This window comes from Opisthocomus hoazin, chromosome 4 (assembly GCF_030867145.1).
Source record: "Opisthocomus hoazin isolate bOpiHoa1 chromosome 4, bOpiHoa1.hap1, whole genome shotgun sequence".
NCBI classification, from domain to species: domain Eukaryota; kingdom Metazoa; phylum Chordata; class Aves; order Opisthocomiformes; family Opisthocomidae; genus Opisthocomus; species Opisthocomus hoazin.
The window spans coordinates 84,559,555-84,665,708 of record NC_134417.1 but is presented as its reverse complement, the minus strand read 5'-3'; the positions used below and the strand labels follow the sequence as shown (position 1 = coordinate 84,665,708).

At 38.6% G+C, this 106,154-nt stretch overlaps 1 protein-coding gene across 2 annotated transcripts; it reads left to right on the top strand.

Annotated features, from left to right (window-relative positions):
- The first annotated feature begins 23,328 nt into the window (after nt 1-23,328).
- UBE3C (ubiquitin protein ligase E3C) lies at nt 23,329-105,898 on the top strand. 2 transcript variants are annotated; one of them, XM_075419764.1, is made up of 23 exons: nt 23,329-23,548; nt 34,147-34,200; nt 40,909-40,983; nt 41,673-41,819; nt 42,584-42,699; nt 44,627-44,784; nt 46,915-47,068; nt 47,826-48,046; nt 48,325-48,479; nt 49,181-49,368; nt 56,714-56,800; nt 57,539-57,696; nt 58,275-58,507; nt 63,534-63,638; nt 64,844-64,931; nt 68,196-68,293; nt 70,659-70,791; nt 75,362-75,609; nt 87,770-87,982; nt 96,033-96,221; nt 96,309-96,375; nt 97,183-97,313; nt 102,025-105,898. In XM_075419764.1, the coding sequence occupies exons 1-23, from the start codon at nt 23,483-23,485 to the stop codon at nt 102,193-102,195; spliced, it is 3,255 nt and encodes a 1,084-aa protein (XP_075275879.1). In that variant the 5' UTR covers nt 23,329-23,482; the 3' UTR covers nt 102,196-105,898. The 2 variants fall into 2 exon arrangements, with proteins under 2 accessions (XP_075275879.1, XP_075275880.1); XM_075419765.1 differs by lacking the exon at nt 56,714-56,800.
- The last annotated feature ends 256 nt before the right edge of the window (nt 105,899-106,154 follow it).

Sequence of the window (106,154 nt, the reverse complement as noted above, 5' to 3'; positions counted from 1 at the left end):
GATTAAACTGCATTCATATCATAGTCTTTGTTGCTCCTAAAATGTCTAATTGATAGTCACATCAGCGACTCAGTGCCAAGAAAGGAAAGGGATCTTGCTTTTGCTTTCTCTCAGGAATGCCTTGAATAGGAAAACCTGATGTTTTTCCCTGGCAGTACTGGACACTACCCTTTAATTTTGATTATTGTTGTAATGCTATTTATTGTGTGTGTTGAGTCCTGATGTGCTGGGTGTACATAAAACAGTACTAAGTCCGAGAGGTGAACAAGAATAGGGATAGGTAGGAAAGCATTAAAAAAAAAAAAGAAGAGAAACACCACACTACACACTAGTTCCAGAGTATCAGAAGTATTGACAAGTCTTCATCAAGCATCAAAGCAAATGGGGATTGTAAGGAGAGGAGACGTTTAATTCTACTTTATACTTCATGTAATTATTTGCTAGCAATTCAACATTGCAAGGACCCTGGAAGTCAGCTTTACCCTGACAGTTGTATGCATTCCTAGGGAAAGGGATATAGCCAAAATCCCATCATTATGGTGAACCATAAATCCTGGGGGCCACGGGCAGCTGGGATTAACGAAGAACAGCCTAGTGGTCCCAGGATTAGGATGGCTGTGTCCATGTTTCCTTTCTCCTTGCGTCTTCTCCAGGCTCAACATAGCTCAGTTTGACCGGAGAACCCAAGCCTCTTCTACTATCATCATGTACAAACAGGATTTGTAAAGTAGTACTTTAACCTTGTGAAAAAGCAGAGTTTTCTGGCAAAGAAGCAAAGCAGATCATGAGGATCCAGCCGTGCCTTCTCCAAAGTCAGGGGAATTGGGGATGTTTTCTGGCTGACAAAATACAGCTCACCCTTCCTGTGTGAGTTATCCAAACTGCTGAGAAACTCGAGTGGCAGCTTCATGTTGTAAAAACCTAAAAAAGAATGAAGTAAAAATAATAAAAGACTGAAATCCTGCTGGATTAAGCTGAGGCCCAACTTCTAAACTTTTGGGAACTAACTCAGTATAAAAACTCAGCTAACAAAGTCACAATGCTTTCCATCCCAGATCTTTGGATTCTCCTCTGGTTTATTCATTATCAGCCCAAGTTCTGTAGATGCAACTTTATTATCGTTCTCATTCCATATGTAGTTTGCAGATGAAAAAATGTCGAAACTGTACCAGATGTGATCTAAAAGAAATTGAGAAAATAAATCCAGACCACCATGGCACTGTAACCATGATTTCAGATATTGTAAACCTTATCCGGCATTATTATATTTGACAGTATTACATAGTAATTGGCTCTGTTGCTTTAAATTAGGAGTCTGCAAAGCTGAAAACCTGTGTTTTAGTACAAAATTGCTTAAAGGAATGCAAAACATCTAGAAAACTGCCAGAAGGATCAGAAACCAGCATGAGCAACATCATTCCTTTTGCCTCCTTACATCTTCCCATGATCCCAAGGATAACACTGGGAGCAATTGAGTTCTGTAGCATTTTGGAGAGAGGTACTGGCAAGGCAGAAGCAAATGAGGAGTGGAAGGCCACAGCTCTTAGCACAGGTTTCTCTCAGTAAATCCAGGGCAATTGTGGGTGCAGATTAGCCATATGTGTTTTTAAAGATACGTGTTGCCATCTTGGGGAGTGAGAATACAGATGATGGGGACAGACATGTCCCTTGGAGAACAGAGGGTTTCTCAGCTTGTGGACATCTGAGGACGGAACAGCTCCTCCTCACACTGGGAAAAGCCCTGCATTTTGTCGCTTCATGATGTAGGTGTTGTGCGTGCAGGTATTGACTGGAAAGCAAGTGCATTGATGCAGTGTAAATCCAGTCCTGTGGGTCAGCACTAGGGTGGCAGAGGGCTATGCATGAATACCAGTACCATACTGTTGTTTTCCAATCACAGAGGAATACATTTAATGCTTCTAAAAAGGATTTTATAAGCTTTTTTTTTTTTGAGGAAAGGGTTTTGTGGGCTTTCTCATATGTCATTCATGTTTGCTTCTGCAAGGAATTTCCTAGCTATAACGTTAGCAAATGGTGGGCAGTGACCGAGTGAATGGAGCAATGAGCTTAAGAGGAAATAGGGCTGTGAAGCCAGCCAATTTAATCTTCTCCATGTAAAATCATGTGGGTGAGGAGGAGGAAACTCTAGCTGATGGCCATCTTTCATCAGACATTTGTATCAATTGAAGTTTCCTCTATGTGAATTAGGAAGTATAAAAGTATGGAGTATTAATCATAACTGATTTGGCTGTTAAATTGACCTCTATAATTTCTTTAACTATTTCCTTTCTTTCTGAACACCCAATTGCTCCATCTTGTGCTTTAAAAACTATGTGAAAATGACTCCTAAGAACAGATTGTGTCTTTCTATAGGCCTTTACAAAGAACACCTGAAGAGTTTGTCCTGTTTCTTAAATAAAAGGTTTATTCTACTTCATTATTACTTTAAAATTAGCAAAGGTTTTGTATCTTGGTCATTCCTGTTTTTCCTAGGTGGGGCTGGGTAACTTGGAAGGTGCGTGCTGTGATTTCCCTGGTCACACATGTCAAGGTGGGAGTATTCTGTCTCCAAAAGAGAGAGCTGATGTCTTATATCCCAAATGTCAGCAACTGAAATGAAATAACCATTAAAACCAAAACCAGCTGGAAGTCCTGTGGAAGCCATCTGACTGATCATCTCCACAGCTGTCAGTCTCCGGTCTCTCGTGATGTTCTGACTCACCAGTTGCAAGGCACCGCGGATTTCTGGTCCAGCCAGGAGCTGGCTGATGAAGTCTAAAAAAAGAAATAAAAGCATACCCTAAACACATTTCTTGTGAAGCCCAGACTGCGTAAGTGCAACAGATTTCAGGCCTTCCTTGAATGTCATGAAGAAGCAAAAAAGGATACAAGCCCAATTTAAAAGAAAAAATATTCAGGTAATCTTTGTCCTGTAAAGGGGTAATTCCTGGACCATATTCAGGTTGTTTCATCCCATTTCCTCATTTTTTTCTCTCTATGCGTGCACGGTAACACCTGTTACTCTAATGCCTACATCCTCAGAATGATTTGTACAACAGTCAGAGATCATATACATCTAAAATGGCTTACCTGGGAGAAATCACTGTGTGACTGTGTTCACTTCTGGTACAGCCTCCCAGTACCATGGAGTAAGTGACTGTTCATGGGAACATGTGGGACTGCTGCGGGGTCACTGGTATATTTTCTTGGGTTTAGTTACATGGGGTCAGATCCATTTCGTATGGTGCTCTGGCCTTCAAACCTGGGGAAGGTTTGAAGCATCTTCCCCATGGCCCCGGAGCTGCTATATCAGGTTGGCTCACTGAAGCAGCAACGATGGTTCAAATCGCTGTGGGAGATTCCCTCACACACGAGAAGACATCAAACTGGGTCAGTCTGAAAGATCTCTTGCAAGACCTTGCATGGCTTAAAAATGATAACAAAATCCATAGTCGAGTGCTTCTGATTGCTAGCTTATGATTATCCTTGGTTGATTTGCATTTCAAGCTTTCCTCTAGAGCCGTAGGAGCTGTAACTTTGAAAGCTGGGACTCCCACAGAGCCACCTGCTCTAGGAGCTGGCAGAATGGCAGGGAGACAAAACAAGTGCAAGTCTGGGGGTCAGACTGTGGCGATGGGGCCTGAATGAGGGGCTGCTTTGGCCAAGAAGCTCTCACTCTGCAGGAGACGAATTTATAGCTCAGCGAAATGCTGAATCACTCAACTGGCAAAGCTGAAGTTACTCCTCTGATAAAATACGTTACCTCTGCTTTTCTCTGCGTGACTTCTCCTCGAGAAACAGAGTGCATAGCTTATTCTTCAGCAGAAGTAATTAATACAAAATCAATTCTATGACGCAACATTTGCCATGAAAAAAACTTTATGACAAACTGATTTGGAAAGTAATTTACAACAGACATTTTGGGAAGAGTGCTATATGGCAAGCTCTGGAATGTAAAACTGTGGTGACTCTATTAAAGCCAACATCTACACATTAGTAAATCTTAAAATAGTCCATGTCCTAGATTTTAGAATAATCTACAAATGGGTCATTTTTCAACCTACAGACTTTAGAAACTATTGTTAGACAGATCCAAAGAAGAATTTTATTTGCCAATAAAATTTTCCAGAGGAACTGCTTTAAAAATGGTTAGAACATAATGTAATGGCTTTATCTAACATTTTCAGCTAATGGTTTGGTTTCCTATGACTAAGAGTTTGGGACAGAGACATCTTATTATTCATATATTAGAAAATAATTCCATTCCTATTTTAAATGCAAATGTCCATGCAAACCTAAGTGCTGGGCTGCCTTTTAAGTACTTGTCATCAAATCCACTTATCCTCCAAATTTTAAGTCCATTTGTGACCAGATCCATTTGTCACATTAGACAATGTTTCTTCTAAAACAATCATCAGTGAAACATTAAGTGACAACCTCCACATGATGATCTGCAGATTGCAGAGGCAAGGCACAAAAACTCATTACTGAACCAACTTTCAATCTTTTCCCAAAATTATAAGATTTTGGAACTGCCAAAATTTAAAAATAGTATACTGCTATTGCCATGAGCAAATTAAAAAGAAAAGGGAACAGTAAATCCAAGGAATAAGAGATGCTACATAGGCAAATTCTTACAACTGGAATGTACTTTCTTCATTTTGCTACAGTCTGGTAGCCAGATTTCACAGCAGTAAATTTCTGAAAAGTTGTATTTTTTCACCTTTAATACTGCCTTTCATCAGAAGGCCTCAGTTCAGGGTAAACACAATCATAACCTCATATTACTAGTACTAATAAAGAGAAATACAATGAACCCCCCAAAAGAACAATGTTGATTTTCCTATGTTGTATAAGCTGTTCAAAAAATGCATTTGTAAATTTTCAGAAAATTTACTGTAGTCACCTACAACCTTCTGTAGTACAAAAATATCCAAATTCCTGCTTTAAGGACATATCTCGATAAAATCTTCAATGGTGAGACATTTTGGTGGTATTATATTAAATGGTGCCTCCAAAACTATATTTGTCACCTTGTCATAGAAACTAATTGCATAAGATAAATAACGTGACAAGTTTTGGTGTTTTTTTATCTGCACAAGATGACTACTAACTGTAAAGGAATGACGCAAAATTTGGATAGCTAAATGAGTTCATCCAGTTTCAATGCTCAAACATTAAACATGAACATTCTAGCCCTTCTGGATGACAGAAAATTGCACAATTTGCCAACTACTGTCTGATACTAGGAGGGGTCAATGTCCATAACCGCTAAGAATTAATTTAGTCTTAGTAGTGTCATCACTAGAGAGGTAACACAATTTATTTTCCTTTAGGTTTCTTTGTTTTTGAGCTAGCTTCACTTGAATTAAATTACAGGGTGAACTAACTTTCAAATTGCGTCCGTATTGTTCCACATTTATTCATTTGTCTGACAAAGCTGAGTTTTATAATTCACCACTGGTAAAAGCTGACCTGCTCAGCAACTTCATTCCTGGTGAAAATGGAAAAACTTTTCTTTTTTTGGGCTCACAGAGGATTTGTGAGAATGACCTGGATGAATAGAGCTGGTCTGGTTCTGACTGCCTGGTGGCTGCGTAAGTACCAAGTGTGGACTACGCTACTTCAGCATCTCTACCCCGGTGGCTTCATCAACTTGAGTTCAACACATTATCTCACTCACTTGAAAAGGTTCTGTGTGTGGACTTGATTATGACTAGAAATTACATTTCAATGATGTCATCAGCTAACTTTGCTGTAAATACCAGCCACATGTCTATTTTCTTTTAATTCCAAAAGTATTTGTTACTTGGTTGCCTGAACACCCAAAATCTGAGCATTTTTGAATGACTGTGGTTTAACAATGAAAAGTAAAATGTTGACATATAGAATCAATGTGGGATTCAATAACTTTGGCATGTTTGAACATGAACATAGATAACCTCACTGCAAAACTACTGACATAATTTTGTGCTTTATAGGTTAAACTTCCTTGCTAAAGTAAACCTTTGCAGCCCAGCCCGTTTACAGGAAAGACGACACAAAAAGATCCACATCGAATTCTGCTGATCTCTGCTAATGTTTTTCTACCTGATCTTGGGCAATCCATGCAGTTTCTGCCTCATCTATTCAGGGTAATAACTACTTTGAGCCTTCCTTCACTCTCATGTCTATTAGATCCAAACTCTTGAAAGTAATGGCTACTTTTTCAAAAACAATGAAACTCCAGTTTCAGGAAGTCTCTAGATGTTCTACCATGATCAAAATAACTTGAATTACTGACTTTTCTCCCTCTTGTCTTGTTTTTCCTTATCTGTCATGCTGTATGTTTTTACAGCCATATTTCTTGCTTTCATATTGCAGCACTTGATCATGCACGCTCTAGCTGTGCTGGTTGGTGAGCATTTCCCGATCATCTTCCGCACTTTGCTACAGTGATCTATTCATCATATTTCATTATCAAATGCAAGGTTAAATACATTATACAGACATTTTAGGCATGAGACTTGCAAGGTTAATGCAAGTACAGCAATAACTGCTCTTTGAATATAATTATACTTTCTCTGTATTCACTCAGCTATTATTTTTTTTTCTAGATACCAGGGTTATGCTATGGAAAATGTTACTTTCCATCAGGCCCTGTTATTTGACTTCTTGACACTAATGTTCTTAAAACCAAAACACAATCTACATAAGATGTCACGTCTTGGGAAATTGTTACCAGAGATACTTTATTTAGTAAATCAATGATCAGCAGTGACACATTGCTAGCATATTAAGTACAGCATGAGACTGCTCTGCAAAACTGTCATTCTAGCAGAAACAACCTGAAATTTAGTAAACTTTTATTCTTGAGTTCAAAAGTTAAACATGTCTGTAAAATTTTGTTTCCTTTTCAGTCTTGCGTACTAGATAGGTAGTGGACAGTGCAGGGCCAACAAATACATATCAAAGGCAGTATATTTTTTTTGCATTACATGGTGTTTTGTTTGCTTGTGTGGCTCCTGAGGACAGGAGCTTCACCTAGGAAATATGTTGGTTTGGTGCAGAGTCAGGAAGAAAGACCAAACTCTGTTTCGAGAGTTTCTAAAAACAACTTTACTACAACTAACAACATGCTAATATTCAGGATCTCGTTGTTCTGTCCCTACAGCTAGGTAAATAAATATTTGAAGCTTATCTGTGGTATGCTACCTGGTGACTCCCAACCATGTTAAATATACCACATCACTGTAATTTAAAAATAATTAAAGTGGAGGCAGGCGATTTAGTTAGCTGCAAAATAAGTAACAATAAACTTCCTAAAATCCTTTAGCATAGTCACCTGAAAATTATTAACAGCAGTTGTAAGCAATAAGGAGATCAGATGCATCAGCTAGTCTCCTTTTCAAACAAATTCATGACCTTCTATCCACTTCAAGTTAGCTTTAAAATATATTATTTCCAGGAAGCCTTCCAAATATAGTCTACCCTAGAAACGAATCCCATTTAAAAAGCTTCATATGAACCAATGACAATAACAAGAGGACTACAGTAATTGATGGTATTTAACCTGTTTATCTTTTACTCTCTTCTCTTTTCTACTTTTCCTTTCGTTTAGGCTTTACAGTACTTTGGATGGTGAGGAAAAAAGTCCAGGTTAAGTTGACCGGCATAATCTAGCTGCTTTGCAACATTACATGTTCCTTAAAAAAATGACTGTAATCCCAGTTTAGTGAAGACAGACTTCAGTCAAGCAGGAATTGTCTAAGCTGAAGGGTCACCAGAAATGTTCTCTAGCACCTGGCCAGCCTGGGGTCTGTCTTGTACAATATTTCTATCAGTGGCTGTGACACACATATGGGGAATTTGCCAACAGTAAAAAGTTGAGAGGCACTGTCAATACTGAAGTGAATCTGAATATCCATTAGAAAGAAAGTACTGAATAACTGAAAGTACTGCAATCCAAAACGGAGACTAAAATTCATCGTTCAAAAGTGTGCTGCCTTAGGGGACCATCAGAGGAAATTCTGTTGCGAATTGAACTCATCAGCTGAAAATGTCTGAGGAAAAGGAAGATGAGGATGTACCAGTGAATATCAGGACTATTAGGAGACAACAATGTTACGCAGAGATGAGAAAAGTAAATGGAAATGATGCATTCACACAAGTACTTCAAAGAGTTAAGGGAAAGTTTCCCTATGACGGGGCAGACCTGCTCTGCAACACAGCCCCCAGCTCTGCTCAGCCATGTTGACAAAAAAAGTGAAGAAGGGCTAATAGGATGACGAAGGGAGTGGGAAGTGATCTTACAGCCAACACAGTCGGTGTGGTTCCTGGAGGTGGCCTGAACCAGCAGAGCTTTGATTACCTGCTGAGCTGATCATGCTCACTAAACCAGCAGAAAACTCTTCCTGTTTTCTGCTGGATTATTTTTCTGCAGGTTCAATCAGCTAAATTGAAAGGTCAGACAAGAGCCAGAACTGGTTGCACAGGAAACATACGCGTGGCCAGGAGAGGGAGGAGGAGTAGGAGAAGAGAATCAGGGATCATCCCTTTCAATGGCAAGAGCCTGACAGACTGACTCAGTCTGTTTCTGGCACTCACCTAACTCAGCAGAGCAAGAATTGCTCAGCCTAGCAAAACCCGACGGGTCAGAAAGAAGATTTTGTTTATCAACACTCAACTGGGTAAGACAGAGGGGAATGATGATGCAAGAACAAATGGATATAAACTGACCATGAACAGCACTGGGATAGAAATTAGAAGGGTTTTAGGCTCCGTATCAGTCAGATTCTGCAACAGCTTCTAATGGGGTTAGTCAGGAAAATGGGAAAGGCGTAAACACTGAAGGAAAACCAATAAACACTCAAGTAAAATACTTAAACCAAACAGAAGATGTTACTTTTTCACACACGGAGCATTTACAGGCATGCAGCAACAGGATTCTGCTCTTGGAGGATCTTACAGAGGCCAAAAGGGCTCACATAGGCATCAGCCAAGTTCCTGAAGGTGAAACCCATCAGTTTCTACTTCAAACTGCCCAAGTGTTCCTAGGATGGAGCTCCATAAATCCATGCAAATGATTGTATGTATGGAGCCTGTGGTAGCAGGGGACTGGAGTGCACGACGCAGGATGCCTTTTCAAGTCCTACATCCAAAGTGTATGGATCACTGCAGAGGCAAATGGATCAAATTCCTTGTCCTGTATTCCACAAGAGACTAAACCAGTGTTCTTATCTGGCCAAAATATTTATTTGCTTAAGACTAGGGTACCAGATAGTGCAAAGCTAGAAAAGCTTGTAGGCAAGTTTCCATTTCTCAGTTAGAAGTATTTTGTTTTGATTCTCCATCGTTAAACACTGTTATCGACTGCAATCACTGTAGGGACTAATTGGTAAGCATAGAATATGGAACTGATGAAAGCTAGTATGTAATTAATACAAGCACAGTTTGAGGTTATTTCTGTTAAGTAATTTAATTTTGAAATTATAGATTTGTGCTCCAGAGATGCATGATACACAATATTTCGCAAATGGCCATACTTGTGTTACACAGTTCCTTAAAATACTTTATTGCCCACTCTAAATATTCGAAAATTATGAAACAGAATCCAATAATCATGATATATCCTTAAAAAATGGACTTTTTTTAGAGGAATCAAGAAAATTCTGGCTGCATTAAAATCAATGACAAACCTTTTGTAAATTCAATGACGAAATCCATATGGGATTAATTTTAATTGCTTTTTGTTTTTTATGAGCTTTCAGGACTCACCTACTTGCCTTTTCCAGTCTCTGTAACAAGAAAATTAATTTTCGTCTTTAACTGGCTGCTGGAGTTTTCCTACAGTCTAATAACTCCAGAAGTTGAGGCAATAAGAGAAGGGCAAGTTATCAGAAGGTTTGTGCTATAATTAGCAGAGTCAGCTGCAGTGCAAATATTTCTTTTAAACTCACCCTGCAGGAAGAGGGCAGAGTGTCTCGCAGGAGATTTGATGAACTGTGCAGGAGCACCCTCGGGATGAAGGGCTGGAGTGCGGTCCAGCCAGCTCTGAGAAGGTGGAAGGACCAAGCTGGGAGGGAGAGCAGGATACAGATCCCGTCTGAGCTGACCTTGCCACTGCTCCTCAGGTGACACATGGGCTGGGGCAATGCTGTCTATTTTTGGGTCTGTCCGCCCCATTCCTTGTTGCTGCCAATTTTTATAGCCTGTTTCCTCCTGCAGAAGCAGGAGTTGCTGGCCTTGTTCTCCAGATGGCACAAGCAAGTGTGCAGTGAGAGCAGAGCTGTTGTCCTGCCCTCAAAAGCTGGCCACCCTAGGAAGCTCTTGGCTTCCTCTGTGCTTGGTGTCAACCCTGCTTGCTGAGCTGCATGTGGGACGGAGGGAGGCAGAGGACCACCCTTGGAAAATATTTAATTATCAGACCACTTGTGTTCAGATCAAGCTTGATACCTCAGACAATGCCAGTGGTCTTGATGTCATTTTACAGTAGATGGATTTATCTTCTGCTGATGTTAGCTGCCTTTATGTTTTGGACCTGACCAACTGTTCATTGGTGTTGAACCTTCTGGGAGCTGCTTCTCACAAGAACAGTGGTAATGGAGCAGTGAAGACCTCTCTTGAGACTGGAAAAAAGCATGAAAAATAGCTGGATATTTCTGCTTGGAAGACAAGAGCTCAGCCTAAGGAGGGGAAAAAGGAGAGAAATCTGCAAGAAACAGGAATGGCAGAAGGGGGACAAAAGGGGCAGAAGTATTTTATATAAAAAATAAACCTCAGTTCTCAAACTTACATATATAAAGCTGTCTATTAAAAAAATAGTACCAGATTACATCTCTGCAGTGCCAAATAATTAACGACTTTTAATAACCCTAATAAATTTGGATTTCATCAAAACCTTGTTGCATATCATTGACTGTTTCAAGCAAGGACTATGAGCTCTTAAGTGAGACTAGCACCTGTATTAAAATGTACGCTGCTGACATCTTTCCCAGGTACATCAATTATAATTAAAGAGTAATAAGAATGCCAGGATGGACTTCTCAGGCACTTTCATGCAGGAGCCCCAGCATTTAAAGTTAAATCCATTAATTGTAACTACTGTACGTTTGCGATCTCTCAGCGTACAAACTAATTCATTGCTTTTGCAGTCATGCCAGTCTTTGATAATTAAGGCTGTGATTTATTTAATTGGAGCAGGGATGTATCAGAGTGCCCCAAACTGGACTGATAAAAGGTCATTAGTTCGTGCTCTTCAAGACAATTTGGAATCTGATCATGAAAAATATTTCTAGGCGCCTGACAAAAATTGATTAGCAAAATAGGCTCTAATTGTTTAAAGGAAAGCTCCATATTTTCTTCAACCCAGCCATCTGAAAGTTCATATGTTAAGAAGCTCTTCTCACTCTGAAGTGGCTCTGAAATATGCCTGAAGATAAAAGGCTTTTTTAAAATTATTGTTGGCATTGCTTAGGAGAGGAGGGAGCCACAGTGCTGTCATCATCTGGAAGACTTTCTTTCTTTCTTCTCTTCCCATATATAGCAGCCAACATCACAGTCTCTGAGTGAGGCTCAAATATTAACGATATGTGTTCCTCCAAAAAAATACTGAGGTAGGAGTATCTCTGATTTACAAATGTGAAAGAGAGGAAAAGAGTGTGGGACTGATATGCCTAAGTCTTTGTGGCTTAGAAGGGACTCTCCTCAGTCTCACCAACCGAGCAGCAATACTGAGCATGGGCTGGTATGGCTCATCTTAAAATTGATGTTGGATGAGTCTCAACACCAATGTCAAAGGGAACCCAGAGCAACCAGCTCAGACACAAATGGCCATGCTACAGGTATTAGTTAGGTGAAATGAATCACAGAATCAGAGAACAGTTGAGGTTGGAAGAGACCTGTGGGCTTAGTCCGAACCCTCTGTGCAAAGCAGGGCAACAGATTGCTCAGCACCTTGTGCAGTGTAGGTTTGAATACCTCCAGTGATGGAGGTTTCACAAGTGTACTGCATTTGCATGGCAAGGTTTTGGTATCAGGGGGGCTACAGGTCTGGCTTCTGTGAGGAGCTGCCAGAAGCTTCCCCCATGTCTGATAAAGCCAGTGCCAGCCGGCTCCAAGATGGATCTGCTGCTGGCCAAGGCCGAGCCCATCAGTGATGGTGGTAGGGCCTCCGGGATAACATAGTTAAGAAGGAAAAAAAAACCTGCGTAATGGCATTTTGCAGCAGGAGAGAGGAGTGAGAATATGTGAGAGAAACAACTCTGCAGACGCCAAGGTCAGTGAAGAAGGAGGGGGAGGAGGTGTTCCAGGCTCCAGAGATTCCCCTGCAGCCCATGGAGCAGACCCTGGTGAGGCAGGCTGTGCCCCTGCAGCCCACGGAGGTCCATGGAAGGGCAGATTTCCACCTGTAGCCCATGGAGACCCCATGCTGGAGCAGGGGGATGCCCAAAGGGGGCTGTGACCCTGTGGGGAGTCCATGCTGGAGTCAGCTCCTGGCAGGACCTGTGGCCCCATGGAGAGAGGAGCCCACACTGGAGCAGGTTTGCTGGCAGGGCTTGTGACCCCGTGGGGGACCCACGCTGGAGCAGCCTGTTCCTGAAGGACTGCACCCCATGGCAGGGACCCACTGTGGAGCAGTTTGTGGAGAGCTGCAGCCCGTGGGAAGGACTCATGTTGGAGAAGTTTGTGGAGAACTGTCTCCATGGGAGGGACCCCACGCTGGAGCAGAGGAACAGTGTGAGGAGGAAGGAGCGGCAGAGACAACATGCGATGAACAGACCACAACCCCCATTCCCTGTCCCCTTGCACTGCTCGGGGGGAGGAGGGAGATAACTCGGGAGTGAAGTTGAGCCTGGGACGAAAGGTGAGGTGGTGGGAAGGTGTTTTTAAGATTTGATTTTATTTCTCATTATCCTACTCCAATTTGGTTGGTGATAAACTAAACTAATTTCCCCAAGTCAAGTCTGTTTTGCTGGTGACAGTAATTGGTGAGTGATCTCTCGCTGTCCTTATCTTGACCCATGAGCCTTTCATAGTCTTTTTTCTCCCTGTGCAGCTGAGGAGGGCAGTGATAGAGCAGATTTGGTGGGCACCTGGCATCCAGTCAGGCTAAACCACAACAACAAAGTATCTGTCTGGGTCCCTTTCCAGTGTTTGACCGCCTCGACTATGAAAACCTTCTTCCTAATATCTATTTGAAAAAAACCTAATTTCCCGCAGTGAAACTTGTGTCCATTGCCTCTTGATTGCAATTTGTGTCCACTGCCTCAGGAGGAGTCTGGTTCCACCTTGTCTACATACTCCCATTAGACAGTTATAAACTGCAGTATGGTCTTTCCTTCAGCTTCTTGTCTCAAGGCTGAACAAACCCAATTCTTTCAGTGTCTCTTTGTACTGTTCAGTCCAGTCCCTCCACATCTTGTTGGTCCTCTGATGGATTTTCTCCAGTATTTCAATGTCTTTCTTGCCCTGAGGAACTCAAAATGGCATGTAGCTCTCCAGATGCAGTCTCGTAAGTGCCAAACAACAGAGAGAGTCACTTGCATCAACTTGCTGGCTACGCTCTAGTTAATATAGCCTGCTACACGGTTGGGCTTCTTCGCTGCAAGGATATTCTGGTGACTCACGTTCAACTTCTTGCCTACAAGGACCTGGGGTCCTTTTCTGAAAAGATGCTTTCCAGATAGCTTACTTGATTGTGATTACACAGAAGGTTAGTGGAAGCAGCTAGCTTACTTGATCGTGATTACACAGAAGGTTAGTGGAAGTGCTGGGCATTTAAACTACATCTCCCGAATCCTGGCTGTGGCATCTTCATCTCTTCCTAATGGTATTTTGAAAATTCAAATTTACTGGAAGAGATTGAAAGACAAATGTAATTTTTGATTTTTTTTTTTAACAGCAAATGTTAACTACAGCCGTTAGAATCAATACCAAAGTAAAACGGGAATTATTCAACAGTCTCTGGCACTTTTCTCAACATCCTTCTGTGGCATTAATAATAAGCCTGAACAAATTTATTGCTCATTTGTCATTTAGGCCTTAAAGTCTGTTCAGAAATGTCTAACCATCGCTGCTCCTTCTTTCCCTCTGGTTGAGGATGTGAAGGCTGGGGGCAGCCTCGGCTGCAGTGACCATGAGATGGTGGAGTTCAGGATCCTGCGTGGAGGAAGCAGGCCAATAAGTAGGATCACAGCCTTGGACTTCAAGAGAGCTAACTTTGGCCTCTTCAAGGACCTATTTGGAGGAATCCCGTGGGTCAGGGGTCTAGAAGGTAGGGGGTGTCCAAGAGAGCTGGTTGCTATTTAAGCGTCACTTCCGCCATGCTCAGGATTGATGCATCCCGCCAAGTAAAAAGTCTAGCAAATGAGGCAGGAGACCTGCATGGATGAGCAAGGAGCTTCTAGCGGAACTCAGACGGAAGAGAAAAGTCTACGGAATGTGGAAAGAGGGACAGGCCACTTGGGAGGAATACAGAAACATTGCCAGAGCATGCAGGGAAGCAACAAAGAAGGCTAAGGCCCATCTGGAATTCAATCTAGCAAGGGATATGAAAGAGAGCAAGAAGGGCTTCTTCCAGTACACCAGCAGCAAATGGATGACTAGCGAAAATGCGGGGCCGCTGCTGAATGAGGTGGGTGTCCTGGTGATGGAGGATGTAGAGAAGGTAGAGTTACTGAGTGCCTGCTTTGCTTCAGTCTTCACTGCTATGGCTGGCCCTCAGGAGTCCCAGGCCCTGGGTGTAACAAAGGAAGCCTGGAGAAAGGAAGACCTTCCCTTGGTTGAGTAGCATCATGTGAGAGATTGTTTAAGCAAAATGGACACCCACAAATCCATGGGCCCCAATGGAATGCACCCACGAGTGCTGAGGGAGCTGGCAGATGTCATTGCTGAGCCACTCTCCATCGTCTTTGAAAGGTCCTGGAGGACAGGAGAGGTGTCCGAGGACTAGAGGAAAGCCAATGTCACTCCAACCTTCAAAAAGGGCAAGAAGGAGGACCCAGGGAACTACAGGCCGGTCAGCCTCACCTCCATCCCGGGAAAGGTGATGGAGCAGCTTATCCTGGAGGTCATCATCAAGCAAGTGGAGGAAAAGCAGATTATCAGGACGAGTCAGCACGGATTCACCAAGGGGAAATCATGCTTGACCAATCTGATAGCTTTCTATGATGGCACGAACACCTCAGTAGATGAGGGGAGAGCTGTGGATGTTGTCTACCTCGACTTCAGCAAGGCTTTCAACACTGTCTCCCATAACAACCTCATAGGGAAGTTCACGAAGTGTGGGCCAGGTGAGTGGACAGTGAGGTGGATAGAGAACTGGCTGAATGGCAGAACTCAGAGGGTTGTCATCAGCGACACTGAGTCTAGTTGGAGGTCGGGAACTAATGGTGTCCTCTAGGGGTAGTACTCGGCCTAGTCTTGTTAAACTTATCCATCAATCACTTCGATGAAGGGAGAGATTGTACCCTCAGCAAGTTTACTGACGACACAAAACTGGGAGGAGTGGTAGATACACCAGAAGGCTGTGCTGCCATTCAGCGAGACCTGCACAGGCTGGAGAGTTGGGCGCAGAGGAACCTGATGAAGTTCAGCAAGGGCAAGTGCAGGGTCCTGCACCTGGGGAGGAACAACCCCATGCATCAGTACAGGCTTGGGGCAGACCTGATAGAGAGCAGCTCTGTGGAGAGGGACCTGGGTGTGCTCGTGGGCGACAGGTTGACCATGAGCCAGCAGTGTGCCCTGGTTGCCAAGAAGGCCAGTGGTATCCCGGGGTGCATTAAGAGGAGTGTGGCCAGCAGGTCGAGGGAGGTTGTCCTCCCCTTCTACTCTGCCGTAGTGAGGCCCCATCTGGAGTGCTGTGTCCAGTTCTGGGCTCCCCAGTTCAAGAAAGATGAGGAGCTACTGGAGAGAGTCCAGCGGAGGGCTACGAGGATGATGAGGGGACTGGAGCATCTCTGCTACGAGGAGAGGCTGAGGGAGCTGGGCTTGTTCAGCCTGAAGAAGAGAAGGCTGAGAGCAGATCTTATAAATGCTTATAAATATCTCAAGGGTGGGTGTCAGGAGGATGGGGCCAGACTCTTTTCAGTGGTGCCCAGTGACAGTACAAGGGGCAATGGGCACAAACTGAAGCATAGGAAGTTCCATCTGAACACGAGGAAGAACTTCTTTACTTTAAGGGTGACACAGCACTGGAACAGGCTGCCCAGAGGGGTTGTGGATTCTCCTTCTCTGGAGATTTTCAAAACCCACCTGGACGCTGTCCTGCGCAGCCTGCTGTAGGTGATCCTGCTTTGGCAGGGGGGGTTGAACTAGATGATCCCCGGAGGTCCCTTCCAACCCCTGCCATTCTGTGATTCTGCGATTCTGTGATTCTTCATGGATGAAGGATAAATTTCTTCTTTACTGTATGGCTTCTCTTCAGTCACATGGAGGGTGAACTCACCCCAGTTAACTTCAGCCACGCACATGGCAAGCGCCTAATCTCATTGTGAACTTTCAGTCAATAAACACACCCAGGGAGCTGAGCCCATAGAATAGAGGAATTTAGAAGAGGAAGGAAGTGCATCTCTGTGTTGAAAGGTCTAGATGAAGAGGTTGGACTAAATGCCTAATGTTTAAACAGGTAAAATTTGATTATAGCGATCTCACTCAGAAAGAAATATAAGAGTAGGTAAGAGTAAAATTCAGGACCTTTATTCTCAGGCAGCACAAACTGTCTTCACGCCTACTGAATTCTGTGTAAACACGCTGGCTTTCATCAGCTGCAAAGCTAAATTAATGGATCTGAGCCGTGCAAAATCTAAGTTTATAGAGGAACCTATGAAGCTCATTTAGGACTAAGCTAACACACCCATGCAGAAAATTAATCTGAATAACCTGAATGATGCGCAGAGGTAAGACAGAACAATCTTCTAGGATTCCATGGCATAGCCGTAGTGAATTCTTCAGAATAATTTAAAATATCAGAACACTGTTGTTTGCTCTTTATTATCTGAATTGGTTTCTGTTTTCTTTTTTCCTTGCTTTCTCTTAATTATGTTCCATAAGATCATAATTTGTGCTCCTTAAATAAGCTTATAAGCTGCCTTTACTTTCCACTGTTTCCAGTAGGTTTTGAAGGTCACTTCTGTCTCATCAGAGCTGGTTGTTGAAAACTTATCTTCTGAGTGGATGTGACATTGGCCCGTGTCTTCATTAATTTTGTTTTGCTGTTACAAGAGCTAAGGGCCTGTACACCAAACAACCCATAGGAGTGTTCATACTTAATGAACATAGGTAGGGATGTATTGGGATCTTCAGATATTCAAGACCTTTAACATTTTTAATTATGAGTAATTTGCTGTGAAGGACCTCTTTAAATTCTTCTGAGAACTTCTGCAAGAAAATGCTTCCATATATCAAGACATAAACATACAAGCCTACATATGTTTTTCTGGATCACAAGGAAGTTCAAGTCACTTTAACCAAAGAAATAATCTGGTCTGGTTTTCCTCAAACCACATGAAAGATTTGACTTCGATAAGGCTCTTGTTTACATGGGCACCAAGGGAAGGTGAAAATACTCCAACCAATTTAAATAGGAAATGAAGCGGAACATGTTTTAACAACAGCTAGATGTGTACTGGCCCATAGCACACATGTTTCTGTCAGCATAAAATCAGCATGTTGGAATTTGCTTGGAATGGCAATTTTTATAATGCTTATATACAGGGAAAGCTTCCAGGTATATTAAAGGTGAGCCAAAGATAACAAGGTAAATATGAAGTTATATTTATGCTCACTTGAGGGCAATTATTCTTTGCAATAGGGCTTTCAAAGACATCTAAAGATCCTGAATGCTCCTTTTCTATTAAAATAAATTGACACTTCAGTTTTTAGGCAGACTTGGAAAAGAGCATCCTAATCTTCATTATTTAGCTGAACATATTTGCAGCACCAGTATTGGAATTAAATATGTTTATAAATTTTAACCCCAGAAAACAAACAAGGATTTATGGTTAACTAACACTTGCCAAGTAATATAATAATGTCTCACAATTACAGCTATAAAACTATAATAGGGCCTTACCCCCCCACTCCTCAGAAGACTGGATGCCTAAAATAAATGATCTTTTTTAATCAGAAGCTGAGAATGAAATGTAGGAATCTCTGGGGGGAAGTCTTGCTACATAGATCTTATAAAGGAGCTGAGACCATAAGGTAATAACTTTTCCATCTTAGAAACTATGGATATAAGTTTCCTTAGTCTCTTCAGCTCGACATTCCTATAGAGGAATAAGGTGTCAGTATTAAGAAAGGTAGCACTCGTTCGACTCTTCTGAAGCCTTGGGTGCATGGACTGCAGACAACCTACAGATAGTCACAGATTTCTAATGGAAACCCCCAAAATCTCATTGAACCAAGCCAACAAAACATAGAATAATCACCCCAGACTGGAATACAAATGCCTCACTGTAGTTCACTGATCTGATTAGCTCTGTAATACAGGGTGAAGCCTGTCCATTTCTCACAACTGGGCCAAAGCCTTGAACAGTTGTTTTGGTAATGTAGATGAGGCTTTAGGTCTTAATAGTTCGTACAATTACTGCTGAATCTGGCCTTGGCTCAGGAATAAACTCCTTGTATTGAAAAGATTTACTACCCTAACTATATCTGTATCTCAATTTAATGAAAATGTTAAGGATAATTTGATGGTCTCTTGCCAGTGTAATTTTAAATAAAATGCCTTGATTCCTTGGCAGTGTCTGTTGGCACTCAGATTTAACTAAAGGAAGTGCTTAAGTGAAGTGCTTTTTACATTACAGTCTTGCCAGTATCTTCTCTGATAGAATAGATCTAATTTTCAGTGTTTTACCCTGAGTAAATAAATTTAAAAAAATAAATTACCTCCCAACATCAGTCCATATGATAGCAAACCTTACTAAAGCATTACTAGAAATCAGATATTGGACTATCATAGCATTTGGACTAACCTCAAGCCTCATCTCCTCTAAATTAAAGTATTTCTAACTTATTTACTGTGCATTTACTATACACTCTTGTAAAAAATGTTTCTGCATCTTGGGAAGTAATGTAGCACATAATGAGACGCTGTCAGGTCATCTTAGATTTTCATCTGAGTTCAGCAAGTCAGCATAAAAGTTTAGGACTCTTTATTATAATTGCACGGGGAATGAGAAGTAATGGCAAGATGGTGACAATTTGGCCATCATAACCTACAGTACTGAGCAATTGCCAAATATACTCTTGATTGCTTACCCTGTCTAAATAAGGAATACATGCACAGAGTGCGGCCAGAATGCATCAGAACTTAAATTGTTTGAGAATCAGTTTGACAATAGAAAAGATTGTAGATGTAACATGATGCTCATTCAAAGCATAAAACCAATGTGTATAATACTTATTTTCTTTTTAAATGTCATTGATTTTTTTCATATGTAGAAAAAGCGTTTACAAAAACGATAAAATTTGTCCCTGACGGAGGCAGATTGTCTTAGTCTACCTACACCAAGGTACCAGTAGCTCCAAAATTTTAAAAGTTCCTAAGTCACCTCAGTTATGCTATCCTTAGCACCCAGCACAACGTGACTTCAAGATGTTCATCACTGTTGGGAAGGAATTATTTTATCTTTTCTTTGTTGCTCCCCACAAAATCTTCGTTTCTGGTTTTCTTCTGCCTAGTACCAAGGTGTCAACAAGCTAACATTTAGAAGATGGCTTTGCTCTGAGTCACTCGTAGTGAAAAAGGAAAAACAAGACCAGCAGGCACCATCTTAAAATAGTCAGATAAGAATCAGAAAATTTTTCATGTCCTTTGGCACCAAGAGGCAGGCCCAGGAGAAAATCTATAGGTAAATTTCTCTCTAATGTGGGTTGAATCACGCTTTGCCCATACTTTCAACAAATGTGACGCACTTGTGTGTGTGGCTGTTTTCATTTCTATGGCGTTCACTTACAAGAAAAAGAAGGTATCTGCACGACCTCTGAAAACTTACCCCCACTCCATATCAACGCCAGAACCTGACCTTCTGCTCAGACATAATTTCCTCTGATGTGTCCCTCTCTGTCCCACATCTGCAAACAAAAAGCAATATGGACTATCAAACCCACAGGATATCTCAGAGGAGATGTAAAACACATCGAGACTGGGTCACTATACATACATGTTATGATTCAGATTTTACTTGCACAACAGAAGGATGGAAATACAAATTGGATGCTAGGAGAAAATCTACCACTTTCTGTTAGGAGCAGCTAGCTACATTGTTAAACTTCCCAGTTAGCAGTGGTTTACTGAAACTATACTCAGTACTGCTGTGTGAAAGGTCACGCGGAGATCATGTATTTAGAGATAATTTATATGTACATATTGATTGTTTTCTTAGAGCATGGGGATGGACTAGAGGTCAGTCCTACACCTGTATTTCTAGGATTCTTTGTTTTTAATCCCTCGGGACATTCATATTCACAGCCTTCTTTCTCTATAAAAAAATACTGAAAATACATTAATTTTCTTGGAAATGGAACACCTCTCATTGGTGATTCTCACATATATAGATTAAATGGCCCTATATACCTGATTTCAAATAAAAAGTAGAAAATATTGATATTGACCACGGGAAGTGAAGAAAATGTTGAGTAATGACACCTTTTTAACAGACTACAGTCTGATGAACAACTGGACTTCTGCAGTGCAGCTGTACCTGGAAGAAACGTGTACATATGTGTGCAGAAGGAAAAAGGAACAATTAAAAGGCAGAGAGCAATGATTAAGAGAAAGCAAAAAGTCTGTGGGATGTGCAATAATAAGATAAGAAATATGGGAAACTGAGTATGGAGCTAACTTCATTGCAGCAGGTGAGGCCAGTGGCTGTTAAGACAGCATACGTACAAGAGCAATATTCCTAGATCCTTAAGTATATCTTTGTCAGGGCTCTGAATGCACTGACAGGACTTCTTTGCCCTAAACAGCTTCAGCCAGGGACCCTACTCACTCACCCCGCTGCTCATCAGTTCATCGAAGCTCAAGCGTACCTGCCTCCAGCCCTGTCTCCTGGATCGACCTTGGACTGATGTCGTGGCGCTGTCTCTTGCTGCTCATGGTTGGACCCTCCAGACTCACCCCCTCACACTGCCTGGGGGCACCGCTTTTGGATCCTGTGGGATTACATCCTGACTGGAGAGGGCATGGCCTGCGGTGGGGTCATGCTTGGTGCCCATTCATTTTCCTTCACGGAGCAGCTCCTGCTCCCTGAGAATATTACATCACTCTTCACTCTGACTTTTTGACTGACACCGAGATTACACATTATGTATTTTCTCCACTGCGATATGTGTATATTGTCCTAAAAAAAAAAAAACAAACCCACATTTACAGTTTCTTTCATGCTTCCATAAATTCACTGTATTCAAGATATAAGCACTCAGTTTATTGTTATGTAAGTTTTCGTTTAATAAAATTACACCTAGAGTGGCATTTAGGGGTACATGCAAATATTCATCAGTTGAGTCCACGTCATTCACCAACTACTTCTTCTGAAGAGGATCTTGTGTCCTTCCGACATTGGAGCTGGAGCCTGTCAAACGTGTATTGGTCCAAAAACTACTTCATAGAAACTCTGCCCTCTGCAGTTTCACTTTTCTTTGGCTTCGTACTTGAGGAGGGATTGAATCCCTAAATTGGCTTTGCTACTGAGAAATATTTGGACACAAACTCATGACCTGACAGGTCGCTTCCTTGCTAATGAAAATCAATGAATTAACCTAGACTAGTCCTGTATAAGACTTCCAAAGTTTTCCAAGGCTTAAGTCCACTTGAAAAGAATGCTGTCATGCTTGGGAAAACTTGCTACCACTCCCATACAGAGCGTTGTGATATTACATCAGCAACACAATGTGTTGAAACTGTGAACGAACATTTGACATGGTATTTCACAATGCCCTAAACCTCAACTGCGTTCGTAAACAGTATTTATAGGCGGCCAGGCTTGCTTATACTGAAACTATGTTATCTCAGGAAATGCAGGGCTAATGTTCACTCTTGCCAAGCACTTGTTCCCTTATTAGAAGTCTGAAAAGTCTGAAATCTTAAAATTTAGCCTCTTCTAAATCATCTAATTCCAAAGAAATTTCAACAAATATTTCATTTGTCAGTCAGCGTGGCGACAGTTCAATGGTGTTGTGGTCTCAGTAGGAACAGCTGTGGAACTCACACATCGTCTCCTGACATGGATCCTTGCCATTTGTTTGTTGTGATACGCCGATGTGAGAATTCACGAGCTATGGCTCAATCAGATTTCCACTGAAGAAAACGAAAGTTGGATTCGGCCACATATATTTATTTAGCACCTTGTAGCTGCAGACTGAAAACCTGATTTTTGTTATTGCTGTCTTCTGTATCACTTCTGTATCTGGAAGGATGCAACTGCAGCACTGAAAAATGGAGAACAGGCTAAGATATATAAAGTAAAGGAGCCTCTGGTACAGTTTCAGGGCTGTTGCTTTTATATTCCAGCCCTTTTCTTCTTCTCCGCTGAGCCCTGATCCCGTTCAGACCCCACTTGCACCAGGAACTTTCTTGCGTGGATTTTCACGTCTGTGGAAGCTCAAGGACCTGCACTTGGGTGCTCAGTGTCCCGTGTTCAGGCTGGCCATGAAGTCTTTGCGATGGCACAATGTCTACCATATGCTTATCCTACAAAAGGGACAAATCATATATATATATATATATATATATATATATATATATATATATATATAAAATGCGTGTCACCACAGCCCACCGACGCCGAGGCCGGCAGCCCTGCGCCGAGGCCCAGAGGGACCCTCAGCCCGGGCCCCGTCTGCAGCGCTGCCCGGCTGCCCCAAAGCCGGTACAACGGTTGCCCGCCCAGCTCGCAACGCTCCCGTACACCCACGCGAGGCTCATATTTAAAACGGGAAATACGTTTTAGCTCAAACAGCCGGAGCGCGGACAAACCGGCCGCCGGCCGCGACTGCGGGGCACCCGGCTCCAGCGCGGCGGAGGGGCGGCGCGCGAGGGCGGCGCGGCCCCAGCGGCTGCGGGCGGCGCGCGCGCCCGGCCGTCGGGAGCGCGCAGGGGAGGCTGCGGGCGGCGGCCATCTTCTCTCCACAGCCGGCTGCTCCCCCAGTGCAAGTGAAGCAGCCCCGCCAGCCCCTCTCCTCCGCTCCCTCCCTCCTCCTCCTCCCTCCCACTACACTCAGCCGTCGCCGCCGGTCAGAAAGGGGGCGACCGGGGAAGCGAAGGCCGCGGGGCGGGGAAGGTGGGGAGGGGAGGGGGAGAGGAAAGCCGGGCCGCCGTGAGGGGAGCAGCCCCGCGGGGGCGGGCGGGCCGCGGGGTGCCAGCCCGGGGGCGGGGGTTGTGGTTCCCCGGGGCCGGCGGCGGCCCCTCCGCTCGCCCCTGCCGACCGGCCGGCGCCCCCTTCGCGGGGCCAGCTCGGGGGGCCGGACCCCGCTCTAGATGGGATAAGCTGTAAACATGTTCAGCTTCGAGGGGGATTTCAAAACAAGGCCCAAGGTGTCTCTCGGAGGAGCGAGTAGGAAGGTAAGGAACGGCGCCGGTCTGCCTCCGCGTTTGTGTCTGTCTCGGTTTCCCTCGTCCCCCGCCTGCCTTGCCGCCTTGTCTTATCGTTATTTTTACCGCTGGGCCTTCGGAACGGGAGCGGCTATGACTAAGGTTGAACAGAGGAGAAAAGAACCCTCTCCCCCTGCTGATGTGTTTATGTCTGATGGTGTTTTTTTTTTTTTAATCAGACCACACGCCCCCTCCCCGGCATGCAGCGTAGTGAGAATTGTGGGAAGCGAGGAAATGTCTCCGTCGCTCGCCCCCCCCCCGCCGGCGATGGGGTTCGCGGGGGCTGGCGGCGCCTCCCGAGCCGCGCGTCCCGGGGCTCCCGGCGCGGCGGGGGGACGGGCTCGGCACCCGCTTGTCACTTCCCTGCGGGGGACAGCCCTGCGCGGGACCGCCTCGCTGGGGGGGGGGGGGGGGGCAGCCCCACACAGCTAGGGGTCAGTGCCAATTGCGGGGGGAGGCTTCACCCCCGTCAGTGAGGGGTGCCGGGCCGCAGGGTTAGCTTTTCTCCATCAAGTTTATGGTCAGTCTGTCGTCTGCAGGGTGAGTTAATTGGCTGCTGTACCAGACTATTGGATCTCCTTGTGTTTATTGATGGAAAAGAAGCGAAGCGGTTTATTTAGATCTTGGTGATTGGACAGGGTGGTCAAATGTTCAGTCAAGTACTGAAGGGCATAGAACTACCAAAGAACAAGAGCAAGGACAAAGTGTTTTTGGAAGTGGCCTGATTTGTAAGAGTCGCTGTAATTCACTGCGAAGATACTGATTCCTCATGTTGTCACTGGACGTGATTGTGTGGGAAGCTATTGAATGTTTTAATTAATATTTTTGAATCTTAACAGGAGCAAAAATAAGTCTTATGTTTTGTTATCATGTGCTGTAAACAGGTTTGGTTCTCTAGAACTTTTAAGGCTTGGCAGTACAGTTAGGAAACTGAGCTAAAATACTGCACTATGTTAAAATCACAATAAAATTGCCATTTTGGTGTATTCTCTTATAAAATTTGTTAAAGAGAACGTGTAACAGAACTGCATTGAAATCATGCAGCTTTTCATCTGAATCATCTTCTGTTTATCTTGAGACATTTGTGTTTATTAGGGTACATACAATGACATTACACCAGTCAAAACTACAATAGATATTCCCCAGTTGAAGTAGGAATTGACAGAACATGCCATGGTCCTAAGCTGTATGGTTTAGGTGCTTTGCAACTTTTCACACTGACTTGCTATAGTGTTACTTGCAGAACATGTTTCCTTTTACAGAATTAAACAGCTATCATAATAGCGTCTTTTGCAGATACTGATTTCTTAATGAAAATTCAGCAGAATTTTATATATTTTAATTATATGGAACAAATTTATGAATGTTATACAGGTATACATTTCCAAGGGCAAATATTAAAAGGTAAAGGAAGTGGAAACTGAAATTGATGCGTAACCTTCACTGTCCAGCACAAAGATCGTATTTCATGATCATATTGATATGGACTGGTCCATGGATTTCGTGAGTTTACATTGGTACACTGAAGTGCTTGTGCTGCATCGATGCAAATCAGTTAGTCGCAGCTTTGGACATCATGGTTATATGGACATTGTAGAATGCCCTTGAAATAGCTGCTTATTTTCAGAAACTATGTACAGTAGTAATGAAATTATTTATTTAAACAGTACTAAGAATTACTTTTAAAAATGCATTTTACCTGAACTTTCATGTAAACATGCACAAGCAGAGATTGGTATAGCAAATGTTTACAGGGGTTCTGTGAGCTTCTTGTTACCTCACGTCACAGGCTCCATGTGGTTATGTTTCTTGTACCAATAGGCTTCTGTTTTACGGAAGGCTGAATTGTAAAATGTTTTCTTTCAGCTTTTTATGCACATGGAAAAAAAAATTGCTGTTTGACAAGCCCCCTTGCTCTCCCAAATGTCTACAATTTTAGAAAGATGCAGTGAATAGTTCCAGTATTGCACCTCTGTGACGTGCTGTTAGCTGGATACTTGGTACTGCCTGTTCTGATTCCTTTGGTGGAATAAAGCACAACTCAGGAATACTTGTAGAATTTGTATGTAGACTGCTTAATGCTAAGAATAACTCTCTGCCCAGTTTCCCAAATATTGTTGCACCTGTATAGCTACATCAGCAAAACCCTCCCAGAATGAAAGCAGGGACTCAGTTTGTGGAGATGGTCAGTGCTGCAGGTGTCTTCCTGATGTGGATACAGCTACACCAAAATAAACCATCAGCAAACCTGACTGTTACAAGAGTTGTTTTGCTGTTATAACTGCAGCTGCAAACAGTAACTGTGTTGGTCGTGGGTCACATGCCCTGATGCCCTGTCTGACATGGCTGTGTATGTCCGCAGTGTTTCCTTAGGCCTCACAAGGGGTCTTGCCAAAGTAGGCACAGCGACAGAAGTATGGCTGGGGACTTGTGGCATTCTGGCAGTTAGAAAGGTACTCAATCTAGTGTGCTTTATCACCACTAACTTCTATGGCATTTTTGAATTATTAAAGGCTTTGTTTTTACACTGTTTGCATCTTGTGTGCATTACAGTAGTCTGAATTTTGGATGCTGTAGAGAGGCACTTCAGTCCAGCCAAACCTTTTGCCAAAAAGTAGTCTTTAAGTATTGCTTATTTTTGTTAAAATCCTGGGTTGCGAAATTAGTTCTTGAAATGACTATCCCTGTGACTGATCCTTTCAGAATATTATTGTAACATTTTAATATTGCATTATATGTAAGTGTAAAAATATAGGTGGTATTGTCAGTGTTTGAACTTTTCCTTCCATATCTACTTTCAAATATCTGCTGATCCATTTGGACTATTTGCATTAGTTGTGTATGTGTTTGAGGGTATAGATACTGTGTTTTCTTTACAAAGTGATGAATTAATTTTTGCATGGTTTTCTATTTTGATAGTTACTTATTGTCACCTTTAAAACGTGATTCCCTGGTTTATGGGGCAAAACACATTTTTTACTTCTGAAGTAAAATATCCTTCAAAAATGAATACTGTTATTTGAGATCAATATGGGAATGTCTTGTATTACTCATGGATGTTTTGTACAGGGCAGCAGTTGTTGCCTAAAAGGTTGTGGCTGCAGAATTCCTGTAGTGTGTCAGGCAGGAAAAAAGAGGTACGTCTGAAGAGTTGGTTTGGAGTGCAGTTCAGATTGAACTAACCCAGCCTAACTGTGCAGTGGACTGGAGCAGATGGTCCTTCACGTGGGTGGTTCTCACTCCATCCTCTGTGTCCCAAATACTGAACATATTTCTACAATGTGGGGTGTCACCATGCCTTCTGGTGGCAGCTGGCAAGTTTCACTAATTTTATCATGAAGTTGGACTCTTGGTGGCATAGTGCAGAATCTGTTTAGCCACGTCAGCTTGATTTGGTACAGTCAGGCCTGGTGTTCATTTATTAATTTTATCAGCATTGAAGACAAATATGAGGTAGCAGTCCTTTAGCACATCCGTGCAGGGGGATCCTCATGCCTCTGCTGAGATGTACGTGGGGCTCTGTAGTTCCACATCACTTGATTAGGTTGTGAAATGACATCTTGTAAGCCTTTAACAGGAGGAGTGGTTAAAAGACTATTATTAAGTCAAATTTACAGTATCACTTGAGATATCTAAACCACACATTTATAAATGCTAAGACTGCTTAATATAGAGTATTTTTAAGTTGTAATACAGTATGACATGGTTTTTAAAAAAAATCTTTCTTTTCAGGAATTTGTAATAGAGATTAGTTAGCACTATCATGAAAGTGAAAGTGAAACCAACTTCACTGAGTTTCTTTTTGGTTTTTTTTGTGGAAGATGTAGAAAATTGCTACTGAGCAAATAGCGAGGATGCCATCTGTATTTTAAAAAGTCTCTTTAATTTCTTTTAGTATGGACATCTTCAATAATCAAAGATCTTAAATTTACAAAGTTTGTTTATACTTTAGTAGTTACTGACATGCTTCCTTAAATTAATAGCATAACATTAAGCATTAGATTCCTGTGTTTTTCCCCGCTGCTCTCAGCTAAGGTGCAGAGGTGGAACTCTGGAAGCACCTTGTTTGCTCTTTGCTGTCTGTATTCTACGCATGAAGTGACTTCTTGTGGAATAAAAAGCAATGATTTAAAAACAGTAGGCTGTAAGATTGCCAGTGTATGGAGAGATCTGTGCAGGTTGGGATTGCTTATGGTGATAGGTGTCTGTAGGATTTAAGCAAGGATGGTACAGATTTTAAAAATAGTTATGTTTCTCTTGCTGGTTGATTCAGGAAAGTTGTTACATCTTATTTGAACCTACATCAGGTCACAATGGAAATGAAATGATGGTAGGGATTTATAGTACAGGATTTCAAGATTACAATTACAAATTTACGATTTATTTCTGAATGATGGGAAAGAATTGCACTGCTTTGCTCCACAAGACCTTTGTCCCATATGGCACATGGCATAGATCCTTATGCAAGTACATACCTCAGTCTGAGTCAGAACTGTGTTTTGTCCGGAACGTTGAAATGTCAAAGCCTGAGTCTTGAAATACTCTTTGAATTTCAGATCTGTGGTGTGGAAATACGAGACCGTCATGTTGTAAAATAATGGCTGTGTGTCAGTAGGAAACTGTATAATTAATACATACGAAATTCTTGTGGATTTTTTGCCTCTCAGTGACATTTAAAATTCTCCTGATTTGAAAGGAAGCTACGAATGATGGAGTTGTAGTTAGCTGACAGCGGTGATTACACTGCTATTTTCAGTTATGTGCTATTTTCTTAAATTCAAAACAAAATTTTCTGCCTTTATAGGTACATTTTTTCCTGCTTGTTTATGAGAAAATGATAAGTCTCTCAATTGCAATATGTACAATATAAATCTTAAAAATCCTAATACAAACTGAGAGTAAATTTAAGAGTAGATTGTTTGCATTTCATTTGGCCTCTAAAGCCGCCAGTCAAGTCCTGGTTCCACTCTGTGTGGCTTTATAACTACCATGATGAAGATGTTTCCAGATACTCCCTAGATCCTGCAGTAAAACTGAGCTAAAATGCTGAGATGTTTCCTAGAAGGCACCGTGACACTGATTTCAGTGAGGCCAGGCTTTCCCTGGCCAATTGTCTCTTCCTGGGCCTATTTGAAGTACTTCAAAATACCTTCTTCTGGAAGATGGTCTTTTCTACATATAAAATTAATCGTGATGTAAATAATGAGAGAGATGAAGAGTCACAAACTGTTCTCAGGCAGAACTTTTCAAGCAGCTGAATATGTTTTACTCAGGCTGGCTGAGCTTCCTATCCAATTGAATTTGAATTGTTGAGGTTCAGTTCAGGATATGGTGAGTCTTTTAAAATGCTAGTTTCTTTTAATATTCAGAAAAGCCAGTTGAAGTGGAGTTTATCTTGTCTAAAATAATGTTGGGAACTAGAAATAGGAACATTGTTAAGAACCACTTTGGAGGGAGATGTTCTGCAGTGTCTACATTTCTTCTTTACAAACAGATGCTACAGATTTTTCCTTTAAATTGTTGGACTTAGTAAGTACTTGTGTTGAAAGGATTTTTATTCTATAAATTGCTTAGGTCACTTCATTTGCTTTGGGAGTTGTTGTTGATGTTTATGTTGTTCAAGCTAAATTCAACTGAAAAGTTGTGTTCTTCATTTTAAGGAAAGAAAAAGGATACAGTTCCTGGATTTTGTAGATGAAAACCATGCAAGATTTTATAATTGTCCCCAAAAGTTAAAAGATCAAATGCCTATTTGTTTTTTCATGAAAGTTTTCTAAAAGTCATGCCTTGTACTTTGCATGATCTATTGTAATGTTAAATAGAATAGCATTCTCAACTAAAGAAAGAAACTACTATGGTTTACAAATAAATCACAAATATTTATTAATAATATTAAAATTTTTTCATCAGTGTGTTTTTGATATATTTTTAAAATGTGCTTGCTGTTTAGACAATACCTGGAAAGAATTACTCAGTTTCATCTTTGCATCTTGCATATTTAGGTTTTAAATTTACTTTTGTGGAGCTATGATGGCTTGATTAACATGACTGTCCAGGTGTTCAATTTCAGATTTAAAAGAGTCAACAAATACTGGGAGTATTTGGAAAAGTTTAATTATCTATACTTTTTTTTTTTTCTGGACCTGAATTTTGAGCAAAGAGAGCTGGCAGTTTGTTAGCACTCTCAGTGTAAGAAGAGTAGTCATTCATATATTTGTTTGTGTTATCCAGTCTTTTTCTAGGATATGTAAAGACTAGGAGTTGTGTAAACATACTTTTGCAGCAAAATAGTGTATTTCAGCAAAATGGGGACAAGAAAGCCATTTTAATTCAAAGTATTTTTTTCATTATGTATTTGATTGGAGCTTTTGACACAGTGACATGGACATTGTTACACTGTCGGATGTGGCTGTTCTCATCAACTGGTCTGTTACAGCAGTGGTGTGACTTTGAACTTTGCTGTGATGAATAATATGGTACATAGCAGTTTTATCCTGATGTATAAATTACATTTTAAATATTACTTAACATTTCTTTGATAGTAGTCACAAGCTTTCCTTTCTGTATACTTTCTCCATCTGCTTCCTTGTTTTCACCTCTTTCTTCCTTCTGTCTTACTCTTTGAGTCATTGTCATCCGTGTCACATTGCATTTTGCTGTCACCTACTGTTCCTTTGCTTTCTTGTTTCTTTGTGTCATGCCTTACATATTTGGTGAAGAAAACTTCTCAAACTGGGCTTTTCATGGTCCTGCAGTTTGTGTGCTAGAGTTTGAGGTTGGCTGCCTTTAGCAATATCTTCTGTTGGAGGAAGGAGGAGACAGGAAAGGGACTACTAGCAATATGCTAAATGTCGCATGAAACACACAGGCAGTCTGTACTCTGTTCTGCACTTTGGCTGTCAAGCTCCTGAAGAAAGAAGACTACATCATAAAAAGTGTCGGGAACTTGGTTCAGTAAATGGCTTTTCACTCTTTTTGGGTTGGGGTTGAGGGAATCAAGACAAGCTAATGCGTCATTCCCCCTAAAATGTCTGCCTGCCTACCTTGATAGGTAGACTTGATACCTGATGTCTGTCTGTCTGGCAGGTGAAGAAAGAAGATAGCATGATCCTCACAGATGCGCGGCAAGGAGGATGGGGAGAAGGAATGAGCTAGGTGTGATCTTTGGAAATTACGGTCAGATGATCTCGAACTGTGAGTAGCTCTGGCTGTAAATAGGCAGGAAGAGGTAGTGGAACAGCAGCTGTACCTGTCAGCAGTCATGTGACCGTGTAGGTGAGAGTCGTCAGAGGCACATCACTTACCATTACACTGTTGTCATTCACAACCAGCTTGTCATGGCTTAACCTGGCAGCCGGTGATGAGGACCACACAGCTGCTCACTCGCTCCTCCCTGCCCTGCGTGGAATGGCAAGGAGAATGGACAAGAAGTAGAACTCATGGGTTGAGATACAGTTTAATAAGACATCAAAGGAAATAATGACAAAGAATATGCAAAAGAAGTGATACACAGTCCAGTTTTTCTTACCACCTGGTGGCTGACTGCACTGTCAGTCCTTGAGCAGTGATTGTGGAACTCAAGGAAACTCGTGGAACTCCCAGAACTTGCGGATTGCTGCCCCCTGGCCAACCCCCATTTATATACTGAGCATGATGTCTATGGTATGGAATATTTCTGTTGGCCGGCTTGGGCTAGCTGCCTGGCTGTGCTCCCTCCCAGCTCTTGTACACCTGCTCAACAGCCAAACATGGGAAAGTGGAAAAAGGTCCTTGGATTTCTTAGCAACAACTGGAAAACATTGGTGTTGTCAACATTCTTCTCATACTAAATCCAAAATACAGCAGCTACTAGGAAGAAAATTAACTGTATCTCAGCCGAAACCAGCACACAGCCACAGAGCAAGAGCTACTGAGTTTAGCTCTTTTTCACTGTTCTGTTTATTAAGAGACACGGCAGGGAGGATTTCAGAGATGACTGTGCAATTAGCTGTCTTTAAGAAATTATTTTGTTAGAATGCCCTTTATAAGCACAGAAGATTATTTCATAGTTCTTTTCATCTCTTTCCCACAGTAGGTTTATTTTTTTATTGCGTATTTACTGTTAGTTTTTACATTCTGAAGAGACAAGTGGATTCCAGTTGGGTTGAATGACTCTGAAGGAGATGTATTTTTGGTGCATTTAGTTTAAATGTATTCTGTAGTTATAGTTATGAGTCCATTCCTTTATGTTTCTGATCTGTGTAAGTTTTGTGAACAACAACAATTTGACCACTAGTATTTTTTTGAAGGTTGGGTGCTCTTACCTCAGTATTTAATTCTTTGTCTTAAGACAGTTGCTGTATTGTATTTAGTTTATACTTTAACAAGTTGGTGCTTTTCTTTACACATACTCAAAGCAAGTATGGGACATTGCCTAAAAACTTCAGTTATTTCTTTAAAAATGGATTGGTTTAAAAAGTGCTTGCTTCAGAGAGACCTGATTCCTGATCAATACAAAGCTGGCGATACACCAAGTGAGGATACACTGCCCTCTTGTATGTCCTCCCCTCTCCAAATACTTAGTTATTTGTTTCTGATAAGCCCTATGGCCACTTATTTTTCTTTTTCTACTAATCCCTTGCATTTACTGTATTTGTAGTTTTTTTGTACCATTCTCTTCTCCACTCAACAGTAGCAATTTGTCTTCCCTTTTCTGTATATTCTTCTGCTTTTTCTTTCAATCCACTCTGAAGCGTAAGGACAAATTTAGCAACATTGCTTCTAAGCAGAAATGCTCTCTACAGTGCACTGCGTGCAGAATGAAACTCTTCCAGCACACTGAAGAGACGTCACTTTGATCACTTCTAAGTAGGAACATTCTGCTAGCATTGCGTATCAGTTGTTGAAAAAGAAGTAATCTATGAAAAAAAGTCCAGAAGCTTTAAGCCATCTGTTGGTTATTTCTTAATTTAGTACATTATTTTGTCTCTTTTGTGTGTGTGAGATCAGAATCTCTTGCCTCATGTTACTGAGCAAATCTGGAGCCTTTCCTGTTGCTTTGGTGGAGATACATCGCCTTATGTATGGATTTTGTTATGATTTGTTTATTCTGTGTTTAACACATGGAAAAAACCTATCTTTAGAGGGCAATAGCTGTAGTTAGTGGTGCCCTTGGCCATAAATACTGTCTTTAGAGGAAAAGATGGTTAACCTTCTTGTGGGATTTTTTTTCTTTATGCTTGCTCCAGTAAATGATGTGAAATACAATCCCAATCTTAAATTCCTTTCTTGCATCTGTGTTTTTCTTTTTTTCATTCTCTCTTGGTGGTCTGCATTGAAGTATTTCCTATCCTAATCAAACTGGGAGAATCAAGAACTTGCTTCCTCTGTGTTATCAAAAAAGAGATGCAGAAGAGTTTTGTCCTCAGTTTTTGTATTTGCATATAGACATTCCAGCACAGTAGTTTTAGACGTGGTTAAAAATTTTATAAGCATTTGTTTGCCAACTTCAGGTTTATTTTAATGTATTCAGATATAATATATTTTCAGCTTGAATGTGTTTTATTTCTTAAATTCCCTAGACTAATAAGGGCATAGGAAGAAAAAGGAAGTAATATGAGTAGAAGCAAAAAAAGAGTTTCCTTAAATCTGTTTTAGACTGGATTTGGGAAAGTGCCACGGTACTTTGAACTCTTATTGTCTGCAGTGGGAGCTGAATGCTCTGTATCAAATAAGAATTATTTTGTGTATTTCCTTGGAAACTATACGGAACCATCCAGTAACAGATTCTTGCAAATGAAGCTTTGTTTACATTTTGTAATCTGTGTGTACTGATTTAAAAGCTAATGGGTAGGTTTTCTATTGTAATGGTATTGTTCTTCAGAGGCCTCATGAATACTTCAGTGTTCTTTACTTTTTCTGCTATTGGAGAGATCACTGTCCTGAAAGTTTCAGTTTGTGTCCTTAATTTGAGTGAAGAGTTCAAAATTTTAAAAGAAAAAATTCCTACCCTTTATATTACGTAAGTCTGTTTTGACACGTTTTCTGGACAAGTTTTGAGAAAAAGGATAAGTAAATATAAGAGCTTAATGCTTTTTTGCACGTTAGACAAAAGCATGGGGCTTTGGAACAGTATGTGATTACTTTGAACATGCCACAACTTGCTGTATGCACCTGGGCCAGTGGCTTACGTACCTTCCAAGAAAGGAAAACACTTGATAAATATTTGGTACTACCTGATAGGATTGGGACCCTATTATGTTTCAGCTCCCCTGTTTGTAAATGGATGATGTTTGCCTAGATTATTGGGATGCTGAGAACACAAGCCTGGAGCAGGATCAGTACCGTTTGCTGCTGTTTGCCTGTCCCTTTTCTTTTCATATAGCTTCCCTTGGTCACTGTGCTTTTAAGACAGCTGTGTTACATGTATTTGTAAGAGTGAAAAATGATTAACACTTACTTTTGTCCAGTGTTTTTGTGTTACATATGATGAACAATCCCCAAAGTGAAGGCTAGATTAAATATCATGAACACATTTGAGTCACGTGTTTGAATGAAAATGCAGTCATGTCTTTATTTGTGCTTTATAGGAAGAAAAAGCGTCTCTCCTGCATCGTACTCAGGAAGAAAGGAGAAAACGAGAGGTAAAGTAGACTGTAAGCGTTTGCATGTACACTGGATTTTTCTTTAATATAGTAATATTTACAGTTCTAAGTGCTTCATTCTGCTGCAGTCATACTTAGTTGAGGAATGTTTTGTTTCAGTTTGCAAGTTCTGCATATCCTTCCAGTATATTAGAAATGACAAACTGTTGGACTGCTTGTAAGATGCTACCTAGAAGTGATTTTCATCTCAAAAGAAGGTAGTTAAGCGTGCACTGGGTGCAAAGGGAGTTTTGCCTTTTATTTTGGTGCTCATTTGATCTAGTCTTTATTGAGAAAAGGCAGGTATTTGGATAGTGCATTGCATTTTTTACCTTGTCCATAATTATTGCTATGGGTTGATCTTGGCAAACGGTCTTCTGCTCCTGGTTCTGCTGTGGTTTCGTGGATGACCTTCAGCAATTCGCTTCCCCATTGTGTGCCTCAGTTCTGTGGAGGTAAAATCAGAACCATGATACTTCAGTGCATCCTGAAATGCTTTGAAATCACCTGAGAATGGAGGAGCAGTGAGAAGTTGTGAGGTTTATGTGAGGGTTTAGGAAATCTTAACATGGGTTTGAGATGGAAGCTTACTGTCATGGATAATTCAGTGTGGAATAATGCAGAGGAGGAATAGGCATTGAAAGGAAAAAGACCAGTTTTAAAACATGAATATATGTGGCAATATGAAAACCAATTTAGTAGTGTGGAATTAAAATGGATATGTTAGTCATTTCCCCCCCCCCCCCCCCCGATTGGAGTAGAAACAATTTTAGTCTTAAAAATTATTTTAAAAATCTTAACTATGTAGTTTTCATGCTAATCAAGACAACAGAGCTGTTTGCCCCTTAAATATATGTTTGACCCTTGCTAGATTAAATACAGGCTCTGCAGTGGCTTCTCTCTTTCTGAAGACAGTTAGTGCTTTTTTTCTTTCCAACCTGGATGTATAATTATGGACCAAGTTGAAGTATGAATCACAGAATCACAGAATGGTAGGGGTTGGAAGGGACCTCTGTGGGTCATCTAGTCCAACCCTCCTGCCGAAGCAGGGTTACCTACAGTAGGCTGTAGAGGACCTTGTCCAGGCGGGTCTTGAGTGTCTCCAAAGAAGCAGACTCCACAACCCCTCTGAGCAGCCTGTTCCAGTGCTCTGTCACCCTCAGAGTAAAGAAATTCTTCCTCATGTTCAGATGGAACTTCCTGTGCTTCAGTTTGTGCCCATTGCCCCTTGTCCTGTCGCTGGGCACTACTGAAAAGAGCTTGGCCCCATCCTCCTGACACCCACCCTTCAGATATTTGTAAGTATATATTAGGTCTCCTCGCAGCCTTCTCTTCTTCAGGCTGAACAAGCCCAGCTCCCTCAGCCTCCCCTCATAGGAGAGATGTTCCAGTCCCCACACCATCCTTGTAGCCCTCCGCTGGACTCTCTCCAGTAGCTCTTCATCTTTCTTGAAGTGGGGAGCCCAGAACTGGACAGAGTGCTCCAGATGAGGCCTCACTAGGGCAGTGTAGAGGGGAAGGAGATCCTCCCTCGACCTGCTGGCCACACTCCTCCTAATGCACCCCAGGATCCCATTGGCTTTCTTGGCAGCCAGGGCACACTGCTGGCTCATGGTTAACCTGTCATCCACCAGGACACCCAGGTCCCTCTCCACAGAGCTGCTCTCCAGCAGGTCCACCCCAAGCCTGTACTGGTGCATGGAGTTGTTCCTCCCCAGGTGCAGGACCCTGCATTTGGCTTTGTTGAACCTCATCAGGTTCCTCTCTGCCCAACTTTCCAGCCTGTCCAGGTCACAGAATCACAGAATGGTAGGGGTTGGAAGGGACCTCTGTGGGTCATCTAGTCCAACCCTCCTGCCGAAGCAGGGTCACCTACAGCAAGCTGCACAGGACCTTGTCACGCTGAATGGCAGCACAGCCTTCTGGTGTATCTACCACACCTCCCAGTTTGGTGTCATCAGCAAACTTGCTGAGGGTACATTCTAACTCTTCATCCAGGTTGTTGATGAAGAAGTTGAACAAGGCTGGGCCCAGTACTGACCCCTGAGGGACAACACTAGTTACCAGCCTCCAACTAGACTCAGCGCCGCTGACGACAACCCTGTGAATTCTGCCATTCAGCCAGTTCTCTATCCACTTCACCGACCACTCATCCAGCCCACACTTCCTCAGCTTCCCTAGGAGGATATTATGGGAGACAGTGTCGAAAGCCTTGCTGAAGTCTAGGTAGACAAGATCCGCGGCTCTCCTCTCATCTACCCAGCCAGCCATGCCATCGTAGAAAGCTATCAGATTGGTCAGGCATGATTTCCCCTTGGTGAATCCATGCTGACTACTCCTGATAACCTTCTTTTCCTCCACTTGCTTGTTGATGACCTCCAGGATAAGCTGCTCCATCACCTTTCCCGGGATGGAGGTGAGGCTGACCGGCCTGTAGTTCCCTGGGTCCTCCTTCTTGCCCTTTTTGAAGATTGGAGTGACATTGGCCTTTCTCCAGTCCTCGGGCACCTCTCCTGTCCTCCAGGACCTCTCAAAGATGATGGAGAGTGGCTCAGCAATGACATCCGCCAGCTCCCTCAGCACTCGTGGGTGCATTCCATCGGGGCCCATGGATTTGTGGACATCCAGATCGCTTAAGCGATCCCTCACAGTCCTCCTCGACCAAGGGAAAGTCGTCCTCTCTGTAGGCTTCTTCTCTTACCTCCGGGGCCTGGGACTCCTGAGGGCCTGCCTTGGCACTGAAGACTGAAGCAAAGAAGGCATTCAGTAGCTCTGCCTTCTCTACATCCTCCATCACCAGGACACCCGCCTCATTCAGCAGCGGCCCCACATTGTCCCTAGCCTTCCTTTTGCTGCTGAGGTAGTTGAAGAAGCCCTTCTTGTTGTTTTTGACATCCTTTGCCAGCTTCAGTTCCAGGCAGGTTTTGGCCTTTCTCGTTGCATCCCTGCACGCTCTGACCACATTCCTGTACTCTTCCCAAGTGGCCTGCCCCTCTTTCCACATTCCATGGACCTTTCTCTTCCACCTGATCTCCGCTAGAAGCTCCTTGTTTAACCATGCAGGTCTCCTGCCTCCTTTGCTAAATTTCTTTCTCAGGGGGATGCACTGCTCCTGAGCATGGAGGAAGTGACGTTTAAAGAGCGACCAGCACTCTTGGACCCCCCTGCCTTCGAGAGCCCAGGCCCACAGGATTCCTCCCAGTAGCTCCTTGAAGAGGCCAAAGTTAGCCCTCCTGAGGTCCAAGGTTTTGATCCTGCTTATCGCCCTGCTTCCTCCACGCAGGATCCTGAACTCGACCATTTCATGGTCACTGCAGCGGAGTCTACCTTCGACCTTCACATCCTCCACCAGTCCCTCCTTGTTTGTTAATACAAGGTCCAGCAGCGCGCCTTTCCTTGTTGGTTCCTCCACCACTTGCATCAGAAAGTTATCATCGATGCTCTGCAGGAACCTCCTGGATTGCGCCTGCCTAGCTGTATGGTCTTCCCAGCTGATGTCAGGGTGGTTGAAGTCCCCCATGAGAAACCAGGGCCTGTGATTGTGAGGCTGCTTGCAGCTGCCTGTAGAAGGCCTCATCACTTTATTCCTCCTGGTCAGGTGACCTGTAGTACACACCCACCGTAATGTCACCTTTATGAGCCTGTCCCTTAATTCTAACCCACAAGCTCTCAACTCCTTCCTCATTTGCCCCCAGGCAAAGCTCAATGCATTCCAGTTGCTCCCTCACATATAGAGCAACTCCACCACCTCTCCTTGTTGGCCTGTCTTTTCTAGAGAGTCTGTAGCCATCCATGACAGCATGCCAGTCATGCGAGTTGTCTCACCATGTTTCTGTGATGGCGACCAAGTCGTAGCCGTCCTGCTGTATAATGGCTTCCAGCTCCTCCTGTTTATTGCCCATGCTACGTGCATTGGTATAGACACACTTGAGCTGGGCTGTCAATCTCACCCCTGACCCTGGCACACCAAGCCTTGGCTCATCCCTAGTGAGCTGGGCGATGTCCCCTTCCCCCTTCGAACCTAGTTTAAAGCCCTCAGTGAGCCCCGCCAGCTCATGGGCAAGAATCCTTTTCCCCCTTTGAGATAGCTGCGATGCACCTGTCGCCAGCAGGCCCGGTGCTGTGTACACCTCCCCGTGATCAAAGAAGCCAAAATTTGACTGATGGCACCAGACCCTAAGCAACCTGTTAACCAGGTGAGTTTTCCTGCCCCTTTCAGTGCTGTTCCCTGCCACTGAAGGGATTGAGGAAAACACCACCTGCGCCCCTGATCCCTCAACCAGTTGCCCCAGTGCCCTGAAGTCTCTTTTGATGGCCTTGGGACTTCTCTGTGCTATCTCGTCCCCGTTACTAGGATTTCACTAGTTAGTTCAGAGTACTCTGTTGTGAATCAAATTTATGATCAGTGAGTTCTTACCAACATATGCAAAGAGACCTTTTTGTGCTTCATAAAGTTTTTGCCATATATCGAAATAACCCATTCAGTTGCTTAATTCAGCCTGCTGCACAGCTGTTGCAAAGTCGTATACTCCTGTCTGTATATGTACACACAGATGCACAATGATTTTCTGTGGCATTTATCAGATTCTCACAAAATTAATTACTCCTCTGAGAATAAAATCAGTTATGACTTTTAAAAAAATGCCTGTGGCAGAATCTTAGCAGTGACCTCAGATTTAAAACCTTTGAAATTACAGGTCACTAATTGACAATTATGTATTCTAGGATAAAACCTGTATCTAGAGAGAAGGAGAACATACCTACTAAAAGTCGAGCATTACATTATGAATATGAAGAGACAGTGCCTCTCTGTAATTGAAGCTGTCCTGCTTGCTACCATACTTTGCACTTTTACTGTTAGATACTTTGGAGAGAAAAATATCCTTTGGCCTATCAAAATTTTGATTTTGGTCCATGCTCTAGAGGTAATTAGAGTCTTTCAAGTATATGCTTATTCAGAGAAAATGCTTTAGGAGCTGAGGTTTCAAAGAAAAGTAAAATAAGGCATTGAACATCAGAATTCATCTGATATTTCTCTGGTCAGTTCAGGCTAAGTTCTTAAGTTGGATGGTATCTTTATGGCACCATAAATTAGAAATCAAATTTTTGCTAGTTGAAAGTTTATGTGAACTTCCCCAAATGTATCTCAGTGACATTTATAAAAACATTTTGGTGTTTTGTTTTGCTTGGTGGCCCTCAGAATTATGGGTTTACTATAGTCCAAGGATTGATTAGGTTAAAATTTCTCGTCTCGAAGTAGGCTTCTCTGATGAACTCTGGATCTTCCTACTTTCCCTTCCTCAACCACTGCTTTGTAGCTCTAGGTTCATAAGTGACTATTTTATTTACTTCCCTCTTTCGTCCTGTAAGAAACTGTATGGACATCAGTAGAAACCTAATTACAATAGCCACTTCCCTTAGATATTTATTGTGATGGGATGTTGTCAGAGGACTCGTTGAGTGCTCATTCCATGTTACCTGAAGCAAGCTGGATTTCAGTTCCTCAGAAAGGGAGCCATGGTAAAGGGATGATTTTAACTACTCTTTCTAGCTGCTGAGGAAGACATCATAAAGTGACTCACTGTATATGTTTGGTTTGAAGGCGAGAGCAAGACTTTCCATTACACTTTATATTACATTATTAGTTTCCATGTTGTCCTCCTGGGCTTAAAGCATTAAGCCTCATTTTCCTTTTGACAGTAGTATTGTCTCCAAATAACACTGGTTGGTTGGGTTTTTTTCCCCACATCTAAACTGCACCAGCTTTATAATACTGATATATTATTTGAATGGAAAGAAATAAGCAGGTCTTCAGTGTTAGCTGATCTATGCAGAATCACAGAATGGCAGGGGTTGGAAAGGAGCTTTGTGCATCATCTAGTACAACCCCCCTGCTGAAGCAGGGTCACCTACAGTAGGTTGTAGAGGACCGTGTCCGGGTGGGTCTTGAATATCTCCAGAGAAGACGACTCCACAACCCCTCTGAGCAGCCTGTTCCAGTGCTCTGTCACCCTCAGAGTAAAGAAGTTCTTCCTCATGTTCAGCTGGAACTTCCTCTGCTTCAGTTTGTGCCCATTGCCCCTTGTCCTGTCACTGGGCACCACTGAAAAGTCTGGCTCCATCCTTCTGACACCCACCCTTCAGATATTTGTAGGCATTTGTAAGGTCCCCTTTCAGCCTTCTCCAGGCTGAACAAGCCCAGCTCCCTCAGCATTTCCTCATAGGAGAGATGCTCCAGTCCCCTCACCATCCTCGTAGCCCTCCACTGGACTCTCTCCAGTAGCTCCTCATCTTTCTTGAAGTGGGGAGCCCAGAACTGGATGCAGTGCTCCAGATGGGGCTTCACTAGGACAGAGAAAGAATGGTGTCGTCAAATTTGATGCATTCTTCAACATTTTAGTATTAAGACTTTGTCTAATGAAATACAAATGTGTTTATTTTGATTTCTGTGGTATTATGCACTTACTGAGTATGAAAAATTCTTTTGCAATATCTTAATGGTAAATTTACACTTAAAAACATAAAAAACTTTCTCCCCGATTTACATGTATTTGGATGCAAACCTTCAAAGACTTTATTTTACTAATGATTTGTGTTTAATTTTAATGAAAAAAAAAATCCTTTTGAATAGAAATATATTTGATAAAATTATAGAAATTAGAGTCAGTTCCACAATCTTGACTTCGAATTTCTTGCTGTGTTTTACAGGAAGAAAGGCGGAGACTGAAAAATGCAATAATAATCCAGTCATTTGTAAGAGGATACAGAGACAGAAAACATCAAGTAAGTACTTATTTATTTATTTAGAAAGATGTGAAACAATTTGCTGAAAATGAGACGCTCTAGTAATTTCAGTTGAAAAATTTTCACTTTTTGGAGTATTGTGTGTGCCCACAAAGTGCAGATTCTTTTTCTTTCTTGACCTTTTCATTCAAACCTCAGTGTTTTAGTAGATGGATGTTTATTCTGCAAAGCATGTATGTGACAGTGAAATTCAGCGTGATTACACAATGTTTTTTCTGAGCATACAATTAGGTATTAGCAGCTGTCACACACCGGTGGAGCTTTTCCCTGAATATGACTAAGGTGTTAGTTTAAGTCAAAAAGGTGTTTTTTCTAAGCTGCTGTTGGATGGATTATTGTAAGAAAGAGTTGTATCTGTTTAAATTCACTAGTATTTATTGACTAAACTAGATGAAAATGTCTGATGTGATTTTTTTTTTTTTACTTGAAAAGTGACAAATTTGTTGCAGCGTGTACTTTCTGAATTACAGAAAGCAGTTATGGCCTTAACTATGACATTGTGTGTGTGTTTTGATCTCTTAGCAAATATGTGTTGTATCCATTTTACTACTTTGCTGCCACTTTGGATGGGAAACGGAAATGAACTTTTAAAAATTTTGCATGTCTTTTTAAAATCATAACCATTATTGATGTATTGATGCATGTCTTTTTTTTTTTTTTTTTGGAAGTATGCTATCCAAAGAAGTGAATTTGATCGCTGTGCAAATTTGGCCCAGTCTGGAGGAACTTTTTCCACTGCTAATGGAGCTAATTTGACTCTTCTAGTTCGTCAGTTACTCTTTTTCTATAGACAGAATGAGGATTCTAAACGTTTGGTGAGTACTGTTACATTCTTTGATCCATAGTATTTTTATTTCATGCACTTTTAAAGTACTCTTTCATTTAAAAGATTTTGAAGGGGTGCAAAAAAGGCTTTGACCACTTTACTAAATTCATTCAAGAATTCTGGCCTTTGCTGTCCTGCGCTCTGCTTTTTTTGTTTAGACAGAATAGCTTAAAATTAGATTTTATATGTGCACGCGCACACACAATCTGTGAAATGGAGCCTTGAAAATCCTGTGTGTACTACTCACAGTACTTTATTAAAAATAATATACTTCTTCTAGAATATATTTTTAAACAGTATTTTCCACATAGCCCTACAGTCATTCCTAAGGTGTTTGGGTTTTTTTTTTCTTTTTTTTTTTTTTCTTTCACTGGTCAATAATGCTGACATATCAATTGCAAAGTCACCACAAACTTCCCAAATATACAAGTAAGTGTGATTCATAGTGGGTATTGATAATGGACATACAAGAATTACGACTATTTAAAACCAAAAAATTAACAGATAAATTTATTACAAGAAGAAAGTTATTTGTAAGTGTAATTAAGTCTTAACTTTGAAAGTTTAGTACTGGCAGTTGTGTAGTTTGTGTTGTGTAACACTTTTTTTCCCCTCAGCGGAACATGATTGTCTTATGTTGTGTTTTTTAAGTCCTCCAGAGGTATCCAAAACAGGATTGAAGTATTACTGTCTGTGTTGCAATAAATACTGTAACTTGTTATAAACAGTAAACTTGTGCATATCTTTTCCCAGGTATGGATGTGTCAGAATTTAATTAAACAGAGTTCTCAGTTTTTGAAGCAATTGGATGGTCCAGACAGGCTTACTTGCTTATTCCAAATAAAAAGACTGTTGGGGCTATGTTGCAGGTAAATTCTTTTTTTCTATGTGCTACTGTCTAGAAAGTATTCAGAAATTATGTTGGGCACCTGTTTGTTTCTTTTTGCAGGAGGTGAAGTAGTAAATACAAATTTATTTTATGGAGAGGTCTGTTTATGTAAAACAAATATATAGGCCGTGGTAAAGGATACTTGTTCCTGTGTAAGGACAATGGAATGTTCTGAAGCTCCATTGACTTTCAAGTTCAACATGTGCTTAAGGGATGCCCTGCCTAGGCATAGGCTTAATTATGTTCTTAACTGTTAGCATATAGCGATATCATTAGCAATAATTGTGGAAACCAGAAGGTTTTCTTGACAACTGATAGTGATTAGAAGGTATTGTCTGAGTTAGCCTGATGTTCCAAGGATGTGCTTTGGATATACTTTGTTTTAAAACTAATATTATTTAAGATGCCTTCCTCATGCTTTATTTTGAATTTAAGGCATGTTAAGTAGTTACACTGCTGACTTCAGCAGTACATTTATTATTTGTAGTGGGAGGATCACAGAAAGGTGAATTTATCAAGACAACTTGAACAGCTGGCAGCTAAAATCTAGTTTTGGAAGATAATATATTTGCTTCTATCAATAATAGGAGCTAGTTATGCTCTCCAGAGCTTTAAAATAGTGGACTTCTTAATTTTGGGACTTTTTTAGAAAATTGTTTCATTCAAGTCACTGAACTTTGTGTTATAATTGTGCATACTGTATGTATAGTAAATAGTGACACTGGATACTAACGAAAGCTTGAGTGGTGGGCTTCAAAGTCCACATACAGTGGAACACAGCTGTGATGTCACTGGATTGGATTGTACATTTTCACTACAGTTGAAGTTGTGGTTTTGTAAATGCAGCTCTGTTAGTATTCCCACGCTCCTGTCCTGACTGGGTGATGTGGGAAAACAAAAGGAGAGAGCTGTCCCTGCCTATGCATATAGGGAGAATGGAGGAAGAAGGTCTTCTTAAATTTACCTTGCTGGCATGAGGATGGGTGTCCGTACTTGCTTTCTGAGCTACTTCAGTTTTCTGCAAAAGCCCGTAAAGTGAGCAGTGCGACAGGTAGCCAAAAAAGTGTTTCCCTCGGATAGGTTAAGATTCATGAGAAGCTGTAGCTTTTGATGCTATGGAAAATAAGGTGTGTGCATAATATCATAGCAAAAAATAGTAGTTTGATTGCAGGTACATCTGCAAGAAAGGTCTTGTTGTCAAAGTATGTTTTTTTCTGTTCGGTGAAATGTCTTAGCTATGGTGTCAAAATAATTTTTGCTGATAGGTCCCATCTTTCTGAATGGGAAAGAAAACACATTGTTAGGGCAATTATACCTGTACACATCTCATAATAATAAATCTTTTTAATTCTAAACAGGCTCTTAATCCTCACCATTTCTGTGGTTACTGGGAGTTACTTCATAAGCAATTTGCTAAAAGGATGGGGATGGTTGTATTTTTAATATTTCAGTCTGTAATCAAGGACATACTGTTTTAGTTATACATATGATGTTCCCCAGTGCTTGTTCCCAGCCCATATTGCTCTGGGGCTTTCGTGACTTCATTTTTAATATAGGTAGTAATACATGTTGGAAAAGCATGTATTATTCTTTGCTTCTCTTCCAGTTCATGCAGTAGACCTCCAAACCTGTCAGGTCATTGAAAGCAAGAATTTAGCAGGATTTAAAGAGAGAGTGCCAAATTCCACCCTAAAATCAGGAATTATTGTTATAAAGGTGCCAACAAAAAGATGTAGCTAAACTACTGAGAACACTTGGAAACCAAGTAGAAATAACTTATTTTAAGGTGAATGTGAAAAGGTGTTGTTTTTTTTTTTGTAGTTTTGTTTTTAAATCGGTGTGCATATGCCTGTGGTGAAATAAGAGAAATACCTTGTTAAATAATTTTGATTTTATTTTGTTTATAGGCTATTGCAAAATTGCAATGATGACAGTCTGAATGTTGCACTTCCTATGAGAATGCTTGAGGTATTTTCATCTGAGAATACGTATTTGCCTGTTTTACAAGATGTCAGCTATGTGACATCATTAATTGAACAAATTTTGCACTACATGATTCAAAAAGGTAGGTAGCTAGGAGCTAGAAGTTCTGGGAAATACTCAAAAATGAAACAGAATGTGTAATACCTGAAGACCATATTGTTTAATCACATTTTGCCTTTACCACAGACACGAAGAATTAAGCGCTGCATACACTAACCTGTACATGAAATGGATATTTTGCTTGTAATGAGATCATTGCTTGAGAAATTACTCTGGAAATCCTGTTTATAAATTTTATATTCTACCTAGTTACTTAAACAGACTTTTACCACGGATTTTGAGAGTAGGTGGTTTATTACCTAACAAAAGTTTTATTCCAGTAGATGTTTACACGTGTGCGTGCATGCACACATGCCCATGTGCATATGCACACATGCACACACACTGTGGCAGATCTAAGCTTTAGCTGTGTAAAAGTTGGTCATTGTTTTGCAGTACTGTTCACTATTAACTACTGATGTTCATTATTATTGTAAATTGGCATTACCTTTGCATCCTGCTAACACTAGAGATGCCTTAGCAAAGAGGTGGTGACTTAGCTTTGATTTCTCTTGTACCATCATCAGCAAAACTGTTTGCCAAACTGCAGTCAGTTACACCTTTTTTACATACTGAAAGTTAATGAATTGTGTAGTTTTCACCAAAACTGTTTTGTAGAAAAGAAACCTTATTACTGTGGGAATGTGCAAAAAAAAAAAAAAAAAAAAGTTAATTTGGCATTCTGATACCGTAGCTTGAGTTTGCAAGACTTGTGGATGGGGAGAAAAGACAAAAACATAATGAAATTAACATCTTGAATCCAGCTTCATTACTATAAAATGTAAAAAGAGCATCTTCCAATTTTGTTAGCTAATTACTGGAATAATTCTGTGTTGGTAAATTTTAGGGTGCGTTCAGTGGACTAGGCTATCTTACTCTGTTACTAACGATTTGGTTTTAACTACTACATGTTGAAGTCACTGAGAAAAAAAAAAGACTGTTATTGTAGCATGTTTATTTTACTTGTCTAGGCATAACTAAAATGCTAGAAGTATTTGTGTTTGTCTCATTGCTTAGTATATAATAAGTATAACTTGCAAAATACTTTTATACTTGTTCTTTTAGTATAATATTAAGTCCTCACAACTGATATATGAAAGTTTATCAAATGTTAGATCATAAATTCTAGTAAAAAAATTCAGCTCCGATCACTTAAAACAAAAGGAAGCAGTTGTGTGCAACTACAAATATTCCATCTCCTAATCAGTTATGATGGCTAAGTTGTAAAGAATCTGTAATCAGCTTTTATTAGTATATGGTTTTGCATGTAGTTTTTCTTCCATGTGTGTCTTGTCAGCATTGCTAAGTTATTCCTTTATGGTGACTTCCACTTGTTGCATTTTATGTGAAGTTCAGTAGTCCCTGACAAAGGGTCTTAGACTGGACCTCTCAATGGTGCAACACTATGCGTTTACAGGGGTTCCTGTGGTAGTGGAACTTGCATCTAATTTTAGGAGTTCATTGAGAAAGAGGAAATTGGTTTAAGAGGAATGAAACCACGTGATTCCATTTGTACTTTAGTGAGACAAAAATAGATTACCCTCTACAGATGTCTTTATGGCTTGAGTGGTAATGCATTTTACTACTATTTGAGAGATCCCTGGTTTGGGAACAGTAATTATGTTCTTCAGCCTGCTAAAGCAAGGTGTTTGCAGAATTGAGACATTCTGGCAACAGGACTCTTACCTGTATGATGCAGTTATGTTTTGGAGTAGAGAGGAAAATTGGTAACTTCTGAAAGGGTGGAAGGACAACTGTCAAAAACATGACTAGAGTCGCTCAGAGGAGAAGAGGACATCTTTTCCTTAGGTCATTGTTTAAAAAAAATCATATTATTCATCAGGAGGAGTGGTCAGTCTTTGAAAATCAAACTAACTCTGAATGCAATTATCTATATGATTTTATAAAGTGATGTTTCCAGAGAGGCTGCTGGTGTGTCCTGTGAGTTACTTGAATATGACTTGGACTGTTGTAAAAAGTCTTCCTAAGTAAAGCTTCATGCAATGAATTGTAAAGTATTTTTCAAGTTAAAAATGTTAAGTATGTAAGTTTTTTTATACGGAAAAGAAGAAAAATAATAGTGTATGTAAAAAGTCGTATTTCTTATTTGCAGGCTACTACAAGTCGCTTTATTTGTTAATTAACAATAAGCTTCCCTCAAGTATTGAGTATTCTGATGTTTCTCGAGTCCCTATTGCAAAAATACTTCTGGAGAATGTTCTGAAGCCATTGCACTTTACATATAGCTCCTGTCCTGAAGGTGCAAGGTAAATAAAGATAATATTAAATATTTGCATACTTTCTTGTTATTGTCAGAGGTGCATAGTTTGTTGTTGTTGAGTGTCTATCTGTTCTTTCAGTGCAGTTCACTGATTTATTTGCAGTAGTTACAATTTTTTGGTAATGCTGTACATTTATGAAACAGTGTAGTTTCAGGTGTGTTTGACAAAAAGGCAATTAAAGGCTGAAGACTACGATAAATAGAGCACAGAGAGTAGCAGGTATGACAGTACGTAGGAACATAGGTGTGGAAAAACTTAGATGAGAGCTGAGATGCAGCTAAGGGCAGATGAAAAGAATTCTAGAGCTGGAAAGAACTTTGTGACAGAGGAGCTGAGGTTTATGAAGAGAAATACCTAAGTTATAGCTTACAAGAAGAAAGAGTCAGGTATGTAGAAAGAGAACAAAAACCAAACTCTGGTTTTATCACGTGATAGTGTTTTGTGTTGAAGTATTTTGGGGGGGGAAAGACGAATTGTGTGTTTTGAAGCTTTTATTTCAAGAATATAAACAACAAATTTAACTTCAGAATAGTTTTCTGTGAGTTCATGAAAATTTTAAAGGATAAAATTACATGTAAGATTGTCAGGAAAAGCATGTAGTGTAAGAAGTTCGTTGCTGAGAAATCTTTGCAGTCTTCTTGATGGACGTATTCAAATTTGCAAATTGATGTATTATTCCGTGGATATAATTGTGGACAATTTTGCTTGTATTTTCTGTAAAGACAGTTTTTCTTCATTTCAGGCAGCAGATTTTTGCAGCCTTCACAGAGGAGTTTCTGGCAGCACCTTTTACAGATCAGATATTCCATTTCATCATTCCAGCGCTTGCTGATGTGCAGACCATTTTCCCTTATGAACTCTTTCTGAATGCACTGTTATTAGCACAAAGTGGATGTTCAAGAAGAAGTGATCAAGCTCCATGGCTTTTTTACTTTGTGTTAACAGTTGGAGAAACATATTTGGGTGAGAAAGCTGAGTGGCCAATTCACTGTTTTTTCATATTTGACTTAATATGTTATGTATTTCCACAACATGGTTCATTGCCAAGCAAAAAAGACAGTCTGTAGATAGAAGTATTGAAGGTATCCGTTTTATTAGCTATTCTTAGCCTTTTCAGTTAAGAATACACTTACTTTGGGAAGATTTGGCATAATGTTTCGGTCAAGTCTTTGTGGTAAAATGTGTTTTATGGTACTGTGTGATCTGACTAATGATCTTTTACTTCATTGTATGTGCTATAGGATCCCTTTCAGAGGAAGGACTTCTTGTGTATTTGAGGGTACTCCAGACTTTTCTCTCTCAGCTGCCTGTGTCTACTGCTGGTACAAATTGTCAAGATGCAAACAGTGATTCTGAAGATGAGGATGAAGAGATCAGTAAAATGACAACTACACCAGTAAGCACTACAGAATTTCTTTGAATGAATTTGTATGATAGCAGCAGCAAATACTGGCAAAAACATGCATACCTGTCTTGCCAAAAGAAGAGAAAAAAGACTGCTTTGCTCTGCTGAGGGCAAGATGAAGAGAGAAAGTAAGGAAAAGAAAAGGTTGAGCTCCACTCAGTTCTGTGCCAGGAGACAGCATTCCTCTTTGTACACTTCTGGTACTATCCAGACATGTGCATTAGCCACCCTGAAGTTTTTTTTGTTGTTTGTTAACCCTTGGATTATGAATGTGAAAATACTGTTTATAAAGAAACTTACAGTAGACATCTATTTCTGGATTTCGTGTCCAGTGCTGACTGATGTCAGCGGGAAAGAGATGACTATTTGCATATGTTATGCCAGTAAATGATCTTGGCTTATTGTGTCGAAGTGTTGCAGAACATGCTTATGTTAAAGGAAGGCTGTCCCACAGGCCTAAGTGAAAAGAGCAGTATCACAACCCAGCAGTTGCCTACCTAGGGATTTAACTTGGCTCTTGGGTCTGATACTTTTAAGAATGCTGCTGGGATATACATAATGTGCTTGTGTTTTTATTATTGTACAAGAAAACTTTATGTTCTAGTAAAATTCTGAAGTTTTTTTTTTTAAAAAAAGGGGACACTTGATAATTGAAAAGACTTCAAGCAAATTTTTCTTTGATATGTTTGTAGGGTGATGGGAGAATATCAGTTCAGTACATAACTGAGGAGTGTCTAAAGAAGTTGGATACAAAGCAGCAGACAAACACTCTACTGAATATGGTTTGGAGAGATTCAGCTAGTGAAGAGGTCTTTACCCTCATGGCATCAATCTGCCACACGCTAATGGTACAACACCGAATGATGGTGCCAAAAGTCAGGCAAGTATAAATAATAGTGATGTTGAACTGTAGTACCTCTAAAATTGGTTTTATTAAATAGACTTGTTTTAAATACCTGTGGGTTTTTTTCTGTGCTTTCTTTGGTGATCAGCTGAAGTAAATAAGAATTTCAGAATTTAAATAATAATTCCAGGAAAACCAAAGACTAGATTCATTCAGTTTCTTATTTTTCTTTGTGGTCATTGTGCTCTCTTTGGAGTAATCACTAAATCCAGAAGTGTAAGGTCTTGATTGCAAATAAGTTAGTATCTATCACCACATTGAGGACTATGGAAAAGGTAGCATTTGTGATCAGAAAATTGCACACAAATAGGTTGCAGAGATTCTTGAAATGAGTTTATCTGTCCACTTGCTCAGAGGCAAGAGTTAAGTGCCAGTCTAGCAGAAGTTTGTGTAGCTTGTTTTTAAAACTTTCAGTGATACGGATTCCAGAGTCTTTCTAGCTAGCTGAGTGTTGAAACCGGCTTGTTCTCTACCCTCTTTAATATACACCCAGGAACTCTTTTGCTGCCAATTAAAACGATTCCTAACTATTAAAAATTAGTGGTGGTGTTTCGGAAGGGCTTTGGCACCTGAGATGGACATAAAAGACTTGTTCATTTGTACAGCATTCGTTTACAAAGACTGCAAACCACAAATGTCAGTAACAATGGAAGAAGATTTTTAACCTTTGTATTATCAGACTAAGACCCATAAGTATTAACACTGTTCTGATGGTGCAAGAGGTTAGAGTAAGTATGTAGTTGCTTGTAGTAAAGTAAGTATTTAGGGAATGTTGTAAACATAGTCAATTCAAACTGCATTGTAAACAGTGATACGGAAAACTAATTAGGTGCTATCTTAGCCCAGTGGTGTTTATAGCTGTTAGAGGAAGTGAGATGTCAGTGAAACTGTGATTGCTCCATTAGGGTAATTAGTTCTTTGTGGACTAATTGTATTAGAGCAGGATGTGAGACCTGAAGATCATAGCAGCAGTTGAATTAGTATGCCGGCTTTATTGTTGTGAGTAGTGCATTGCCTTGGATAGTAATTACGGAGTTTAAATGCATCACTGCTTTGACTTGAGGTTTGCTGGTGAACTGTGTGGAAAAGGGTGTTTAATGAATAAAGGAGTCACACAGAACTTTAATTGTATGAGTATGGCATCTATTTCCTCTAAGAAGCCATATTGAGTCTTTGCAGTTATTTGTCATAACAAGCTAGTTACACATTTGATAAATTCAGGAGTTATGGAAGCTCTACTCAATGTCTTAGAATGGAAAGCAATTTACAAATTGCTTTTGAATAGCTCCAAAATAGTTGAATGTACCAGTTTTAGAAATAAGTTGTAGAGATGCTAAGATTAGTGTCAGTAATACCAATGGAATTACTTCCATGGTCAAAATGAAGTTAATTCATACAGGTATTTGGTAAATTAAAGTAGACACTTAATTACTAGTTCTGAGTTCCAAGTCACTCATAAGTGTTGGGTTTGCCAAGCATCGTGATGTCAGGAGGTGTCAGTCTTCTGTCCTGCTCTTAGTGCGTTTTAGACCTGGCCTAAGTTATCAAGCAGCTATTCTAAACACTCTTTTTCAAAGGACCTGTGTTGTTTTAAACGTAGGAAATGATGTGCTGTTTCAAAAGACAATTAAAAGATTTTTTTGTCATTAATTTCCACTTTTTAAAATTGCCTGGTTATTTTTTATTGCTCAGATGATTTTGTCAGATTTAGTGATAGTCTTTTGAAAGATGCTTCACTTGTTTTGAAACTCCTAAATGACTTAATATTCAGAGTAAAGTGTATCTATTTAATTAAACCACGTAGAAATAGTTAAGCAGAATTAATTTATTTTAAATTATTTTTAATATATTCTAAGAGCTCAGAAATGCTGTTTTATTTTCTGTTTGGAAACGTACTGGGTCAAGTGGTTTAAAAGACAGGAATGGTTGTTACAAAGACTTAACACTATTTACAACTTTAATAGGAAAATTATGATAATTAAAAACAAAGGCTGCAAATCTGAAAAGTGGCATGCTAAATTGGGTAATAACTGAAAATAATTTTTCAATAACTGTAAAGAAAATTAGGCGAAGGTTGACACAGGCTTTGGAAGGGAGGAAATAAATACTCTTTATTGTTTTAATAGTTTTGAGGCTTTTTTCCTTCTTGAAAAACGAGAAGAAGCTCATATTATAGACTTATGTCACTCCATTAAAGCTGAAAGGTTTTTCTGCTTGTGGCTGCTCAGTACATCTTTGGTTTGACTGATAATGATATTATATGATGTTGGTGTCGCTGCATTAGCTCGGTGGTTTCTTTGGTTTTGCAAGAGAGAGCAACAGAAAACAGAACAAGATACCCGAAAGTACAATGTAGCTTTGAACAGAAGGAGCAAGCCTCTACATTTCCTTTCTGATTCTCTGCAGAGAGTGTTGTCATCCAGAGGTGGATTACTGGCAAAGCACATTGTTTTGGATTAGTCATTAGGAGTTTATCAATAAATTCTGAGTAAGTTCTGGAAAGATGCAAGCAAGCCCAGTTAAAGAAAAAGGCTACAAGACTGGAAAAACCTAGCTGTAGCTAGTGTTCAGTAAGCCAGATGAGAGGCATAGAATAAAATTCTGATTGTAATGAAGTCGTTGGGAATTGCGCTTGTTTTCAGAGGGGTAGGACTTTCATTCTTTCCCTTTAAAATTTATATATATTATTGAATACAGTTATTAAAAAAAATAAACCACAAAAAACATGAGTCTTGGAGCGTAGTTCTCATTATAAAGAGATTTGCCAGGCTTTTGTTCATCAAAACTATAAATAACTAGTAAATTCTGTTTCTGCAAAATATTTAAGGGGCATAGTTTAATACCACAGACCTCAGGCCATCACTGTGGCTTAATACTGAATAGCAATGGAATCTGTGCTTGTACTGGGGCTTCAGTTGCTATCAGCCATCTGATGAATGCTCCAGAGTAATTGCTAATCTTGAGTTAACAGTTTTATACTGACGGCACATTACTACTGTTTGATTAACATAACATTGCTAATCGTAACTTGTGGTTGAAAGTTGTTTGGAAAACTGGCATTCTGGTATAATATCATGTTACAGCCTGTCTTCATATGTGTGCTGAAGATACTGAGGCTTTACATGAGGTTGTTCTAGTAGTTGTTTAGGGAATTTCTTACACTGTTGTGTTTTTCTTAAAACCAGAAACATTTTATATTGCATTTTTTTTTTTAAGCTTTGTTTTGCATTCTTGGTCCAGTATCAAGAGAGGCAGAAGCATAAAGCAGCCTAAATAGCGATCTAGTTCATTCAGCGATGGCTTTGCATGCTGTCTCGTACCTGTGACACCTTGCAGTTCTGAAGTGTCAAAGTCTGCTGCCCCGGCAGTGGTGACCTTTCGCAGACTGTATGAGCTCCGCTCATTCTAGTGTATTCTCTTCATTAACTTAAATGGTCTCAGTGGGAAACTGGGCCCAATTTATGACCTAGACTGAAGATCTTGCCTTTAACTAATTAACTTGCAGTGGTGCCTTAGCTAAATTAAGCTTAATGGGTCATTTAATCTGTCCCATTGCGCAGGAGGAATTTGACACTTTTTTAAAAACAGAGGTGCCCAAAATATGGTTCTGGCAAGAACACATAAATCATGTGGCCTTTGTGGACAATTAGATACCTAGGGAGAGTAACAAGGGTTCTAAATAAATGATCGTTATGTACTTACTTTTGGGAGCAGATAATTTAATTTGGTGTGATTAAAGTAGATGCTTAACAGAAATCACTGGAGTGAATTTAACTCTGTCGTAGCCTGTGGCTGAGACAATGTGCATTTTTCCATTTGAAAGGAGCTTATCCTTTCTGGTAGCTGAAAAATGGTTATTCTTCCAAACTGCAGTGCTGAATCTGAGTATTGAACTTTAGAGAAAATCTATTAATGAATCCATTATATAAAACCATGTATAATGATCTCATAACAGAGGAGTTGGCGGCATTTGGTGGTATGCAGTGAGATTTTCAAGAAAAATGCAGAACCGTCAGATGGGAGGGCTAAAAACCCAGGGTGTAAACTTTAGCCACTTGGTTTGTTTTTAGAATAGTATGAATACTGAAAATGCAGCTCCTTAGTTAGACTGTAAAAATTTACAGGAAAAGAAATGATGTCTAATCTTTTTCATTTCTACTGTTTGTGTGTATGGTTCTGATCAAGATTGTATGGGCACTCAAGCTTTACATTAAGTGATCTCTGAACTTTGTGGATTGATAATGCTTTGTCTTCAGGGTAGATAAGCTATCCCTGTAATGTTCTGCAGTTTATCAGCAATTGTTATCTTGTGCTGTGTCATTTTAGTGTAGTTCTATCTGGAAATGCTGTTTTTTAGCAGATGCACATCTTTTTTCTGCCAAACCAAAAGAAGTAATGAGGTAGATTTTGACCTATTTTAATTCTCAAAGTTTTTATTTTTTACTTTTTAATTTTTTAATTTATTTTTTAGGCTTTTTCTTCTTTTTGCAATGTAAAGCAAAAATTTTGAAACTTTGTACTACAGCTAATTTCTTGAAATTTTGCAGAGATAGGACTTACCAAGGCCATCCTTGCATTGTGGATTTTTTTGTTGCAATTGTTATGTTCTACTTTGAAAGCCAGTTTCTGTACTTGGAGTGGGAGGGTAGTAGGGTGTTTCTGCTCTCGTTGCTTTCTCAAGGGATTATATTTCAGGTCAATCTAGTGATGTAATATTTTTGTAACACAAGGCCTAATTTACCCTTCTGTATTAGTTTGCAGTGTTGTTCTTATTTTCTGGTAACAGTATGGAAACTTTAGAATTGATAAACTCATCTGCTTCATACTTCATCGATATTTCACAATGACAAAATAGGCTGTATGATAACGTTTTCTACCACGTTTGCATTTTTGTATTTAACCGGATTTTCAGGGAAGGGAAATGTGAAAGTTGAATGCATTCAGCATTTCTGGAATCGGGCCACGAAATATAGCAGTTGCTACAGTTGACTGCCTGAATCACGGATATGGAATAAAAATGGCTAAAACTTAGACAAAGATTATTATTACAAGCTCTTAAGGTTTGTCCTTTTTTTCCCTTCATTATTGCTGAATATTGCTAGAATGAAAAAATGAATTACATTATGATAGGTTCAGTGTCCATAATGTTTGTTCATTTCTGCTAAAACTATTACATAATTTCCAGGGATGACTGTAGAATTAACAAGTTTTTGGAAGCCATATGAGACCTAACGGCACTGTGCCAAATTACTTTTCATTTCAAATACGAGGCTGAAAACTGAAGGTCACTAAGGAAATTTTTCATTTTAGAAACCAAGACATCTGAGCTATCTATCAGATATTTAAACATTAAAATACAAACCCTTATGCTAATTTAGCTAGATACAAGAAGTCTTTCCTTACATGATAATGCCTAATTTCTACCCAAATTTCAAAATAATGTGACGTTAGAAGGAAGTAAAATTCACATGTATCAAATTCAGGTTGAAGTTTTTTAAAAATTCCACATATTTGAAGTAGAACTAAATTTTTCAGTAAAACTTATCTTAAACTGGCATTAGCTGCAGTTGCTTCTAATTTGACTCAAACTTAGTAGTGTAGTCACCAACATGCAACTTCTCTGGAATATGTGAATCTCGTGACTCTTTTTAAAGATACCAATCTATGTATTTAAAATTCAATGTTTTTGAAGCAGGAGGGGTGATATTTCAGCAAAGACACAGCCCAAAACAGAGGATGCTTGTATTTAATTTTCCCTTCTCTGTGTGCCCCCATTCTATTCCCAAAACTCCCTGTACCTGTGAAACTCAGTCCTTTCTGTTTGGTGAGGAGTTCTGCCCTTCCTAATGCTACTTTATCCTCGCACCTTTCCTTGTCGGTGCGACTGGCTGGTGGTGAGCACGTGTGACTGGAGAGCCCGCAGAAGGGATTAGCAGTGTGGGTGGGTGGGAGAGGCTGTGCTTGAGCGAAGGCAGTGGGAAGAGCCCACAGGGCTTCAGCAGCCAGGGAGTAAGGACCCAGAGGCATATGGCACTATGCACTGTTTGTTTGTGAGCAGGTGTGTAGGTTTTCTTGTGTTTTTTTTTTGTTTTAATGTCTTTAGATGAGTTGTCATTTAAACCTTTCAAATGTTTTTAAGTGTTTATTGATACTTGACTTTTTTCCTTAATGAAATGTGTGCTTCCTTTCCTTTTGCCATCTGGCAGATTTTAATTTATCCCTGTGGTCCGCAATAAATATTGTTTTTTGCAGGCAGCAGCACTTCTAGTCTACCCTCCCTGCTCCCACTTCCCAGCCTTCTACCTCTTGTGTGCATGGTCACAGGGAATTCTGATATTATGAGGCTATTGACCTCTAAGAGGAGATGTAAACCTGAGTATCTGTTCTACCTTATTTATTGTAATAGTAGTAAGGAGACCTAGGAAAGTAACATTTAGAATCGCTAACTGAATATAGTTCTTCAGTACCCGAAAAATGACAGTTTAGTCAGTCAGGTCCTGTTTGGTTTCCTAGAAGACACCAATTGTTTCAAATTATGTTTATCACATACGTTGCTTCCTGCAGGGTTAAAAATAGGCTGGGGGAGACCTTTTAATTCCAGGAAACTTCTTGTTTCTCATTTCTATAAAAAGTTTATCATGCCGTAATCATGTTTGAAATAATATGGTTAAGGTTGGTCCTGTATATAACTGACTCGTAAATGTATGTATTTATAGGTGTATAAACCATTTTCTGTTTACAGATGGATTAGTGTATGTGTATGGGTAGCTGTCCTGACAGACATTGTTCTGTTGATGTTGTTATATCTGCCATGCAGACTATACCAGTAAAATCGTGACATAATTTTAAATTGATAGTAGATTCTAGCATAAATTATCTTTAAGGTATTTTAATCTACTTTTCGCAAAAATGGCTATGTTTGTTAATGTTAGAAGAACCACAGAAGTGACCTGTTAACTAGTCAGTGTGTTTTTTCTATGTTAGAATTTTTAAAAATCCCAGATTAAATAACTCAGAGTGTATGTTATTTTTATTTACTATGTGTTTCATTCTGTAGAATACTGCAAACTTGGGTCTGTATCATGTGGTTTGTTGCTGAGTTAATGAAAACTGTGTATTTTAGGTGTAAGGATTTATATGCTTGTTTTTCAGCTTTGGGGTTTTCACCATATTTGATTAGAATAAGAACCTCCATCTTGAAAAAATAAGTTTGAATTGTTAATAAATGAGAAATGCTTGACTGAAAAGTTCTTATAGAAGCGTTGTGTTTTGTGAATATGGTATTTTGGAAGACACAATTTATTTGAACTTCCTCTTGCAGGCTTCTTTATAGTTTAGCCTTTAATGCCAGATTCCTGAGGCATCTTTGGTATTTGATATCTTCAATGACTACGCGAATGATTACAGGGTATGTGTTATACTATTTCTGAAACTGAGTCTTTGTTAAAATAGAGCATATCTAGTGAAAAGAGAATGAGATATGGTGATTTCTAGTGAAAGAGAATGAGAAGTGGTGATATGACAATGCTCATGGAAGATGATGGAAAACAAAATCGATACTTAGCTTTTCATAAAACACTATTAAAGAATTTTTGTAAAACTGAGCAAAATCTTGAGAGTTGGACAGTTGTAAATAATTACAGGTAAAGAAATAAAATCTTTATTTAAAAGAGGGTGGATGTTTTGTAGTTTTTGGAGTGCTTACTAGCATCAGTATAACAAACACTGAAGATTCAAGTACTTCATCCGGAGTATGTGAGTTGTATCTCATGTACTTTGACTAGTCCGGAAACTGATGGTGGCAGAAGCATGTTCCCGGGAACTGAGGCACTGGACCTACAGATCTGTGGTGTGCTGACATACAGATTAGTTACTCTCTTTGCTTTGTGTCTCTGTTCTAAACCAGAAAGTATCTCCAGTCTGTAATAGTTAACACCAAAGTTTGTGCATCATCAAGACACTGAGATACTATAGTGGCAAGAACTTCCAAAGAGTAACCTTATTTTGCAAGAATGGGAAATAGTAATTATTTAACTGAGAGCACTGTCCTTATTTTGCTGTGAGAACTACTACTAATCTTTATACTAGGAAGCTTTTTAGTGTATTTAATTAACCATCTCTTTAATTTTGCATTTTGTATTTTAAGGTCGATGGTGCCACTGCTTCAGGTGATTTCAAGAGGCTCTCCAATGTCTTTAGAAGACTCTAGTCGAATTATCCCTCTCTTCTACCTTTTCAGTTCTTTGTTTAGTCATTCACTTATTTCTATTCATGATAATGAATTCTTTGGTGATCCAATAGAAGGTGAGTTTCAAGCATAGTAAATCGTAGTGCTTTGCAAAATGTTTTTCTGTAAGGCTACAGAGTTCCCTGGTCAATGATTTGCTGACACATGGGGAAGGCTCTTCTGAGCTGACTTGCTGATGGTCCCCTGAGCACTCAGCTGTCAGCTGGCTCTTTCATGGTGATTGCATTTAGAAAAAAGATGGGGGGGAGGGTGTGAGTGCAGGGGAAGGATGGTCTGCATCTTGGGAACCCTAGCTTTACAGGGTCTGATACTGAAGTTCTTAATCGTGATAATTCTTAATGAGTTTGTAAAGAGAGTGAAGTTCTTCTGGACTGAACCATAGTCTTTTAACATAGCGGGAGTCACAAAAGAAAATAAGAGAACATTGTAATTAAAATTATTGTGACTGCAAACAATTAAAAGACTTGATTGCCTTTATAAATGTATATTAACTTGCTTTTTGGGTGATGTGTCTTTTCTCTGCCTTTAGATTTTGTGTGTGAATATGAAAGTTCCAATGAAGTAGGTGTTTTTTTAGTAACAAAATGATTTAGAAAAAGTGATTTAAAGAAAATTAAACTTGCTTTTTACGTAGTTGTAGGTCAAAGACAATCATCAATGATGCCTTTTACACTGGAAGAGCTTGTAATATTATCACGCTGCCTTCGAGACGCATGTTTAGGAATTATAAAGTTGGCTTACCCAGAAACAAAACCAGAGGTTCGTGAGGAATATATTGCAGCATTTAGAAGTGTTGGAGTAACAAAAAATACGGAAATGCAGCAGTGTATACAGACGGAACAAAAAAGGTGGATTCAGTTATTCAAGGTAAATTGTGTCAATTTTCAGAACGTATTTAAATAAAATTTTCAGGTGTCTGCTGAAGAAGTGAGATTAGTCTGTTTTTTTCTCTAATTATACTTTTAACATAGTTGTTACAAGGAATGTGGATTTGGGAAGGTTGCTTTTTGGCGTATATGCTAAACTTGGAGTAAGTAAATTCTGAGAACTGTAACGTACTTTTTTTTTTTTTTGCTCCTGGCAACTCTTAATATTCCTGCTTATCCTGCTTACAAAGAATTTACGGTATAGAATATAGGTTTTTAACTTGAACTCCTATTCAGCAAGGTACTTAAGCATGTTGTCATAACTTTATGCAGGTATGTAATTCTAACTGAATCATACGACTACTCAGGTACTTCTGTATTAGAAGCTTCACTTAATTGTCACGATGCTGCATTGGTTTTGTTGGTGTTCTACTAAAATATGTTGGTACTACTTCTGTTGGGATTCTACTGAAATATGTTGGTACTACTGCTTTTGGGTTTGGTGGAATTGTAATGGGATGATGAATCCGTCTTAGCAAATGTAAACGTAATGTATGTTCCTCCTGGATATCTACCAATGTACTTCTGCTAGTTTTATCCGTGGCATCCTCCTAAGACATGAGTTAAGAGAAGCTGAAAACATTGGCAGGAAAAAACCTAATATAACTTGCCGAAAAAAAGGGAGTGCTTGACTTGTCATGAAAATTCTGCAGCTAACACATCTAGTCAGCTAAAATCGCTCATTAAAGAAGTGGGAGCAGAAGAAATGCATTTTCCAAATTGAATGCTAGATTTACAGTCTGTTTAATACTGGCGACCTCTCGCACACTAATGTTCAGTTCGAGTCATCAGCTGTCCCTTCAGGTCTTTTATCACTGCTTTTGTCAAGCTATCTATTTAATTGAAAGAAGTTAATTGAATGAAAATGATCAACTAAGCTTGTATTAATATTGCTAATGGAACTTTCGTCTTGGCCATGTTTGGAGAAAGATGTCATGCTAGACTTTAGGAAAGGCCCATTAAGGCTTGCACTTAACCTGATGGGCTAATTAAGGAATGCTTATTCATTCTACAAGTCTAAGATAGCCTCTATCCAGCCTATTCTGCCTGATTTTACAACACATTTCACTTATGAGCATAAGCATTAATAGCAGTGAAAGTAACTGATAATGTTTTGATTGCATTGAATACAGTCCTAATGCACCACTGAATTTGTAATTTGTACAGGTTGATCAAATACATGTTTGCACAATTTAATTTAATTACTTGTCTTTAAATTGCCAAATAAACTTTCGATTTAAAGGCCACAAGTGAAAGACCCAGTATGTCTATTTTCCTAAGAAGGACAGCATGCTAGGGGTATTTTTATGTATGGAGTTTATATCATGTCATCTTCTATTTCTTCTCTTTAGTTTGTCGTATTTAATCAATCTTTTTATAAGCTTCTTGCATGAAGGTGAATTTGATCATATTTTGCTGTCATTCAGGGAGTTGTAAAATCCCAATTTACTGTGTCCCAGTTTAGCCATCAGGAGTTAAACTTATAGTGGAACTGTCTAAACTCGGTGTACTCAGGTTTTTAGGAGCCAGGGTTGTCTTCCGTTAGCCGAGTTACCCTCGAGATTTGTATTTGTATCTTGAAGGCTCTCATTCTACCCCAAAAAGTAGCTAACAACAAAGCTTCCCTTATTTACTCCTTCAGAAACATATTGTTGCAGATAAAAATTCAATACAGCTAAAGTTTATCGCCTCAAGAAGACTACTGTACACATCATTGAGTCTTTCCTGAGGGCAGCTTCAAACAAGCTTCTTGCCAGTGAGCAGGCAGCAGTATCTTCTTCCAAATCACTGAAACAAAGCTAAAGTAGTTCATCATAAATATAAGGTGTGAAAGTAGAAAATACTTTTCTTCCTTTTACACTATGTCAATTATGAGAGGTTTGTCTTTTTTAAAGCTTTTGCAAGCTGCTTTCAGAGAAAAAGTCACATTCCTTCCCTATCATATATGCTTTTAATTTCTCTTTTTTTTCTTACCTCACACTTGTTTTGCATATTTTTCATGCCACTGATGTCTAATGAGATATATTCCTGTATATATATACACACACAAATACAGGCTTTACTTCTGCAAGGTAATGGTAAATCTGAAAACAGTGAGACTGCTGACTGTTGTGATATGCTTATTTGCTAACAGATTGGAGATCTTTAAAATAAGATTTACATGTGAAAATGTCTTTATTCATCAGAGTCCCTCTTTTTTGGCTTGGTGTGTAATATTGAATAGAGTGGTCCACTGTTACAGATTCTACAGAAGGACTGAAGTTATGAATACATGAAAATAGGTTTTGTCAAATAAAAGTATTATTTCACTATGTTAATCCTATCGAATTAAGCTGCTAATTTTGCTGAATTGTAGTTTTGAATGCTACTTGCACTTTGTGCTTTATTGGAAAGAAATCCTCATTTTAGTATTATTTATTGAAGTGGGTCTTGCCTTTCAATAAAATACACCCTTATAAAAAAGTTATAAGTTACAAAATTCCAATCTTACCTGATTTGATTCAGCTTCCTTTAAGGATTCGTTAACTGCTTGTAAAATACTTCATTAGCATGGTCTTCACGTGGGTAATTTTTTCTGATCCACCCCCCCCACCCCACCCCCCCCCGCTTTTTTGTTTCTTTCTCTTAAGTATAGTGGTAATGGGACCACAGAGCTTCAGTGACTCATCTAACCTGCACTGAATTTTATAAGGGCAAGGTGATGAAAATTCCTGTGTAATCAGACAGTTCCCTTAATAACATTCTTCTTTGTTCTGTCTTTATTCAAGAGGTTACTTTACAAACTGGATCTTAAAAGGTCTTTTGTATAGTATCTAGACACAGAATCCTTTAGAAGGCGCATTAAACTCTTTGTTACGGTTGACACCTGCCCATAAGAGTTTCTTTTGGCAAGATTAGTTCAGAAGAGCTTTGTGTACGTTTTTTTCTATTAATTTTTCAAGTGCTATAGTTCTAAGTTGCAAAACAGATGTCTGTTCCTTGTAGCAGTGGTAACGTCTTTTAGGGTAGTAATGTAATACTTTATTGATTCCACTTAACTATGTTTTAGGTAGTGTTGGGCTAAATTGGTTCTGCTTTGGAGAGAAGGCGTGCAACCAAGTATGACAATTGTGCTTGAGATGGAGTAGTTGTTAGCATGATAGTACTACTTTTTTTTTTTTCCTGGGTTGGAGGAAACTGCCAAGAAAAATACCAAAATTGCAAAGATACCCTAGTGACCATGATAATAATATTTCTTAGCCTCCTAATTTTATTATGAAGGTACGCATAAAGTAGTTACGTGTTCAGTTTTCTCATTTTCTGACTATGTGGTTATAATAATGACAGAATTACCTTTCATCATTTGAATTCCTTGTGAATAAAAATGAACTAAACGTAGTGATTTAAGCTAATGCGCTTGTGGTTGGCTGAAGTGTGGGCATACGCATCCTCACCAGCTGTGGTTCAGTTGGTAAGCAAAAATGTCTTAAACCACTGTTACTAGGTGGTTTTCAGGTAAATGCTTATACCTTCTGTTGGAAAAGGGCTTACTAACTGAACACACTAAAGGACTTTCACCTAACACATTTTAGTTTGTAAATAAGATTATGATACGACAGTATATATGTGCATATTAAATGAAAATTACAACCAGCCACCCCACACACATGTTTTTAGGACTGTAGGGGATTTTGTGTTTCTTACAGTGACAAGCAGAAGAATGTTTGGTAACCATCCTTTCTCTGGAAATGGTCATCTTGTAATCTGCTCTCAGGCACGTTTGGACTAGGCCCTTCTCAGGAGTGATTTTGCTTTCTGAAGCTTGTGTGTTGGATCCTTTGACAGTCTTATGGTAGGGTTTACCGTACAGTATAAACAACTGAGCTAGTCACACTAGGATCTGGTTTAACAGAGACAAAAACTTTGAGGGCACAGTTTATTTGATAAATCGGTAGCTACTTCTGGATGACGTGACTTTTTTTTTTTCCCCCTCTTGCCAGCCTTGAAAATGCTAACAAGATATTCATTGACAAGAAAAGGAGTCTGTAGTGTCTTTTCAAATGTAGACCTTTACTCTTAAAAATATCAGCATTAGTTTTTTCACATGGATAATCACCTGGGTGTTTGGTCAGGTGATACATCATCAGCAGATACTTATGATTCCTCTGAGGATCTTTAGCTGGAAGCGCAGCAACCAGAAGTAGTCAATCTTTCGTGTACGTTAGAGATGTAACTTTTGCTGTTAAGTTTCGTCGCCAATTAAAAGCTGCTGCCCTGTCCTTCTCTACTTTCTGAAGTTGATGTTAGCTTTTGTACAGTTTGGCACATCACACGATCTTCTGCTGGCTAGTTAGTTAAGTTTGTTGACTATAGGCAGGAATACCTTCTGTTTATTAGTTGATCTCTCAGATTTGCCTAGTATGGAGTGATGCAGTGACCTTTGTCTGGAGATGGCAGACAAATTTCCACTCTTCTGTGGAGTGTTTTCCTTGAAAAACTATGCACAGAAATTTTAAGATCTTTCTTCTTTAATAGCTCTCTTCTAAAACTTGCATCTATTCACACATTTAATTTCTGAAAACCTGTATAAGCAAAAAAGAAAAAAAATATTTATGAAGGACCATTGTATAAATCACCTGGTTAAGTGTTACTTTCTTTAAATAAGTAATTTAATGCTGGTAATGATTTGTTTAAGCTTCCCTGAACTGACATACAACTTCTTAGATGTGCAGGGTCCTAGGCTTATTTAGTCCTAGTTGCTAAGTTTTGGAATGAGGCTTTCATAAGCCAATTTCTATGCCGACTTACAAGTGAACCACAATTACTTCCTCGCCTTCTAAGGTATTTAAGTGCAAGTTTTTGGAAGTCAAAAATAAGTAACAATTTCGTACCTTACTGAAAGATTTTCTTAAGTTTTTTCTTCTGGATTGTAGAGTTTCATTCACAGTGGTGAACGTATACTGAATGTCTCTGTTTCTGATACCTAGGTCATCACAAACTTAGTGAAAATGTTGAAATCTAGAGACACAAGGAGAAATTTCTGTCCACTAAATCACTGGCTCTCAGAACAAGAAAACATTAAAGCAGATAAGGTAAGAGTAGTATCATTTTTCCACATAGCCTTACAGGTGCCAAAGTTTCAATGGTAAAGTGTTTGATTCCTGACAGTGTCAGTGATGTGATTGCACAGATTTAGTGTGATTTAAAACCTGGAGTAATGCTGCTTTTTTCAAATGTAAAGGTCTTGCATCTATTAAGAAACTTTTGTGTTATGTTACATTTCCACTCCGTGAAGTAGAACACACTATACAGTGCGACAGTGTAAGTCATCTGCATTTGTAGCAGAGGGGAGTTGGAAACCTGAAGACGTCCATGCTCGTTGTGAGGGGTTTGGACCAGATGAGGTTTAAAGGTCCCTTCCAACACAAACTATTCTATGATTCTATGATTTTGTTGCATTTTATTTTCCAGTTATTTTACGTACTTCTCATAATAAAAATGCTAAATAAAAGAATTGCTCTACAGTGGGGGAAACCCCCTCAAAATTCTCCTCCAAAATACAAGAACGTTCAGGAGCATTTTCTGTACTTATCTCATCTAGATTCTACTGTTTGTTTTTTTTTCTAAGAGCTTTTGAAAAAAAAATGACATTCTTTGAGCCTAAAACGTGTGTATGTGCGTGCAAAAGAAAACGCTAACATGAGTACACAAGTACATCCTTTGAATCATTGAAAACTTGGATGTTAAAAAGTGAGTTACACCTCAGATAGACTGCCTTGCACTAGTAATGTCTTAACAGTTGGAAGTTTCGCACGGAACAGTTAACAGGGAGCTCTTCTGTTTATTTTTGATGATGGCACATTTGCCTGCCTTGTGTTGAAGATTTCAGTTTCTCTGTGTGACAGTTCTTTGTAGTTCTTAGGAAATAGTGCCTACACTCACCTTAGAGAAAGTAATAGTAGTCTTAGACTGTGATGCTAACCTGATTCTGGATACAAAGTAAAGAGAATTTATTTAACATCTCAAAATTCAAAGTGAGCTTCTCTAGTATCCTAAATACCAGAATTTAATGTAACATTGCACTGTATTTTTGAATGATACATGGACTTTATATTACATTGTTGATTTTGCAGCTTGGCTTTAAGGCACAAGTATAAGGAGGAGAGATTAGAAATGAAGAAACTTAGGCATTCAGACACACTCTTGGATGTGACAATTTTATGTATTTACTATGTAATAGTAAATTGTAATATGTAATTAGGTAACATTTAACTGTAAAATACTGTTGATTTATTAGGTTACACAGCTGTATGTGCCATCTGCTAGACATGTCTGGAGAGTCAGAAGAATGGGAAGAATAGGACCATTGCAATCTACTTTGGATGGTAAGATACGGTGTATACAATTTTTGCTTTATAAAGTCAGAAGAACTTTGCCTTATGCAAAGAAAATCTAGGTTTTACAGATTTCAGCTGACTGTTTTATACAAAAGTCTTGATGATAGCCAAAATCAAGGCAATCTTTCATAACTTTGTTTCAGATATTTTAGAAACATGTGTATCTGTGTACACATGTATGTGTATGTCTTTAGAATATTTAATGTGTAACAGCTTTCCCCAAGCTTCTGCTGGGCTTGATGAGGGGAATGAAGAAGTGGACAAATTATATGTGTTAAAAATATATGTATTAATAGGTATAAAAGACAGTTGCATAAGATACAAAATTAATAAAGTTGCAGAAGATACAAAGCATTGAGGTTTAGCTTTTGCTGTATATGTAAAGAAACTTCTCTAATATATATTAAACTGTAACAAACAAACTTTAGGTACTATGATAAGTATTAATTACTGTTGTCTCTAATTAGATAAGGCAGAAACTTAACCCCTTGAATTACGTAGAATATCTGGACTTTATGGAACTTCCAAAGAAAGATGAGAGAATTGGACCAACTTAGCAATCAGGGTAAATTTACGCCAGTTCAGTTGTGCCAGTATACTTTCTCACATAGACAGTCTGTTTCTTTCAGCTTTTCATGCCTTTGTATCTTCACTGTTCTAGAATTTTACCTTGCTATGCTCAGGTAAAATAATCATTAAATCACTAATACTTGTGAGGATTTAATAATGAATTAAAAACGAGATCTTTATCAGAAAAGTGATTTATCTGAGAGAGTCTGTACTCTATTTCAAGATGATGTAATCTGCTTGAGTATCTTAGCCAGACAGAGTACATAATTTAGAGAAGACTATAGTGTTTGAGTGGTGCCACAGAGTTGTACAGAATGAAGGGTTTTATCTAAGGCTGAAACCTAAGGACTGCTTACAGTGATACATTTTATTTGAATAGCTGTGATGGTACAAGTTTACTTTGGTTACCTTATTAGTTACAGGCCTGGATCCTGTATGCCTTACAGACTTTACATCAGTAATCCCTGTTTCTTCCATTGACCTACATGGCTCTTGACAGCTGTACTGTCTTGATGTTCTCCACTGTCAGACCTGCTCCATGTTTATTACTTGCAGATTCTCCCCCATGCTACTAGTCTGCTAGTCTCCTTCCCCTCATCCATACAGTACCTTGAGCTCTCCCCCTTGTCTTCCTTCCTATAATAGCACCAGTTCCCTCTGTTTCATTAACTGGATAAGGAATGTGCATACTGTGGCTGGTGTGGAGCAGCCAGGTGCCCTCATTTTGCTGGCTGGCTGTCAGACAAACTGACACACTGAACACAGAACAGATAACTGAGCTCTCCTTGCTGTTTCTGTAATCAGGTCACTAAAGGAATTTCTCTATCCAGTTCAAATTTTCACAAATCTCATTCTCCTGTTCTCTGTCAAAGTTAAAATTCAGCTGGTTAGCTGAAAAAGTTGGAGGCAAGATGGTGAGGAAAGATGACAGTGTATTCATGTAAACCTCATTTTCATACAAAATCAGGCTAAAAAAAGTGCAGCCAACATGAAAGTGTGAAAACAAGCAGGTAACAATGTGCACATGACTTGTTTAATCCCTCTTGACTCCCTATGGGTTAAAGCCAATTAGCGTGAAAGTACTGCTGAGTCACATATGGTCATGTTTATTTGTGCTTTTTCATTTACTTAAATGGCAGACTGGCGAGTTCTAAATGCCCTCTGTATTGATGACTCCATCCCATATTTCTCTTTAAAGAAAGAAGCTGTGATGGAGAAATGCAGATAAAATTGACTAATTGACTGGAATAATTGAACTGTCGAAGTCATGTAGTAGTTTACCTTTGCTGTACATGCACTTTTTATTTAAAATGCTTTTAACTCTTAGCTTAATAGGCTGCATACATTGACTTTAATTAAAAATGTTTACTAAGTAAACTAAGGGTAATCACAGATAGCATTTTATCAGAAATTCCAAAGGCTTGCCATGTTGAAACTTGTCCTAAAAGAATATACATCAAGTATAGTGGTGTTTTAAGTCATGTCATGTTAAATTGGTGCTTAAAAAGGAGTTAAAAAAACCAAACCAAAACCAAAACATAGAAGTGATGTCCAGTTGCAGAATGGCCACAGAATGCTAGTTACTGCAGGCAGGAGCCATAGGAAAAACCGGAAACTTATCATCATAAACTTCCAGGCTGGGTAGTGACGTGAGGCATTTACTTTGGTTTTGTGATATGGTCTATAAATAGTGTAGACTCTGGAGTCTTTTCTTAAGTAGGTGGTTATTAAACATGAAAAGGAAACAACTAAGGAGTTGTGGGTTTTGTTTCCTCTGTAGACTGAAGCCAGACTTCAGTGTCTAGTCAGTGCGCAATACCACTTTTTTTGCTGCAGTTAATTAACTTACAGTCAGGTAAGTGCTCAGCAACTGAGTTTCTTCCCTAGAAGTTAGAGCAGGATTGTCGCTTCTACTTTGCATCATCCAAAGTTGAGGTTTTTTTCCTAAAAACATCTTCCTGTGAGTCGAAGAAGGTTCAAAGGAACTGCGTGGTAGCTTGGGAATTGCATGCGATTGAGTCTCTCAGTTGCTGTGGCTTCTTGAATTCTTTTTTGATCTTTTTTTTCTTGAGCACATTATAAAATGTCTTGATGTTCTTTTCACTGTTTCTGCAATGACTTGGATTTAATGTGATCACTGTGACCTTGCTGTTGGGAGAGAAAACCCATTGAAACAAGTGTTATCTTTCTGTTGGTTTCATTAGATTTGGTTTAATTCTTAGTTTTTATGCTGAAAAGTATTTGACTGAAAGTAGATGTTGTAGTTGAAAGCACAGTACCTTTAAAATATTTTGATTATTGAGATGGGCATATTGTGTATTCCTGTGATGAAAATTCTAATTACGTGCAACTGCTTAATTGTCTTCCGTCATTTCTTAATTGAAAGATTCAAATGTCAGTAATAAGAAAATAACTTTTTTTCTTCCAAATAAAATAAAAAATGCAGGAGTACTTATTTTTATACACATTTTATTTTCAGTGTGTTTTTACTACTCATATTTCAATTTGCCTGCAGAAACTAGTGTTTAAAGAAAGGTAAGGCTTGGTGTTACTGTTTGGTAAATAAACTTACTTTAATGTATGTATTTTTATACAAAGTAAATTGAGTCACTTGGTACAAAATAAACTGTTGAAAAAAAATGTTTTTTCCAAAATTTTTAAAATTATTATTTCTATTTTAAGTGGGTTTGGAACCAGCACCTCTATCTGTATCTGAAGAACGACAACTTGCAATTCTGACAGAGCTCCCTTTTGTAGTTCCTTTTGAAGAAAGAGTAAAGGTACCTAATTTCTAATTTAATATGCAATTTTTTTTTTCAGTTTTTTGTTTTCAGAAAGTGTAAAAAGAGCTCTTAGCTAAGTAGAAACTGGATTGTTTCCCTGCAGAAGGATATGATGGGCCATACTGTTTTTCTTCATTACGTGTGTGGCAACTGAGCATTTGAAGTTAATTACTTTTCTCTTTTTTTACTAGTTATGTTACACCTTGTAAGAATTGCATTAAAATTAAAAACATGTATTCCAAGACATAGGAGAGCAGTTGTATGTTTGTAATAAACTGCAGTCCTGATTCAATGGTTGATCTGCATGATTGCACCCTCTTGTGGTAAACAGAGCACTAACTAGTTGTGTATCTGTAATAAACAGATGCCAAGGTCAAGACTGGAGACTTTTGTGCAGTGGGTGGATTTATGCCGAATGAGATGATGGATGTCCATTTTGGGAAAATAACACCTGCAGATTAAATTTCTGCATTCATAGCTGAGTAGAAGAACTTTTAATAGAGTTTTAAATAGTTTTTAAACTTTAACAGTTTTAAACTTGCAATATTCTTGTACTATTTGATTTGCTTTTGAATGTTTCCTAGGTTTTAAATAAGTAATTATTAGTTCTATTACCTATTTCAGTTTGCATCATTTGTTTTTTAAAAAGCTATTATTCTGTTACCCATATTTTTTTTCTGGACTGCTTTTGTTGTCAACAGTATCAATTACTTAAAAACTGTTCCCTGAAATGTCTTGGAAACATTAAGTTGCAAGACACCATCGAGGGAATTAAGAATAGTTTGATAGGGAAAGTAAATCAGTATTTGTCAAAAAAAGACAGTGACAGCTTTGGTAGAGGAGTGTTTTTTTCCAGGCTTCTATGAAAACAGTTGTTTCAACAAAACATCATAATACTGTATGGCAATATTGCACTAGGATTACAGGGAAACAATTGGAGTTGACCTCAAGCAGGGGTGTCACGATTTAGTCACTGTCTGTAACCTCTGGACTTCTTAAAGCTGTGTTGAGATGCACATATGTTTTTGCCAGCTGCGGGGTGAAACTACTACCCACTAGAGAGCGGCTCGCTTAACCCTTCCCTCCCCCCCCCCCCCCCCCCCCCCCCCCCCCCCGTGGGATGGGGAGGAGAAGTTGTGGGTTGAGATAAATACAGTTTAATAAGGCAACAAAGGAAATACTAATACTACTAATAATACTAAAAATAGTGATGATAATAACAATGATAAGAACAAATACACAAAACAAAGTATATACAATACAGTATTTCTCACCACAAACAACCAATTCATAGCCCAAAAAAAAGGCACATTGTTGTGCACCTTTCAATCTGATAGTTAGCTGTGACAGGTAATTAATTAATCCAATTTGTATCAGGTGCTGTGGTTCTCACTTACTTAAGCCATACTTTCATTGGCTTTGTCTGCTGTTGTCAGATTTTCCTCTTTCATGGTAAATTTTCATGGTAAATTTGTTATTTTTAAACATCCCTCGAGACTCGTACTTGATCTTCTTAGTTGAGAAAACAGTCTGTAATATTACTGGGAGATTACATCCCTTGGAAAATGTACCAGACTGTTTACGGAATATGGGAAAGATGCAAGAGAGGATGTAGTAAACAGGCACTCCCTGGACCGAGAGTGTGTTGAACATAATTATATATTAAGCAGCCCTCTCCCATGCTACTTCTTGGCATAGAAGCGCACATACAGTTACTCTTGAGGTGAACAGTAACAGGTTCCTGTTGTGAAGACTTGTAAAGGGACAATGTGAAGTTCAGTTTGTACTTCAGCTGGTGTTATTTTTTTTAAATGGTATGATTTTCTGTTTCTTTGTTTAATATGGCAGTGCTCTCCAGTATTTTGCTTTGAATTTTTTGCTCACTGCTCCTGAGAGGAGTACAGATACCTAATTTCTTGTTGCTGGAAATGTTCCTAAGCATTAAAAAAAAAAAACGAGAAAGAATTGTTTACTGGTATTGAGGATTGCCTCTGTGTGCAAACCACTCATGTGACTTTTTCCCTTTGTTTTTGAATACTTTGCATTTCAGAACTCTGAAAGTTAGAGAGATGAAACAGGAATCACTGACACAGTGTCTGTAGATGTGCCTCTTTATGTAGAAAGAATTGAGGATGATATCTTAGCATGAAAAAATTTTTTGAATGTCTGTCCCCTCTCCTTCCCTCCCCTGGGACATGGCTTCGTGTTATGTTTCTGCAGCTCAGTGAGAGAGAGGACAAATCACTTGAAAGTGAGTGCCCAGAAGCAACTCAAAGGACAGTAAGAGTAGTGAATTACCATCTCTCATTGACTATTTAGATCTGCACAATGACATTATTTCTCCTTTCATTCATTTTAACAGATTTTTCAAAGACTAATCTATGCTGATAAACAAGAAGTTCAAGGAGATGGGCCATTTTTGGATGGAATTAATGTCACTATCAGAAGAAATTATATTTATGAAGATGCTTATGATAAACTTTCTCCTGAAAATGGTAGGTTTACAATTAAGTTATCAGCTTGTTTATAACATTTAACCATTCTTACCATGTAGTTACAGATTTGCTTACTTGAGTAGGGTGTTAAAAGTGTATCAGCTCTAAGATGTAAAAGTCCTTTTAAAGTTGAATTTCCTCATTTTTACATAAAGTGCCGAGTTTCAGCATCCATGCAGGGACAGGAATGACTCTCACACATTGATGCAATGCACAGTTGATTCGATTTATTGCTCTGCTTGCGTGGTTATATACATTTTCCATATCTGTACACACGATCACACTTATTCGGATAGGCTACAGACATAAATCACGCGCTGTTCACGCACCCCATATTCCCTTCTGATTGGTAACTATGCACTAACGCCAATAGCAACAGGCCGCCTTCACGTCCTTGAACACATGTTGTTTTTGCTAACCCACATCATGTGCACTATCAGAACTTTCTCAGTTGTTATTCTTAACTGTCCTTTCCGACGACCTGTTCAGTTATGCTAACTGTTTTGCTTAAGCGGCCTAGTCATGCTAACACTCAAGCTACATCAACCCCAACAGTGAAGTAATTCTCATCCACATTGTTTCTGATTATTGCAGTCTCATTCTCTTTAACACACCCTTCCTTAGATCAAACCTACTTTTATGAGGCTTTTCTTCTCATGTACTTGTCCAAATAACCATACTTTGTACATTTATCTGTGTAGTTCATTAGATATTATCTGCTTTGGTAATCTGTGTCAACAAAAATACCTAGACTGCACAGGATTTGCTAGATACAGCCTGTCTGATAAGGACAATGCAGTGCACCTTGTCATGATAGTGTGTAGCAGTATATATTTTACCACATTGATTTAAATCATACCTTAGTGTGAATTTGTGTGAGAGCGGCCGCTCTAGAAGCCAAAATTCCAGTGTGGATAAAGCCTGCCAAAATTCAGTCCTTATTAGTTACATGGTATTTTTGGGTATAAAAAGAATACTTGCCAAATACTTCAGGTTTGCCATGTGAATCTCACGTGCTGTGCCACGTGAGTTCTGTCCTAGAAAACTGCCTAGTTTAAAGGAGAAGAAGAGGTGTTGGTATTGGTTTGTGTAAAATTACTGGAGATCATACCTTTTCTTAATTTCCTTTATTCTGATAGTATTAAAGATACTATTCTATTTATAAATAAGATTTTGTATAGCAATACCTGTGTTTAAAACTGTAACTACCTAAAAGATACACATTTAGACAAATTTTTTTTTTTAATTAAGTAGAAATTAAGTTCTGCTGTTTTTGGAAAGGTTTAAAGGCTAATCAGGAGAGTTCACTGTGTAATCATCTAGAGATGACACCTGCAATTGACTGCTTAGCCTCTTTCCTAGTGGTTGTGAATAGTTTCATTGTACTAAGTTTAGTATGAGTCGTCAACTGTTTCTTTAATAAGAGAAAGATGAAATGGAATTGGAAAATAGAAAAAGTTGAGTCTGTTCTGTTTCCCCTTCCTCTCCCCCAAATGTATGAAAATACAATTTGGAAGCTGCAATCTAAGCTTTTCAGTAATGTAATGTCAAGTAACAGGCAAGTCGACCTGTTTGTCTCATTTAAAGTTATCCTCTTATTAAACACACATTTTGTTTGAAGACTACATTTTGACAACGTAGTTTTGTTAAACTACAAAAGCAGCTTTAGAATGCGTGTTTCCTAAACTTAATCTACAGTCTGACAATCTGGGTGCTGGGATATATTCCCCTTTTAGCGAGGTCACAGGCAATATGAAATTGAGGGGAGTAGTCAATATACTGGAAGGTCACGTTGCCACTGAGATGGCCCTCAGCAGACTGAAGAAAAGGGTTTACAGAAGCCTCATGAAGCAAAATCCTGTACCTGGGCTGTAATAACCCTATGTAACAGTACGGTCTGAGCACTGACTGGCTAGAAAGTGGTTTTCAATAAAGGACTGCGGGGTTCATAGTGGGCAACAAATAGAACAAATAAAGAGTTTCCCTTCCCTTGATGAGATGAAGGCTAACTGCATACTGGACTGTATTAGCAAAAACATGGCTCGCAGTTTCAGCACTGCTGAACCATTGAAGTCCAACTTTGGGCATCCCAGTACAAAAAGAAACATTAACATACAAGAATGTGTGCTGCAGAAGGCCACCAAGGTGGAACAGGAGCACATGGCATATGAGAAGAAACTGGGAGAACTGTGTTCAATCTCAAACAGAAAAGGCTAAAAAGGAATTGTTGCTGCACCTGGGAGGTTACAGAAGCCAGTTTGAGAAGGTGCAGAGGTGACGTGTAGCAGCAAGGGAAATTTTTACTGGACTTATATAGAAAAAGCGTTTCACAGTGAGACTTGTTAGGCACTGAAATGGGCTGTCCAGAGAGGCTGTGAAATCTCCAACACTGGAGAACTCAAATAGACTAAGCACTGAGCATCCTGATCTAGCTTGGAAGTTGGCCTTGCTTTCAGTGTGGGGATTTTAGACCGTATGAGGTCTCTTCCAGCCTGAACTGTTCTGTGATTCTGACAGGCTTTCTGTTCAGCAAAAAGAGCTTTTGTATTAATACAGAATTCATCTGAATGTACATGTGTGTAATTCCAGATAACATTTCCAGCCTTTCCTTAGGAAGATAATTACTCATAAAATGGTGACAAGAGAGATCCCAATAAGCTTGTAGCAAGCAATTGAAAATAATCTCTAGGTGATGATTTATGTCTCGTTTACAAGTACAGAGAGTCCGTAGTGGTAATTGGCCATTGAAATGTGAAAACCTATTTTTCTGCATGTGTGCATGATACACCATGTATATGCACACACACAAATAGTGCTATGTAGTACTGTACTGGTGCTATTTAGCATTAGTAAGGACTAAATTAGAAGGCTGGACCTTTTTAAAAAAGCCAGTATTCTGAGATAGTATAATTTTTAAAAATAATTTTAGTTCGGGAGTAGGTCAGGCACCATGTGAGAGAGCAGAAAAGAAATTACTGAAAATTTCAAAACTATAGACTGGATTGATTAAAATCGATCTGGGAGATTGAACAGATGATAGATGAGGTCCTAGAATTGATCAGGAGAGAGTGAAGAACATTGATTTGGGAGGGGTATCCAGTTTGTCTACTGGCCCTGAGAAGAGAGCTGTACGAAGTTAGTATTTCCACAGTACCTTAACTGAGATCATCAAGAAAACAAGCTTGGAATAGCAGAAATGTATGGGGTTGGTTCTAGTGGGTTTGTATTCTTATTTGGTTGTTGTATGCTTAATAGTGCAAGCATTGATCACTTTTATTTTGCCACATGACTGGAATTTTCAAAATATTCCATAGCAGCATCCAGTGGCCTTCCAGTAACAGTTTAGATACTTTCTAGCTGTATGAGTTACGAAATTCAACTCTTCTTTTCAGAGGTTGTACTAACATGGGTCCACCTCTACCTGGTCACCTGTTTTGACATGTGAATGTGTTTTAGGACCATTTTTCCCTCCTTGCTGTGCATCTGTTCAGTACACAGAGGAAGAGAAAGTAACTGATTTTTTTTATAAGGCCCTAAAAAGCACTAAACCAACATTTTCCACATATAAAAGTTTTAACATTAATGCGCAATATCTCGGGAGTCTCCAGACAAAGTAGTGCAGGAGGGCATTTCACTTGAATGAGGAACTAGAAGGTAATTTTTAAAAATAGCAGAGTGTGAAACGGGAAGTTACTAGTACATGTAGAGGCATTTGCTCATGGGAGAGTGCAAGTAGAACACTTGCTGGTTCAGGAGAAATTCCGTTGCTACAAGGTGCTGAAGATTCTTTCATGGACATCAGGTGCCCATCCATAGTATGTGCATCTGTAGCACATGGAAGCAGTAGAAGGTTTTATTGTTACTAGTTGCTTTGCTGGTATGCAAGCGTAGTCAATGCAAGGGTTCCAATAAAAGCTGTGTACTTGGTTAGGTCTTTCGAAGCCTTCAGTGAATTGAGTAAAAAGGCCCTCCTTCCCTGTTACGTATGCATAGTTCAAGGACTAAATACTGCTTGCCTTCTCAAGTAGCAGCGTTTATGAGAACAGAGCAGAACAGCTACCTTCAGAACATGTCCATCTTAACCACACCTTGCTCACTGGAATTACATGACAAAGCAATGAGGCTGAAGTACCAAAAATATTCAATTTCAAAGAATATTATTTAATGGTATAGCTTAAGTCAGCCCCTCTAAGGGAATGCAGTGCTTATTGACGGTTCCTTCAGGCAGGAGAAAGTTAACCTTGCACTCAGAATACTTTATATAAATAGAATTTTCAAATTATTCTTCAGCCTCTTTAAAATGTGTTGTAGGATTTTTCTTATTCCCCTGCCTAGTGTCTTTCCACTCTCTCTTGCTTAAAGCAAGCACCTTTGTACAACGTAGGTTTCACATACTGAATATTCCAAAATTCAAGGCATCAATAGATTTTTGCTGCAGTACTATTTACTACTTCAATTTTTTAATATAAAATTAGAGTAGATATGTTTATGTGTAGCTAAATGTGTTTTTATCCGAACAAGATTCAAGCAGATAATTGTGTTTGAGTTTGTGTCTCTCCTTTCTCTGCAGAACCTGACCTAAAAAAGCGCATTCGTGTTCACTTACTCAATGCACATGGTCTTGATGAAGCTGGTATTGATGGTGGTGGAATTTTCAGAGAATTTCTGAATGAACTACTTAAATCAGGATTTAACCCCAACCAGGGATTTTTTAAGACCACCAATGAGGGACTTCTTTACCCCAACCCTGCTGCACAGATGCTTGTTGGAGACTCTTATGCCCGACATTACTACTTTCTTGGAAGAATGCTTGGAAAGGTAAAAACAGATTTATATAATATAAAGCTATAGTAGTACTGAAATAATTCAGTAGTGTTCTTTTCAGCTAGGTGTAGATGGGGAAAAAAAGTGATTTTTTTAGAGCTGAGGAAAAATAACTTTCAGGTTTTGGATCTGAACATTATTTTCACATATCACCCAAATTTCTGGTTTGTTTTAATATGTTACATACTGCAGAAGTACAGAGTATTTAAGATTCCCTGACTGCAAGTTGAGCAGTATTGCCATTGAGCAAAGTATGCATATGTCTACTTCTGTGTTTATCCTCTTGCTTAAAGTTGAGTTAGTTGAAGCCAATAGAACTACTCTGATGATGGTGATTTTTAACCTGAAGCTTTCTGGAATCTGGCTGCAGTTACATTTTCATCATTTGGAATATATTAAATTAGTATTTTCAGAAACAAACAGTTTCTAGTTGTCTGAGGTGTGCAATTTTTGCTGGCATCTAAAATTTGCCGTGGGCATTTATCATACTTAAGAGCCATATGCAAATTAACTTTCACGTATTCTGCTCGGTTTTTCATATATTTTGCGTCTTTCTTGAGTTTTAGTGCTTGATATTTCGGTGTTGTGAACATTCAAAGACTAATACGCATTTATTGAGCTAGATGAAAAATGAAGGGGTAAAAAAAAGAGAGAAAACATCACAAACATCCATTACATTCAGTTTTCTTTTATGGTGAAGTTCAGTACTGAGTATGTGTCCTTCTAAGCCCTTAAAATCATCTTTGTAAAGCTAATAATTGTGAAACAAAGTTTGGAATACAAATTCCATTTCAGAATAAAATGTATTGATTGCTTCTCAGCTATCCTAAACTGAAGGTATTTAAGATGGAGAACTCCCATTTAACTGCTTGAATTACTTTTGAGGCTAAAATCCTGCTGACTTCTAGTGAGATTTAACATGTAGTTGGCTGTCCTTTTTAGTGTAGCTGGAAGCGGTTTCAGAGGATGTTGCTGGCAAACTTGAGTTGTTGAAACAAGGTGCTGTTCTTTAGAGTTGCCAGTCAACTGAGTTAAACTGCCACTCTGTAGGCCAATTTTCTGCTAATTCATCCTAGCTAAACCTGTTAAATAATGAAAATTTCAAATCAGCCATTTCAATAAAATAATCTTTTAAGGATATTTCTGCTCTTAATAGGAGATGAATTCAGTGCTAATACAATAGTTTGTAATTATGACCTATGTTACATATCCAAGGCTTTATTTTCTTTCTGCATCTACAGATTTTTGGAGTGGGGAAGTGAATACTGCTGTAGTATCGTGAGGAAGTTATTTCACTCCAAAAATGTTTGGTGTTTATCTAGGAATGGGGCAGGGCTCAATTATCAATGGGAAGTTTGAAACATTTTTTCAAAAAAATGTTTTAATTTTGAGTCTTTAATTTCCTCTGTCAAAATAACATGTTTCCTTCTGTAATAGGATTTCAAATATTAGCATAAAGACAGAAGTTGCAAAATGTGTTTTATCTCCCATAGAGTGCTGCAAGTATAGTTTTTGGTTTTGTCTTTTTAAAATCAGAGGATCTATTATTTAACATTTTGAAAGCATAAATTGTTTTTGTATTTGCAGTATGTTTACATAAGGAAAGAATAGACAGTGTTATTTAATAATTACCCCTATCCAGGTGCACAGACACCTTTTTAGTAGTGTATTTAGAGACTTGACGAATTAAACAGAAAGATAAGGCACGACCATACTATTCAAAACCTGCCAGTATTGTGATCTTGGTTGAGTTACTGAATACTCACTCACCCGTTTTCAAAAATGTGTCCATTTTGTACTTTGCACAGGGTTATTTGAGAGCAATAGTGGATTATTAAAAGCCCCTTTGTAAACAAAATAGGTATAATGCAAAGGAAGCATTCAGGCATCCACAGCAATTTCTTATTTGTGGAAACCAGTATGTAAAGAGCGCTGCCACCAAAAACTCTCACGTAAGAAGTTTCAATGTTATCAGAAAATAAATACATTAAAATATAATAATTTATAGAAATTCTCTGTCTCTTGGTAAACACTTCATACTGATATCCAAATACATTTAACTTTCAGTACCATAGATTTACACCTAGTTTGGTTTTTCTTCTCATCAGGAAGTTTCTAACATCTTGACGTCTTCTCTGTTAATTGGTCAGTTCAGAAGTGGAAACATCTGAAAATGTAAAACTTACCTTTAAAAATGGTGTGTCTAAAAAATTTAGGTTATTTTAACCCTAGATAAATTGTTGACTATTTGAGGTGTATTTTTGTTGTTAGTGAAGAAATTGAAATCTATATACTATACACACACTGTGTGGCTGTCCATGCAACTTCTGCTGACCACTGAATGAGCAAAAGGTCTTGTAGAAAGAATACGATGTGATCATGTAATTGCATATGTTATCTGAAATCATTGTGAAAAAAAAAAAGGCAGAAATGAGTTTGCTTAAACAACAGCTACTCAAACAGTTCCAAAGTTTACATTTCTCAAGTTGGAGTGACTTTACTCTGTAATGTAAATATTATTTTAACATTGGTGCCTTTTAAGCATTTTCCTTTCTCTTCCTTAAAAGTAAAAGCTCAGCTTACCATGCACGCCTGGGTAGCAGTCTCCCACCACCGGCAGGGTTTGATACTGGGACCTTTCGGTTTTGCCCGGTGGAAGTATAGCAGTGAGTTTCTGAGTCCCAGGCTTTGCTTGAGAGCTGAGGGTGGCCTGGGCTGTCGTGGATATTCAGAAGAGGTGTTCTAGCCCCAAATTCTCTTCGTTGTCCTCTCTGGAAAGTAAAGTCTTCATGTCCCGTGTGGTGTCCCAGAAGTATGGATGGGATGTTGTAATCCTTTTGCTCTCACAGTAGGTAGGATTGGGCTGTGAGGAGGCACCTGAGTTGGTTTAACATCCTTACCACCAGTTCTGTCAGCAGTAAAAATCTTGGCCCGTGCAGACTTCCCTGCTGTGGCTTTGGCGATGGTGGTGGACTTGGCTCCCAAGAAGACAGAAGTTGTTACCCTGACAGGCTACCAAAACTTTGAGCAGCATAACCAGTGAAGGGAAGTTTGGAAGCAACACCTGAGAATCTTAAGTGAGGATGATCTCTGCACTGATTCTTAAATGGTCAGCTGCAAACCTGGAAGAGTGAGACACTGGGTAACCATTTCAACAGAAGCAGTGATCAGTAGGACAGTGGCAAGTACAGAACTAAAATCTAAACTTCACCGTGTTCAGACCTAAACTCTGTCTTGTATACCACACTATCTTTCTCCATTTCCAGCTTACATTTACATTTATTAAATAATGTTAATATAACATATGTTGTGGAAAAGGACGTTCTTTGCATTCGGAATTACTTGACGTCAAGCAGATATTTCTTACAATAATTCCTTAAATTTCATGAAGTATCAGCATTAGTTTAAGAATATGGCAGGAATTCCACAGAAATATTAGAATGTAATTTTTATGGTTTCCTCTTCTTTGTCTTTGTTGTATAGCTGCTAGTTCTTGCATATATTATATTTTGCAGTGAATGTCTCTGCACCTTTAACGAAGTGATTCACTCTGACAGTAGAGATTTTTGTCTAATACACTCAGAATCTTTGGTTATACTGAATCCAACCATTGCTATTTCTCTTCTCTTGTGCCAGTATAGTGGAAGAGCACTAGTGAGTCATGCATTCCTGTTGCTGAAGAACATACGCACTTTCTTTGAGATATTAAGTATTAATTAGTATTAATTATATTAAATGTTAATTATTTGATATATTAACTCCCTTATCCTAAGAAACAGAATCTGCAGTGTCCTTGGAAAACACTAGAGATTTCTGAAAAGACTTAAATTTGTTTTGCCAAGACTTAGCTTTTGTCTTAAATGGTTGGGAAGGAAGTGGTGGTTTGAGTTGTTGTTTTGAACAGAGTCCTTCCTTTGTGGATCCAAATGAAGAACTTGGATAGTAGAAGCAGCAGCAAGGACTGAACAATAATAGTGTGTTTATTTTAAATTTCAGCCTTATTTTGATGGTGGATAAATGAGACAATCTAGATTTCGTATTTGATCATTAATGCTTAATGCTATACAGGAGTCAGTAATTTGTGTGGCCTGGTCTGTACTACGTTGATGAAGGTTTAAGTTGTTTATTTTCATATGACTTTTTGTAGGTTACTGATTTAAGATACAACGGACTGTTCTCTGCACATACCTAAATGTTGTTAAACATACATAATTGAAAAAAAGTTATATGTCTTTTGGAAAAATTAAACATTGGCAGGGTAATAGTAGATCAAATACAAATTTTATTACCCTAGTAGTGAGTGTGGGACTGTTAATTATAGATTAGATTATTTTTCTGGATCTTAGAGAGTGTTCTTGTTCGTAAATTTGAATAGAGCTGTGATATATCATTTGTTGTGTGAGATAGTATTCCTGGCTGGAAGGTACAATTCTAAGATTAGCAGTGTCTACAGCATCCATTTTAGTTCTTAATCATCCCGGGGCCTTATCTGAAATGGATTTAATCAATGGGAGTCTTTTCACAGCGAGATCTGGATCAGATCCTGAACTCTTAAATCATTAATAAGCTGCACATACGGCGTTAGAACTGTCAAGCAAATGTTTCTAGTAGCAGATTAGTGTGCCCTTTTTGCACCAAGAGCTTGTAGAGAGAAAACAAAGCAAGAAAACTCTACAATGAGAAGAATTGGGTTTTGTGTGCTTGAATACTTGACAGGACGGTGTGTCAAGCATTGCGCTGCTACTCTTCCTCTGTTTCTCTGTTGACGGGGTTTTTTTTTGTTTTCCCTTCGGATTTTTCCACTACCCTTTCCCTTTGCTGATTGTCATTTTGATAAAGATCTACTTTGGCTTGGCTTAAATCAGTAGACTCGTAATTGACTTGTGCTGCAGCCACAATTGATACGGCTAGTACCTCCAAAGATAGGTATGGAATTAGTGATAATGATGCAAAGGGGAGGTAGTTTGTATAAACTTTTTGTTTTATTAATTTCAGTTACCGTGCACATGATTTTGTAAACTCAGCAGTTTGCTTAAAAGCAAGTTAGCTGATCATTTGTCTCAGAAAATCCTGAATCATCTGAAATGGAATCAGAACAGGAATTTACTATGTGAATTGGCGTGCCCTTTTAATTATATATTTACAGTGCAGAAACACTGTCATAAGAGAATGAAATTGATACCTTATGGAAGTGATTTCATTATTTATGAATGTAGATGTAAACTAATCTGAACCTGTTTTCTGACACACTTACTGAGCTTGACAATTCCTTAGTGTACTGGTTCATTTAACATAACTAATTATCTTTTGATTACAGATAGCTACCTTAGTACTAACCTTGTAAATACATGTCTAGCACTAAAAGACTAATGAAATGTGGTATTTTAACTCTAAATCTTTAGGAAGGAAAAGTGTGTATTGATGGATTGTGATATTTATTGGGTCATAATGTATTTAAATTTTCTTTAATGCATATGTTCGTGATTGTTTACCGTGATAAAGTGCGTAGAGGTCTCTGCAAGGAGTTCTGCATGGAAAGAATTACCTCATGTCGGTGGTCACTCCTCAATTAAAAGTTCCATTAGCAGATGATTCCTGCTTCTGGTTTGTGTACTGATTGCATTTTATTGCCTCTAAATCAGGTTCCTCGACAGGGAATAAATAAACAATTGGAGTGTGTGGTAATGGTATCCTGATCTTTTTTCACAGTTGGGAACACCTATGTCCATTTCAATCAATGAAGTCTGGAATATTTACTGAAATTCTTTATTCTACTTGAATTGTCTTTAAAAATGACTGGTTTCGCTGCTATTAAAATACAGATTTATCTTAGAAGCATATCGAGAGGTTAGTTATATAGTAGTAAATGTTTCAGTTTTTCAGAAGATTAGACCTTAAATAAGGAGGAGATGTCTTCCTTTTATTTTCAGTTCTTGCTAAATTGTGTTTAAATTTGAGACAAGAAAAATCTGTTAAGCCTTTACCGGAACTTGTGTAGTAAATGATAACTGGTAGTTATCTGGTGCATCCACAGGTGCCTCTAGTCCTTCCCTCTCCTGTCCCTCAAAAACCCCCAAATGATATTGATAGCAATTTGTATCATATGCATGGTGTAAGTTACAGAGATAACTGTTCCTATTAAAACAGAAAGAAAGTACCAAGCTGATAAAATGGTGGTTTTCTGCAAGGACCAACATTTCTAAAGCACACTATTTTATTAATAAAAGCTCTTGTAATAAAATTAAGTACGTGCTAATTTCTTAGAATAAAAATACAAGCATGACTTTCCATTTTTAAATTAAAAAATAACTCAAGGTCATTATACTTGATATGCTCCAGTGGAGGCTTTGTAAATGGATCCCTACATTTTAATGGTAATGAGTTTATGAGTCAGTCATGAGTTTGTTTTGTGCTTATCGCACACCTGGAATCCATTTCAGGTATTTACACTGACTGCGGCAAATTTGACAGGCAGGCCACTTGCACCTGAGTCTTTGCTACCCCAAATCTCTGGAACTTCTATGAACTTGTACTTACTGACCTTCAAATTCCTGGGGACTGGGAAATCGGAAGTGGGACCAATTTACAAAAGGCTTTATTTTTTTAGAAAAAAAAAAAAGTGAAGGTACTTGTAATACTGCAAGGTTTTAGGTTAGTTTTACCCTATTGACAGTAGGAACAATATTGGTTTGGTTTTGCTCACTTTAAAGCACATTATTAAGTATATCTGTAGGCAATTATCTTAAAATTACTAAACACTAGCTTTAAAACTGCTTCAAAAATATGGGTACATGTTGATGTAACGTATATTTTTAGTTTTATCTTTTTCATTAGGGTAGAATAGGCCTTGCTGGCCCCAAAGGCTTTTTGCGTGTGATGAGATATATCTAGGATATAAATAATAAGGTAGAAGGAAGTTCTAATGGTTTTGCTATTTTTCTATCATTTTTATTAATGGTTCTGTACAGCTTTGAAGATCTATTGCACTCTGTAAGTGCTAAGTATTATTTAATAGTAACTGTTTAAAATGACTGAAATAGAAGGGGTTATGGTCTTGGGGGCTGATTAGGGAAATAACTGAATTTCAGCCCAGTCATTTACTGCTTCAGCCCATAAGCCATGTGTCTTTCTAGGGGTATGACTTTAGCATTGTTTAGATTTTAAAATACAGTTCTGGGTTGTGAAGGATTAATGGAGGGTAAGAACAATGACTGATTAATTATTTTTCTGAAGACAGGTTTTAGTTAAAATAATAAATGAGATAATTAATTGTAGACCTGAAAGTGTAAGTAAAGGCATTAAAGCTGCCTCACAGTCAGGGAGGTTTAGTTGGTTCATCTGTGAATTTGTTTACGCAATTTGAACTTTATTCAACATGTTGCATGTTCAGCATGTAACCTCTGCTGTATATAGCTAATTTGACTGAAATGCTTAGAGTAGCTGAAAGTTTGTCCAGTTTTAAAATGGCGCAAAGTCTTTTCTTTCTGAAGAGATGTTTCCTAAATCTTGGGCTAATACCTGAACAGTACCTTGTGTGACCATGTCGTGCTTGAATAATACTATGGTGGTTACTTTATCTAGTCCCAGTCTGGTATTACTCTAGTTACGTTGAGAACAAGAGAAAAGTCCTTGTCTGGAGAACTGCACGTTTCATATTTCTTCCCATCTTACTATCTGCAGCTGTCCTTCTAGCTGAGATCTTTGTTCTGTAATATTTTAAAGCTAGCAATTGTGTGCCTGTATTCTGAAAGTTATTGCCCTTAACCATGCCTTCCCACCTTCTCCCATCACAGATGTTTAATGAATGCATCCGTTATATCTGTGTATGTCCGGTATCTGAACATAATGTTTTTCACTTTAGATGACCAAGATGTCTATGTTGCTGACTTGAGTAAAGGGTTGCGTAACTAATCCATATTGCAATTAATTGTAGTTGAACTAGACAATATTTAGATGCCTTACTGTAACTAGCTAATATTATTTAAAAGAGAGACAGTAGAGTTCAGACTGCATGCTTTGTGTGTGAAGTAGAAACCTATTAACTGCAGTAGACTTTCTGTTAATTTGTTTTCAATCTTCTGGTGTGTTCTACGGGCATTCACAGAGGAGAGGGGAGGTGTATGAAGTTCCTTTCACTGAATACTACTTCTTCTATAGTGAAGTCTTGCTTTTAGCCTTTCAGACAGAAAGAACTTCTTTTAACCATTCATTTAAAAAAAAAAAAAAAAAAAAAGAAAAAACCAAAAAACCAAAGATATTCAGGGAGAGTAGGGGGTGAAAGTACACAACCTAATTTGTTACTGTAAAAATAGGTCAGGCTTTTTTGGTGTAGTTGTTTCAGAAGCTTTGAAGTTATCTTAGTGGTTATCTAGAGGTGTCATAACTTTGCCTAAAGAACATCTTGAACCTAGAACACGTTGATACAGTGCTGGGAATTCCAGGTTGGCCCTTTCAGCAGATGTAACCTTTTTTTTTTTTGCTGGAGCGCTAGGAGCACTGCGCTGCTTGTGTGATTGCCCTTGATGTAGACGTCCCTCTCCCTGCTTCAGATTCGCCTCTTGCCCCAAGCTTGCAACTGCAAACTGAACTTATGTGGAAGTGGAATGCCAATACTGCCAGCCTTCTGGGGAGGGGGAGGTATATAGGTTCTGTTAAATCAAGTCTGTGTGTCATTCCCCCTCCCGCCTCTCCCCAAACATGAGAAACTAGATGTGTAATGTCATATTTGACCACTAATTTCTCCTTTTATTGACTTCCTATCTGGATTTTTTCCTGTATGTAGTCAGTCCTGGTTTATGGGACTGCAGGATATAGACAATGTATCAAGTAAAGGGTTGTTAGATAAGAAAACTGGGAATGTGAACTTTCAGAATTCAGCATAGAATGTCACCAGTCCTAAAGGAGACAAGCATCAGAGTTAAAGAAAACTTGCCAGTGGGTGAGAGCACTTGAAGTTTAAGAACAGATTAGTTTGAAAATATGTATTATTGAAGCTTGCTGGCTTTGATCTCTTTAAGCAGTGTATGAACAGAACTTCTGACTTACAAACATAAGTCACCTCGCTCCAAGCGCAAGCCGCTTTCTTCCATCGGTGTTATTGCTGGCAGTAAACTAAGCCTAAAATCGTGTAACCTATAGCTCCCCAAGACAAATCACTACAGGAAAAGAGGGAAGGAGCGAAACTTGCCTTTTGGCCGTTAGATTAGCTGCAGTAAGAAAAATACCTGTAAGGGTGGACTTCTGCGGGCAGCTGGCTGCCGTAAGGTTGTTCTCCCATTCCAGCAAATGGTCTTGCTGTTCTTAGCCAGTTTCCACCATCTCTGCGAGCTGGATCTGATTCTGATTTGATAGAAAGTTCAACTTCAGACAATCTCTTCCCTCAAAACGCCCCCCAAACAAATAATCTGCAAAGAAACCCAGTTGAATCAGCAAGCTGATTTGTTTTGTCCCTCTGGCAGGAATCGGTGGAATTATATTTTTTGGCAGCAACAGGTAGTTTGATCAGTTTATTCTGACTGAGAAATGGGGAAATTAGATTGAAACTGAAAGATCAAGTTTCACTTTATTCAGTCATACTCAATTGTACTGAGCATTTTTCAGCACCTTTGCACAGTGCTGGAGCTGTAATGGTATGATTTACCTCTGGAAAAAAACCCCGGAGCTAATCGTTTTATTTACCAGAGTTTTAGTGCATTTTTTATTAAACTTTGTTAGGATAGCTTGACTTTCAAACTAATGAAAACACTACTGTTTGCCTTGTTTCCAAAAATACTTTGTTTTTATTATTGCAATCACTTAGCTAAGAGAAGAAGTAGTAATTAAAGTTATTCTCAAGTTGCCCAATTTAGTTTATTTAAAAATGCTTTATATAGTTTTTAGATGAAGTTATAAATGTTCACTTTGGTACTACCTGAAGATTAATAGTGATGCATTTGAAATGCATTATTTTTTTATTGATTCTTAATGTAGTAAATTACTGAAGTTATTTGGCAGCGAACAGAAATAGCCAGTGATGTTGTTCACATTTATTTTCCTGATAGTGTCACAATTTGCATTAATTGCATTGCAGCTGCACTCACTTATATTAAAAAGCTTCTACCATAATTAATCCTTTTTATTTCAAATCATTTTGGCACAATTTCTAGCAATAAACACTCATAAAAGACCGACATTTGAAAAATAACGTACAAGTTTCTTCAATATACCTATTGCCGTTTTTTCCTGACAAGGAATTATTGATACGCTTCTAGGATCAAGTGTTGCAAGTGGCGAAGACTTAAGACCAGTTTGAAAAATGCTAAGTGGATTATTTTGCATAAAAAATAGACAGGTTTTGAATTTGTGTAATTAACCTGTGTTTAGAAAATACCTTGATTTATGTCTACATTTGTATTTCAGTTGCATACATTATGGAAATTTAATTTATAATCCATTTAGCTGATGTGATCATAGTTTTTAGTGCTATCATTTATTAGTCCTTGTATATTAAATGCTCTAAAGGCTTAAACCTGCCTTGTGTAAAAAATTACACCTCTACATTTACATTTTATGAGTCATAGATGGAATTCCATTTTAAATTCGGGTAGCTTTGATATATTTAAGGAATTACAATGGCTTTATTGTTACTAATGCAGGAACAGCAAACACTGACCTTATACATTGCAAATTAATGATTTATCCCTCTAGTTTGCTTTTAAAGTCAACTATACAAATGAGGATTTCGACTTCTACACCTTGAATAAATCATATAGCTCTAAATATAATGCACCCTTTGGCTTTGAACTCGTTATTCTCAATTCCTTCTGCAAGGACTAACTCACCTCATAGAAATGTTCTTTCAAAAGTTTAAGGAATTGTGTGTTTTTTTCTTAACGTCTTTGTTGGGTATCACTGAGTGATTACACCTACTTTTTTTTTTTTTTCTTTTTTTGTTCATTGTGCTTCCTTTTCTAAGTTTGCAGCAGATTACGGAGGAATTAAGTAAAGCCGAAACACTGCTCTTGAAGAGTGAAAAGAGAACAAATGATGTTGTGTTGATGATGCCTTTTCTGATCAGCCTGGCAGTTATATTAATGATACTGTAAAGATTTTGTTGTCATTGTTAAGAGATGGTGATGTGGCAAACAAATTGGCAATGGGAAAGGCTGTGCACAGACAGTATGTTTCAGGGATGTTTTTTTAAAGGCAGCGGTCTTTTATTTTTCCTTTATTCATGTAGACTTTCTCTAAATGATGTCATGCTTTCTAGCTCTGAAGTTTCCATCTCTCCATCTTTTGAGAGCTACAATAAGTACTTTTTTCTTCCAGTCAACATGAAGTTGTTACTTACTGTGCATTACATCGAAATGTGGTCATACAGTAGATAACTGAGAGTGGTATTACTGAAGTTTTGTTTATTTTTGAAAATTCTTGAGGAAACTCAGTTTACAGTGAAAATGCATTTTTCATGAGTGCTGTATATTCAGGTCAGACTCATTTTTGATTCAGTAATCTTTTGGTGTAACAGTGTCAGACATAGGAAGAACTGGGCATATGGTACAGTCATAACTGATAAGCTCTCGGCTTGGGAATTAGGATGGTTTGATGATGCCGTTAAGCAGTAGAATTCTCCATGCGGCGATGAATCTGTATAACGTGCAAGAGAAATAGTGTATTTGCAGTACTTTAAAATGTACTAGTTTTAGATAGTTATTTTTAAGGGGCAGACTATTTTATGTGTAGCAACTGAGATGAATAGAATAAAATATTGCTTGTGACGATGCCAGTGGAGGTAGAGTTGCTGACTTCTTGATGCAGTTGCATTGTCCTTCAGGAAACTTTGTTTTTCGTGCAGTCTATGCAGTTGATAGACTTCCTGTTTGCTGTCGTACTTTGGACAAGAAGATTAATGACAGATAAGCAGTCACTTTACCTTTTCAATCACCACTTAATTAATTTGTAAAATTTGCGAACTTGTGAAATATTCAAATTTAAAACTTCGGATGAATATTTTTAAATTCATGCAATATCTAGGCTATTGCCATACCAGAAGATCCTATTCAGGCACCATATTAAGAAGGAATTACCAAAGAGTTGAGAAATAGACAATAGCCCTCAGAATTCCTGCATGTACAATAATAAAAACTAATGTGCTTTTAATTGCTTTGTTTTTCAGGCTCTTTATGAAAATATGCTGGTGGAGCTGCCATTTGCTAGTTTTTTCCTTTCAAAGTTACTGGGGACAAGTGCTGATGTGGACATTCATCATTTAGCTTCATTAGATCCAGAAATGTACAAAAATTTGCTTTTTCTCAAGAGCTATGAAGGGGATGTGGAAGAACTTGGACTGAACTTCACTGTGGTAAATAATGACCTTGGGGAAGCACAGGTTAGAATGGCTTTCGCTTTTTTTTTGTCTTTTATGCATGACTGATGAATCATTATTACCCCTACTAATTAATTTCTCAGTTTAAAAGTGATAGGAAACAACTGTTGAAGGTGGTGTGTGTTATGAGGCATTGTCAGGATTCTGTCTCAATATTTGGAGTAGACAATAACTAATCTTGTACTTTTGATGATGACTTAAAGGTCTGGTCTTTTAAGTAGTAAACTATAGTGATTATTTTCTAACAGTCTCAGATAAAAAGTTCTATTACCCAAGATAATTTCTTGAACAAAATTTTTTATGTTGTTTCTTTGATTGCACTTCAAATAATTGCAAAAGTTAGATGGTATGTAAACTATAGAAGTAGTGCCTGGCTTTGGAGTCAGAGTTAGAAGTCAGAATGGTATGACAAGTCTTTATTGTGAGATGTGTTGTCTCCTTTAGCTATAATTTTCAAAGTAGAGGGCCTGAAGTTAGACTTTAAGGTTTTTTTTTAAATTCATTTTTTCTTTTCAGGGACTGAGGCAGCGTTCAGTGCTTCTAAAAAGCAATTATTTAGGGCTAGTTAATTAGGTCCTTAAGTATGAGTTTTTAATGCAATTGTACTGTATAATTTGATTATGGCTTTGATTTGCTCTGTTGTGAGTACTGAAAATCATGCTCATAGTAGAAAATCGGTGTCACTAGAGCTTGAAAAGTGTGCCTTCATGTTCTAATACAGTTAACCTTCTTAGTTAAAGACTTGTTATGCTTCCTCTTTAATTTTTGAGGATTTAAAATTGTGTGCTGTTTATGGCCTGCTTATACTTGATTGTGGTATTTAATTAATTAATAATTGGATCAAAAAAATAGACCTGACCACCATATGACATGTAGCAGAAAGGGGGTAAGCAGTTCTCTTGGGCTTGTCCATTGTTCCGGGAAGCCTGGGACTATGCACATCTCTCAGAAGCAGCAAGCACTGCTGAGATGCAGCAGCTAGTCCTGAAATTGTTAGGTGGAGTTCTCTGCTGCTGCTTAAATCATAGCAAGTTTGATGTCTGAGACTTCTGCTTTAGCAGCATCAGGCTTGGACTTCATCTTTACTCTCCTGTCATCCATTTCCTGTTATCCTAAAACCTGGATTGCATTACAATTTTAAAATAGTATCCTCAGATTTGGGGTTCCTGAATCAAACTGAAGAGGACAGTCAACGATTGCCCAATAGAAGTAATGTTTCACATTAAACATATGCCGTATGTCATTTTTTCCCCTGCGCCACACTCCCTATGTGAAAATTTCTGACCTGCACTGTATTCAGAAAAAACACAGCCTTGGAATGAAGGCATGCGATACAGCTGTGTCAGAAAGCATGTTCTTAGAGCACCTACTCTGTTGTAGAGTCTTGTACAGTAGAGTGCCTGCTCTGCTGTAGCATGTGCTCTTGAGTGACTGACACTGAATTGAGCTCTATAGTATCCATGTATTTGGTTACTAGGTGGCAAAGCACACATGGTGGCAGTTTCCAATATAACCTAGGATTTTTGGGGTGGGGGGGATCTGTTTGTATTCTCAAGCCATTAATTTAAATGCAATTAAAGTAATAGTTTTGTTGGTTGCAGCTAATACAAATGCAGTTTAGTCTCTAATTAAAAAGTAGAAGTAGCTAATATTTTCTGGAGAGCTTGTGGTTTCCGTACTTTATACAGTAAATTAAATTAGCCACACAAGTTAGAACCTACCTCAACAAGTAGGGTGGAAGGACACAGAAAAGAGAAATAGCTCAGAAACAACGTAAAAGTTAGAGATGTTGCCAGCTCTACCTACTGCAACAAAAACTTGTAAAAAGTAGCCTAATTTTGTTAAGTTTGTTAAAATTCTCGGAGGGTTATCTAGTATTATCAAGACTTTTTATTTTTAATTGTTTGGCATAACCTTGAAAGGAAGGTTATATTTAATAGTGAGTTTCTGAATAACTAAACAAAATCGAAGTTAAATATTCTGATGCTGTTTTACTATGTTTGTACTTGGAGAGAGAACCCTATACCATCTTCTGATGAGACTGCCTGTTAGTGTAGTTCAACAGAACTGATTGGTTCTTGTCACTGTCTTCTGTGTTTTAATGCAACAATTTACTTTTTATACTTCATTTCAGTACCTTAATAAACTTCATATGGATAAATACGTTTTGTCTGGTATTTGACTTATGTAACCATTGCATACTAATTAATTGTGTCAAGGTAAGGCTAATTCACTTTGGGAAAAGAGCTTAATTTGCACTCCTTATGTTGAATGTACATTATCTCTAGTTTTCAGCTAAACAACCACTTTAGTGTGTAATAAATTAGTGCCCAATAAATGCATCATAAATCTATCATTGTAAATAGCTATCCTCATGACAGTGTCCATCCAGCAATTGTGGCACAAAAGCATTATCTGCAATGAAAGACACATTCAAAAGGGGCTCTATTGCCTCTGTCAGTAGTAGAAGGTAGAAATTCTATTATCAGCGTATTGATTCCAATCCTGTAATGTGCTTTTAGATCCCATTAAACTATTGTCAAAGTGCATTCACCAGAAGTTGAAAAAGGTACTTAATAATTTGCACATTAGACCTGCTAATTAGGGGAGCTATGCCATCAACCTTATCTTCCAGCTCCAAATAGCTTTAGCTTTTGATAAAGAACTATCGAATGCAGTGATACCAGCCGAGATTACAGCTGGTGGAGCTATTGCATAAAATGGTGGCCAGTAAAAAAGTCTAAAAAGAATGTCAGCCTATAGTTACAGGTGCCTTGAAGTAGCTGTGTATATTGATTTTTTTTTTTTCTCCTATTATCTTCAAGAAAATACCTCTTCTTTCCAGCCGCCACCCCCTCAAATGAGGACGGTGAGTTTTGTGGCTGCGCAAAGGAAGATAAGGAAGGTTATTCCTTCAAAAATGTTAGATTCTGTACTCCACTGAGCCTTCTCAAACATTGATGCTTAAGATGACATGGATCAGAACAGTTGAATATGCTCAGAAGACTCATAATCAGAAGTCTCCATAAATAAAGTGTAGAAGCACAAATCCATGGAAAATGGTGTAATATATGTGGCAGCAGTTTCTATGAAATCCATATAGTATAGAAATAGAATAATAACTTCTAGTGAGTTTATTGTTGGTGTCCATGTTCTTAAGAGAAGCTTGATGAGTTAGGTGATAGAAGTATAGAAATGTGAATGCCATTGCTGTTGCTGAAAATATGTTGACTCACTAAAGGAAAGTTCTTTGCCTGTAAATTTCCCTGAGAGAAAATTTTGAAGCCTTAAAAATAATTCTGAAAGATTCTGTCTTGGCAATTTCTTTACTAGGATACAGTGGCTTAGATGAATGATACTGGAGGTTTTTCAGAAACAAAACACTTAAAGTTGAGGCTGATCCTTCTCAGGCAGATTTATAACACTTATGGAAAATGCATTCTTAGGCATTCAAATGCAATCTCCTACCTTCCTGTCTGAACATCTGGAAGGCAGATGACAGGGAAAGAAAGAAAACCTTTATCTACTTCCTTTCAGAATGGGGAAAAACTTTAGGGGTGATGTGAACAAAAGTGATCAGTCCCAAGAGAAAAGATAAAATGTTCTCATCTGTCCTAAAAAGTTTGTAAGAGTTTTTGACTGTCTATAAGAGTGCTTTTTGAAATGGAATTGGAGATATGACTTACATCTTCATACGCACAAAAAACCCCTAGATGATAGGTCCCTTTTTTTTTTCCTAAAATATTTCTCATTTACCCTCGAAATACTCGCTTTTTCTCCATTAGCTTGGGAAGCAGCTGCCACTGCTAGATCTGTGTGAGCAGCAGCTAGCATTGTTTGTCTACCAACAGAGACTTGCTGTTGTCTGCCCGTAATCACGTTACAAAGCAGCTTTGTGTGACAGATAATTATCAATAAGCCAGCATATAAATCCCCTGAATTCTGCTAGACAAATATTATGTTATTCCTGGCTTTCCTGATTTTGGTGTGTTATTTATTTCATTATTATGCTAATGTTTGAAATACTAGATATAATAACTTACAGTGATCATCTGAAACGTTCACTTGAACTGCAATCATACATAAAATAGAGATTTACTTTTTTTTTAAGAGACTGTGGTGGGTTTAAATTAGAATATAAATGTAAGTTAAGCACTTTTTTTTATATATTTGCAGAAACGTAATTGAATTTATAGTCAAGAAAACTAAGCGCATGCAACTGTAGTTCTGAGTATCTAACCTTTATTCAGAGGTTTTTCACATAATTTGTGAATGTGGAGTCAAATTCAGTTATCTGTGGTAATGTCTGAATGATCTGAATACTTATCTAAATCATAGGTATGATTTGCTTTTAAAATGTGCGATTTTGATAGTGAACCAAGTTAAATTTGTTTGTTTAAACTTAGATCTACAAAATAGAAAATCGGGTGATGACACAAGTCAGCGCATGTAGGGTAGCTTTCTGCTCTGGCCCATCCCGTGTAAGCTGCGTTACTATGCTGCACCATCTAGTGGCCAGAGTTGGGTGGATAAAAATAAAAATGCAAGCTGATAAATCTGCAGACGTAAGAAATTGTGTTGTGGCCTTTTTGAAAAGGAACCCTTCAACAATCATTCCTGACACTTAGAATTAAGTGGGAATTCTACAATAGTCCCTTTAAAACGCCATGCAAATAACGAACAAGTAAAAAGTGAACTGCATCTGCATTTACTATTGTTTTACTGCCAGCCCAAGCGTTACTATTTTCTGTCTTCTGTTTTACATCCTTCTTAGCCTTTACGGCATAATATATTTATTGCTCCTGCTACATTAGCCCTTTTGTTTCAGACTGTGATGATATTTTGACAGAACAGTGGTAGAATTAATCTTACATTAAAATGGATAGTTAGATCACTGGAAAACCCCAGGAAATTTGGTTAACTGATTGCTGTAGTCTAACTGGTGGCAGTGCAGGGTTGGGGCGAGGAAGGGGTCTATGGAAGTGTGGTTGGATCTGAAATCAAGGTTTGCTACTGAAAAATACAAAAATAAAAGCAAAAATAGGATTTTTGAAAAATTGTATTTTTTCCTATTTTCTAAAAATGGTGGTCAGAAACAGTATGACACTTTTTTTTCTCTGATTGCCAGGAAGAACATTACAGGGAGAGAGAATAGCTTTTATTATAAAGCAAGTACAGCTTTCCCGACATCCTTAGACCACTGTGGAGACAATACTATTATAATGCAAACAGAAGTGTGAATTAATCTGTGTCCCGATCTCTATTTGCTGACCTGCAGGGAAGGTTAGATGTTTTGCTTCACTGAGTGCTAGGATGAGTCTTAAAACACAGCAGTTTCTAGAACACCCTGCCAGTAGTTCCCTTTTGCAATTTTAGGAAGGAAGTCAGTTCAGGCATCTTCTTCTGTCAATACTGAGGCCACAGAAATTGGTGCATGCAAAGAGAATAATAACTATTAATTAGTTTATTGTTGGTCTCCATATTCCTAAGAGAAGCTTGATGAGCTAGGTGGTACACAAATATGCTCTAATATGGCCAAATTCAATGTGTCCATACTTCAAAGAGAGGAATTGTATTTGGTGGAGTGCTGACAACAGAAGAGGTAATTATGCAGTTCTGCAAAACAAACAGAAGATCTGCAGGTGGGCAGATGGCCACGTGTTAGTAGTGGTGAGGTCTCAGCAATGATCTGTTCATCTGGAATGTCACTGGTAGCTCTGATCCTGTAACGCTAACGAGGACAAGAATTTAAATAACTAGTAAGAGAAAGCTTCCGGATCTAGTTAGGCTTTGTAATAAGAGTATTTTATAGAGGAGATTAAAAGAACCTGACTTATTTTAGTTCATTGAAAAAGGCTCTGGGAAGATTAATGATGTTGCTGCCGGTAAGTAATACATCATGGCTGTACTTGAGGAGGAAGGAAAGAGCTGGTTAAGCTATAGGGCAGTATTGAATAAGAACAGTGGATATAAACAAACTTTACCCATTGGACTGGAAGTGGAAATGAGGATGTTTCTAATCATCAGATGAATCCAATTATTGACTAGCTTTCCAGTGACAGTAGTAAAACTGCTATAGTGGGGTGAAACACAGTACATTTCTAGAAGGCATTGTTGCCTGCAGTAGCAGGGGAAAAGGCTTAGCAGTGCAGGTGTCCCTTGTCATGAGATGTTTCCACTGCAGTGTGGAACATGTCCCATACTTCTGTTAATACTCCTTGTGGACTTTACCAGTAAAAATATCCTGACCCCCAGGCCAGTCAGTGGCACCAGGTACTGGCCTGTGTCCCCCAGACTGGCCGGCTGCATCGCATGCCAGGCTCCGCAAAGGGTGGACCCTAGAGAAGGCCATCCTGCCTCTGGTGCCCATGGCTGTGGTTAGGGGGACTCGCTCAGGAGGGAGCACGCTGATGTGTGCAGGTTATTAAACAGCTAAACTGACACCTTCGTTTTACTTAATTCTTCAGGGAGTAGGATTTAAGTATAGTCAGTACTACCTGCACGCGGACATGGTGGAGTATTGATGAGCTTTTTCACTGTAGGCGTAACAAAAGCAAGAAGCTTGTAGTTGAAGGATTAAAGTAGGAAGCAAGACATATTTTTAACACCTATTGTAATTCAGGTTGTCCTAGCTTATCAAGGAAAGTGGTAAATACTCCATCACAGGGAGTTCTTACACCAGGATTGCCTGTCTCTCTGAAAAATGTGCTCTAACTCATCTGTGGATTTATTGAGTCAAATACAGGAATCTCTAGACAGAATCCTCTGAGCTGTGTTATCTGGGAGGTCAGATTCACAGATTTTAGTGTTCTCATTTGGCCTTAAAAACCTATGAATCAAGTAAAAATCTGAATGCTCAAAAGCACTATGAATTTTTAATCTTACCACTTTGCGTTTTCCTTAGTATTGGAACAGCTCACATTATTAGGTAGCATGTTACAAAAGAAGCTATTCACGTGTTTAATTCTCTGTGCTCTGAAGATGTGATTGTTATCACAGACTGAAATACAGATTTGTTTAGAATAAAACTAAAAAATTGCTTGTTGACTTCAGAGTGTAGAAAAAACAAACTTTCTTCTGAAGGCTTTAGAAGGTGACTGTAACTCAGCTTTTCAGCTTTTTAATCATCATCTTGGTGCTCAGATTATCCCTTCAGATTTGGCTACTACTCGGCAAAATTATCATTTTGTAGTAAAGAGTAGAATATGTAAAGGTCAGTGGTGTTTTAATAACTACTACTGTTGATCCTGGTTTATATCTTAATGCAATTACAGTATCTTTGTTTTGGGTTTTTTTTTATTACAAGTTTTTCCATGCTGAGGTATCTTGGTGTACTTGAAGGAGAACAACTTCTCAGTAGAAAAACAAGGTTTAGGCTTGATATTTTTGTTGTTGTTTTATTTTTGTTGAAAGTACTGAACATGTATAACTTGGATTTTCAATTGTGAATGCTTATCATTCTGTAAATTAGACTTGTATCAGAATGTTAATTTTGACTCAGCGGACATTGCCTTTACCGTAGTGTGATCCTGCAGCCTAGCCAGTCAAGCAGAGCTTGCTTGATGCAATGGGAAGGAGAGCGTGGTGTGTGCGAGCTCTGTGCTTATCCAAGGCTACTCACTCTTCTGGGCACTTACTAGCATCAGTGAAGCTAGGGGCAAGCTTGCCATGGGGAAGATTTTCACCTCAGCTTCTGTCTGACTTGCAGTGGTGAATTTAGTATTACACACCATCTGCTGTGAAAGACCCTGAAGTTTTGCCGAATCTGCTTCCTGGTAATAAACCACAGGGCCATGCAGTCAGCTGCAGTAGCAGCTGGAGGTCTAGGTCTAAGAACTGGATGTCATAGAGTGTGCTCTTATGAGTAAACAGAAAAAAACTCTACCTTTATAACTTGTCATAATCTTTTACCTTTGGGGTGAATATTCTTGAATATAGTCTAGGGAACTTCAAATATATACATCACTTATTAGAGTGTTTTGCAGTTCAATTTTACGGTTGCAGCACGCAGAGTTAAAGCTTATCAAGATAATGAAAATTGTTGTGTTTATAGGTGGTTGAGCTGAAGCCAGGTGGAAAAGACATTCCTGTTACCAGCGCTAACCGAATCGCATACATCCATCTGGTGGCAGACTACAGGTTAAACAAACAAATTCGGCAGCACTGCCTTGCTTTCCGTCAGGGACTGGCCAATGTTGTGAATCTTGAATGGCTTCGAATGTTTGATCAACAGGAAATACAGGTACTTCTGCCTAAAAGTACAGAGAACAATTGCTTTAAATGCTAATTTTTACATGTAATATAATTGTCTAATTTCCTTCAATGTTAGGTTCTGATTTCTGGTGCACAGGTTCCTATTAGTTTGGATGACCTTAAATCTTTCACAAACTATTCCGGTAAGTATATTTTACTTAAAGAAAAAATTGTATTATGACTGACACAGGAATAAAAAAACTTGCTTTGTATCCTGGCTTTTAAAAAAAAGTTGTAGGGTCATTCTTGTTAACTTTGGCCAAACTCTCTAGACGGGCTTGAATTTCAGAAGACTGGGTAAAGTTACAACCTAATTTTACAAATGCTGGAAGATACAGGTATGCAGTTTATTTTATTTGTACACTTAAACACAAGTTTTTAGCCAGATAATTAGAAGACTTGTAATTCCTTTTCTAAATGGATGTTAGTTGATGTTGTGTATGGTTGCCCTGAAAATAAGTCTGCAGATGACTTTGGGATGGTTGTTTCTACCACCACATTTAGATACTTACCATTTCTCAGACAGCCTGAAGAGAGGGCTCATATTTTTCCCTTGTGAGAAATGAAGGTATCTTACTTCATTTTTCCCTGCATTTATCGTGAATGTAGTCAAAAGGTGGCTCCTACACCATCAGTTCACATCTGAGCTTACCTGAAGGTAAGTTGATTCATTAAATAACTTGCTGAGTCTTGCAGATTTTGCAAACTCTTGGAGTAAAGAAGAAAACTGCAGTTAAGAAGCTAAGGGAGATAGTAGCCGTGGGTAAGCAATGAATGAGAAACTGAAAATGCAGTGATCAAAGAGATCTGTTGATACTGGAAGTCAGCAATGTAAGCCTGCTGGGTATAGTATTTTCCCCAAGCTTTTCAAGATTGATGCTAGGTTTTCTGAAGAATTTATTTCTTGCATAAAGCTATTCTACCTGTAAGTCATTTAAATCTCATTTTAGGTGGCTACACAGCAGACCATCCCGTAATTAAAATATTCTGGAGAGTTGTAGAAAGCTTCACTGATGAAGAGAAATGCAAACTACTCAAGTTTGTGACAAGCTGCTCTCGACCGCCTCTTCTGGGGTTTAAGGTATATGTCTTCCCAACTTCGTGGCAGGGTTGTGGAAATACTACAGATTGTGCTACTGGCTTCTTTTTTCTGTAGGAATGTACAGTCTGAGAAGAATGTTCCTCTGTGACTGCAGAAACAGCTTCAATGTTTGCACTTGCATGTAGAATGAGTGTAGTTTTAAAATATTCTGTGAAATGTTCTTTTCGTTTTCTATTTTAACTGCAAAATTTGATAAGCCTTTAGGCTTAGAGCACTGACTCTGTCGTGGGAGATCCTTGCTGCCATTTCATGTTACTGTACAGAAGCAGTGTTGCTATTAGTCTCATGGAACAGGTTGAGTTAAGAATAATGTCTTTTAAATCAGGCAAAAGAGGATTTAGGGTATAAAAGCAGCAATTAAATTTGAGCCTCTTAAATTAACCATTTGAAGCAGGAGATGTGATTCCTTCTAATTACCATTTGTCTGCTTATAGGGTCACAGCTCATTACCCTTTGTATCTAAATATTTTGCTGCTGTCTTTAGATTGCTATTTACAATGAAGCTTAAGTATGAAGAACATGTTCTGGGGGTGACATGCGATAAAGAGGTCAGAAGTAAAAAAACAAACCCCCCACCTTCTTCTTCCCCACACACAACTTGGATGATTGTAGTACTTATCACTGCTTTTCTTCTTAAACTTTTGATGATTTACTTTTTTTTCATAAAAAGAGTTTTGCTCTGGAAAACAGGCAAGACAACACTCTGATGCAGAATCACAGTGGTCTCTGTCGCAGACCTTTGCCGCTTGATGAATTTAAAATATCTAAAAGCATACGTGGGCTGTCATACAGTAATAGGTAGATCAGTGGCAACAGGTGACAAAAGAATACTCACAGTACCTTAAACGGTTTGTATTTGGGGTGGTTTTTTTTTTTTTTGAGGCTGCAAAGTGATTTTGAAATGAAAGAGTTGTTTCTGGTGCCACATTCTGCAGGGAGGCATGGCCCTTTTTCCTTGACTTCCATGACTTCCGTCTATCCCCTTATGCTGCAGCTTCACGTTCTCTTCCCTCTTCAATCCTTTTGTTCATTTTCCTGTTTCTTTGCAAGCTGATGTGGATGTGCAGCACTGCCATTGCAGTGTGTGATCATTTAAACCTCCCTTTGGTACAGTCGTTCTGTAACCCTCTCTGCAGCCTCACCCTCAGCATAATCCCTTCAGCTGCTGTAGCAAGTTCTCTGAGGTGCCGTTAGCATGTGGATAGGCAACGTATCCTCCGCTTTCAATATTTATAATCTCTAGCTCAGCTACGCTCCTTTTATAGGCACCTGGGAGAGGAACTGGCACTCTTAGTGATTTGTCTGACTGTTCCACCTGTCTCCTTCAGGATGAAATTAATCATGTCTTAGTCACCGCAGACCATACTAACTAGATCCCCTTTGACAGTAAATAGTGTCTGGGGTGACTAAATGTGGATGTGGAGGCAACAGACATGGCTGTTTAACCACATGAATCCTATCTAGGGTATTCATTGACTGGTTTGTATAATTGATGATTTAAAATCCTGAAAGCATTTCTCTTAAACTCTCCAGGTCTGTGTAAGCATTGCTGTACAGTACTCCAGCAACAAACAGGATTTCACAGGACCGCGGGAAGAACGATTAGAAAACTGAGATGAGACCGAGATAGAACAGGGCACTTCGGTCATGTAATGAAGGGAGAATTGGGAAACAATTGTGTGGAAGCAAAGTAAAAAGAAGTCTCCACTTGTTGTGATCCTTTTTAATTACAAAGGGAGAGGAGGAAATGCAGATGTAGCTGCCCAGCTTTGAGATGCTAGTGTGACATTTGAAGAGATGGAGGAAGTGGATCAAAAATCTAAAAATACAAAGGCTGACGGTGACACATTAGAAATGGGATGTAGCGAAGCCAAATGTGGGAAGTTGAAGTTTGTGTGTGTACTTGGGAGATGGGCCACAGTCTGGCTTTAACATACTTAGCTAGGAAAAAATGAAACTAAAATAGTCATCAAATTTTCAGCATGATAGCAGTAAGTTAAAAGATTAATTCACTGTACAGCGGACTTGCAAGCTCAGCCACATGCAGCAGTCTTGGCAACAGAAAGCAGAGTGAAAAGGCATTACTGCTGCTTTGCTGGGCAGCACTGAGCGGGAGTTAGGTCCATACTTGGGTGGTGCTTGCAGTAGTATCTTCTTAACATGGATTTACCAACAAACCAGGGGTTTACCAAGAATGTTTGCCAGAAAAGGAAGTGGGTAATTGGTATTGTCATCAGCAATAATGCCTTGGTAGCCTATGATAAGGGTGTTGTTTAGGGCTTTGAAGGTGAAGAGTGCAAAGCTGCAGGAATGCTGAATATTACCAGCCAAATAACTGTCTGAATATATTTGTGATGATGATAGACATTAATGCAAACTAATTTGAGAATTAGTTTACAGTTTTAATATGGGTACTAAATTTTTCTGAGGGGAACACAATTTCTGGTTGTCACTCTGAAACTTGCTGTATGCTCTGTATTGTGGAACCTTCACATTTTCTTCAAGTTAGTGCATGTTAATTTAAGATAAGGAGATATCTTGACATTCATAGCTTGTAGATAGCACAGTCTAGCTTTGCATGATTTAAAAGTTTTAAACTCTCACTGCCAGATTCAGACTCAGAATAACATTTACTAAAGCTAATTAAAGTTTAATAAGTTTAATAAATGTGATTGTTACGGACAAAAAAAAAAATCATTAAAGCATGGTTGAAAATTGTTAAGTTCCAATCAGGTCAAATAATAAATTGATGATACTTTTCACTTCCAAACTATTGCAGTTTCCCGCTGTACAGTATTTAATTATGCAACAAATGGTGCCCTTGGCATGACATTTCAATTTAGAACTTCATTTTTCCATTTTTAAAGCTAAAGTAGGGGAATTCAATTAGCATTTTGAAAGGAACACTAAAAATGCAGCATTTCAGCCATGAAATACTTTTAAGGCCTCCATTTGAACAATAATTTAGCTTAGAATCTCATTGACCTTTTGCCTTTGGAGCTGGGATTTTTTTCGAGTTTCTAAAATCAGAACTGTTTTACCTCAGGCAAGCATTGGATAAAATGAATACTTTCTTGTCAGCAAAAGCAGTGCTTTAGAGGTAATAAATAGATATATTTTTCATTATAGACTTTTTCAGAAGAAAAAAAAATCAGATATTATTAACCCAATTAAATATTATATACAAAATGTCTTAGAAGTCTGTTCCTCAGATCAATGGTTATCACATCAGAAGAATAATCAGGGTTTGGCAAGTTTCTATCATTACAGACTCACTGTGCACTTCAGTATCATCCCAATAACAGCTGAGTGACTTTATGAAGACCCTGTGAAGAAACACACTGCTTTATTTAAAGTTAGATGTTTATTTGGAGAATATAAAGTACCTCTTGATTCAGAGTTCTGGGCCATGGTAATGTAAATACTTGCTTAATCTTACACATGGACAGATCCACTGAATTCATTAGTACTGTTCATCTTGAAAATCGTAAGTAGTAGGCTTGCTGAAAGATTAGTTTAGACAGAAATCTCTTTAGGGCAATAAATGCCTTTAGCATTGTATCAGCCAATCAGTTTTAACAAAGAAAATACCATTGTACATTCTGGTAAGTAGAAGGAAAATGATAGCTTGATGCTCATCCACCTGAAGAATATTTTATGTATCTGGAGTATGCTAACAAACTAAAGCTCTAGAAGGAAAACGCTGAAAGGGTGTGTTTGATCATAGCTCCTTTGTTTATTTGTTTGGGTTTGGGGTTTTCTTGGATGTCACAGAAAGAAATTGATGTTGTACTGTAACTTCATCAAATTTGTTCTGAGATCGGGTCACTCATTCATCCTCTTTCTCCTCAGACCATCACTTTAAAGTGACAAGTAAATGGTCATGTAGAATTTGTGCATAAAATTGGAGTACTTTTAAACTCTTAACAGAAGAATGTTGTAACTGGCATAGCACATCAGTTCATTAGCTAGCGCAAAATTGCCTTTGTTGGGATTTTTTGTGTATGTAGAAACAATGTCTTCCCTGTCTGGAAAGAAAAAAACCAGAAAGTATGATTCTCAGAAGAAGCTGTGTCATTATACAAAGACAAATATTACATGCCATTCAGACACAACAGAATGTCCTTTTCCGTTCACTTCCGTGACTGCTAGTGTCTGTTGTTCCCTGTGTTCAGCATGTATTTCACTCTCAGAAAATGTCAGTGTAGTGGGAACCCATCGTTTTCGTGTACCTGCAGAATCAACAGCAGCCATGGGCATTTGGGAGGCTTTGTAAGGAGAGCCTGAAGCTATGAATCCTGGTTGTTTCTCCCAAATACAAAAAAAAAAGTTTCTTGCATGCTGCTGTGCTACTTTTTCCATTTCGTGTTTCACTGTTTTTGTAGCATCATAGATGTGCAGACTAGAGGGTATGAACAATAAGAAATTATTATTTTTTCCTTAGAACCAAATAAATTGCTTTGTGTTTTGCGAATTAATGGATCTTGGGGGGGACAAGGTAGAGGGAGGCACTACACAATTCAAGAGTGCTTTTGGGGCCACCAGGAATGAAAGAGAATGCCATTTGAGTATGTCACTGTGACAGGTTTTAATCTAATTGTGTATTTCCTAGAAATCTGCGCCAGCTGTTACAGAGTAGGTTTTGATTTGTATGTATTTTTTGATATGTTTTTTCTGTTGGATTTTTCAGGAGTTATATCCTGCATTTTGCATTCACAATGGAGGATCTGATTTAGACAGGCTACCTACTGCCAGTACCTGCATGAACTTGCTGAAGCTTCCTGAATTTTATGATGAAAATCTTATGCGAAGCAAGCTTCTTTATGCCATTGAATGTGCTGCTGGATTTGAATTAAGCTGAGGCGAACTGATGCTTATTCGGATGATCTGCAGAGGAACTAACCAGTGCCTACTCGATAAGCAGCACCCACACCTTAGCGGTTTTGAGGGAATTCTCTCTAGATTTCTGCAGCTCTTGTGTCTTATCAAATGCCCTCAAATAGGTTTCATTTTTAAACACGATTTCTTAGTTAGCTTTCATTAATTAATATTACGTTGACACTGTTTTATGATTGAAAACAATGAATGCCATGTGCAGTGTGGCTGTTTTTGTGTTTATGCAGAGAAAGAGCACAGTTAAAGAACAGTGACATCTCAGTGAAATTAACCAAAGATTAAGCTTTGGCTTTGTGCTGTTCAAACACAGATAATTTCACAAACTGGCAATAAAGTTGCAGCGCATTGGGATGAGACAGGGCTAACATCCTGTAATTAATCTTTTAGATGGAAGTGAAGCAGATGTTTGCAGATATCCCAGAACTGAGAGGATGAAAATGCTCATTACCGATAACCTGACATCTTTACTTACATTGTAGAATTGTTTACAAATCATAGTTGTTAAAGAACTGATTTTGTTTTATACTACCTTCCCTCAAGATGGTAGGCAGTGAGATAAAACATTTATAATATTCCATATGTGCTTTCTGAAGTACCTTGGAGAAATCGGATTCGCATTATTGTAAGTTCAACATGTGGCTGCGTCATTATCACGTGAGCACCGTCGTGAATGGATGTGACTATCCATGTTTTCTCTGTTCTGTTTCTGTCTTTTGTGCCTGTGCAGTTGTTTTTTTTTAAATGTATCAGACTCCTGTTGCATACACAGTACATACAAAACTCATCACTTTGGAAAAATATACATGTAACAACTATTAAAATTATTTGAACCAAAGTTACCAGGCTTTATCTTTTATATTCGAAGCCTGTGGTGTTCACATTCCTTTTCCCTATCATTTCTTTCCATCTTAAATACCATATCTTTCCTGTAGACACTAGTAAAATTCATTATTTTTTTATGATTAAACAGCTTTCACATCCACCTGCCTGCAGTATTTCTGCTAAGAAAAGTAGGTGGGAGTATGCCGCTTAATATAATTTGATATTTGGGAAAAAATTGCTTTCATGTGGAAGGAATCGATCCTCTAGTAGTAGGCACATTGTTGGGTATTTGTTTGCAAACTGCAGTAAGTTTAAAAAAGGAATTATAGTTCAAACTGTGTAAGTGCATCCCTCTGAACTTTAGTTTTATATTTTAAATCCTCAAAATTTACAATCAAATTTGTATTCATCTCTTATGCAAAAGAATATTTTGCTGTTACTGGAATCTCTGTTGGATTTAATATTTAATAAGCAGTAACCAGCAATATCCTTTTAAATGTGGGGAAACTGAGTTATTTTAAGATGTTTACTAGTAACCATATAAAAATGTATAATTTCTTAATTTGGGTAATAAATGAAGTGTTAAAATACTATTTGTAGTCTTGATGTACAGAAATAAAATGATTGGTTTTCTTTTTGGTTTTGCTTTAGGCTTTTTATTTATGTTAAATGTTACATATCCAACCTATACTTTATCCCAGAATTCCTTTCATGTATATTTTTCTACATAAATTATGTAACTTGTAAAGAAGTTGAAAAAGAGATCAGAAATAGTGGAACTGCCTCCTCCTAATCGTAAAACCTGAACATTTCTTTTAGATAGCATTATTTATTTTAGAACCTAATGCTTTAAATATTTAAAAATTATTTTTCAATTCCATTATTTTGCTACATTGGGTAGCGTTGTATCTGTATTTTGTAAAATTAAATTTTCTGTTAAATACTCGTATTTTGAAGATTGTGTTGGAGTCATGCCAAGTAATCATGACTGGTAGTGCACGCTTTCTGCTTTTGCAAAGGGAGACAGTGCACACTATTCCTGTCTGTGACCATGAATGCAAGCTCACCAGAGAGGGTAGGCTGGGGGCAGGCGAGAAGTGCGCGTAGGGGTAGCCATGTGACTGCAAGAATCGCACAGCTGTAGAGAATTTGAGTTTGCTGAAAATACTCCGACTTTTTAGTTCTTCGGTGTGTAGTGCTTGATCTTGTTTTGTATATTCTGTACATTAAGTATGAAATTCTGCTGTACTCGAGTCAGCGGGGTTGTAGCCTAGCTTTCATTCTGCAGGTAGTCAGCTGACAATCTGTGCTGCAGCAGCTTACACCACCTTCAGTATCCAGTCTGCAATAAGAAGAGGGTAGGGCTTTCCTTCGGCAACGAGTGCTTTGCATTCTGACTGTCAGCTGTTTTTCTGTTGTCAGGATGAAGCACGAGTCCCTGCTTTTCAGTGATCTATTGCTGGATATTTTAAGGAACAGGAGATAAAGGTATGAGAAATAACAGAGGTGTAGTTAGTCATGTCCTGGGGAGCTAAATGGTCTAAATGATCTCTCATAGCTCTTGCATAGAAAGGATTGTTTATATATTAAAATGGATTTTGTGTTTTTAAAATAAGAGCAAATTCACTCCCAGTGGTGATGCTCCCAGAGTTTAGGTAGGCAGAGGCAGGAAGCACTTTGCATGCAAGTAACCTGAAATATTTATTGTAGATTTTGATAATCAGAATTATAGCAGCAATAATTATAAGTTTGGAGTTTTCTGTGCAAGACAACCCCTCCTTAAAGTCAATTTCTGTATTTCAGTGTTTTGTCCTCCTAGTTCAGTATTTGTTTATTGACAAATGACAGCATTTTCTGGTTTATGTTTTCAAATAATTTTTGTTTTGTAATTTTGTAACCTGTTTTAGAAACATTTTTGTCAAAGTTTATCTTTGTGATGGAAGAGGTCACACATTCTTAATCTCTCCAAAGTTAAAAGGCATAAAAGCAGAATAAAAAAATAAAATTAGCACTTGGTCTGTTAATCTCATGAAGAATTTTTCCAGATATGGGTTTAGTCCTACTAACTGGATTAAAAAAACCTCAGACAACCAAACCAAACCAGAAATGATTGGCCTTGTTCCTTAATCTCTGTTGTCTTCCATCATGGTCGTGAAAGCCAGACTTGCAAAAATTTCACAAAACTCCCTCATGATTTCTAGGGAGAATTTATGTCTACAGAAGAGGAAAGATTTGGCTCCCATTTCATGTGTAAACACTGAGCTGATAGAAGTTTGATTGGAACAAGGATATCTTCAGTTGTTTTTATGTGGCGTGCTCTGTAATTAAAAAAAAAAGCTTTCTGATGCTATTAGTAACAATGTGGATATTTTTTTTTTTGGCATCACTTGAGTAATCTAGCACAAATGTCCTAATTTGATCTGTAAATGGGTTTGGAATTCAAAGAAAACACTTTAAGGAGTGCAGTGAGCTCATGCTAAATTAAAGTTTAGACCAAAAATGGTTTGTTAGATGCCAGTGAGACAGCACATACTCTCTTCACAGCTGAAAAATTGTACAGCACAGAAACAAAAAGGAAAAAACAAGAGAGCTGTTTTCTTGGAATGTTTTATTGGAGCTGTAGTTTTATTTGTATTTATAATTATATGCAAAAACTTTATTTGCTCATATACATAAATCTGTGTTAATAATAGTTTGTGATGTAAATGCTTGTTACTGTTTTTTTCATGATGCTTTGCCTGTCAGTAAAGGAGAGAAGAAATGAACACGGTCTGTAAAACTGATCAGGATATCTATATTTTTATTGACTTATGCTTTTGTGAATAAAATAATTTGAGTTTTCTTGACACTTTGCAGAAACACTTTTTTTTTGCAGTAAATTTGGCATTCTCTTGCTAAAGATTGATAGTACTGAATACGTTCTAAAAGAGAAGCTAATATTAACTCTTTGTTGGTCTTGAAGTTACCACTGCTTCTGGGTGATTCGTAACTTCAGTTTTCGAGCTCTGAAATTCTCGCTCTGTCAGTCAAACTGCACCCAAAAGGTTTAGCTTTGTTCCAGTGGGGCTTTCAAACAACTTAGCTGAGATGACTGATGCGCTT

Bases quoted from the DNA above. Each gene is read 5' to 3' on its own strand.
- UBE3C (XM_075419764.1), top strand. From the start codon at position 23,483: ATGTTCAGCTTCGAGGGGGATTTCAAAACAAGGCCCAAGGTGTCTCTC. The intron at 49,369-56,713 runs GCAAGTATAAAT...TTCCTCTTGCAG, and splicing joins ATGATGGTGCCAAAAGTCAG to GCTTCTTTATAGTTTAGCCT. The intron at 58,508-63,533 runs GTAAATTGTGTC...TCTGATACCTAG, and splicing joins GGTGGATTCAGTTATTCAAG to GTCATCACAAACTTAGTGAA.